Source organism: Corvus hawaiiensis, chromosome 5 (assembly GCF_020740725.1).
Source record: "Corvus hawaiiensis isolate bCorHaw1 chromosome 5, bCorHaw1.pri.cur, whole genome shotgun sequence".
NCBI classification, from domain to species: domain Eukaryota; kingdom Metazoa; phylum Chordata; class Aves; order Passeriformes; family Corvidae; genus Corvus; species Corvus hawaiiensis.
In genome coordinates, this window is record NC_063217.1 from 36,262,923 (window position 1) to 36,407,101 (window position 144,179).

Genomic DNA, 144,179 nt, shown 5'->3' on the forward strand with positions numbered 1-144,179 from the left:
GACTGAGTTTGATAGATAAAATTTGAGCCTAGTTTTCACTTTCATTTAGAGGGGTAGCTTTGCTTCACTGGAACCTCCAGCTACATCCCTCCATGGTTGATAGTACTTGGTCTTTTCACATACCTTCTTCTGTGTCTGTAATACACAGGGCCTTTTATTTGAAAAAAAAAAAAAAAACAAAAACCAACCCTCCCCCCCCCCCCCACAAAGAGACAAAATCCTAAAATGAACAAACAAACAAAAAAATTAAACAACTCATCTTACACAAGCAAAGTGAAATGCAGATCATGCACCCAAAGTTTTCAGAATGCACTGTAACATCTCACCAGGTGTCCCTGTCCATGGCAGGGGGATTGGAACCAAGTAGTTTCTAATGTCCCTTCCAACCCAAGCCCTTTTAGGATCCTATGACCAGAGCACATCTACTGGCTTAGACACAACTTTATAATCTGTTTCATCATAATGGACTAAGACGATCCATGTTCTGAGATGGAAGTGCCAATCACCTGGATTAATTTTATGCCCCTAAAATTCTGCATATGATGCTGGAGTCAAGACCTATTGTCTTAGCCCACTTGCAAATAAACCTCTTCTTGGACAAAAAATTTTCATTAGTGTACATGTCTAACAAGAGCCCCCAGTCCTTTGCTACTTGGTTACTTATTCCCCTCACTCTTCTCAAATTGGACAGGAGCGGCCAAACAATAAATGTTTTAAAATCTAGCTCTGAAAATATCTGATCTTGCTATCTCATTCTTGCCTGTATCAACTGAAAACAAATAATAATGGCATTCCACGTAGTTTTGAGATAAAAACAGATTTATTGACCAGCACTCTCTTATTTCTATAAATATCTGTCTGCAAGTCACCTTTTTCAACAGACTCACCCAAAGCTGTTCTATGTTGTTACAACTCCATCATTTTACAATGAGTCCTACCATTAAAAGTGGCAGGCATAGACTATGATGACTCACACAATAAAATAAGGCAAGAGAAAAGCTTTTATAACTTATGGGAAAAAAAACAATGGTGCACAAGCAAACACATTAAAGTTTAAGAATTATCTCGTGTTGTTTTGAAGATGCTCAGCATGAAAAGCTTCTATAGCAGGAAATCTGGTACACATATATTTCAAATTTATTTTTTTAAATATTTATGTGCTAAGCAAAATAACAGAAGGATAGTTTCTGTGTTGTGAAGTACTTAGGCTGCTAAACTGTTAATATATTACCTGAAAGGACGACTGCTAAGAGGTAATAATTTAGCAAGATTCACCCCAGTGCGTCATCATGTTGTTGTGAGAAATAAATAAATCAGCCATCAAAAAGACATCAGCAGGAAGGTTCACTGGCTGAAGTAAAATATAGAGAATAAAGGAGAAAGTGACAAGTCAGTAATAATATCTCTGGACAAGAAAAGAATTGAAACTTCCTACTGTAATAGTTAGGAAACTGAGGTATTGAGATAATCAGCAAAGGTGAAGACAGAGAATCAGCAATATTTGGAAATTATATTTAGATATTTTCTGCTCATTTGATACTAAAGACTGTAAATATGATGACTGATCTTTTCTTTTTTTTTTTTTTTTTTTTTTTTGTACTAAAGTAAAAGTAGAGCTTCTATCTACTTCAGGAAGTGAACAAGAAAGGAGGAATGCACATTAGAATGAACACAAAAAAGGACATGATGAAAGCTAAAGGCTTAAAACCCATAAATTATTTGTGTATGATCCGAAAGAAATTCTGATATTCATCAGTCAGTTTTTCTAATATAATTGTGTTTATTCACTACTAGAAATTATGAGAAGAATGGCTGAAGGTTGTCAGAGAGTGGGAAACAGTGAAGAATTATTTTATGGTGACAAAGTTATATTGAAGAATATGAAAAAGCTTTCATGTATGTTGGGTAGATTATATGAAGCTATATAGTAGTGTGTCATGAGTGAATTGTAAGAGTTGCTGAAATGATGAAGATTTATGTCGTGTTTGTGGTATTTATATGTAATAGCTAAGATATAGCTTTGCTTTAAGGATAAGAGTAAAATGCCAGATAAAGGAAGATAAAAGTATGAATTTCCCAAGCTGTTTCCTTGTCATTTTGGTTCTTTCTTGTCTCTCTCTTTCAGATGTTTTGAGGCATTCAAAGGAAAGCTACCCTAATGACTGCTCAGTGGGAAGCTTATATCACTTTTTTTTTGCATAGATGGACAGAAATTATGATGCCACAATGAAATTTTTGTTAATTCAATAGTCAAAATTTTATCTATTTTTGAAAAAGAGTAACCTTCAGGTTGAGCCATGTGCTTATCTTGTCATGGTGAGAGAAACTGTAGAAATCTTAATGTAGTAAAAGCACAAAAAGATGCAATAGAACATCAGTTTAGGATTTGAAAGCTTTTGCTTCTTGAGAAGCAAAAGGCTTCCAGACTATTGTAAAAAGTAAAGACTCCATAAAGGCTGCTTGAGGAGTTATAGAGTCTGTTGGAAACAAAGATGAGCTAGGAAAATACATTTCAGTCAACCAGTGTATGTTTGAACCCAGTTTCCTACTATCCCATCCAATTCCAGTATTTACAGTAAGTTATACAGAAAGCAGGCCAGGAACAAGTGCTGTCTAAAGAAGAGGCCTGATAACTATTAAGGATACTCTGGAACAAAAAGTGTATAATTGTAGAAAAGCGTATGAGATAGAAGATCTTGGACCCGGTTCCAAAACTAAATGAGGAATATAGTCCTACTGTGAGCACTCATTAGACACATGGCAAGAAGATGTACACACACATAAATTGATGGATAAAAGACTGGCATGGGATCGTGGAAAAAATTACAAAGACATTGTGGCTAATTATAAGTGGACCATCAGCGGAGGACTGAGAAGAGAAACTGAGTTTTATGGCTGTGCTGAAAAACTATACTCTCATAGAACATATTGCTACTGATGCTAGGAAAGTTGTCAGTCCAGAGTGCAGGATACAAGCCAAGCCCTGGGGACAGTTAGTCTTGCTGTAATTGGATTTACTGACAAAGAAATCTGCTATACAGGATGAACTGTCATTTCATTCAAATAAGTCATCTGAACCACTACTTGAGAGTTTTAGAAACACTGGAAGAGTGAGATTCACAAGTGAGCTCCTATGAGCTAAACCACAGAGCAGCTGGAGAGACAAACAGATGCTTGTATCCACTTGGATTGAAACACCCAGAACAATCCCACACCTGAGATGTCAAAAAGGGTTGCAACAATACTAACAAATGAAAATGTCTTGACCAACAAGAATATTTGCAAAATCATGTGAAATACTCCCATCTATTTCAGAACATATAATCATTCCCAGAGTCAGGTCAAAGTCTATTCTTTTCCCTTCCAAACGCCTGGTCATCCCTGGGCATGTCATCCCACAATAGCAGTGTCCTACTGAGTCTTTTCTGTTGCAGCTGTTTCTGTTTATGTACTCCAGTCACTGAAAAAGGAATTGAATTTAGAATAACTCATTCAATACCTCAACTAACAACTAATTAGCTTGCTTTGCAGCATTGTCTCACTTCTCTGGCTAATGAATTATAATGGTTTTTCAAAGCCCAGCAAAAATTTTTGCATGCCCTTTACACAATATAAAGCAACATTGATAAAAATATTGAAAGAGAGGTTTTTGGCAGGATACCCATTTGACTATTTTTAGGTTATTCTAGAAGATGGCATGATAAAGCTCAAGCCTTTGCTTGAAAGCAGGAGTTTGGCTCTCCTGTGGTCCAGACAACTCATCTAATTGTGGCCTTTGAAGAGAAGCATATCTGTCCTCATCCAGTTCTTCCTTTCTTCTCACAGGATTTCCCAGCTCTTTCTCTATTTCTTAGTCATTGCCTTCTAAGACATGATTGTGATTACAAGCGTGCACACAGTATACTCTTATCACACTCCTGACTCAGGCAGTCCAAGAGAGATAAAATGAGAAAATGCCTTATTTTTACATCCCCTGAAGACTAAGGATACAGCAAAAGCCAGGTAATTAAAGATTTAGGCAGCTTTATACATGTCCTGGCAGAAAATTCAGTGTTGAGGGACTTCGGGCATCACAAAGGAAATGCAGCAGCTGAAAGGGGATTTTTTTCCATGCCAGTGATGCTTAATTTGGAGTTAGTAACCTAATTGCCTCTTTAAGAATCTAAGTCTCTGTAGTGAACCTTCACCTAATATCATGTTGTTCACAATAAAATCAGCAGCTCTGTGGTAACTCCCATTTTACTATCCCCACAAGACTAACTTAAATGTTTTAATATATAGGGTTTTAATGGGTTTTCCTGCTAGTCTAACAAGTTGGAGCTGCTATCACAGCACTAATATTTCGATATAACAGGTATCACAGTTGGCTCCATTGGCTTTTACTAACACCTGATCTCTCATCTACCAGCCTCTAACAACATTTTGTTTTGTGCTATTGTTATCACATGTTATGTATCAGATTCAGCAGTGAGCTTATTATGTAACCAGGAAGTCAGCACTTTTCTAAGTGGAACAACTTGTTTCTCACGCAAAACTTTCAACTTGTTAGTATACCTTTGTCATATAGAGGAGCAGTGCTCACAAATTGAGATAAGGATAGAAGGGAGTAAGCTATGTCCTGTTAACAGTACATTTAATACTCAGCTGCATATCTTAAAAAAAAAAAAAAAATTCAATTTCCTGCACAGAAGAGCATCACGAAGACTTAAATCCCTTATATGAAACTAATTCCAGAAACAGATGGTTGTATACAACTTTGATAGCCCTTCAGTTTCTTTATTGCAAATAAAATACTTGCTAGGTTTGGTAAAACAAAAGTAGAGCACAGCTGTCTTATTTGTGTATATTTTGACTAAGCACACATAATCAGACTATAAATGATGTGGCACAGTTAAAATAAAATAAAAAAATTACTCACAACATGTCATTACTGAACATATGCCCCCAAATGAGTAGGCACCAGGTACCTGTCCTCTAGGGGCAATTCATCAAAGTAAAATAAAAGTAAACTACAGTATACTTCTTTCTAATAAGAGGAGCAATCCTTCTGACATATAAAGAAGCCTAAAGCATGGAGGTATAATCAAAATTATAATTAACTGTCATAAGCCTTGAGCAAATGTAAAGCACTATCTGATTTATGAAACTTTGATCAGACTGTGATTAAATTATTTTTAGAGATATGCAGTATGTGTCAGATCTCAATTATCCAGAGCTATCTTACCTGCAGGGAACTCTTGTTCAATTCATACAACATGTTTTATAGAGAGGGGCTCTATAAAGAGAATTTTTGGTAGGTTTCTTCTACAAAGATTCATTTTTTCCAGGCAGCAAGTGGTCTGATGATCTCATGTTATCTTGTTTGCTGTTCCTGGAGATACATGAAAGACAAAACCACTATAATGAATGCTGTGTATTGGTTTTCAGGATTGGGAGAGATAAGAGTATCTTTTTGAGAGGAAAAGAAATGAGTTTTCAACCTACAAATCCTGATTTCCTGCCCTGTCCTTATTACTGAGAGCAGTGAGTAACAGCCATATCTTGCATGGACAGAAGGACTGAAAAGGAATCTGTGGAGCAGAAAGGTGAAGAGCTACCAAGTCGCATCAGCTAATATCCACCTTACACAGTGATGCAACACTGACCTGTTCCATGTCTGTCATCACTCTTTAGACCTGGAAGAGATGAATGTACAGGATGCATATACTCTTCACATACCATCTCAGACTTGTTTCACAACCTTCTTCTTTCATCGTTCAGTTTTTTTCCAGGGCCATATGGCTGCCTTTCTGACAGTCACTCAGCCTCCTTTCCCTGCTTCTGGTACGTGAGTATGGTGGCTTCTCATGGAAATTCATGAGATTCACCTTGAATGGGTCCCAGACAAAATTACTTCATGTTAAAAAAAATAGGAGACATTTAATTCATGGGAGAAATTACAGAGGATCTTATTTTATTACTAAGGGTCACCCTGCTTACACTGGTTTTCATTTCAAGAGTTTTTTAAGGGAAAATGCTGATTTTTATGAAATTGTCGTTAACTTCTTAGCGTTAAATAGTAGCATCTTTTTCAGGCAAGAATTATGAAGGGGCTGAGCAATGTCAACTCAGAAGGTAGATTTATACAGAACAGATGTACAGAAGAGACTGCTATACCTATAACCTCCCAACCCCTTGCTCCCAACCTTTATTGCATTCAAAGCACAAAAGCAAAGTTTCCCGTTCTGCTCAAAATTTACTTCCCCATGTCTTTCAGTTTCTAAAGTGAAGTTTACTTTATCTCTTCACATATGGCACTTTTTTATGTTCTAGTTTTTAAACATGTAGTTTTTCTATCAGTTCCAATGCTACATGACATTTTAAGTAGAAGAAAGAGCCACTGTGAAGAAAAAAACAAAACAAAACAACAAACCCACAATAAAGACCATTTGCAACAATCTATACTACTTTCCTGATTCTCTTGCATCTTCCCCAAACCCTAACTTCTTGTCTACATATTTTTTCTGGTGGATTCTCTGCACCTAAACTTGTCAGCATTAAAGTGTTTAGTTGATTTAATTTTACTGCCAAAGCTATGCCACTAAAACTCTCTTACTGATTTTTACTATATTTGCAAAAAAGTACTTTTGCCAGTATCTCTTATTTCAATGAGCAATATATGCTAAAGTGTCAAGACTTGGTATATGTACAACTCTGCTAGGGCTTTATTGGCCTCACTGCATCGTAAAGTAGCTGGAAAATAGCCAAAGTAGCTGAGAAAGCAAAAGCTACTAGGGTAGACCAAATATGTCTTCCTTTTACTTTACATAGTTACTGGTAGCTAGTCCTAGTCACCTTCTCTGTTATCTTTTCTGGGTTTTCATCTTTTATGAGCAGGTGCATCCTTCACTACTTGGGAAAAATATGTAGACCTTGTTGTTTATTTTCATGGAATCACAGAACCACAAAATGGGATTAGAAGGGACCTTAAATATCAGCTATTTTCAACTAGACCAGACATTCTGAGGAATGCCATCCACTAGACCAGGTTGCTCAAAGCCCCATACAACCTGGCCTTGAACCAGGTTGGGGGCATCCACAACTGAATCCAGGGCTGGGGCATCCACAACTTCTCCAGGCAATCTTTTCCAGTGCTTCATAATCCTATAGTAAAGAATTGCTGCCTAATCTATTCTAAACCTACTCTCTTTAAAGCCATTCCCCCTTGTCCTATCCCTGCTCACCCTAGTCTAAAGTCCCACTCCCGCTCTCTTGTTGGCCCCCTTCAGTAACTGGAGGGCTGCTATAAGGTCTCTCCAGCACTTCCTCTTCTCCAAGGCGAACAGCCCCAACTGTCTTAGCTGGTTTGCGTTGGAGAGGTGGCTCCAGTTCTCATCTTCATGCCCCTCCTCTGGACTCCAACATGTCAACATCCCTCTCATTTTTCATAACATCTGTTAAGTTCTCCACACTTGCAATATTTATTGGAATTTATTACTGGGATTTATTACTGGGATTCCAGAGACTGAAAGACTGGAAATGTGGGGAAAGGAAAGAGGGTAATTGAGCATCCTCACAAAGCCATCTACAGCATGGAGTCGGGGATATTGCCAGTATCAGATCTGGTCAGTCAGCGGATGCCACAAGCCAGAGCCTATCCATATCACTCCCCACTTAGCTGTGCATCCAGCACTTGCTAATTTTCTGGCTATTCTTACTGGCTTATCAACAGTGGGTTTTAGAAGTTTTGATGCCTCATTTCCTTTCAAAGGCAGTTTCTTTGCCTTCAAAGTACAGGAATCATTAATTAAGCATAGTGCCCTCTTAGACACCTTTGTCATTAATTATGAATGAGAGCAGTCAAATATTCTATCCTCATAATAATGCCAGGATTAGATTAATATCAACTCTGAACTCTAGGATGCCCTCCAAAGTTCAGAAACAAAAGAGCAAGTAAAAAAAGAGAAGTTTTAATGGAAAGGACAATTTTCTCTGTTAGTTGGCCTAAGGTGGATGATGACAGGTTTTTCAGAGCTTCATCTGTCTCAAAATTTGCTCTCACACTGAATAAGCTGCACCAGTTCATATGGGAGGAACACTGAATATTCATTAAATGAGTGTCTATTTTGTGACTTCCTGGCTAAATTTTTTGCTCCATAGGTTTTCTTTTACCAGCAAACAAAGCATCTGGTCACAAATCTACAGAACTACATTCAAGAATATGTAATCTTGTTCTTTTAATATAATGTAAAATGTGGCTTATCCATATCAATAGACTTTCCATGGAAAACTCTGAGTTTCAATGAAAAATCAAGTGGTTTTCCATAGTTATTTACAAGTAAAAAAATATAAATATTGAAAATTACAGAAGCAAATTATATTTCTCAGAAGTAGGTTGTGTCTTGCTGTGGAAGACTTCACTGTCCTGTCTCAGCCTTACTCTCTGCAGCAGGTCAGCAATGCCAGAGAAAGAGAGACTGTAAGAGGAAGAGGGAGAGAGAAAATCCCAGTGCATTCTTGATGTGCTAATTCTGATCTGTGTAACACTGCCTGCATTAAGGGCACTAGATGAACTGTCCTATTAGCTTCAGTTAGAAAGCCTAAAATGGTGGTTTTCAGGGTCAACTGATTCACCTTGGTCATATTAATAAACTATTTTAATAAATATGAATTATGTCTATAACTCCCAGATAAAATATATATTAAGATGCTACATGCAATAACCTTATCTCAGCTTTATAGTGACATGAGGTAATAACCATATGGTTATGAAAAATACATTTTAAAGTTTGAAACTCCAGATTAGATTTAGCTGGTTTTTAATGGCATATTTTTTTATTATATAGATAAATTTTTTCTCACTAGGTATTACTTTTGGACCAAATTAAGACTGTGTGGTGACTTTAATCTCAGTCTTCTGATTTTAAAATTATTAGAATTCTTATAAGGGTAAATTAAGTTTAATTTGGAAGCCTTGAATCCTTACAATGGATGTAATTGCAAAATTCCTATAAAGTTTTACTTCTTTATATTATTGATACATTTCCTGCTTTAGGATCCTTATTCTCCCCCTACAGAATTAAAAAGTAGTTGAGAATGCATGCTGGTATATGCTATCCCTAGCTGGGTGAAAATGCAGGTTATTAGAAATAGCTATTTTTTATTATTACAGTTTGCTTCAAGAGCAGATTGAAGGTGCATCTGGCCAGTGGAAAGCAAGTAGGGTGCTCTGACCCACGAACTGTGCTGCTGAACCAGAGAGCAGGAAAGCCAGTGTGACCTGAAATTTCAGGCTCTGTTTTCCCATTTGAAGCTGAAGGCACGGACAACACAAGCCCTGGCCTTGCTGGACTCCCTTTCCACACACATCCCTCCCTGCACTGCTGTAACCAGGGAGGGATGCAGGGTGTCAGAGCCACACGGAGCCCGCACAGGGCGGGTGTGCTGAATCCACCCCTCACCTGGGGGCTGGTGTGCTTTCTGCCAAGCACTCAGGTGATGGTTCACCCTGCTTCTGCTTCTGATAGCCCTGCTTAACTACTTGCTGAGACGTTGTTCTGAATATCTGTTGTCTGTACGATTACTGCAAACACAATAATATTTATTAAGCTAATTTGATTGCCATGTAGGCAGAATTTAGACGAAATTTCAATCCATTTTAACTCTGTAGACACAGAGAAAGACTCTATTGCTTTACTCTTACCTACAGTCACATAGAAAGGATGAACACAGATGCTAAATTTCCTAGAGGAACCGGTGTGTAATTAATAAAAGTTAATTAATGATATCAGTTCTTTGCCCAAAAAATAAATGTTGCAATTCTGTGAAAAATATGTAGTCTTGGTCAAAGAAAGAAAATATGTTCAGTACCTTATTTAAATACAGAATTAAATTCCTTAACTCAGGAGCTATGGCAAGGCTCTTCATAACTGCAAGGAAGAAATTAAATTAATATATCATTAACATACTGCCATGTAGAAATAAGTCACTGTTTAAACTGTATTGTACTTTGCAATAGTAGAAGAACTGAGAGGAATTTGATCAAGCCAGCAGACACATTGCTTGTGACATTGTTGGAGTGTATCTCAGAATTTTTGCTCCATGTATATGATTTTTCATAATCTGTGTTTCAGGATGCTTGGTTAGCATAAAAGTTTTACAAAATGTCCCAGTCCCTCTCAACCATTGCTAAGTCAAAATTCTCTGAGTTTTTGCCAGGTTCTGACATAAAAAAATATTTGGTGCTTATTCTTATGACCACAGTAAGTCGTCATCATTTTCACCAGAGCACACAATAAAGCTTAAGACACAGACAAAAAAGCAAACCTAAGTGGATGAAAGAAGAGAGACCTGGTGTTACTCTGTTTCTCTACCACTGTCACCTGTAGTGCAGCAACTAAGAAATTCATGGCAGCCAGTTGGTATCAAGCTTTTACAATGGTTACAAGAGTATCTAGACTGAAATCAAATCTGACTCAGACTTGAATCGAAATTCCAGACAAAGTGCATAGAGTAGAGCATAGAGTAGGAACAGTAGTGAAAGAGCTTGGAACTGAGAGCAAAGAGAAGCAAGGTACAGGGAAATGATGTGCAGAGTAATGGACTGAATTGCTTCTATTTATATGGGAGAAGTCCGCCAAATCCATCACTGAAAAGAGATTTATAACTTTTTGTCATAGATATCAACATTCCTAATTTCTACGATTCATTTTCTCCTGAGATAGAATAGTTTTAAAGACCAAAGAGAGAAGACAAAACCACTTTTCAGAAATCTCTCTAAACGCAAACTCAGTTTTTAGTCTAGTTCCCATAATTTAGATGAGTATCATTCTGCATTAGGAACATTTTGTAAGCTTCTTTTACCTTTTCAGACTGGTCCAGACTCATAATCATTTTGTAGATCAGTAATTACTAAGATATATTTGGCAAAATTATAGTATAGGAATATTATATTTATGCATGCCTCTAAGAAAACAAATTAAAAATTGATGCGTTACAGATGTCAAGAAACATTTGAAATTGTAATTAATCCAGGCTGAGATCTGAATTATTCTTGTGAAATTTATGGCGCCCAACAAACTAATACTTTCTCAATATTATCATGATAACATTTATAATTAAGTTGCCAAAATATTACTCTTTTGCCTGTGTTACTGTAATGATGATGTAAAATACCTTCATAAAAACTCAACATCATTTATACAAGAATTACCAAGGATTAGGGGGTTAGAAATGATTAGACTATAAAGTCTAAAATGACTAGAGATCAGTTCATAGGATATTTTAACACAGCTTTTACTCTAGAGACAGCTGGTACCAGAACTGAATCATCATTTTGAAGTAGAACATAAATCTAAGCATAAACACTTTCTAATTTCCATAAGTATCTATGATATTTACTTAAACTGATACGGTTATAAGCTCTTTTGACAGTTGTAGGCTCTGATTTCATACAAGTATCTATATAAAAAGTCATGTGATCTGCCAATATTATAAGCACTTTGAAAGGCATTTATGTGAAACATTCTAATAATGCAAGTATTTATACACATCCTGTTGCACTGCTAGCATAGTTTGCAGCTTTAAAAATTGTTTGCTAAGTTGTCTTTTTCTATAGTAGACATGTTACCCTTCCTCCCTTCCTTCACTTTTATTTAAGGTTGTTTTGCCATAATGCCTAATTGAGTAAGTGACAGGCCTTTATTTTCCTATGTATGACTTCAATAGAACACATTAAAGTGAGTATAATATGCAGTGTGTGATATTGTTACGTTTAGCTGATTTATTTCTTCCTCAAAATGCAGCGTCAAGTTTATAGGCCTACCAAAAATTCACAACTATATCAGCAGCCAAAATTGTCTTTCCTCTTGCATTTTGAGATTTCACTCTTACAGATTCCTACCACTTACTTGAAGGTATCCATGAGAAGTTTGTGACTTTATGGGGAAGTCATGAGTTTTCATTATGATTCAATCAGTGGATACAGCTAAAATAGTTTGGTGGGTATGTAAGAAAAGACCAAAGATATCCAAGATTAGCCACCTTGAGAATGTCACACTCACCTTATGTAATGGACTCATTTATTACTGGAAACATTCACATACCTCTTTTTATTTTGGTTATACTTCTCAGTCTTTCTTCACTGTGTGTTTTCCAGACACTGTGTTGGATTTTTTTCCAGAACAAATGCACGCACACACAAGATAGGTTTGAGTTCATAATATTTTCCTACCACTGTCTTTTTGCATATTTATCAGGCTTTTTTCTTATCCTTTTAGTCACAAATTTTGCTGTGTGTTGTTTTGTCTGTTCGAGGTATTTTCCAACTGAGCAAATTATGATTTGCTTATAGCCAATGCAATAATAAAGAGAAAGCATAATTTTTCCTTAGAGGTGAAAATTGGGGTCCCAGTGCCAAGATGATGAGCGAGGCTCTTTACTCTTGCTCTCAAAGGAAATCTGTCTGCAGATTAGGGGTTGTAAGTTGAAACCCTCATGCATATTTCAAGCCCTTTAGCTGATAATATCTTGATACAGTGTCCACAAACATTTGTCTTGAGGATCCAGATAGCCTAGAATAAGTCACCTGATTCAGTTATTATTGTTAGTTGCTTGCTATGAGTTTATAAGGCAAAAAAATGGGGGCAGGGGGAGAGGAATAACTAACTGAGCACAAAGAACATAACCGAAGGAGAGATGGTGAAGACTTCTTAAACTCTGGTGCAAATATCCAGGGACTTTACACTCAAAAGGGCAAAGAGGCAGTTTTTGTGATTGCTTAAATAAAATAACTTATAAACAGGCTGGAGTGTCCAGGCATCCTGAGTTTTATCTTCAGGTTCTCAGTACAATCCATCAAGACCTTTCCCTTTTCCATGACATTCCTTTTGGCTTCTTCCAGTATGCTGCAAATGTCCTTCTCTTCTGCAGTCATGGTCAACCTTCCAGAAACGTGAAAATCTCATAAGGACTGCATGTTCTAATTGCTCCTCTGTATTTTACAGGCATTGAGCCTTCATGATACTGTGTATAAAGGTAGCAAGACAAATTTCAAGCGCCCAAGTTGATCCAACATATCTCACATCAGAATTAACGCCTTCAAACCTGCCAGAGCTGGTAAATGTACATCCTTTTAAGAAGAAGAAATGTGGAGCTGCTCTGTCTCGTTTCTGACTTAATACTCTAATCACTGAAGTTGTATAAGAGAACAGAACCACCTGTTTTGAAAGAAGGCATTAGCACTATTGAATTTTGTAGAGAGCGTAAGTTTAAATCAAACGTGCCCTCAGACAACTTGCTAGCATTTCAGGTCAATGGGATGAACACATTCATCTTTTCTCTACTACAACACACTTTTGCATCTTCTGAGAAGTGATGGACAGAATTTACTACCAAAAACTGAGGTATGTAATGAGTTTGGCACAAAGCATGACAAACAAAAGTGGCTAACTGATTTTGACCAAGGATTTGGTTAGTATCCTGATCTTCTACTGCCTTAAGCTGTTGCTAAAGTAGGAGAAAAAAAGGCAAGTACATCCAACACCACTTCCCAGAGTCTAAATATGTTTAGCTTGAATGATTTTCCGACCTTGTTGTGCTTTGCCTGTTCAACAGCCATCAATGTACTTTTCTTCCAAGTCCTTTTTTCACTCCTCCCTAAAAACTGCTTGCACTCAAAATACCTTGTAGCAAGAAGTTCTACATGTCTCTCACCCACTAATGGAAAAGTACCTACTTTTGCAAATTTTTAATCTGTCTTTCAGAAGCCCTTTATTTTTGTGCTTGAAGGGAGAGTGAATAGATTACCTGAATTCACCTTCTCTTTGGTGCTCAAAATTTGGTATTTCTAACATATCCTCTCTAAATCACCTTTTTTTTCATAAATGAAGAGTCTTATCCAACTGAGTTGTTCTTAAAAGGGAAAATATTTTTTGCCACTGCCTTTGCTTTTCTGGCTTTCAAATTGCAAAATAACCTGAGAAGTGGAGACTGTTATAAACTGCAATATTCATGGTATGGACAGGAGGACAATAAGGATCTTTCATTTATTTTTCTATTTCTTTTTCAATGATTAATTTGGTATGTATTTCTGGTTCCTATTGAGTATAGAGCTGCTATTGCCATGAGACTATCTAGTATTACCACAGGATCTCAAACTTGAGTGGTAATAGTCACCTCAGAGTTCAGCATCTCTTTCTATTTACGTGCAATGGATTTTTATATGCCATTTTGTTAACCAGTCACTCGTCTTCATAGTGTTCTCCTTAATTATTGTGTTCTCTCACTGTCACTGCTGTGAATTATTTTGTATCATCAGCAAATATTCCCATCTCACTGCTTCCCAGGTCGTTATGACTGTTTTGAACAGCATAGGTTCCAATACTGACCCCTTGAAAAACTTTACTGTGACCTCCCTCCTTGCCAGAAACCTATATTCCGATCACCTAGTCAAATTTTAAAACTATTTGACTAGTCAGTTTAAATTATGATTAACCTATGTGGTGAAACTCCTGACATCACTGCCTAAGTTCCTTAAAGGTTTTTGGGGAGGGATGTTTCTAGAAGCATCGGTGAAGTCCATCATGCTTTGTCAGCAAGAGCACTTCTACAAACATTTGTCAACACCTGCAAAACCTGCAATAAGCAAATTTCTCCTTCATATTGACTCACTTCAGGTAGGTTATATTGATTTATGTAATTGCACATACATGTCTACTAAATTTGTTCTACGAAATTTGTACGTCTTTTAATTGATTCTGATAATTTTCTTGGAGTTATTCAGGGACTTTTCAAGGCTGAATATAATGTGTGCACATCAATTTAATCTTACTTTAGATATCAAAGACATTTTTTCACCTCTATCTCTGACTGCAGTTGATTGAATCTAAAATTAGTGGATCAGTCTAATTTGATCTGTCTGATTTCTTTCTTTTTATATTCTTAAAATCCTCTTTTGAAAACTACCGACTAAAGTAGAATGAAGTAATTCACACTGTATTTTCTAACCATAATTATTATATAGCCACATAACCCTAACAATGCCAAATTTGAGAGTAAAATATATTTTTGTCCATAAGATAAAAATGCTTTGAAAAACAAGCACAGAAAAGTTATCAGCATTCTCTTTTCAAAAAAAACCCCACCTCTGAAATCAAAGAATAGCAGTATTTTGTACTGACTTGTCGCTCATCTCTAATCCACATCTAGTTCATACATATTCTGGCCAGCAACAACATATGCAGTCTGTCCCTTTATCATGGCAGACACCAAACACAGCATTTTAAGTAAGTGTTTAGACTACAAGCAATTATTTTTAGTCAGCTTCTTAAAAGCTCCTTAATTTCACTGAACACCATTGATAAGCCTCCCATATGTCTACTGATGCTGTTGCCATGGCTTCTGACATGATGACATCGGGATATTAAGACACCCAGAAATAACAGTTTGGGGAGTGATTTTCGGGTAGTATATCTAATTAATTGATGCTCCTGTTTGTGAGAGGAAGCTACTTGTACTACAGACACATGCTGAGTGGGATTCCACACAGGCTTGCCAATTCACCTGACTCATAACCCATGTCTGTTCCCATCTTGGCATCAAAAGGTTTGTGACAAACTGTGTGCTGATCTGTGCAAGAGATATCTCTGATAGCTGAAATTATGCTACAGCTACAATGCTCATTTTATATTACTTTGACCAAAAATAGTCTAAGAGCAGATTACACTCACTGACTGCACTGTTCATAAGAAGAATGAACAATCTCAGACAAGTCTGACATTACACCCTGGTGGTAATGTTAATAATGGACAATATGCATGATTTAAGTAAATTATATACATATTTTAAAAAGTAATAACTGTTTGAACTCTGGTTATTAAAGCTTGGATTAAAAAAAAAAAAAATCAGGTTTCCAGCTTTGATATTTTAGATAGGTAGGGTGCCAGTCAGGAGTGTGAAAAGTCATAAAATAACCTCATTGTAGAGGAATCAAGATATATTGTAAACCTAAGCAAGCTTAAGTCCTGTGAGACTTCTAATCATGATTTATGGATGAAATTGACCTGGATGTATTAGGATGAATGTACAATTTTTCATACTTTGCCCTATGAAACTCAGCTTCAAAGTATTTTAAGTTAATGCATCTCTAACTGGGAAACAAAAAAGTGATTTTCTTTCTTGAGATAAATGGGGGGCACCAAACAAGACAGAAGAACCCTGAATCCATCTTCCAAAATTGCCTTTAATGCATGTTCCATCAAAATAAATACTCATGTTATAAAGATTTGTTCCTTCTATATGTTCTTTCCACTGTATTTCTAAATATTATTGACAGGGTGACAGAATGTCTATCTTTCACCTTTTCTTTAATATTGATAAAAATTCCATAATGAAGTTTTGCAAAAAAAAAAATCTCATGCAGAATTTTGCATCAGAGATCTATCTGAGAAGTAATGGCAAGACATCCTTGTAACCACATAGACAAGCTCTTCAAATCCTAAATGATTCACTTCACAAACGTCTTCCTTGACTACTGGATAATTGCATACCACTTAGAAAAGGCACTTCAATGTATCAACAATGCTGGTGTTGACATCTGCCAAGGTAATTTTGATGCAGTCTTCTCTAATTACTCATTTTCATGAAACACATAGACTTAAAGTGTGCCTTACTTTCCTTAGAGATGGCAATAATGGAAACCTAACAGCATCTTGAAATGCTTCCAGTGTCATGATAGAAGTTATTCAGGAATTAATATAGGCATCAAGGGAAAGAGACAGGATACTACACCTGAATTTCAACCAAGCTAGGAATCCCTGGACTTTTGTGCATGTAGGCTGAATATGGATGCTATTTAGCTGTCTCCTAAATGTACAAATGATGTATTTCCCAGATAACAACATCCATCTTGAAAATGGAGTCTCAGACTAGATCTCTAGACATCTTAGGAAGACCAAATGATTGAAGAGGTGAATAAAGACACTAAAAAAAAAAAAAAACAATCTTAAAGTTTAGTATGTACTACTTCAGCAGAGAGCTCCAAAATGCTTCTGAGACAGATAAGCAAGGATACAACTGACTTTTTCTGAATGTACTGAAGCAGATCTGGAACGTGACCAAACAGATGCAGAAGCCATGCTTAAAATATTTGAGAACAACTGACTGCTGATCAGATTGATCTTTTCCACCTGTCAGCTAGTCATCTACTTCTATTAGACCTTGATGATTTACTTGAGTTTACATGATAAAAAAAAAAGTTTAAAATATGACTATTTCTAAAGGAATCATCCTGACAGGGAGATTATCTTTAAAAAATTCTTTGATGATTTATCCTGAACTAAAATTGGTTTTAGATATCAACTCAGCAAAAATGGAAGGAGAAGGAGGGAGACAGAAAGGTCGAGTAAACAAACCACTCAGTAAAAGTAATATTCTGTGAAACAAAACTTTGATAATACAGAGAATTGTAGCCAACCAGTTTGAAGAACTGAACATTGTTAGAAAATTGCGTCATTTTCCTATGAGTCATATAATCCAGCTCAGCTTTACAGTTTCCTGTATTAAATATAATTTTGAGCAATAAGGTGCTAGAATGAAAAAATATATATATAATAGTTAGTGCAATATGGGAGGTTGTTGTTACCAAGAACACAGCTTTTCTTACCAAGATACTGGTCAGCAACATTTACCCTATTAAATCAAAGCAGACAGTTAGATACACTCATTTTAAAAAGTATCATTATAATCTGCTACTCTGAGTGGTACAAACAGCCAAAATTCCAGAGACTAACATCCATAGTACATTTTCCTCTGGTTTGTGTTTTAAAAGGTGAAAATATGAGGGGAATGAAAGTACGGAAAGTAAAATTCTTCCTTTGGTTTGTTCTGTACCTTTGATATAGCAACATCCAGAAAATGCCAGCTTTTGCCCTTTCGGTCAGCAACTGAGTCCAAGGACAGCACTCTACAAATGGCAGCATTTGTGCCACTGAATCTGAAGCCAAGGACCTGTTAAGATATGCCATTTCTTTTGCTTACCTATGACTTAAGAGCATCTATTTCTTCATCTGCTGAAAAGAAACAGTATAAGACAGAGCATTAGCTAAAGTATGTTCCTTTGCTCTGCACAGAAGCATGTTTTATAGAATTAATGGTGGATGACACTATAGACTGTGATAGTGAATGTGAAGTATTTTTCTCACATCAGTACAACCATGAAAGAAAAATATTGTTATGCTTTTATAACCTGTCCAGTTAGTGTGTGTATAAATTGTAATGGTTTACAATACTTGGGCACCCACAAACACATACAACCTAAATGTCATCTTCACAATATTATCCCACAATTTAAAATACTTATTTCCTCTGAATCCCTCTTTATTTGATTTACCTCCTGCACATTTCTTTTTATGATTAGCTGTAGCAAAAATAAATCTGGAGTAGTAAAGAAAACATTTTGCTGCAGCATATTAATTGTTTCTGACACCTTCTGTCTGAAGCGGATGGACGATCTCAAAGCAACTGAAGAGTTTATAGGAGAGACTCTTCTCTAGCACACAATGAAGACACTTCACTTTTCAATGCTGAAAATGATGATCTCAGAAGATATAGATAAGGGAATCATTAACAGTATAGTGAAAAGAATGCTTACTTCACTTTATTTCTGGTATCTAACTCTTGTCCATGTTCACTGAAAAGAAATTCTAGTGAAAATATTACCAAATATAATCAAAATGTCATTGCATGCTCGTACTAATGATTATCCCATTGTTTTGAAAATATTTGAACACAAATCCACATTATTGGCTTATTTAATTTATTACACACTGTATGAGAAGAGAGAGTAGTGTGTTTTCTGGAGAGCCACAGGCTAAAACATATTTACACAAATCATCTGTCAAATGCTTAACTAATAATCATTTACACTCGAAAACACTGCCATTGATTCCTCAATTTGTGGAAAGAAGAAGTAGAGAATTACTTGAGCAATGGGTTTGCAATTACTCCATTGTCCCCTGCTATACAGCAGTGTTGCCAGCTGCTCTCCAGCTCCAGGAATTTAGTAATGGTGATTGCGTAAAAGCAAAGAAAAAAAAATGTTTGTTTGAACAAATGTGGTTGAGTCGGCATGAATGGCATTTAGAAAGAAACTTCAGATGCCAGCCTTGGATGTTGTGCCAAGTTCCAACAACTCAAAGAAGGCCTCCTGCAGGTGAAGGTTTGGCTTTTGGCTTGTCCAGCAGCTTCAAGAAGCTGCTGCAGTGAGACAGTGGCATGTCAGCTATAGCTGGCATGGAGGAAAATGTGTTTCCTATAAGCTTCATTGAACTCTTTAAAAAAACACACCCACTCGCGCAAATCTAGATTACCCTCCCAATTAATATGGAATATAGCCTGCACAGCAGTTCTTCAAGCATACAGCATTAATCCCACAGATTAGAAAGGGATAGGAAATTAAGAACAGATGTTTCATCGCAGTGCTGTGCTAATGATGACTGAATTAGTGCCAAGAGAACTAATATATCCACAGGATATCCAATACTGCCAAGCCTGAATTCTCAATTACCTTATACATGACATTATGCTTCCAGATCCAAAACCATCTTATTCAGAGCTCTGGGATTTCTTAACAGCAGTGCATTGCACTTTATGGACATCTCTAGTGTCTCTTGAGATTACTGTCTGTTTCCCTCATTCCACCATCTGCGCTGTGCATGGTCTGCTACATCAGGGAACATTTCAGCAAGCAAGGTGAGTCCTACCATTATGAACTCAACTAGCGCCAAAAGGAACACCTTTGAAACAGCAGTTAACATCTTAAAAGTTGTTTTTAGTTCACTGCAACTAGGGGCACATAAAATCTAAAAAGTAATAGAGCCAGTGATCCTATTGTTTAAAGACTAGCAAATAAGTCCAAAAGGAAAAAAAAAGAATATAAAATAGATTAAATAACATGGGATTTTTTCCTAACGAGGCTTCATAGAAAAGGAATTAAAATCTTCAACTAGCTTTAAATCAGACAGTGAGATTTCAAAACATGGCACAAAACTGACATCCTTAAGAGAAATTTTATTTCACACAGGGTGTTAGAACCAGGATTGTCAGCATATTAAGATTATCCCTTTTTTTATAAAGGGAGAGAAAGGCAGTGGGAGGGGAAGGGGAGGAAAATACTTCTGTTAGAAATATATTAAAGACATAGAAAAATGATGTGTGAACAGTGATGCACACCACAGAATGCATCAGCAATGAAGATATATATACTTTGAAAGGGTGAAATGGAAACAATACAGTTTCAGAGTCAAAACACTGAATCTATGTCTCTAAAGTGACAGAGCTTTATGCTTTATTTGGAAAGCAGCAAGTAATGATTGCCACTTCTGGTTAGTCTAAGAAGCAATGCTGAAGAAAGAAAATAAACAACTAACCATTGTCTAAGGTACATTCATACACTGAGAAGGAAAAAAAGCCTCTGTATCTCCTGCATTTTGAGAAAAATGGGCCTGATGATTTCTTACATTAATATTTTTCCTGAATTGTTTTTCAGAAAATATAAAATTATGTGTGCTTTTATTAAATGTTTTCATTGCATTTGTTTAACATTTTTTTAAACTGCACCTGTAAAAAAAAAAAGAGAAAATACTGTTGAAACTCAATGTTTTGAATTTTCAGCAGAAGTTATTTTGAAATAATGCTGCAGAAAACCTTAAAATCTAGAAATAGGTATATCTCATAGCAGCACATTTTCTACAGGCAAGTTAACACAAAAAACTAAATGGAAAACAATCTTCTAGAGATAGTACAAAATAAATTCAGCAGAACTATGAAGCAAATTAGTTTTTCAGCAGCAATACTGAACATGTATTTGAATTAATAACAGTCCTTGCATGAGAGACTCATATAGTGATCTTCAGCCAAGTAACACCAAAGAATGATACCGAATATCTACATATGTCTTTAATGCTCTTTGAAATACCACAGTCTTTCAAACACAGAACTCCTGCTTCTTTAGATAGCTTTTTTTCTTTTCTTGTTAGAATGGACTTCATACCAAACACAATGTGAATTATCTTTTCACAGAGTCATACAAATTCACAGAATGTTTGGGGTTGGAAGGGACCTCTACAGATTGCCTAGTCCAGCCTCCCTGATAAGGTTGACCTTGAGCAGGTTGCAGACATTTAAAGTGATTAGAATAACATTTCCCAAACAGAGGGGAGTAGGTGAGTACCTCCCTCCTTGGCATCAAGGTGTTTTGCAATATGGGGGCTGTCAATTTTCAGTTGTGAAGCAACTTTATCTAAGGTTGCCATACCATTTATATCACTAAGTATCATCTAGTATAAAGGTGTAATGCAAACAGTAGAAGTCATATATTTTGCTAACTGTATGTATTTTTATTATTGCTACTTACCACTATTGATTATTAGGATCAGGTGAAACCTACATTAGCTTAATTTTTTATGGACTAAGATTGTAGATGCTTCAAATTGCAAACTATTGTAATTACAGAAACCTATTAAAATTCCTCTAAAAAGAAAGGGCAAGGAGACTATAAACTGACTGAGCAAATAAAAATATATAAAAGACAAAGTGCTAGTAAGAAAAGGGTGAGTTTTATTTCCTAGGTAAGACCTGGAGTGCATTAAGTGTGGTAATGAGATTGGAAGAACAGGCAGATGCACACATATAATACCAGTGTTCACATTCAACTCTGCATGTAAATAACACAGTGGCTCTTTTGATATGACACAGAGGATATGTTTGAAGACATAAAGGTAAAAGATAATCCGTGAAAGAAGGCAATATTGCTGTGCTTGTAATGAAAGTAAAAGTAGAATAAAAATAAAACTTCCTTAAGACAACCTGATAGCTACAGGATACACTTGGTAAAGAAAAATGATGAACGCATGATAGTGCTACTTGGTAAAAATACATCAGGTATAAGGCAGATCATGGGCATAAATAAAAAAAAGCAAAGAGTGTTTAGAGAAAAAGGTATTTTTACTGAACACTTAAAGTCCCAGGGAAAGAAAATAGTGATTAGTGTATAGGAAAGCATTAAAGACTGTAGAAAAATAATGACGGTAGTGGCAAATCAGTTAATAATATAAAGATAACAATATAAATAAAAGATATGTCATAGAAAGTTCTTCTACTTACTCAGTTATGGAAAGCAAACAAAAAAAAGGGAAGTAATGGGATATTCTGGAGTTGGAAACTGAGATGGTTAACATGACTGGGGAAAAAAAGGAAAAAGGGAAAAAAGAAGGTGAAAAGGGGATAGAAACCAAGTGGAGAAAGGAAAATATTAAAATCCTTCCCCATTGTGCACTGAACAGTTAATTAGACAATTAGAGCTATACAAAGCAGTGAGAGCTCCAGGCTCAGGGGAATTATGTTTTTTAGAGTTTTGCAGAAGGTAGGCAGAAAGATGGGACAAGTATTGGCCAAATTCAATAGCACACTAAGAGCAAGGAAGTGTACTGGAGGACTGGAGGGGACATAATGCTACCCCAGTCTTGAGGAATTGGATGAAGAGGACATGCAGAAATCTTAATAGAAGAGATACCGCAGACGAGAGGGCACCCAAAAACCCAACAGAGCTGCGCTTGTAAAACCAAAAATGTGCAAGTCAGTCAATGGCAGCCAAAATGGTTTCATATACCAAAAATCATAGCTGGATTCATAAACAAAGGTAAAATAGTAAATATGATGCTTCCATATTAAACAAAAAAGTGTTTCTGTGCCTCAGAAAAGATTAAATTTCAGACATATGTTAGACTGTGATTTCAATCTCTACAGGACCCTTTCTTCTCGCAATATTACTTTTCAATACAAAAAAAAAGAATTTTCACACATGAATTTCACTCAATTATGAGTTTTCACATATGTAAATTCATCATTAGATTTTTTTATGGTAAAGCTATATTAGCAATCACAGAAATTTAATTCAGTTCATGTCTCAAGTATGGATCATAAACAAACAATTTCAGGCCAAGCGTAGCTGGGCAGTTGTAGCTAGACACTAAACTCACTTATATTTCTTTTTTATATATAGAAGGGTTTACTACTGAGAAGAACAGAATTCTGAAAACATTAGAGCTTGTGAATTACTTCATTCATTTAGATGTCAAGAACACACTTATAAAGTTTACTGAATAGGAATTAGATCAAGTGGTTATTTAAATGTCTGCCTAATTTAGCACTTGATTGAAACAGAGTGAAATTTTCTGTGTTTAATTTCTGTAATTATAAACTAAAATAATAATTCCATTTTTTCCTTACTGCTTTTGTCTGAACCATAAGTGCCATGGCTGAGCTCATGGCTTTGGATTGCCATTTTCTAGAAAGAGCCATTGGATGTACTTGGATCATGGGCCACTCACATAACTCAGTGCCTGTTGATTCTACCACAATGTAGCCAGGAGCTCCTAAATTTTACAGATTATGCATATAAGATTGCATAACCACAGACTGAATGGAGATCATCAGCTGGAATACCAGGGGAAACTGGATTCAAGATACTGAAACCAAATAATGCTTCCAAAAGTACAATTTGTTTGGAAGGAGAAAGTTCAGGACTCTGAAACAAAACTGCTTCCTAATTTGATTAAACTATGTAACAGAGATTGAAGAAACGTGACATTCACTCCGTTGCCTTTGTAGGCATTGCAAATTTAAGCATGGGCTCTTGTGTGATTTAGAAGCTGTGTAAAATTAACGCCAATATTGTTGAGAAAATACTAAGAAGCAGAACAAATTAATTAATTTTTAATAGTTTTAGGTTATGGACTGATAAATTGTTTCAGATTATTACACAAAGTATACGGTAATGATGAGACTGGAAACAGAATATTGCCACAGAGACTCAGCTAAAAGAAGTCACAAAGCAGAACACACACCAACAGAAAAAGTTTTAAGATCATTATGGGCAGTACTTTAAAAGACTGGAAGTGCCTATTTAATATTATACACCACTTTAATTTATATAGATATATATATATACTACAGGATAGAGCTACAACAAGTCACTGGTGGGCAGACCAATGTATGCAATAAATATACCTTTGCATATAAGCAGCTTAGCAGCTTTAAAAAATTAACTACAGGTGATAGCATTTTTTCAAGAGTTAACTGCTTATAGTCCAGTTAAAAAAACCTTATTTTCAAACTAACAGTGACAGTCATCTACTATCATATCTACTGATATTTATGACAGGAGTTTTTACAAGCCTGTGCAATAATCAGGAACATAGATACATAATTAAAAAAAGAAGTCATACTTTCCTTCCACAGGAAAAGATATCTCCTGAGTTTCAGGAGAAAGAAAATGCTAAAGGCTCTTTAAGAATACCCTTTCTCTTCTAACTCTTCAGAAGATCTTATCCTTTACACTGCCTTGGGAGGAGGGTGAAATAGAGGTCTCTATTTGATTAAGTGAACAGAAGGCTTCACTGGGAGTTTCTAGCCTTTAACAACCCCTGAGGTGGCACCTCACCCTTTTTCTCTGTGTGATGTGTTTTGTGCAAGCAGGTATGGCTGTCTGCTCCTCCACTGCAGCCTAACAGCGTTTGTTTGCCTACCTTGCTACACACAGGGTTTAATTCTCTCTTTGGGATAAGGGGAGGGCCTTTTTTTCACTTCACACTTAGAAAAGCCTGAATCAAGCAGGCAGACTTCAGTCTCCTGTTAGGAATTTATACATCTGTGAGGACTTAAGACATTTGGGTCACCAGAATTTAGGAGATTCCTGGTGCTTGCATTTTTCCCTGTTCCTCAACCCGCATAAAGTAAGGGCATTGGAAATAGACCTATACACACGTATACATCTCTTTTGCAGTCTCTTTTCAGGTTTAGGCACAGCCACAGTTCAGTTCAGTCCAAGCACAGACGGTGGCCACATGACCATGAGCTCTTCTCGAGAAGGAAAATTTTATTTTTGAAACAGAAATGATATTTCAAAATTGCATGTTGCACCAATACACACAGGAACATTTAAGCTCTGGACATGTATCAGAACGTGCTTGAACTCAGTAGGAGGCTTCTGACTTTGAGCAAATTTGTGGAAAAAGGAAAATATTATGGTTACAGAAACAGCAATAAAAGAATCAAGTTATTCCTCCCCTGAGGGAAGTAATACAAATAGAAGACTTGTCACTTGTAAGTAAAGAATCTGTGCACAGGTACCAGAAAGAATGATATATACCAATAAAAATAAAGCAAGAAGGGTAATGGCCAAGATATGAAACTTTGAGAGAAAGTCTTAGTAAAGATACAGGAGTTGTAAACCATTTATCAGTAAAAGGAGCAATTTAGAAAAGAGTGGCCAAACACGGAAAATCATGCAGTTTTCTCTGTGTTACCTTTTTAGTGTGGTTAAGTGCATGCACTCATAGAGTGTTCCTGCATGACTAATCATATGAGTCCTACACCACTTACTGACTTAACGAGTTCTACTGTAAATGAGAAACAGAATATCACTACTTGGAGACATAAATTGCTCTCCACACTTGATGCAACTGGGATGTGACTGATATTCGAGCTCCATTCTTCCCTAAATGTATGCTGTATTTGGCTGCACAAAAAATCTTTTCACTGAAAAAGCAAATAGCAGAGACTTATCAAAACTTTTATACTAGCGTCTCTTATGGGAAGCTGACTAATTTCACTCCTTAGGAAGTATGAATTTCTTAGAGAAGCAAGGCTTGTTTGAAGATGTTACTTGCACATATTTACATATGTATATGTTTGAGTATGTGTCCTTGCATTACAACGCAGTATCTTTTTAGTCCACTGATTGATTTCAGGCAAGCATGAGGAGAGAAATATATGATCTTTAAGTTACATAGAATCTGTTAAATTTTTAAAAAATAAGTGCCTTTTGTGGAAAAAGTCTGTAGTACCCCTTACTGATGATCTTGTTTATCACTATATTCTTTTCACAACAACACCTCCAGACAGTTAGGACTGTTCCAGCTTTTCTACACCACTTATTACTCATTTAAACTCCCATGTTTCTTGACACTAGGTGTTAAGAACAGTGTATGAGTGGAAGGAGATTGAAAAAGAAAAATAGTCTCATTTTAAAACTACTTTTATGCTTTCATTTGGAGTAAAAGATAATAGACTTAGCTAACTCCTGTGCTAGAGTACAGTATGTACGTGTCTGTGCAAGACCTTAACTATAGCACCAATGTTGTACCTAAGAGTATCAGACTTTAATGTGGTATTACACTTTAGAACTTTTATGTAAATATATAACAAATTCCTGTTGCTACTCAGACATCTCTACATTGTGCCATGCACACATAGCATTAGTCTCAAAATCTTGCAATAAGTAAAAAGGAAACACACCTTAAATGTAATGGCAAAACTTATAGACATCTTAACTAATAACAATAATTAGGTCATATCAAAGCACCAAAAAAAAATCACTGTTACAGAAAATGTCTTAATAATCACTAATACATGCACTCTGGACAGTTACTCTGTCCATTTTAAGTATGGAAGTAGAGTCTTCTCTGACTGCTTCCACAGTTACTGTATATGAGGCACAGAATCAGAGTCATAGAATGGTTCAGGTTTGAAGGGATCATCTGGTCCAACCTCCCTGCTCAAGCAGGGTCATCCCAGAGCACATGGCAGAGGATCGTGTCCAGATGGTTCTTGAATATCTCCAGGGAGGGAGACTCCACAATCTCCTCGACTTTGGTTTATCTTTGTTACCCTAAAACTAATTTTCCTCAATTCCCAGACCCACATTTCTTTATCTCCTGGTGAGATGTTTACAGAATCCTGGAATTATAAACTCTGAGACTATCTCAGTTATTTAGAGCATGGTGCTAATAATGCCAAGGTTGTGAGTTTGATGGGCCATTCACCTAAGCGTTGGACATGACAGTCCTTGTGGGTCCCTCCCAACTCAGAATATTCTGTTCTTGTGTCGACCTTACTCTCTTACCATCTCATTCCTGCAGGCTGCACCCTACAGTGCACCTCACTTTCACAACCTCTGCTGCTATCCCGTTCTCCTGTTGTCCTACACTCTGTCATTTGGTTGCATCCCTAAATAATTCATTCTCCAGAACATAAGAAGTCATGACTGGTACCAAAATAATTTAAACCAAAATAATCTGAAGTAAAGCAAACCAAGCCTAGACACTAGGCCATTAGAAAAATTGCTGTTTCAGTTAAACCAACCAAGTCCCAAGACTCCAAGCAAAGCAAGGAAAGTTTTTAAAAATTCTGACAAACCCATCTGTAAAGGCTTGCAAAGTCTTTACAAAGACTGAGACCTAGTACTAATAATAACAAAATTATACCTACACGGTACAGTACCCTGCACACTAAAATCCCAAGAGAGAGCACAAATTTCTTGAAAACTTGTCAGAACCTTTCAAAATGTGTTGAGCATGATTCAGAGTGTGGGACAAAGCCAAAACACTTTATCTTGTTATCCACCGTCACTCAGTAGAGATAGATCAGTTTCTCAGGTTCAGTACACTCCGCTTACCTAATTCCCTCTCCTTGTGCCATGTACCTTCTCACCAGCTGTTTGCACAGCACACACTAATTTAAAAACAAACAGCTGAATGGAACATGCTTCAAAGACTTTATCCAGTATTTTTAATGTGCCTTGCTTGGACACCTATCAATACTTTTTTAAAAAACACATTTGAACAATACAAAACATAGGATGTTAAAAAGTCAAGTTAACTGAAAGGACCAGATGTTTACACTGGTGCCCAAGGGTGCCACAGCATTTCAGTATTATGTTTTTTTTGTCTACAATCTATTTCAGGCACTTATATACTACTGACGAATTCCCTGATCGTTATAACAGTCAACATGATGGTTTGATAACATAACCAAGTGCAGCTACATTTCTGATCTACCCCTCTGAAATATGTAGCACTGTTATTTCATTTTGTTACAATAGTTCTGAATGATCAAGCCTAATATAAAAGAAGATCAAATTAACCGAGATTGTAGTTGACATCATTATTACACATGGGTTCTCATTGTCAGTAAAGATGATAAAATCTATGACATGTTTCTTTGAATTATAATCAGTCCTATTTTAAGATTTCCCTCATTACATGTTTTATTTAACCATACAAATATAAATGTCAGTTTTCAGTGAGGAGGATTATGGCAAGGACATTAGCTTATTAGACTACTGCAGTAAGTAATATAAGCCTTCAGAAAAGGAGTAAAACCCCTATGTATCTGAGCAAAAAAACATCACCTTGAGGAAATTGCTTCTTACATAAAGATTTCTCTAAGCAAAACCTCAGGTTGCCGAAGCAGATACAGCCACAGCAGAAATATGATTTCTCAAATTCAAGTTCTTCAGATATATTTCCTTGTTATTGGTTTAAATGTGATTCAAACTATTTTATTTAAAATGCTATCTAGAAATAAATCCATTTTTAGATGCTGTAATAATTGCTTTGTTATATAGTAAAGTCACGGTATCTAAGAGACTGATTGAAAAGAAACTGCAGTTTCCTTAAGGGAGTCCATGGTAATTTAATTAATTATCTTATTCCAACCAGTGATAATATCCAAAAGGAAACTATTTCTAAATTTACTTTTTATTAAAACTTAATTCAATAAGAGCTAGGCAAATGTACATATACTGCAAAAGCATTTTAGCTTCAGTGTCATTGTCCAACTCATTACCCATCACTTCAGTGAGGAGACAGTCCTGTTATTCTAAAATACCAGAAAATAGACAAACACTGTGACAAAATACTGACTGCAAAAAAAAAGAAATTAGCTAATAGAGATCAAAGTGAACTGGGCAATATATGAGGGATACTTTTTTACTTTCTGTAATACTTAGACAGTTCTGTGGTCTGGTGGTGAGGAAGCTTGCACAGGGGTTCTCTGGTATGCCTTTCTAACCATTTCCAGTGCCATATTGAGTAGCCAATGGCAGTTCCCTGTCAGTTATCCCTGTTTGAATCCAAGTGGTGCACAACTGGTAGCCAGCAGTGATTCTTTAAGAGACATGAATTCATGCATTTGAAGGGAGAAAAACCCTTCTGAGGGCTGCTGTTAATGCTGGGCAAGAAGGGATTGCTTTGTATACTACTGTACTGGTTTTCTACTGCCGCTCTCGACCCTATAATCTTGATTAGTTACACACACCAAGCACTTGAGAGCAGATATGTAGTTTGGCAAACCATTAGAAATAGAAGTGAACAAGACAATTAGGAGTTCTTGGCAGCAAAAACTATTCAAAGCCCTTGCACCTTAACTACATTGTGCTTAATTGGGGAATGCCCACTTGGCATAGCTGCAGCCAAGACTTATTTCCTGCTCTTCTGGAATAAATAGCTGGTTTGTTTCTACCCTCAAGGTGATATCTCCCATGCTGCAAAGCAATTCAAAGACAAGAGATATTTTTAGCTCTCCTTGTAACTCTTAATACAGTTATGGCCATTACACAGCACATTAGTTTTTTGCAGGGATGTTCTTGGCAATAAAGTAGGCTTCGGGCCTATCACACTGCACGATTTTATTCTTCCAGCACATCCCTTTTTTTTGTACTTCAAATAACTGGTCTCGCACTGACTTCTTAGGGCATTTTCTCTGATTTGTATTCCACTACTATTTTGAATTCTCCTCCAAACATCTTTCCTAATGCTATTTCTGCTGTTTAAAAATTTTACAAAAGTTTTGGGGTTGAGGTTAAATATTTTGGAGTTAAGGTTCATTTTTGCCACAAGAGTAATGTTGGAAGATGGAAAAATAAGTAATGTATTGGCACATTCAACAGTTGGCAACTAGAATAAACTGGTGTTCTGACTTCTTAGAGCTTGAGGCCATTCAATCCATCTAGTTAAATTGCCATTCAGTCAGAGTACTGCTTGGGTGAGGCATCTTTTCAGAAAAGACATACCACCTGGTTCTGCCGCACACCAAAATAAATAATCCATTGATCTTTTTCAAGGGGTGAACTGTTAGCACCACTAAAATGTTTTTTCTAATTTTATCTATATTCTTACTCATCTTTCAGCCTTGGTTTTGCTGTAGGTTTCATTGCTTTCTCTTGCAGCTTTTTCTGTGCAACAGAAACCTCAGTGTTTTTATAGGTAATTTTATCAATAAAACAGACATATCTGTAAAATTTAGAATCAGATGTGTTTCATAGGTCCCAATTTCCATAAAATGCCCCTTCTTTCTTACTGTATAAATATTCTTTCATTCTTACATTTAAAAATCAAATCTTATATCAATTTTTGCATATGTTGCCTGCAGTCCAGTTTTCCACTTGCCTTCTTTGAAGAGTAGCACAGTTCTCAAGCTTTTGCGTCCTAGACAATAGCCAGTTTTCAATTTATATTATTAATTATCACCAGTAGGCCACAGATGGACCTGGACTGTGCTGCTGGGGTCTGGAGATTGTAAAAGGTTGGCCTGTAGTTCATTTTATTCTTTCCAGTTAATAATGGACCATAAAGCATTTTATATGAGTGTATTATCCCTATCCTTCCAAATAAGGAAAGGAATATTTATTTCTCACTTTTGCATTTTCTACATCACTGCTAACAATTTTACCATCTTCATCTCTTATATTTCTCTCATCAAACCTAAGATTAATTTTGTATCTAGTATATTATAAAACTTGATTCATATTAATATCAGAAATACTAGCCATGGATTTTATTCTGACATCTTTTGTTCGGTTTTTTTTCCTTATGAGTCTTTCCATTTATAACAGTTGTTGCCTTATTTAGTTTTAGGTTAAAACCCTCTAGGGTTTTCTTTATTTCTAATTGCTGTCATTATTGGTGCCTGAAACAAGCATAGGCATATAACAAAAGCTGTCCTCTTTTTCACTGTAGTTGTGTAGATGTTCACACATATAAACTTTTTAAAATATTTTCACCATTTCATTCCCATTCTCTCTGTCTCCTTTTTTTTGCCGGTCATAGTCAGTCACACTCTTCTGATTTTGAATCAATTTGTTATTTAGACATACATATTTATGTATATACATATCTACACTGATTGTCACTTTTCCTTGCTCATTTGCACTGTAAGAAATCAGGTCATAAAAATTAGTCTCTAGGCAATCACTAAAATCCAGGTGATTTATTTACCTCCAGAATTATCTCATGTTGAGTGCAATATCTTCTGCATATCAAAGTTTTTAATCAGATTCATAATACTGAATCAATGCAGAACCTTTGTATATAAAGCATGAAGGTTTAAATGTGCACATAGACTTTTGGTCCTTAAATGTTGTCATTTAAACTGTACTTTTTCCCTTTTTAGCTTTATAGATTTATTTTCATTAGTTAAAGTAATCTTTTTTTTGTCTGTTTTGACAGTGCTCACTTAGCTTTATAATTTGCATTCTTGATCCTTTTTTTAATTATTTCTACATCCTTGATAATTGAATTTAGTTAACCTTGCATTTGGAGAGAATCTTATTTAATGTAAACTCTGTTTCAGTTATTTACACATATTAATAAATTTGCTCTGACTTTGTGTTGTTGAAATATTATTACCACCATTTCAAGTTTGTTTCCTTCTAACGGATTATTTCTGACAGAGATGGCTGTGAACCAAAATCATATGGTCAAAATCACACAATACAGATGTTCAAAATCCAGATTCTGTGCTATAGTGCAAAACCTGGTTTAGTATACACACACACACACAAATCTAGTTAAAGCTTTACTCATAAAAATATTGTTGCAGAAAAGAGGGAGCTAGAGCCTTCCTCTCGTGTGCAAGCAAGGGATTAAGGAAGAGGGCTTCCACATTGTCAAAATAAAGGATTCTGGAATTGAAGAGTGAGGGTTACTCCAGCACTAGCAGATCAGTTTCCTGGATCAGTTGCAATAGCCTAATACATGGTGCTGTGCACATACTACCATGGAGCTTTATTTCATGGCCAAAGGGACTCGGATGCCCTCTTGTAGGGAAGCCCATAAAGGCTTCCTTCCTGGGTAAGGGAAACAATGGGGCTTTTTGCTCATTTCTTTCACTATGTTTCAGAATCACAGAATATGCTGAGTTGTAAGGGACCCACAACGATCATCAAGTCAAACTCACGATCCAGCACAGGACCATCTCCAAGAGTCACACCATGTGTCTGAGAGTATTGTCCAAATGCTTTTTGAAGTCTGTCAGGCTTGGTGCTGTGACCACTTCCCTGGGGAGCCTGTTCCAGTGCTCAACCACCCTCTGGGTGAAGAACCTTTTCTAATATCCAACCTAAACCTCCCCTGACACAGCTTCAGGCCATTCTCTTGGCTTGTGTCACTGGTCACCACAGAGAAGAGATACCAAGCGGTCTCAGCCACTCCATATATGGCTTCCTCTCAAGGCCCTTCACAATTTTCATTGCCCTCCTTTGTACTCTCTCCAATAGTTTAATGTCTTTCTTATATTTTGGCACCCAAAACTGCCCCCAGCACGTGGTGAGGCCATCCCAGTGCAGAGCAGAGTGGGACAATCCCCTCCCTTGCCCATCTGGCGAGGCTGTGCCTGATGCACCCCAGGACATACTTGGCCTGCCTGGCTGCCAAGGCACTGTTGTCCCAGGTTCAACTTTCTGTCAACCAGGACCCCCAGGTCCCTTTCTGTGGCACTGCTTTCCAGCATCTCATTCTTCAGTCTATATGTACCTCTATACGTATTCTGCATCCCAGGTGCAGAATCCAGCACTTTCTCTTGTTAAACTTCATTTGGTTGGTGATTACCCAACCTTATAATTTGTTGAGGTCTCTCTGTAGGGCCTCCCTGCCTCTGAGGGAGTCAACAGCTCCTCCCAGTTTTGTATCATCTGTGAAAGCTTTGTATCCCTTCCAGTCTGTTGAAGTGGGGGTACTGCAACGCGCATATATCAAACCAGGAGTCCCGTGGAAAGGAAATATATATGGACAGACAGATTCTTGATAGCTGTTTCAGAGATGTTTATTTCTCCAGCCGCATGGCCGGAGCGCTGCCGAGGAACTGTTCCAGTCACCGGACCAAGGGTCCTTCTGCCTGCGCAGGGAACACAAACCAACCAATGGGAACGAGGCTGAGCAGGGGCAGGAAACCCCGTGTCTGTGCCCTCAGGGCCCCTCTCCCAGGGCTACACGGCAGGGGAGGGACCCCAACACCTCACCCGTTTTATTTTAATAAAAGGAGAATGAAAACAACTGGATAAACATAACAAGAACAGTTTCAAGACAAAACAAGCCACCCTCCTGAGTCTTTAAATGTCCAAACAGATTCTGTGGAACATCTTAGGGCTGACAGAAGGGAGATAGAACTCTGAGCATGCTTTGTGGGGAAACTGAGGCAGGAGAGGGTTTACCTTCTTCCCTCCCCCTTTTCATCCCCCACTCGGCATTGGAAAGGGATTTTTGGGGAAACAATTGGCAAAAGCATGGTTTTGTGAGGGAAACCATGGGTGAAAAAACGGATTGGGAATACACTGGGGGTAATAGGACATAGGGTAAAAGGGAAAGGTGGGATTAGGAAAGGGAGACTGTAGGGGGGGTTTACAAGGGAGATACTGTCTAACATGACTACGATTTTTTGCATATATACTGCCTTTTACAGAAACACCATCAGGCCCAGTGACCTGTGATGCTTGTAACCCTTTTCTACCTCGTATAATTTTGAATTCCACTACCTCTCCATCTCCCAAGCTTGGGATGCATTTTTCAGGGTTATTCTTTTTAATAGCAGTTCTATGCACGAATATGTCTTGCTGGTTGTCACACCTTGTTATAAAACCATAATTTTGCTTAACATTATACCATTTTACTATCCCTAAGGTCTTAGTTACTATGATCTTTTCCTTTTTCCGAGTGGCTGCTGTTTTCTGTCTCGCTGCGTCTTTGCTCTCTCTTTCGGTCGCTCCTGTGTTGAAATTGTCAGGGCTGCTGGTGCCTGCGCGCTCTTCCCGGGGTCGCGTTCGGGGCTGCGTGGGCCGGGCCGGGCCGTGCCGCTCAGTTCTCCGTGCGTCGCCTCCTCTGGTCGCAGCTTTGCTGCCGCTGCCAGGCGCTGTACCCACGTCTCGGCCCGGCCCCCGGGCGACGACCCCCCCGCGCCCTGCTCCAGAGTGCGTCTCGGCTGGGCGCAGCTCTGCTCCACTGCCACCGCCGCCAGCCGCCGCCCGCGCGCCGCCCCTCTCGGCCGGGCGTTCATGGGGCTCGCTCCACCACGCGCTGCGCGCGGCCGGGCAGGCACTGCCGGGTCCCGCCGCTCCCGACGCTCCTTGCTCCGCCACCGACACTGCGGCTCGCTTGGCTCCACCTGCACGCGGGAACTGCCTCGCTGCTGCTCGCAGAGCGCTCGGTGCACGTGGCCTGGGTCGCATGGTCCCTGCGCCAGGCTTCCCTTCGCCAGGACACAGCTGACATTGCTCAACAGTCTCGGTAACTAAATAATATTCACGAAAATATTCTTCCATCGGCATATATTTTGACTCCAGTATTAACTGTGTCCAAACGGTTTTCCAAAAGCCCTTGGTAAGAATTAAATCCCAAGAAACATAGAAAAAGTTCTTAAACAACCATGCCAGGAAGTGTTTCAGTTCTTTTTGAGCTTGAATCAAGCTAAAATTTACAAATCGTTGTTCAAGAATCATTTTAAGTTTAAGATAAATGTCCATATGCGGCTCTGAGAGCCAAGAGTCTTCCCACGGTTCCTCCATAGTTTAGATATGGAATAGCAAAGCAAAACCAAGAAGAGGAATCCAAATTTTCCAGGGTTTACTCACACAAATCAGTCGCTTAGGGATCAGGGATCGTTCTGCTCACAAATCTCCACCATTTGTTGCAGTAGGGATCCTGCAACATGCATATACCAAACCAGGCGTCCCGTGGAAAGGAAATATATATATGGACAGACAGATTCTTGCTAGATGTTTCAGAGATGTTTATTTCTCCAGCCGCATGGCCGGAGCTCTGCCGAGGAACTGTTCCAGTCACCGAACCAAGGGTCCTTCTGCCCGCGCAGGGGAACACAAACCAACCAATGGGAACGAGGCTGAGCAGGGACAGGGAAGCCCCGTGTCTGTGCCCTCAGGGCCCCTCTGCCAGGGCTACACGGCAGGGGAGGGACCCCAACACCTCACCAGTCCTGCGTCCAAGACATTTCACACTTGAGTGTGTTACTTGGAGCATGCAGGAAAGAAATCCTTCACTTATGTCACTACAGCACTGACTCAGAAAAGTTGCTTGAAGTTCTTAGTCCCGTGTGCATTTCCAACCACTATGTGACAGTCAGAAGGATTCTCACAGGTCAGAAGTCTTTGCTACAGCAAAACCAGACTCATTGAAAGGCACAATTTTTCTCTCCTGATGTGATTTTTTCCTGAATCAACTAATAATTGTAGATATTTCGAAGGAAAGGTCAATTCTGACAAATGATTCCTTGGAAAACACTGCACATCTGCCTTGTCATCTTGCATCTTTATTACAAATTATCTTCTAGTAAAAAACAATCTGACTGCAGTCAGTGTAAATCTGCCTTTTATCAACCACTTATTCATCCAGTTTGCCAAGTTTTTATCAGTATTAAAGCTGTATTACTGGTTTTCACCAGATGAGCCTCTGGCATGCCATTTTTAAGAGCAGAGATGTGGGCAACTAATTAGACCTGCATTTGAAGAAAATTGGGAATTAATAGCCTTCCAAAGCTTGTGTATGCTCCCCAAAGTACTTGCCTAAACATGAGACTAGTACTTCAGTCCTTCTTCTCCAAGTAGTTCAGACATAAATCTATTACATCATGGAAAATCCCATAGAAAACTGATCAACAGAGAAGCACTAGTCCATTTTTGCCACGTCTAAATACTTTCTTTAATATCCAGAGTAAGAAAGTATCAGACAAGACTGGATGTAAATTCATCACTGACCTGGGACATACAGTGCTGAGCTCTTAGACCATATGACTGACATTGCTCCTCTGTTACCTAGTGAGTATATTTGCAAGGTATTAGGAGTATGATGTGTCAGTACAGGGCAAGAAAGAAAAAGGGTGGAAAAACAAGAAACAATTAACACGCCTGTTGGGGTCCCTCCCCTGCCATGGAGCCCTAGGAGATGGGCCCTGAGGGCACAGACACGGGGTTTCCCTGCCCCTGGTCACCTTTGTTTCCCATTGGTTGGTTTGGGTTCCCTGATAACGCCAAGGACCCTCGGGTCCCGTGACTGCGGAGTTCCTGAGCTGAGCCCCGGCCATGCAGCTGGAGAAATAAACATCTCTGAAACATCTACCACGAATCTGCCCATATATACTTCGTTTCCACGGGACTCCTGGTTTGAAATATGCTTGTTGCAGTAATCCCCGCTGCAACAAACTGGTGGAGGAATGCGAGCAAGATAACGATCCCTGAGGAAGATTCGTGAGTAAAATAACCACTCTAGATCTCTCTCTTCTCATCTTGGTTTGGATATTCTCTCTGGACTATGGAAGAATCATGGGAAATGGGGCTCTCTAAGCCACAGAGAAAAATGTATCTAGAAGTTAAAGGAATCCTTGAACAAAACAAGAAAGTATTGGAACCGGGAGATCTAGAACATTTTTTCATCTGGCTTTTCAAAAGGTTCTCCTATATTTCTCGAGACTTACTTTTTGATATCGAACCTCCTGTATCTTGTGAGGGGTGTTTCTGGGACGAGATCTGGGATAAAGTATGGGATCAAAGAGAAGCTTTCCGTGCATACCTTATAATCAGGGAAGCTCTTGAGGAGCATTTGTATGGTCCCATTAGCCCTAAAGCAGAGGATCATACTTATCCCGTGGCCGAGACCGCGTGGCCGCCATCCCGGGAGTGTGTGACTGCAGCCGTGCTGGCGGAGGTGCCTGCGCTGGATGTGCCCGGCCCCCTCGGGAGTGCACGCCTTATCGCGGACCCCATCCCTGTCTCGGGGTCCCCGGCCACACGACCGCGAGTGAGGGAGCGATGCCGCAGGCGCCGTGGGTGCCATGGGCCGCGAGCAGCCAGGAACCGGGCATCGGCGTGGCAGGCCGCTCTGAGCACACGGCTCAGAGAGCCCTGCGGAGGGAGAAGCAGCGGTTTCCACAGCGACACGAGAAGCCGTGCAGCGCAGCGCCGAGCTGAAACGGGGCCACACTCAAAGCAGCGTGGAGTTTGGGGAGCGGAGCCACTCACAGGGCATGGGGCCAGCAGCGATGGCAACGCGGGGCCGCGCAGAGCCCGGACACGCGCCAGAGCAGCGCCCCTCGGAGGGCAAGGAGCAGCCCCAATACGGGGGCCCAGCCGAGACGTCGGAGCCAGCGAGGCGGCGGCCACGCGGGACCAGCAGCCACGACAAACACGCAAGCACGGGATAGGAGGAGTTGTAGCCACGAAAGTTACAGGAACTGTGAAATGGTACAATGTAAAAAACAACTATGGATTTATAACACGAGATGATACAGGGGGAGATCTATTCATCCATAGAACTGCCATTAAAAGGAATAACCCTAAAAATTACCTGCAAAGTGTAGGAGATGGGGAGGTTGTGCAATTTGATATAGTGCAAGGAAAGAAGGGTTTACAGGCAGCAAATGTTACTGGGCCTGGAGGTATTCCAGTCAAAGGCAGCCGTTATGCACAAAATTATAAACACTATCCATCCCAGCAACTTCCCTACCCACAGCCTACTTCCCCCTTTTACCCTATACCCAATATGAACCCCTTCCTAAGTTTACCCTATCCCCAGTTTATTCCTAATCCGTTTTTCACCCCATGGCTTCCCTATACAATTCCATTTCCCTACAATTCCTCTCCGATGCCTAGGGGGGGATGAAAAGAGGGAGAGAAGAAATTAAACCCTCTTCTGCCTCAGTTTCCCCACAAAGCATGCCCGGAGAGTTCTGTCTCCCTTCTGTCAGCCCTAAGATGTTCCACAGAATCTGATTGGACATTTAAAGACTCAGGAGGGTGGCTTGTTTTGTCTTGTTCTTGTTATGTTTATCCAGTTGTTTTCATTCTCCTTTTATTAAAATAAAACGGGTGAGGTGTCGGGGTCCCTCCCCTGCCATGGAGCCCTGGGAGAGGGGCCCTGAGGGCACAGGCACGGGGCTTCCCTGTCCCTGCTCAGCCTCGTTCCCATTGGTTGGTTTGGGTTCCCTGATAATGCCAAGGACCCTCAGGTCCCGTGACTGCGGAGTTCCTGAGCTGAGCCCCGGCCATGCAGCTGGAGAAATAAACATCTCTGAAACATCTACCACGGATCTGTCCATATATACTTCATTTCCACGGGACTCCTGGTTTGAAATATGCTTGTTGCAGTAACCCCCGCTGCCACACACGCCCATCTGAAAGAGTGCTTCATGGCAACGTTAAGGTGAAGATGGAATCTGCTAGGATTTTGGAATCTTCCTGTGTGGGGAGAATCTTTGTCAAAAAAGAGAAAGCTCAAGAGCCAGGGAGAACCCCATAGTAAGCAAGATGGATTGTCAAAGATGAACTTCTGCCTGTCCCAGGCTGTAAAAGGAAGAAGACAGGAATACGTAAACTCTCCTCCTGGAGCTATGTATCCAATCTCTTTCTGAAAGAATTCAACCAGAAATTATTTTGTTCAACTGACTAGCAGTCAGGCTTACTGCTGAAGAGCTTAGGGATAAAGGAAGAGCAACACAGTGGTTGTAGCCTGTTGCTTGTGTAGCTTATATCATGTATAAATTGGAACCAAAGCTAGAAATGCTAAGCCATAACTTCATTTGCTTGCTTGTTTGCTATGTCTGTCTCCTGTTTTGGCCCAATGAATGTTCAACCATTTTCACACAGAATGTGTCCTGAAAAGAAAAAATCGAAATATTTCCCCATACTCAAATATTTTTTTCTGATTAATTCACTGTGTTATTTCTTTAGACTCATGATGGAAGGAAAATCAGGTCTCTCCCATCTTTGACTAGAATACAAATTGCTTTAGTACAGGATAGGGAAGAAGGATGCTTCTTTATCAAAAGACAGGAAGAAAAAAATCACTTCCTTTGCTTGCACTTTTCATATTCCACTGCAGTAAGCATGCTCCATGTGTGCCTACACGACTGGAACGTAAACATGAAATGGACACAAAAATTTCTACACTGATTCCCAACAGGGTTTAGGCTTCAGCTCAAAGCTGACAAAATGTATATGCTTGCAGGTGTGCCCAGAAGCACACATTTACATGCCCTGGAGGAATCTTGACAGAAATCAAACCATCAGGAAATTTTTGGTGTCAAGGGTCTTAATACTGAATGTAGATTCATAGAATAATACACAGGGAAGCAAAGATGTTGTTTTTTACAAAGGCTGTCTTCTGAAACGGAACTTCATGTTAAACTAACTAAATTAAGATGACTTTTGAGAGTCCTAGTACCACCAATACTCAGAGATTATGTGTCTTTTAACCTCTAAAAAATGTTTCCCCTAGAAACCACAAACCAACATCACAATCTTCCATTTGCTTTTAACAAGCTCTTCTGTCCTATACTGTACTTGTTGGTCTTAACCAGATGCTTTTAAAGCATTTAAATCAAAGGGAATTATGATAAAGGCACAATAAATGATGGAACAATATTTTGTCTCCTTATAACTATTTATGGAACATGAAGAACCCGAGATTGAAGAGAGTAAATTCAGAAAATAGATACTATGCCACAAATCCTTAAATGAATCTGAGTCAATATCTTATTGCCATAAACCATGTGTAAGGTTCACTGGCATTATATTAAATACATAATAGGAATGATTTTCTTTTCCAAGATCTATCTAGAATCCTGTCTACCTCTTCATACTCTATTCAGTAATAAAGATATTATATTCATTGCACTTATAAAGCAAAATCAGAGCAATTTATTTGAAATCCAGAGAAAAGAACACTGCTTCCCTTTTACTTCAGATTTTGATTACAATCTTCAACTCATATAATTAATAATAAAAGACATAGATTTCCCAGCTAGATTCCCCACAGATTTCAGCTACAAACTATTATTTTGAAAAAAACTATCACCTTCAAAGTACATCTTTTCAAAAAACTCTGTGTAATCAATATCACCTACTGTGGTAAAAACTCGGGCATTTTATAAGTCCAGTTGCTTTCACCTTTGTTAATTCATTGCTTTTATCTCAACTTCAAAATAAAAAGGAATGAAATCATTTCTGTGTGTAGAAAGGTCCCATTATATCCTCAAATACTCAATGTTAACAGTAGCCAGACTGAACAAGGAATAATGAATTAAAGATAAACACATAAACAAAAGCAATTGCAAGTTTTGGATTTTTTTGATTCTGGAAATATTTTCATTTATTGTCAGTTTCATAAGTCATGATCCAGCCTCCAGATTTTTTGTGATTGTTAGGATTTTTCACCTCAGTGAATTGACCAAGAGATTTTGTTTCTGCCATGTACCTTTGAATTAGCTGTATGATGATTGAGTGCTGTTTATATAACAGCTACTAGTGTAATAAAAATATGTAACCAGCTCTTCGATTGTGCACATATGTATACGTATGTCACTTCTGTCATACTGATTCCAAAATATGTAACTATTCCCTTATACTTCTTTATTTTATAGTGCTATTAATTCTAATTATTCTTTCCTGATAAATAGTAGTATCATCAAGCACTTTTTATAGTCTTTCTATGACTATACTGCTCAGCCACATTTTGGTCACGTGTATCACCAACCTATATACTACCAATCCATCCCATGTCTCAGCTATGTGTTCATCCTAATCTGCCACATGCAGGAGCCTTGAGGCCCAAAATATTCTCAAGACATTCTTTCTGCAAATAACAATTGTACAAAGACTGACCTCCAATCTCATCTTATCAGATCATGATGACTCCAGAATGCCTTTTCTATCTGCTCATGCTCAAGTGAAATCTCTACCAAGACAGATGAGTGTGTGAAGGGTGTTAAAACAGCTGTAGCCCATCACCAGGACGAGTGCAGGTTATCTGAGAACACATAAACAGTCAGAGCAGAGCAGACCAGAGATCCACCTTGGCCCATTTACAGTGATAGGACCCTGCCAACATCGTGGGGCTGCAGAGCTCCTTGTCAGCCGCTTCCTCACAGACCTCCTCCACCACCCTACACAAGGGTGAGCAGACTCCAGCCAGGCAGCCTGCCTACCTCTAAACCAAACCTCAGGAATCTCCTCACCCTCCATCCCTCCTATTTTCTTCCCCGTGCCCCACCACACTCCTGCAAAAGAGAAGAGGGCAAGGAATCCGTGCAAGCTGCCCTGTGCTGAAAGTAGATTTCACTGCACACTATGGAAGGTGGAAGCTCTTTGTGCAGCAGTGAATATGGCCATGTACACAGGGTCCTCTAGAAGGTAGCTGTGGTGCACGTGTGTTGAATATGCCACAGACCTCTTGTAGAATCCACCAAAAACCTTTGCTGAGGTCTGGCTGTGCTTTGTCATCAATCATTTTAATGGCATCCCCAAGGATTTAAAACTAAAGTTTTCTGTTATTTTCCCTAAATGCCTGTCTGATGTTTGTCAATGTATCACAGCCAGAAACACATTGAGTATTCTTTTAGCAGCCAATAGGTGCAACAAAGATAATTGGTACCAGCACAGGAAAATGAAATGTCATGGAAACATTTTGCATTCTAGTACAAGTGCATTGTTAAACTCAGAAGTAGTAACTGAAGCTTGGGACCAATCAGTCAATTCATTAAAACCAAGGGATATGCCAAAATTTCCTCAAAAGGAGGTAAAAAAAAATCTATAATGCTTTTGGGTTTTTTTATAAGAAAATAATGACCTCTAGTTGCCTAAAGCAGTGGTGAAAAAAAAATCAGTTATGAGTAAGACTGAAATTTTCTGCTTAAACAAAGCAGATAAAGGGAATTGCAGTAAGACTAAAAAAAGCCCAGGAAACATTATCTTTTGCGTAGGGTGCATGGAAGTTTAAAATAAGAAAACAACAGCTACGATTTATCTTTTTTCTCTCCTACACATTCAGGAAAGTAAAAATCTGTAATAAATTTTAGCGCATATATATAAGATTATATAAAAATTACACCCTGTTCAAATCCCTGAGTTCCTACGTAGTGGAAAAGTTTTGGTCCACGATTTCAATCAATGGGACACCAACAGGCAGTAGAAGTTCACAAACTTAATTTGATCTAGAATGAAAATATATCTAAAACACAGATTGTCAGCCCATTAGCACTTCTCACCCTTTTATTATTTTTTTTTTAGTTCAATTAGTACGGGCAACAGCCTGCCATGTTAAATTATGTGACCAGATACCTCTTCTCTCCTTTTTCGAGACAATACCAGTGTTAACCAAAATCTACACAATCTTACTGCAATCGTCATTACAATAGCTCTCTGACAGGCTGTCATATTAAGGTATCTCTCATGAACAGAAAACCACCTATTCTTTAATAAATATTTGACAATTTCTTGCAAATATGACTCCTACAGTATTTAATACAAAGGATTTGCAAAGGTTTTGTGTCTTTTCTGTCAAAACAGTAGTGGAATGAAATTATCTCACTTTTTCACAGAGAGGAAATCCTTTTCACAGAGAGAGCACAAGAAATGCTTCCCTTGTCAAACTTCCTTTGCTAATCATTATATACTGCATGCTATACTAGTGGATATGTGGGTCCTGAATAATATTTTAGTGAGGATTACTGTGTTTAGATATTGAAAAAGAACATAGAACAACTCACATTCACTGAGCTCCTGAGCTGTTTGCTGTTCAGTTTAATTGTAAATATTGTTACTAATTTTTTCATTTAAGTACATGCAGCTGCTGAATTGATATTGCCCATATCTATAGACATTTAATATTGAGGTTATGAGAGCAAGACAGTTAAAAATTCAAATTTATGTATGAAAGCCTATATCAGCTAAATTTTATTTCTGATTTTTTTACCAACTACATGAACATAAACATTGGATCCATTCAGAATTATAAACAAATGCCAAGTGTACAGATTTTTAAGATTTAAATTATATAACATGATTAACATTGTTGATACTATGAATTAATTCCTATTTCCAGGCTCATATAGTTGAATTATGATGATTCTTTATAAATGCATTGATAATTCCTTTGTAAATGTCTGATTAGTTTGAATTTCATCAGTATAAATATATAGCGATATATAAGCCCAGATTAAGTTACAATGGCCTCATTTTGTGTTACATTAGAAATGTATATTATATTAGAAAATTATATTATGTAAAAAAGTTACCTGCCTTATTTTTACGGGAAGGGAAGTAATTACTTAAATATTCTTTTCAATAAAGATGAATAACAAAAAACACCTCCTTTGGTGCTATTGGTAACCAAAGTGTCAGAAGTCATTGTAATTATGGTCTTATACAAAGGGCTTTTTGAGAAATAAAGTTGACAAGAGTTATTTAGCTAGATAAAAGGATTGTTTGGGGGATTTTACCTTTTAAATTTCGAAATATTCCTGGCACATTGTCTGGATGAATCAGGAAATATTTAATTTTACTGAAATTTTCAGCATGTCAAGAAATTCTCTTTGTCTTTCTTCATATTTTACCTTAAGAAAAATCCCCAGGTTTTAAAGTCTGTTTACCTGACTCCTTGGCTTACTGGAGTACCAGTTTGATCAATAGAGGGATCAATTTGAATCTAAAGCACTTGTTCCTTCTCTGCCTTTTCTTTGAATCTAAATACCTATTTTGTTAATTATCTCAGGGATGAGTACCATTTGTCTCTATTAGTGTTGCCTTTTTTTTATTTTTTTTTTGCCTTCTACAAAACATGCCTGCTTTTTCTCCTTCTCACTTGTAAGCTTGGGAAAACACATCCCAGCAAACCATTCTGTTCACCTTTCCCACAATGTATTTTTGCCATGGAACACCCAAGATACTGTTTGTCATGGAGAGAAACTGTAAGCTATGATCACTTAGCTCTCTGCCCCAAGTCATATTCTCTGTGGCTGGAAACGTGTCCATTTAGCCACACTGGAGGCACATAAATTCTGTGACACCCATTCATTACCTCTCTTGATCACCCTTTCATGGGCTAATTGGTCCATTTGTATTTGTTATTTAATATTGTATTTTTTTGGCAGCTCAGGTTTGACTGGAATTCGCAGTGAAAATTGTGTAGAGAGTAAGTTCATACCTCAGTGATAATACAGGATAAAATTTTCAGTCCTTTTTCTTCTCTTTTTTTTTCCCCCCATTAAATGGACTAAAACCAGCACAGGTGATTTAATCCACTGCACCAGACACACATGGCATTTCCGTCTCAGTAGGGCTTCTGCTCCCACATTCATGAAATGCCAAAGAAATATTCAGTACTCTGGACTAATGTGTTCCTTCTCAGGTCTCAGGGAAAACCAAGAGAAGTGCAGAGCCAGATTCAGGCTCCTTACACAGAGAACCTCTTGGCACTACTTTCTGAACTTCCCCCCATGTCCGATTTCATCTGGGGGAAGGCAGGCTGGCAAAAAGGGCTGCCCAGTGCAGTGAAGGTCAGACAGTGCAGAGAGAGGGTCCAGAGGAAATGACATACAATTTACTGAGGTTAAAAATTTTGGGAAAGGCTGCAGTAAATGCAGGTAAATGACAAACACCTTCCTTTGCATGAAGAACGATTAAAATGATTTGTGATGCACAAATTATATGCTGTAATTACGGAGACAGAGTTACCTGCACTGGGACATGTTTAGGCTCTGCTTTCCAAAGGTTTAGCATGTGTGCCACCACCCAGCACACATACAGCTACAGAGAAGGAGCTGCCTTTGTTAAAATGGATTTTTGGGTTCTGCTTCTTTTTAATCATAGGAACAGAAAATTGATAGCATACAGTATTAAGTATTGCTTCCTCTCCTTCTTTCTTGGCTCCTGTATAATAACTTCAGCTTGCAGTGCAGCAGTGTATGGATCAGCATTAAATTAAAAGGTTCAGTCAGAATAACTTCTAGAGTCAAATGTTATATCTATGAAAATAAAAATTTGGCAGTGGAAGTGCTGACATAATTACAGCAAAGTAAGCAAACAATTCTATACTTAGAAGTATGTAAACTGAAGCTTTTAAAACGACTTCTCTCCCTCTGGGAGACCAAGGTGGCAGGGGCTCATATTAGGCACAGAAATTGGGACTTTGGAGGATCAGCTATCATTATTTTTGTGCAGAAACCTGAGTTTCTCTTACTTTAGTTTCACATTTACAGCACCGCAGGGTATGTAGTGACACTCAAACCCGAAACAAATATATATGTATTTTTTAATCCCAAGATGAATAGAAAAACAGCATGTACAGAAAGTAATAAGGTGTAGCTCAAGTCTAGTGTGAAAATGAACAAATCACAGGCAAGCATTTTTTTAAAGCTTAGTTTCTGATGTGTTTGTGTTTTCTGATGAAAGCTGACACGTAGAACAGTTTGTTTTTTTAAGAGACTGATGGAGCCCCAGGAAGACAGGTGACAGAAGCAAACGAAAACAACAGAAACATCAAATCTGCCTGCCCTACTTTAAAGAAATTTTGTCATAAGACATGGTTCTTTTGATTGGTTTTTTTTCATTTATGAGACAGAGATGGAGAAAAGAGGTCCCAAGTTCATTTCATAGTTCAAATTTTGGGTTTCTTTAGTTGCATTTCTCAGTCAGGGAGGAATAAATAATGGCATGTTTTGTGAGTGTTGTGGGATGGAGGGACGTACACTGTAGACACATATGAGCATGACTGAGAGTCTAAACTCCTGGCACTAAGATAGCAGAAAAGATTTTAATGTAGGCCTAACTAATAATAGGAAATGAAGAAGCTGTCTTTTTTTCTGATATCCTTCTAAGGTACTTCAGTAATAACTGTTCTTTAGAAAGCCTTCACTTTCATCCCACAGAGACATTGACACAAGGCAGAAAGATGCTATTCCTGAAAGCTCTATGTGACTTACTTGAAAATAGATAAAGGAGAGAACAAAGCTTTCTCCTTTAAACTCATAGAGGAATGTTAAGTAGCTTATTACAGATATACAGAAGCGAGGGAGAAGAGTTTTTGAAAAGGCCTTTGTCTGGTCCCAAGGGTTCAGACCCATGGCCTAAGAATTCTTTCTTCCCTCCCTAATCACAAAATACTGGTTTAACAAATCACAAAAATATTGTTTTAATTTTTAAAAAGTTATAAGGATGTTGAAGTATTTTCTTGAGATGCCTCTGAGCCATCCTTAGGCTTTCCTTTGCAGCATAAAAGACATAAATATGGTTGTAAAAGGTTGAAGTTCTCAACTTTTTGTGCAATAACAAGAGTTCTAAAAGTGAGACTTAAAACATATACAACCATTTGACATTACAAGGACCAATAGTTTTGAACATAAGCAAGGGATTTTATTTATGAGTATTAATTTGAACTATACAAATACATCCTCAGAACAACAGATCATTTAGACAGGTACCTGGTAAAGCAAATAAGAAAATTACAAAAAGATTTATTAGTCAATCACCTGTATCAGTAGCAAACCCTATTTTTGTAGGATTATGTGTTCTGTCATGTCAGAGCTTTTACAGGAATTACATAATACTTCAAAGCAGGGAGGGAGATTTTGGAGAGGAAAGGAAGATTAGGAAAGGAAAACAAATAACTCATTAAAGAAGGCATTCAAGAAGACATAAATCAGTTCACAAATAGAAATGTGAGACACAGAGTTAGGATAAGACTTGCTTTAATCCAAATACCATGTGATTTATAGACAGTATTATTACTCATGGCTTCAAGTCGTTTAGGTATAAAGCATTAGACCTATACTGGGAAGCACGAGTCCTCAGTGTCAGAGACTATTCAGACACAAATACAATAGCACTTATTATTAAATCTTGTTCATGTCTTACTACTGTTTAATAGACTGTAATGTGATCTTCACAATTATTTAGTAATTATTTACTTTAAAATCCTTTTACATGTCTATTCACATTGTGCCATCCAAAGTACTGTAAGTCCCGCTAAAATTATGTTTTGAAACTAATTCCTTGTGCACTAGTTGCCCACAAAGTTGTCATGGATGGGATGATGCATTTCACTTGTAGTAGAGAAGTAGCATTATGTTTATTGATATAATTATCAGTGATTTAACAAATTTTGATAGTAAATGTGACTGTGGTTTAACAAAATTCAATGGTAAGGTACGCTTGATCATTGCATAGGGAACAGGTTCAGACAAAACTGTCAGGAAGACCCTCCCATTGAGTCATGAGGCTCAAAAAGGACCTCTTTGTGTTCTAAACTCCTTTTCAGAAGGGAGGCTTGTGCTGCTGGATTCAGACTTAGCCCCAGGCTTGGTCAATGGTTTATATTTAAAGGATTGTATGTGTGCAATCAATCCTTTATATCACTTAGCTAAGATTTTAGAGTTTAGCATTCTATCAATCACTTACTGAAAATATATTGTAGCAAAGAACCTCTCAGCTTTAAGAAGCAACCTTGAGAGGCATCCCTGCTCAAAGGGAGATCCTGGTGTGCACCTGCTGCCATGCTGAAGAGCTCAACGGGCCCTTGGCTTTATGCTATATATATAGAGTGAGATAATTAACTTAGAGACATATTTGCAAAATGGTGCATGCTCAGCAGGCCTTAGATCTTGAAGAAGACTTATGGACCTTAGCTGTTGAGCAAGATTCAAGGTCCTTAACTATGGTGGTGTTATCTGTAAGCAGATGCAGCCATCACAACCATCACCAGTGGTTATTTCTTAAGCAGGTAAAGAGGAGTGGGAGAATCCCATGGCCACACCAGTATTACTGAATTCTCAAGCAGTAACGTATGATCCCCCTCCAGGGCCCCCCATCCCCAATGTATCTTGTGTAGTTTGCACTATCAAGCATTTCCAAGAAAACGCCAAATAAAAAGGTGGGATGATCTATTGGATCAGGGAAATACTTGTTCTAAGAATAAATACATTCAGTTTTAAATTCTTCTTTAGCGAATTAAAGAGAGAGAACCCTTTTAAAAGGGTTCAGCCTTGCTCCCTTATGTCATGAATATGTACAGTGCCAGTGCCTCCTGAGCAAAATGAATCTACAGAATCTACACCGCTGTGTCAAAACACATTCCAAGACAAGCCAAGTCATTGTAGCTGCTGAATTACAAGCAGCTTGTGTTCAGAGACCCTATGGTTGGTATGTTAAATGGATTAATTATTCACATTGATTATATTGATCCACAGGGCCTCCCTGGTCTCTCTCTCTGAAACAAAAGACCCAAACATACTCCTACTGAATTTGAACTTAAGAAGGATATAATTTATATCATAATCCTAAGTTTTTTAGTTCTTTTCAAAGAGCATTTTAAAAAGAAGGTGTTCAACTTTTCTTTAATGTGAAAATATCTTTCCTTAAAACATGAACTAATCTGACAAAAGAATTTTGATTTTTCAGATCCAGGATGCAATGCATACTTGCTGTCCATATCCTAACAGGTTTGTCACTGAAAACTAGCCTCTTACCCAGCTTCTATTCTAAAATCCCTCTATCACCCTCACACAAAACTTTTACAAACATGTTGCATGGATTTTGAGCTCAGGATATCTCAAGGGTTCATATGGAACATGCCAAGATTTTTTTTAAGGCAGTTTTTAATCCATTTCTTTTACAGTGGACATATAGCTGAGATCGAGATATTAAATTTATTTTCCTCTCCAGTGTCATTTTACAATTGCCTGGGTTTCCATTTACTGTTTGTAGTGCTTAGTCTGTGAGCTCCAATGCCCAGGAGGCCACCTGTGGGTTCATAGACAGCTGGATAATCATTCCATTCAGCCGGCTCAGTTTGGATGGTCCTTGCCTCACCATACATAAAGATCTGCCTCAGCGTGTCCTTACCTTGCAAATGATCAGAGCCACGTTGTCATATGAGTTCAGTAAATGTGACTGTGGGAAGTGCACTCTTCAGCAGCAGCAGCCTGAAAGTACATTGAAAAGCATGGCAGAGGCAAGGTTTAAACATACAGCCTCACGGTGGTTTAAAAACCTCAGGATGCAATGGTAAGCCATGGCATATTTTGTCTTTGGCCCTCTTTGGTAAGGAGTTCAGACACGTGCTAGCCCCAGACTTCAACTCACAGCTAATTGTTGTGCATGGGAGACCCTCTCAAGGGGTTAGCTAGATGTTTCCCACAACAGGCAGAAGGTACAGACAGCATCAAAGGGGAAGCACATTAAAAAAAAAAAAAAAATTGTGTAGAGGAAAGGCCCTGGAAAGAGACTGCTCTGCTGTAAAAGATCTGGCACCTGGGAAAGTACCCTTAAAGCCATATTCTGACAATCTAAAGAGAGACCAAGAGGCTTGGAGAGAAAACTGTAAAAAAATCAAACCAAAAACTGAAACAGCAGCTTGGTAAACAGCCAATCCCACTAAATCATTTCCATAAGGTAAACTGGGGGGAAACATTATATGCTGGACAAATAAGAAACTCAAGGCAACCAGTAAGAACAAGCTCTATTCAGCCCAGTCTACAGCTTTACTTCTCTCCGTTCATCAGCAAGTTGTGTATGCAGCCGTCAATCTGACACTCTCTCCATGGATTGGCAACATTCCTCCCTAGGTCATAAAATTTGACCCTTTTTCTCCTGCAGGTTAGTTCCAGAGGATTTGATCCTGATGTTACCCTCTAAAATAATGCTAGTAACAGGTCTCTGGTTTTAGCATAATCCCTCCATTCCTCCAGTGATGCTGCGCTACTGTATTCTACCTGACAAAATCTGAAATTCCTTTTGAAGTGCATGCAGACCAGCAGTGGCACTAACAGCAACTCAGAAAAAGCCAATGCTTAAAAACTAAATACTAGTATAATAATTAGAGCAAACACTTATCCTGTCTAGCAAAGCATACTATCAATTTTAAAAAATTAGGACAATAAATACTCTGTTTTTTCTTCTGCCAGAAAGAGGCCTTTTGGCCTCCTGGAAAAAATATTCAACAGAGAAAGAAAACTAAAGACCAGTAATCACAATTAGTCTTTAAAGAAACAATAGTAAACTAATGAATGTATACAGCAAACAGGTCACAACATTGAATTCTGTCAGGCATTTCTGGAAAGCTAGAAAACATCCACACAAAAGACCTCTCGTTCCCATTGTACACTGAGGACTAGCCATGGAGATGATAAGAACACCTCATAATGACTTGTTCAAGGACAGAAAATCTTTTGTGGTTTAGTGACATAATTGGAGAGGAGAAATCTCATTCTCACGGATTCTGTGAAGACATGGACTATACTTGTGTAGTCACATAGGCAGTGACATCTTTGAGGCTAAGACCCCAGGTTATGACCACTCTGCAGAACTCCAGTTTATTCCACCAGGAAATTCAAAGCCAGCATACTGACAGCTATGTCAGTCTACATTTGGGCTTGGATCATCTCCTTTATTTGAATGTTGTCCAACTAAAGGATATGAGCACACATCACAGCTCTGTTTCCACCAGAAGACATCCTGGTCGCGCTAGAATTAGACACTGCATATACCATGCCTACAGTAAGTAGCACCGTGAAGCACTTGTCTTTGTTTTCACCCTCCATCTACTATCTCCAGTCTCTTTCCTAATGTCCTATTCTGTCTTCAGAAATCATTCATTTAATATCCTCCCTAATATCTCCCTTGGTTTTTCTGAGCATCCTACTTACCACTTATCCTGATTCAGATACTGTCTAGTCAATATTGGTGAGAATGATCAGAAGCAGAGTTTGTTCAGAAAACATGAAATATCTTGCAATTTAGCAGGCAATGAGGCACACAGTACAGGAAAGTTTTGTCTCAGACTTCTGAACAAACCAATACCCAAAGAAATAAAAGTGAGAAGCTAACTACCAAAGGGACAGAGCACCCCACACAGGCTCCTTGCAAGCACGAAGGTACTGTACACCTTGGTAGATTCTGCAATACAGACATACCATGAAAACAGATGTAAGAATGACAGAGAGTGGAGAAAAACACAGGTCTTTAACAATTTTGTATGCATGATAATATGCTCAATTACAGGGTTTTCTTTTACCTGACAGAACTGCTGTTTTTATGTTTCTAAAGCTCAAAAAACCTTCCATTTCTCTCTGGATACAGTGCAATGATAAACAGCTATTTTAGCTGCCATTTCTACAAAACTAGCACTTAGAAAGCATCAGAAAAGGCATGTCTTCCAGTAAGTGTCCAGTGTCTTCTGGATTTTTTTGTCTCTATTCCTTCTGCTTTCATTTTGATTTTTCATGTGTGATGAGGCTTTATAAAAGTCAGTGGTGATGTTAGGAGTGGACTGTATCAGCAGAAATAGTCATTCATCTGTAGTCATCAGCAGCAAAAATTCATCTAGTCATAATTACCAGCATGACTAAAAAAGTATTTATGTTCAGAGAAACATAAACTAAGCCATCTTTGTTTTGTGCAGACTTAAGGCTGCAGCAGGAAATTTTCTTTTGCTTTTGACTTCCCTCCATTTTCCTTTTCTGTTCTGAATCACTCCTTAGCCTCCTCTCTCATCAAACACAGAATCACAGAATATTTTGAGTTAGGAGGGACCCACAAGGATCATCGAGTCCAACTCCTGGCCCTGCGCAGCACCGTCCCCAAGAATCACACCATGTTCCTGACAGCATTGTCACAGAAGGAAAGAAATGGTCAATGTCATCTTCTTTGACAGATGATCCCCACTCACGCCGAACATTATCCTTGGAGCATCTTTCTGATAATAGTTCAGGTCGTATTTTTCCTCTCTCAGTGAATACCTAACACGAGGACAAAATACATTGAAAATTCCAAAAGTAGGATTTTTTTTTTACATCAGTGACTGTTTACCAGGGGAAAGTATTGTTTCTCTGATCTAATCTATTATGAAATGAAGGTATTACTTTGAACACTTGATCTGAAAAATGAATGCAGCAGATAGAGCTAGCAGATGCTAGCTACATAATCTGTACTCTGCGTTCAAGCACACAGGTGATTGTAGATCACCATGAAGATAAATCAGACAAAGACTGGGCTGTTTAAGAGAAAAATTCTTATTTTTTTACTTGGAGTAGGGCTAGTTCTGTGACTGAACCCTCTGGAACAGCACACTGGTACCTCTTCTGCCTCTCAGCTTTGCTATTTGCAATTTTTGTGTTTTAACGCTGTGGTAACTTGTTTTGGTACCCATTTCCATGGAAAATAAACCTTGCTTTGAGTTAGCAGAAATGAAGTCTAAAGTGAAAGTGCATTATATACTTTTGGATACAGCAACAAATGCCTAGTCTGCAAAATGTCAATGTAGCAACTGTGTGAAAGACCGCAATGTTATTGCAATATATAGGGGTCAGCAAGGCGATTGACTGGCTGCTATTGGAGGTCTCAATTAGACAACTAAAATGCTACAAAACAATCATGGAATTCATGTCTCAGAATGTCACTAAGAGCAGGAAACTTTTGCTAAGCAGCTTTATTTTCAGTTGCGTTTCTAGAGATCTTTTCTTGGTATATATTCTTTGTTCTCTGCTACTTAACATCATTATCAGTCTCCTGGAAGGCAGGGACCTGGATATGATGATATTCTGGAGGCATGAAAATTTTATTTCAACTTTTAGTTCATTTCAACAAGGCCAAATGTAAAGTCAGACATGGTAACAGCAAAATCCTCCATGCTACTATAGTCTGTTCTGTCAGATAGTGACTCTAAAAGATTAAAGAGCTACAGCGACTAATAGGCTGCATGTGAGCTTTTAATATGATGCTCCATCCAATAGAATAGCACAACCCTTTAGATGTAAAAGTAGGTGAATACCAAATAAGAGCACACCTACCTAACACAAGTATGATTGCTGTCATGTCTAGTCTTATATCCTCAGATCAAGAAAAATTTTGAAAAGGAGTTACCAAAGGAGCAGAGAATCACTGGAGGATGAAAAATATGTACAGACCAAAAGTCTCCAAGCGCTAAGTGTATTTATCTCAAAGAGAAGCAAAGAGGTGAGTTGATCACAACCTGTTATGTGGATACACAGAGAACAGAGCACCTCACTCTAGCAGATGTAGGTTAACACACTTCAATGGCTAGAAACAGAAACCAGACAATTTCAACCTAGAAAGCAGATAACATTTGAAAGTAATTAATGATTAGGTTTCTAAGAATTGTGGAAAGGCTTTTATTCAATATGGGTCGTCTTTTTTTTTCAAAAGGTGTCCTCTAGTTCAAATGCAGCCATCCAGGTTTCAACAGGAATGAATACTGCCAGGTCCCACAGTTTCATTATGAAAGAGGTTAGATTAGATAATCACAGTGGGTTTTGGAAGCCTTTAAACATATTAGACCTACCATGAGGAGCTTAAGATTATTTATGACAGGATAGCATAGACAGCATGGAATAGGATGAACAATGCAGAAACTTTTCTTTAGGAAAGAGAAATTACTTTAGTGATCTACAGAAATAGTTTGTGTCAGAATTAGCACTCAGAACAGATATAGGGCAGATAACCTCCATCATTAAGGGCACATGTCTATGAAATATTCCTGGAAGGGGATTATTCTTATTAAAACAGTTATCTACTGGACTCCCACAATGAAGTTCAACATCTTAATGTGTAGCCAGTGTATCACCATGGTCTCTGCTGCTGAAAAATGCTGGTGTGCACAGTAATGGCAATAGGTAACCAATCATGATACAGAAGTTGCCCTCACCCATCTCAGTATTGGAATCTGCACAGGTGGCTCTAACCCACCAGCATTCTCTGCTTCTTAATATGTGTCACCTTTCATCATAATAGGAGACATTAATCATTTGAGGATGTCTATGAAATTTATGACATTTAGAATATAAGAACTGAATCCTGGAATGTAGAGTCAGGACTATAGCACTTGCAACCCACTCCTCTCAAATTCAATTGGTACAGAACTCACATAAGGACAACTGTATTGCACATCCCAATATTCTGCATTAGTCTCTTCTGAATGCCAGATCAGGACAATATGGTATAAGCAATGCCAAACTAAATAGTATCAAAAGCATAAATCCATGCAAAGACATCAATTAAGAAATACAAGGAATGGTAGAGATTAATTTGTACAGAACCCTAAAAGTTGAGTCCCCACAGGACTAAATACATGCTCCTTAAAATTTTCCATTCTGATGGAGAATTTTTTATCAAAAAGCTTTCCTATGAAGTAATGAAATCTCTGGTCTTTTTCCTCCTCAGATCTTCTTTCTCCCTTCCTAAGAATATTGACATTTTCCACATATGTTTTTAAATGATTCAAAATAAGTTGTTTCTCTCTGGAAACTGGAAATTAATCATTTTATTTCTGGTGTGACTTGAAATGTTCTCATTTTTTATTAAATAGATGTAAAATAATATTTACACTGTCTTATGGGAGCTGCAGTCTCTGTGTCCATTCCCTCTTATTATCCAGACTCTGTCAAAGGCTGTAAGCAAGCAAAGAGGAAAGTAGAGAAAAAAAGCATTGACCAGCACTCCCCCCATCATTTAACATCATCTACCTTACAATACATTTAATATAGACTCATAGTTGAGAGTTTCTATATATGTATCATTTTTACCTATTTGGCCTTTCACAGAAAGTAGATAAAAACCCTGAATTTAGCTTGACTTTTAGGTCTATGCTTACCTTTGGTGGCCCTTCCAACAACAGTTAATGAGAAGAGCCTTGCTCACAAATGTTATAAATAATGTAAACAAGAGCTCATTCCTATTTCTTACCTTGTCTGTGTTGGGATTAGAAGCATTTTCCATTACTATTAGCAGCTACTGTTTACAGAGAGATTTGCCTGCATTCAGCACAAGTTAAAGAAGATTTAATTTTTTTTGTCTACATAGTCTGTGGTCAATCTACTTCAAAGGCACTTTGCTAAACTAGAAACAAAGCTATAAACCCTTTCTTGCATGCCCATGTCCTCTAGATAGATATCTAGCCTTAAGTTAAGCACCACAGGCATGTAATTTAAGCTTTTAATAGAGATCTGAACAACTGAATAATTTTCAATCTTTTTTCATTTCCTTTCTGCATACTCATCTTCCTGAATGAATAATCCATGGTCAAGCATGGAGGAAAGAAAGAAAATACATGAAGAAAAATCTAAAACTGAAATTTAGGAGATTGAGGAGATGCTTACATTTTGCAAAACTGAAAACATGTGCAAAAATCTTTGCACCTTCAGTAACACACACACAGACTCCATAATACCACGAGTCTTTTTCTTTGTAGCTGTGCCACGGACATGAATTTTATTCCCCAGCTCATTCTTGGAAACTGATCCCCACCAGGACATTAACTGTCCAATCTGTAAACCCTTTTGTGAGCTGGATTTTAGAAACCTGCTATTGTTTCTCTTGCAAGAGTATCTTTAACCTAGACCACTTACTGCATTCTGTTCTCAATGCAATCCAATGAACAAATTTTGGCACAGCTGAGGGAAAAGAGTGGGGAAAGGATAAAAAGACTAGAGATAAAGAAGATAAGGTTCTATTTAAGCTGCCATTGCTGCTGGGGGAAAAAAAGTTAAAAATGATACCTGGAACAACCATTTAGTCCTAAAACCCTTTTCCCACTCCTCTGTTCTGACAATTTTTTCTTTCTCTTCTGAGACAAGCAGGAAAAGTAGTATTTTTTTCCCTTTTACCAGCTCAAAAATCTCAGAGAATTAGTCTTCCAGACCATAGCATAAAATTTGCAGTGATAATATTTTGTACTAACAACATTTAGGAAAACTGCAAATTATGTCCATTTTTATTTAAGGACAAACCAGATTTGGAGGTAAGTGTGGAAAATGAGTTGTGCCTCCTGAGAATTAGCTTTCTTCTTCAGAGGAAGAGGATTCCTGACACTCCATTTGCCCTTTCTTACATTTATTTAGTAGCAGTCAGAAGTGGGGCAAAATCAGTAGCTACTGCTCCCAATCTCTTTACATGTGAGTACACGACCAGAGCGCAATGGGAACTTTGCCCACAGGAATGCTTTTTGCTTTCTTTCTCCTCTGAGTGTTCTGGGCAGCCAGAGGGAACCTAGACTTTATTCTCCGTGCCTTAATTGCAATCAGCTCTAAGACATGACACAGGTATTCCCACAGATTCTTCTGCCATTGAAAAAAAAATTTTATGAGCTCTGGTACAAAACTACTGTATACTCTAGATTTAAATAGCACTCTTAAAAAATGTACAGACTAAAACCCCTTTGTCAGTAAGTAGGGATATAATGTTAATTAGAATGCTTTTGGAAGTCTTTAAATGCAAATTAAATTACAAGATTTTTGCAGAATCACCATTTTTCAATCCATCTAACAGTAACCAGGATGATGCAAACACTATGCCTTGAATGTTTAAATTTAAACATCTGCTGGGAGGTAAAACTGCAAAGTCTGGGTTTTGACCAAATGACTCAGTAGAGCTTACTACGGTGTCCTTTCTTTCTGGAATTCCTGGAGCCACCATACTTGGTTTTGTTATGTAATAAGGAGATAGCAATCATTTGTTTCAAAATGTTGTTTAACTCAGGAAGGAGGTGCTGCATACCTTTGCAATAAATTTTGTATTACTGTTGACAGGAATGTTACCTGTCAAAAAGAAATTTTTTGAACCTGTTTAATTTTTTTATTAATATTCAACCTCATGCTGTTACATGAAAATAACAAAAAATATGCCACCTGATTCTTTTCTTTAGTTATTCTTACAATCTCTTTCCAAAAGTATCGAAAGACCTGATAGACATGTAGTACTTTGTATACAAGTACTTTGAATACTGCATTTCTGGCTCAGACTTCACCCAGGTCAAAGAGGAAACAGTGAGCAACTGATGTTGCTATCAGATGGGTGCTACCATGTCTCCAGTAAGGAGCATGGAGCACACGGCTCACTTCCCAAAGGCCAAAGATCGGTGGCTCAGAATCACTGCTGCCACATCTGAGACTAATTGTTGTGTGCTGCATCTCTCTCATGACAGGGAGCAAGGCAAATGATGAGTCAAGGAGAAAGAACAAACCTGTCCTTTCTTGAGATGAAGGCATAAGCATGGCACCTTGATGATACAAGCAATGTCACTGCCCAGGTGTACAGTTCTGTAGATAAAAGATCTTCACAGCTGTCAATATAGGACCATCCAGAGACACACCTACTCATTAAAAGTGAACAAAAATATCTTTTTGAGCAAGACCACAGATTTTTCAAAGGAACCAATTAAGGAGAAAATAATTCTTTTACATTATAAGAAAAAGTGATTTGTCATGACTTTTACATTCTTATTCAAGCAGTTTTGCAATGCAGAAGCTAGACACACTTCTTATTGCAAGTACTCACTGGTAGGTCGGTAGTTTGTGTTAATCTTTTTTTTATTCCCTGTCTCTTCTTAAAAGGCGAAAGAAAATGCTTGCATTGTAACTTTCAATGCTTTTTTTATTTTTTAACTAAACTTCTAAGCTGGCAGTTATGCGTCTTCTTTTAGAATACTTTCATTAAAAATCACTGCACACATACATTTTCAGAAAAAGAAAACTACAATTTGATTCATGCATTTCTGCAACACCTAGAATAATTTTGTGGATTCATTTGCCTTTTCTTCCATAAATCAACATAAGAATATCTCAGCATTGTCAAATTGGGGAACTGTGTAGCCTTTCATTAGATCTATTGAGTCCATACACACTGTAATTCCTGGTTATAAATTTGAAATATCTTCTGAAATAAAGAAGCTCACTTCCTTCTATAACCAGAGTGCATTTGATTAAAATATAAATTAATTTCATTCATTTAAAGGTTTCTGTAAGTTAATATGTTGTAGAGCATTATATAACAGTAAAGATATTTCAAAATAAGAAATTATCTCGACCATCACTAATACTCAGTCAGTGCTCCTGGGATTGTGTTGGTGAGTGGTATGCTAAATCATTTTCCACTGATTGTTTCAGGATAACTGGCCACCTGGTCATTTTCTCTCTTGCAGAGTATATATTTGCTCTTCATTGTTTTGTTCTGAATAAAAATTTACAAAGTCATCATCCAGATTGAAAAATAAATGCTTTGTATTGTACATCTAACGAAACATAAACAAATTCAAGTGACATTTCCAATTAAGTAAAGGTGACTCTTTAGATGATTGCACACGGACGGAAAAGAAATCTATAGACACAAGAAGGACAGACAAAAAAGAAGATGATATTTGAAGAAACTTCATTAACATATTTAGGAAAACAAGTTTAACTTAGCTTCATAGAAAAGCTGAATACCAGTAAAATCAAGTGTTCATTATATTTTTGCACCTACTTTAATGTGCTGAGTCTTCTAGCATTTTGCAGCTTAGAGCTAGGTTAATTACTTTAAGTTCCTTAAATGCTACTGAGTATCTCTGTTATGTTTTCATATAATTAACATAAACTTGATATATGTTAGTAATTAAAAAAAAAATTAAAACCCAACAAAACCAAAAAAACCCACTTCAACAGACAATCTTAGGCAACACTAAACTGCTGATTTGCAGTTTGCTCCTAAGGATACACAAGCTTATTCTTACATCCCCCCGAAGGAGCAAGTTTAGGATGATTCAATAAATCCACCATTCAGAATCCGTAAAAGGAAACCATTAGCAATTAATGTTAATGTCTAGATGGAGTTAGATGTACTGTATTGTTTCATAAGTGATATGCAAAAAAAACTTTACTCCTTAGGGAAAAGAGACTAGTATTATTCAAATAATTAATTTCAATCCTTCAATCCTTCATGTTCCTGCTGATACAGGTTTAAAAACTTAGCTGCTATTTTGACATCCAATTGAAATACCATGTTCTTCAGCCCTGTCTGCAAAATGACAGATTCATATTCTAGACTCAGAATATTACATAAATTATTTCTTTGAATTTCTGTATTTGTACTCATTCAAGGACCTTAGAAGATTTGTTTTTCAGCCTTTCTTCTGCTTGATCTAAAATCTAACTTTCATATTTTTATAAGAGCTCAGCTTAACATTTCTGGGAATATATAATGTTACTCGGACTTGGGACACTGTGCCATTTTCAAACTTACATTATTTTGTACATCAGTGTGGTCATTTTGATTCAGGTCTAAACATATTTTTAAGTTTCAATGTGGTCCTTCTGTCTGGGCAAGTTAACAGAGTGAAATGCTTGATCATTTCCACTGGAAACACACTGATTGGCTATTTCATATAATCCAGAGTCCTAGAGGAAACTAGACAAATGAAACAGACCATTCAAGAGAGGAAACACCACATCACAACAGAGAATTTCCACTATAAAAGCTGAAGCACTGCCCTAGAATGGATTTAAAGTGGTCCCTTGGTTTCAGCTAAATCTGTACATAAATCCACACTTAGTGAGAAATGTTATTAATAAATAATTATACTCTTAAAATTCCTAATATAATTCATATCTTTTTAAACCTCTCCCCTACACTCAGAGACACATACATACATGTGCACAACATCTCTTTATTGTGAGGGTGGTGAGGCACTGGAACAGGTTGCCCAGGGAAGTTTTGGATGCAGAAGTGTTCAAGGCCAGGTTGGATGGTGTTCTGAGCAATTTGGACTACTGGAAGGTGTCCCTGCCCATGGCAGGGTGGTTGGAACTAGATGAGCTTTAAGGTGAACACAAACCATTCTACGATTCTATGATACACTAGAAATAATACAAAGAATAAATGTATAAATAATGTATATTTATTTAGATCCCAGAGTGAAATATTAGAAAGTATTTTTCCCTCATGATTCAGTCTTCTTCAACTTTCTTGTCTCTGTGACATTATAATATCAGTTACTCAGAAATGCTGGTGTTACCACTCATAATCAAAAACTTATTTGCACATCTCAAGAGTCTCTTATTTGTACTGGAGTTCCATTCCTTGTCCTCTGTTCATCATTTATGTTCCAATCACTAATTTTTAGGTGTTCATGACATGGGAGAAAAATTTGTGATATGCATCCAACAACAAAGTATGACTGAACAATAGATAAAATGAACACTGAATATTTTTAGAACAACTGAAGAATGGAAATTAATAGCAGGTTCTACTTGGAAAGAATTAATAAATGCTTAATCACATTTCAGAATACATGACTGGACAACAAATGCTACAATTAAACAAAAAAATCCCTCAAGTAATTATTTTTATTATTACTTTTAGTAAATACTCTTCAATTTGCTCTTATATTCAATATCTTATAAGGTCTCATACAAACTGCTGTCAACTGGAATGTCTTTGTTGACTTTAAACAGGCTCTAGATCAATTTCTGAGCCTATATAAGGGCTGCTTAAATCCAGTCATGTACACTAATGCTGCTGGAAACACAGCAGAGGCCTATGGATCCCACCAAAAATTATTGTGGTCTTGATAAAATAATCATCTGAAGGAGGAACAGGAAGACCAGGACATGCTGGTCATTCCTTCACTGAGAAGGAAAAAACCCAGGAAAATAAGGGAAATATGGAGAAAATTCTGGACAAAAGTTGGATAGGGATATTTTTTATGATTACAAAATGTCATAAACAATAAGAGAAAAAATTCTGAGAAAAAAGAAGAAAATATCCTATGAGATTTACTGCTACAAAATACACTTGAAGCCACAAATTTAGAAATATGTAGGAATGCCAAGGAAAAACCATAAGACATAAACTACTTAAAAATAAGCAAGAGAGATGTAAACCCTTATATTTCAGCCATACAAAGACTTCTCCCTATTGGAAACTTTTAAAAAAATGCTGCCAGCAAGCAGATTATCTTATTGTTCTCTGAAACAGGTGCTCCTTATTGCTCACAGAGATAGTAACTGGAATGCAATTGTTCCTTTATAGCTTTTTTCAGACATATTCTGGGAACATCTATGAAGAGGGCTTTTGCTTAAAAATCTTGAGTATCATCTTAAACTACTACAAAGCTAGCTCTGCATCCACACTTTTGTCTGGTTGCCTTTTCTAGATCATCAGCATCAAGTTGTCCATGCATCCTACCTTAATTTAGTATTATATGTATGGAAGAAGAGGCTGAGTAGTTATCATATCTCTTTGTATTCATACAAAGGCTGCTGATTCAGCAGCTTTCATCCTTGGTCTTCAAAAAATTTATCTTTTGAAGCCCAGGCTTCTGTACTTTCTCTTGTAGCTGTATTATGAGAGATGTATTATTTACTGTCTTGAAATTTTTGTTCCCTTAGGTCCACATGAACTTGTGTTGGCTTCACACCAACTAAGCAGAAGCTTAGAGATGGGGGTAGGGGTGTGTGTATATCTATAATTTCAGGCATTTTCTGACCTAAGAAAATGAAGTGGCAACTCCAAGTAAAAATTCCAGATACAAAAGACACATCCTACAATGGCATGTGTTTGAGAACAGAGAAGTTCATTCATTTCTGGTCTGAGGAAAAAAGAAAACCAAAAAAAAAGCCCCCAAAGCCCTTGAGGTTTGGGAGACCATCAGAGCTAAAGCAGTTTCTTGATGAGTTCATGAAGCTTGCATTAACTCAGACATTGGCAGACCTTAGCTAATTTTCTACATAATGATAAACCAGATTAAAGTTTTAGCAGTAGCATTTGCATTCTATAGGCTTTCGACTACTGGCAACTATTCAGTTTAGTACTGATACCTCTAGTTTCAATATCAGCTAACTTGTTTCAAAAATAACCATAACATAGCTCAAAGATCTCCATCCTGAGAGAAAACATTTTGCATGATGATAAGTAAGAAATATACAAACTCTGAAATTATTAGTCAGGTTAAAGTAGAATTAAAGTACAACTGAGTATACCCAGGAGGAAGAAATGCTACCTCAAATATCCTAGTAGGAAAAATAATTAGTCCTTTAAAGTTATCCAAATTAATCAAGAATAATAGGAGAGAGAATACATCAGATTCTCCTTCCTCTTGCCTTCTTTAATTGCCTTCATTTTATATGCAGATACAAATTAGCCTCAGATCACACTTGTAAAATATTAAAACTCCAGTGAGATTGCCACTGGGCTAACTTGTATTCAGAAATAGATTGTACATTGGATGCATCTTTTTAAATATAAGAAGCAAAAATTGCTTATTTCATTTGAGGATTTTAAAAAATATGTTTGTATTTATTTCTTAGCATTTGGAGCAAATTGGCACACTTCTCTGGGAACCTGAATGTAAAGGTGTATTAAACAAAAAAATCAAAGACCTGATTAGGTCAGATAATCTCCTTCTGGTATGAGATAAAAGATTGTTCTTATTTAGTATTTCTGTTGTCATGATAAACCAAAACACTGCCACAGACTCATTGTACAAATAGTGCTGTGATATTACTTGTCTGGTAGAATCACACTCTTTGGGTTTTAAAACACAGAAAATACATGCTAACAATAGGCAGGTATAATTGGATATGTTAGCAGTCGTAGTGAATGCAGTAATCATGAGTGATTGCCAGGACAACTATTCTTCTATTTGCCTGTGCTTAGCACTTCTAAATACATTCAGCCTTGAAAATCCCATCTATACAGCATGCACTGCTATACTAAAGCCCCATGAGGTGAATTAATAGTGTTCTTGTAATTCACACTTCCTTGAGTGTTTTCTTCATCAGGGTAAGCCACAGTGTTAATGCCCTGTATTTGTACTTGTATTTCAATGCAGAAAACACCTTGGTTTGTACTATTTCATTTTGGCTATGATTCAGCAAAGCACTTAAATATGAGCTTAAATTTGAAGCATGAGGGGCATTGCTGATTACAATGAGACTACTCGTGTGTTTAAGGTTAAGTATGTTCTTAAGTATTTTGCTGTATTAGGACCTCAGGTATTATTATCACTGATTTATTAGGGAACGTGCAGGTGGGAATGAAAGACAAAAAATGCATATTTTGAGCTGTAGTGTGTGACTCTTTATATATTAATATTGCCTGAGATGAAATATATACATGAAATACATGGAAAAGGTGACATTGTTTTTGTTCTGCATCTCAGAAGTCTCAATAAATGTGCAATTGGGAAGATTGATTTTACATACAGTATCTTCCTGTTTCATTAGAAAGCCACAGAAACTGCATTTTTTAAAAAGAATTATTACTTCTGTTTGATTTATCAATAATGCTCTTGCTGTAATTATGGCAGGAATAATGAATGGATCTCCTGTCTGCCATGAATTATGCTGCCCTGTGCACAGCTAGCCTGGTGGGCTTTAATGATGCCTCAGACAAATTAAACATATTAAAGTTTGTTATGCACAGCCACTTCCAGTGTAACAGAACTAAAGATCAATTTCTGAGCCAAACTTTTATGCAAAATATCGCTTTAAAAAAAGATAAAAGAAAGGTGCTTCTAATTTCTCCCATTATCAGAAGAGTGATTGACACAGGTTTGGAGAAGAATTGGTGCTTAAGATCTCATTGGTCTACATCCCACTAGTGAATGTTGCCCACCCTTTCCCACACTGCATTATATCTTGTGGTTCAGGATGATTCAAATCAAGGGACGATTGATGGTGATATTACACAGTGAGAATGAAATGTAGCAGAATCCAGCCCACAAGCTGGATCCCGCAGAACACCATCCTTCTTTGAATGGAAGGAATAGGCCACAATTTTTGTCAGACAACAGGTAACCTTCAAAAGACCTTACTGTTAATTTCAGAGCCATTTTCTTTCTAAAAATTTCATGATGGAGAAATAACTTGGCTACACTGATGGCATTAGAATGAAGGATTTCCCAGTCTCACTTTGCATTTTGCCTGGCCAGTTGGAGTGGTTACGCCTGTCACCTCATCACTAAATCCAGTAATGAAAATGGACCTTTTAATGAGTTACATACAATGCATAATTGCTGTAAAACTCTAACATCCTCCATGCAAATGATTCTTTGGAGATCATTAATTAGATTTTGAGGAATATTAATTTCTCCAAACCCAAAAAAATACATATATTACTATAGGGAAATGGGCTTGAATCTGTTTTAACTATGATAAAATTACAGTCTGTGACAATTAATCAAGTGGAGCACAAGAGAGCCTGGTTTAAAATGAAAAGTATACTGTTAATACCGCTTCCCGCAGTTACAACTAATTAGTATGCATAAACAGTATTTTAAGAAGACTATAAGTTATCTGTGCTTCAGAATCTTTTCTGTGTGCACTTTGATGTGAAAACAGCACATATACTGATAGTTCAGAGCTACTCCTGTGGCAATATGATTCTAGGAGCATATTTCTAAAACATACAAATTTTAATCAGTGCCCCAAGAGTGCATCTATTTGTATCATAGGGCAGCTACAAAACAGCTTGAGTTCAGACTATTAAAAAAAAAAAAAAAAGAAGGAGAATAAAGCCAAGTAATTCTACTCTAACAAAACTGTGATCAAGACACTCGAGTACAAACAGAGCTGCCCCTGGAGCATCATAGAAACTTCTTGTAAAGCACTGAAATAATGCCACAAAGTTAATTTTATTAAAGTTAACAATGCTGCCTTCTCCATCATTCTCACATTAAATGAAGCACCGAGAAAGAGAACAGTTGATCCAGTCTGGGAGATTATAAATAGCCACAGACTGTTTTCTGAATACTTAAATACTGTGCAACAGAAACAAAACAAACCAAACAAAACACCTCAGCAAAAACCACAAACAATTGTGTTGCATTGCCATTAAGTGAAGCCTTTTTTCTGGAAAGCTGAGGCAAATAATTTGTTTGTATGCAAAAACAGAGCAAAACACTGTCCCCAAATGCACTCACATAAATCCAGACCATCTTTTGTGAATTCTTTTAGAGTTGCTCCAACTTACAGCTAGTGTAACTGAGATGACAATTTGAGAATTAATAACAGACTGACACTTCAATTCCTGTTGATCCCAAGCATTGAATTCTACAACTAAAAAACCCAGCCTTGCCTTTGAACTATGCTGGTCGGATATCAGGGTTCCCCCATCTTTCTTTCTCCTGTTTCACCACAGAGGTATACAACACCCTCCAGAAATCTGAAAAATTCTCAGAAAACTAAAACTGTCATTTTTATGTGCAAAGTGGTATGGCAATGGTAGTAGCAATGGTGGTGGCGGTGGCAGTGTCTGTGAGAGGTGACATCCCCAACTCCAGGACTGGTAACAACATTGACAGTTTCCACGAGCCAGCATCGAACAACTGTGTTTTCTTCCTCTCACCCACAGTGCAGGCAGGTCTCTGAGGCCATATGTAATTTATTCATCATATGTGCTCTGCCATGTGTCCTAAGATCAGCAGAGGCAGGACAGTGATGAGCAGCCACAGGAAGCAAGATGTGCTTCCAGCTCTTCCAGCCCAGATACAGCACAGGCACCTCACAGCTTCTTCTGAACATTCTTCAGGCTGAAAGCCCAGCCCTTGGGGTGCAAGGCTCTTGTTATCATCCTATATATATATCCTTCCTTATGCATAAATGTATACTTTCCATAAATGTATATTGCCCTTGATTTTGTTGCAATAGCAACTGTGAATAATAATGATAAATAGTTTATTGGGGTTTTCTCAGAGGGCAGCCTGAGACATCTGATTACTCAACGTTACTTTTTATGCTATGGGGTTTAAGATGTAAGCAGCTATCTGTGATACTGATAGAATGTTGTGGCCATGGGCAATCTTGACTTTTTCTAGAAGAATATTTATCCTTATGTTAAACTTTAAATATTCATGAAGACTCCAAGAGACAGGATAAATCTTTCTGAATAGTTCACAATAAATAAGTAAATAAACAAATGGGTTTTGCACCTTGTTTGCTGCTAACTCTAATCCCCTCCCTTCTAAATAAATGCTTTTAGTGCTCTAAGCAAGTACAATACACTTTAAATGGGAGCAGGCAGTGCTTTCCCATAGACAGGTGTAATATGTTTCTATCGTGTATCAGACTTCTCATGGGAATGAAAAAAGCTTTTCCCTTCTAATGATTTTTCTTCTTGTACATTAGAAAAATTATTAAAAAACACTCTAATGACCCAAACTAAATGAATATATCTCTGGGTCTGTAGCTCAGAATTTTTTTAATTACAAGGGAAAAAATATACCAAATCATTTGTAGTTGTTTGTACTTCAGTGTAACTTAAGAACGTCACAAATATATTTAAATCACCACAACTGTATTAAATTATACTTCCTAGTAATACAGATTATATGTTTGACTGTATTGGACATAAACTGCATTTAACATCATATTATCTGGTATTAAAGAGAAAGTAAGTTGTGCACAAAACTATTCAGCAGAATTCAAGTTCAATAATTACACTTTTTCTTCAATGAGAGACAGTCAATGCAAAATCCTGGATAACATATTTGGCAAACTTAGCAAAGGCAGAAACAGAAACAAGGAATAAGAAAATAAATGATTGACAAAAGGCAGTATATGCTTAAGTTCCATGGTTAAGTTCTGTAGTTCATGTATTTAAACAGTGTATATAAATATTATTGAGATGAAATTGTAACAGTAAATCAGAAATTGGCATTTGAGAACCACCATGTTTCTTGCCAAATGTTACAGGTATTTTAGAGTAAGCCCAAATTTTAATCAATTCTGTTTTCTGAGTTCTTGGAACCTCCCATGTTTGCATGCAAACACAGAAGAAATTTCCCAAAAGTAATGAATTTTGAGCCACTACTAAAAATTGTTAACACTATGCAAATATTCTCTGTCACTGCAACAAAATCCTTAAACTGGATTTAATGTGCTCAAAGTAGAACTTCTTCCAAACACATACTCAGGTGAATTTTGTCCAAATAGGATGATATTGAGTGGGTTTTTTTCTAATATGTCTGGAAGAATACACTAATATGTATTAATGTGCAGCAAAGAGAAAGAGTATGAGAAGCTAGAAGAAGCTGTATATGATCTGCTTTAGAAGGAAACTTTAGGACTAAGTTTCAGGTGTATATAGGACAATGTGTCTATGTACGGACAGCAACATTGAGTTAAGGGATTGAAATCTCATTGCGCTCACTGGAGGACACAGCACCTCTGGGGCCCAGAGAAACATTCAGCTGTCCTTAGGCATTCACCTCAGCTGTCTAGACACACACAGCTGGTACTCTTGCAGATATCCACGGGCACCCTTTCCGCATGTTAGATGGAGCTGCAGAAGGTCTCCCTCTATCAGACCTCGCACCTGACAGAGGTGTCGCAGCCTGCGGCACTGCTCCAGGTGCCAATGTTTAGGCAGCTCAGTGAACCCCTATTTTAGGATGCACTTTTTGAGATTTGTTTGAGAAATTATTGATTCTCCTTTTTGAATGTCTCCATAGAGCTATTTTCTCCTGTGGACCTTCAGCACTGCTCATCGTGAACTGAGACCTTGACTCCAATACAAATACTTGCTGCTTTCCAGGACAAAAATTCCATTTTGTTCTCACAGCTAATAGCCCTTATGGGATACCTTCACTTAGTCACCTAGATTTATAAGATCAATAGATCAGCTCAGGAGAAATTGCTTCAGAAACTTCAGGTCCCAAATTAAAATTATCATTCAAAGCTTCCTTACAAAATTACTCACCAACTTGTGATCTCTAATCTATTAGATCAGCACTGCCAGCATCCAGTAATGAAGCAAAACTTAAAATGCATTTTTATATAAATATGCATAAAACTTAAAAATGCATTTTTAAAAGTCTGTAAAAGTCTTTGTAAAGTAAAAGTTACTACAATTTTGAACAATAACAACTAGAATGTTGGATTCCTCTAGGAATAATGCGAGTGAAGGATCCTGACATCTGTGAGAAGTGCTCATTTTTCAAAACATGCTGTCAATATGTCATTAATATTAAGAGAAATAAGGTTAGTAAAGTTCAATATATATTGAAGAGTTTCCTTGACATTTAACACATCATATTAAAAGCTTCTTCAAGAGGAAAGAAATATCAACTTGTCACCTAGAGATTGAAATTGAACTGCTCTGAGACAAACTGCTGTTTCTTTCCCATGATGAGATTCACAGGATGGGCAAAATGTCAAGATAAAAATAAACTATCTGGGAAAAAACATCAAAAGAAATATAGCCATTGTTACAGTTACTGCCAAAATAATCTAGAAAATCAAATTGTTCCCCAGTAATAACATGTGACAGAAATCCCCACACATTCAGATCTGGTCTTGAAACACAGTGGAAAGTGTTACTAAAGATATAGTCTTCTGCTCCATATAATCTGTTAAATTCCCTGGGAAGAAAATAGCTCCATTTTTTAAGATAGATCGTATTTTGAAATCACAAAGCATAAAAATTTATTTTCTGGTTTTTGAAGAAAACATTATGAGTAAAGAAGAAACCCTATAGCTCTATGAAATACTACGCAGTGAAGCCAATTGCCAAATCATGGGTAATATTAGTAAGACAATTTTACATTGAAAGACTGCTAAGTAATTTTTCTGAGCATATTCATGGGTGAAAACTATTGTGAAGGTATTTAAATATATTGCTGAGTGAACAATATCAAATACAAATGCATAAGTCATAAAAACTAAGTAAAGATATTGATAGGAAGGCTTGGATAAGGCCTATTATTTTTCAAAACAGATTTTGATGTCTGAAACTACTACAGATAATTGCTTTACTGCAGCTCAGTCTTTTGCTTTCCATGGCCATGACTCTTCAACAACAACAACAAAAATACTCTTAGTTCTTCTTTGCAGTGGCCAGCTAAAGGTGTGTGCGTGCTTAAAATTTATAAGTGGAGACTCTGATTGGCAATTAAGAACAAAATGTACACTAAAACTGCCTCAAATCTAAAAATTTTTTATAATAAGTATCTCAACTTATTTAGCACATAAAGCATCTCCTATTGTTTACTTAGCATTTCAAAAATATATACAAATAATCTATTGTTTAGCTTCAATTCTTTACCTGTGTATTAGTGGCATCACATATTTCAGTGGCATCTTCTATTCATTTACATGCAAAAACTGAGCACACATTTCTTCAACAAAGATACATATTCCAAAATTTGAGTTTCAATTTAAAATCCAAGCAAATACTTCACAATTCACCATCTTCCAAGTCCCTTTAAAACATCCATTGTCAAATAAAAGCTCAAAAACTTGTATTCATTCCTTCACCACACTTGCAAAGATGTTATCTGATAACCTCTCCCCTAGACCTATTGACAGAGAAGCCAGTAAGTATTTCAAAGGATTCAAAAAAAGCAGTCTACAGAAGTTTGTTAAGCTAGTATCACAAATAGAGGTGTGACTATGCATTATAAATCTTTTATCATCTGATAGAAACTAAGTCTATCTGCTTGTTAGGAATTCTTTTCTTTTTGTGAACACACCTAACAGTTTACTTGACAAGTAATCTTTGATGGGGAACAGTTCTTTTTAAATTGGCATTTTCAGAATAATAACATTAATCCAAGAGCCACAAAGTACTGAAGGAAACAAGCTGAAGGAAAAGGGAGTGAACTACTTGGAAAGATACAATGTGTTTTTCATCTCATTATTTATTGTTAAAATTCTCCTTGGAAAGGCCAGATACAACAGATTTAAGACTGAATGTTCATTCAAGATTTATCATGTCAGCTTTCAATAGTTTATGCATTTCAAAGCCATGGAAAATTTCTTTTGCATACACACATAAGGCAAATACACACATAAACCCCCAAATTATATGGAAAGCATATCATAAGACTATTGAAGAATGCTTTAAATGTTAAGAAATGCCCACCTTTAATTTTCCTGTCCATCCTTCATTCTTTGTGCATCCCTTTTGTGAATAAGTTTTTTGACAAAACCTATTTATGTGACCACTTTTCTCTTTCACAGGACCTCTGCTTTGCTCACTGCACAGAATGTTCATATAATGAGCAACTACTCAATATTTTATTATCTCCTCATTTTTCAGTGTGTGACCCAAGGCCTTATTTACTGCACACTAGTCAAACCCTTCTCTCAAGACAGAATTGTTAATTTTCTCATAAGTTTCTCTCATGCTTATCACCACAGTACGTAAACAATTAAAAATATTAATTAACCAGTGTTCACAACAGTCCTACAAGAATATAGAGAACTGAAGAGCAAAGAAATTAAGGTCAAGAAGGTCTACTAATTTCTCATCTGTAGACAATAATCTCCTTTAGTGCATATTTCTTTCGTCCTGTACAATGACACAGACCCTTTATTAAAAACATACATAGAGTATACAATTAAAGCTCACAGTATAGTACATTTGCAGAAGGCAGGAGTATGATTAGAAAAGTAAAGAAAATTTTTAAATTCCCTGAGTATTAAATTATTTTCCTTCTTGATTCTAATAAGGGAGCTTTTTTGAAATTATATAAAATTTCAGGTAAAAAAATCTAGTTCTATAACATGGTAGGAAACTGAGAGTAACAATGGTTTGTATCAGGATGAGAAAGCTTTGTGCTACTTGACCTGAAAGAGTGGCTGACAACACCAATAATTCATCAGCTCCTGTGTGGACCAGCAGCAGGATGAACCAGGACATTAGGTGAAACTCATAGGTTCTTGCGGGTATCAGGGGAACGGCATGAAGTGGGAGTCTTAAGCTCCTCTACAGACTGTGCAGGGCAATATGTTCATTGTGAAAGATGACCATTTTGTCTGTATCCTTCTTCTCCCAAAAGAGTGATACAAACCTCTCCCTATCCAATCTCTTCTCCATCTTTTCTTATCCATCTTTTCTTATCCAGCTTTTCTTGTGCTGAATCCATTCTGTCTTGCGGGAACGTCATATTATAGATGTGAAAGATAACATCATAAGGCCCTCAAAATGTTTAGGGAAAGACATTTAAATCAACCATAACTAACAATACATTAGTTTTTCCAACAGATCCAAAGCCAGATAGCCAAAAGTTCTTTCATTTCTTTTTGTATCTTGGCTGAGAACTTCATTACATTTTTCCCTTTGTTAAGCTGGGGGTTTTTTGTACTAGTAAGTCTTATGAAACATTTTGCGCCAAAGACAGAACGTCTCTGAAAAAGATACACCTGTTAAGATTCAAGTAATCATTCTGCATTAATATCTGACCTTCCCTCTTCAATTTAACCTGTTGGTCTCTGAATTAAAGCTTATTTTTCTAAGGTAATATAATTTTTGCAACTCATCCTGTCTTACAAGGGTCTAATCACCTATTTGTCTGAAAACTAACATTTCCTTTTGTCATGCCTGGATTATAAAGGCAAGTTGGAGTAAAAATGAAATAAAACAATATATCCTTTCCCTGTTCTATTTATCACTCACCAGTGAGGCACAGGCTCCTGCATCATGAGGGATGGTCTCAGCTGAGCAGTTTCACTGTTGACACCTTCCCCATTTACACACAGGAGCAGATGGCTTCTCACCTACTGCTGTCTCTTGAGGGTTTTAACTGTAGTCATGTAAATGAAGTGTTCAGTTGAAAAAAAAGTTTCAGCACTGTTGAGAGACCCTTTGAAACTGTTGTGTTTAGTAACCTCTAGTGCTAAGGGTCTGAGTTTATTTTCAAACCATATTTTCTGCTAGGATAAAACCCATATACAAAAACATGTTGTAATCAGCCATAGTTATGTTCAAGGATATATATGAACATTATTTTCCTCTCTTATCCTGCTTTTTCAATATCCATTCTTTCTGAAATGAAAGTTATTGTCATGTGCTTGTCCAAACCTGCCATAGTGTTAAGCCCATTAAAGATGAGTATAAAGATTCCTATCTGCTATATTCAGAATACAGGGAACACAAGATGAATTAGAGAAGGGTTTGTGTTTTAGAAATCAGTCTGCTCATTAGAGAATGAAATTAACTCCTTATTTCTGCCTTTAATAAACCTGACACTCCATGACTGTGACCTGTGAAAGAACCACAGAAAAAGCAATGTATGCCATGTCTAATACCAGCACAGTCTGAGTAACAGAAACTTGAAGCAGAAAGGTGGACACCTTACATTTGAGATAAAGAAGAATGTTTCAAACCAAGGGAATATTAGGAAATAATTAAAAAGTACAAACAGAAATAGGAAAAATGCAAGGACCACTGGTAGAGAAGAGTAGAGGGGAAACAAGATGATTGTGAAACACAAAGCCAAGAGAGCAGGGATCAAATTTCTTAAATTCTTAACAACCAAAACAAAAGACACAAAAAATAAAAGACATTAGAACAGCAAAAATAGGAATTAAATATGACAACAGTGGGCTAAGTTTCAACAGCAGTGATCTGAATAAAGCATTAGGTAGGGGCTTGAGGAAGGATGAGATGATATAGAATGCAATTTTCCAAAGAGCTCACAGCCAGCAAGAAAATTGAAGTTTGGAAAAGTTTTAGCTCCACCAGCAAATAAAAAAATTATTGAATCTTCAGCACTGCTTTGGATAGAAAGAATTTGTAGATAAACCAGACATGAAGAATGAATAGCAAAGACAAATTAGTTGGATATGACTAAAGTTGTAAGGTGAAGGATACTGAGAAACCTGAAAAAATTAAGAACACTCAAGGAGGATGAAGCCCTGATGGTGGACAAACCTTGCAAGAAACTCAAGTAGGAGGATGTGCCATGTCAAAAGCAGAAAAGAGAATTTCATCTGTTCACTGACACCAAAGAGGTTTCCATAAACTCGATTGACAGCTTTGTAATTCTGTTTCATACAAAGACTGAAAAGGCAAACAATGAAAAAATCTTTCTCTCAAGTGTGGGATCTTAATGACAAAGGAATGCATTGGGAAAAGCAATGGGAAAAGGTAGTTAGTAGCTCATTCATCAAACAGATGGTGCAGAAAAGCAAAGGGAAAAAGGAATTGGAAGCTACATTTCTGTAACTCCACACTCTGGACATACCAAAGTAGGGCTAAAACTGTATTTCTCACATAATTGCAAAGAAATTTACTCCAATATATTGTCTTGAAAACATCATGCATTTTAATTAATGTCATTATAAACACCGTGTTTCTCGTGGTTTGAGTTCATTTTCATATTATTTGCATTCTTCATAATCCTGCTTCTCACATAATTGATGTGCCTTTATTTCTATCTACAGCACTTACATGGGGAAAAGAATCCCTCACACCAGGGAAACTCAAAGAGATCTTCTAAATAACGAAATAGACAAGAGCCAATCCAGCTAATCAATAGCCTAAATATTTTTTAAATTAAAACAATGGGCAAGAGCCTCAGACCTACTTAAATGTGTTTTAACTCCCATAGCACAATGAGCACTTAACAATGCTTTAAACAAGCAGCTGAGAGTTTCTCAGAGCAGGGAGATCTCGAACAGCATAAAGGTAGGGGAACCAGTTTATATTTCCTACTTTAAACCATTGCATGTGGAAAATGAAGAGGGAAGAAAGAACCACTCTGGGAATGTGGGGGAGGAGGTTGACTGTAGTGCTATTCTTGCTGCAGTAACTTACCTGGCAAAGCCCCAGCCAGCTGAACTGAGATCACTGTAAATCACAGCCCTGACACCTTACAACTGAGTAAGGAGGTAGTGAATAGAAAACAACGCTTTCCTTTCTACCATCCACATCTTTTCCCATCAATCCAAGATGATTCAGTTGTATACCTTTCAGAAACATTCCAAAGACAATCTAAACATAGAAATGAAAATTTCCTCTATTACCTGGGTGGGAAAAAAGCACACCGTAAGATTTAACATTAAATCACATGACTTTATACAAGAATAATTATTAAACTGTCTTTTTTTAAAATATACTATGCTTAAATTTCTGTGCTATTATTCATATCTTTAAGAAATGTCACAACAGTTATTTCTTTTAGTTTCAGACAGAGTAGAGTTAATTAAGGTCAATTGGACCAATGAGAATTTAGTCACTTTTTTCCAAGAAATTGCTAATCCTCACAGTTAGAAAATAAAAAGCAAAACAGTAAACCTGAGCAAAATATGCCCAATAAGAACATAAAGAATCTCTATCCATAAATATATTTGTACCACATACATTCATAATTTATTAACATATAACATATATCATATATACACCCCTATATAAAACATTAAAAATTGTAGAACTCTTCTTGTTATGATTGAAATTTGCATGTAAAGTATGAAGGGGAATTTATTTACAGCACTTCTTCCACTGCTTATTGCTATGAACCCTTAAGAACAAAATGAATATTCAAATAAATCTAAATCATTTAGAGTAATTTTTTTTAATGATGTCTTTAGTCATTCATAGAATAATTTCAAGAAATAATTCTGGATTTCTGATAAACCAAAGCTTGTTCATTTCTACATATGCATTAAAATAAGGTTCAAACTGAGAATAAGAAAGGTGCTAAGTGACAAGTGCTGTTGAATTTGATCATTTCTATCTATCTATCTATCTATCTATCTATCTATCTCAGCTGGGTGGTAACTGATACTTTATCAAAGACTAAAGAGCCATTGTAGTAATTTTTTGATGATGAATGTTCTACCATTTGAGGTTTTACATAATGTCCTGGTTCTGTATTAAGGAAGAACAGAAAGAATGGAATGCTTTCCTTATATCTGCAAACAGTCAAGGAGACTACAAAAAGGTTGTTTGTCTTCTGATCTGCCTTGAAGACTGATACCAGGATTCTCAGAAGGAAGCTGTCATAGCACTTAATGCTGCCCTGGTGTTGACGTGTTCACTTATTCCAAATAATTTCCAAGAGTCAGTAAGCTGGCTCAGATCTGGAACACGAGAAGAATCTTCATCTACTGGGACACACAACAAGTCTGCACAGACCCAGGAAACTCACAGGGTGTCACAGCTGTCAATATTCACTTGACCTGAAGCAGAGCAGGTTTTCTCAGCCACATCTTCAGCAGTACACAAGATGCTTTTCAGTTGTCCCTGAGTGTTGCCCAAAGTGTCAGCTGGTGTGCATAAGTTGCCTGGCACAAAACAGGAGCTGCTTCCATCTCCAGTGCTGGTATCCCAAAAAATGGAGTCAGGAGCAGCTCACTCTGTATTAAAATCACTGACTAGCTGCAGATGAGCAGTTGTCACTTGCTCTGTGCACGTTTGCAGTGTTATTGGCACCATGCGGACAATTCATAACCTTGAAAAACACCACCTTACATGAATTCAAGTATGGGGACTGGTTTATAGTGAAGCGTCGAAATATCGATCTGCTGTTGACAGGGGTTTCAGAATGCTGATCTATAACAGGGAAAGAGCAGCAGCAGTGAGATCCTTTAACTAGCACAGAGTCAAATCAATATATTTCAAAGAGAAATGCTGTGCCATGCTGATGATGCCAGTTCAGGCCATCAGCCTGCACATCCTGAGTAGGACCACATTTTCAAAAGAACATCCTTTCTATTCTTGAAAATTCTCCATTGTTCTGGAGTATCCTAGATGCTGTATTCATATTCTCTTCTGTACAGCCTAATCACACTTTTGCAAATGCATTTATAATTCTCGGTACCTCTGTTTCTCCATCTGTCAAATATGGATAAAAATATTCTTAAATTAAAGAGTTGCTGTGAGGCTTAATTTATTAATGCATGTACTCTTAGATTCAGAATTTAAAGGAAACATACACACAAATTGTTATCATTATTGTTATTACTGTTCCATTTCAAAAATATTTTGAAACAATAAAAGAACCGGCAAAAGATGGTCTTTTGAAAGCATTGGTTGTTAAATCCTTTTGAATATTACTGTGTTGAAGCTATCAAACAAATCCATTTTATCATACAGTATACATATATTTTATCATCATTTACATAACATGTAAAATCTTTATAACTGATGCTTGGTTCAAAAGGGCCAGAATTTTCTGAAGTAATGAGTAAGTCTTTTTCTTAACTATATGAAAAACTTTAGACACTGAAAGCAGGCAACATAACCATGATTCCTCTGGAGAATTCTTGATAATAATACCACTATCTATTATACAGTGCACGTGTATGACAGTTTGGGGTCTATTAGAATTTGTGAAACAATTCTTTTTGCATGAACTCTTATAAGTTGGCTGAATATTGCACCAGAAATTATAAACTATGGTTCTGCAAGCAGCTAAGTCAAAATAGTAAAATTTAAGAGCCTGAAGCAAATCACAAAAGCTATATTTAGGACTGTAATTCAGGGGCCTTATTTCACAGATACTTAGCATTGCTAGTTGCCCTACATGCCATAAGCAATCTCATCACAGCAGAAGTGCCACCACTAAACGCCTTATATATTTGCATGCTGCCATTGTCATCCTCTGGAGCCCTGAATCCTGTGTGGCCACAGGTGTGTAGAACAGCACTGCAATCAGTTTCCACAGCTGACTAGGACTTGCTATTTATATCTTAGTAGCAGGATATCAGCTTCATAACATCCTACCTACAATTACTGTAAGAGGCAGACTGTTATATGCATTATATTACAATTATATTTTGTATATTACCTTTTATTTTTCCAGAGGAAGTATATCCATAAATGAGCGGACCACAAAATTAGTCTATAGAGGTTTAAAACTCAATATGTGTAGTAAATCCATTAATTTTGGATGGTGAAAGTTTTATAAGCACACACAGTAATACTCAGGAAAACTTTCAGAGCAGCTTCACCTCTGTCAGATTTGCATTGCACCCAGTCTATATTGTAAATCTTAACATCACTATTAACAGAATTGATTGATTAGGAAAATTGAGTGGCTGAGTTTAAGTGGATGCAGGAAGCATGCTATAGATCTGTATAAATGTTCATAATATTTTGTTTTCTCTTTTCCCAGATGGTAATAGAAGTTCCTTCAAGCAGAGTAGCCACAGCTGTTGTCCTTAAATACTTGGCATTTTCACTTATAGTAAGATTAAGTTACCTCAAAATTTGCAGTATTGGCTTTTACTTTGTACATTTGAAATAAGAAATATTTTAAATACTGCTAACAAATACGGTTAGTTTACTGAAAATCCTTAGGGCATAGGCATATGTTGTGATTGTAGCTGGAGCACTTTGAGAAATTAACACCCCCAGCTGTTTACTGCCACCCTGCAGCTGGAAATTATGCCCCACACACAGCTGGAGCACCCTAATTGTCCATATGGGCAGTTATAGTTAGTTTCCACGAAAATCAGACAGCTATGCCTCAGTCACCTTCAGAGGAACAGAAGAAATCCTGGCACTGGGATAGATTAATGTGGAGATGGTAAAATAATGGAACAGGAAAAGGAACTATCAAATTTTGTTGGAAACAAAGAGGAGCCTGGCTTTCCCTCCTTTGTTCAGGAGCTGTATTTAGCCAAAGCCTTTGTCCTTGCCTGAGCTCTGCTATTGGTAAGGAATCATAGAATCATTTAGGCTGGAAAAGACCTCTAAGACCACTGAGTCCACACACTAATCTAGTGCTGCCAAATCCACCACTAAACCATGTCACCAGTGCTACAACTACATGTCTCTTAACCCCCTTCAGGGATGGTGACTCATGTCCACGTTTATATCCAAAAATTGTGATAACCATCCCAAAACCCTAAAAATCCTAGTCAAGGATGAATCTGGCCTGCAGAACTGTTGTAAGGGAACACAGACGAGCACTATACCTACAGCCTGGGCCCCCTCCCATCAGAGAAACTTGTGAATTTTTTTTCAAAAGCTTACTGTCTGGGAAAGTTCACAGCCTTCAGCCAGGTACAGAAAAGCATAAAACAAAGAGAAGATTAGCCCTATGGAAAGGGGCTTACCAGAACTTTTACACTGGAAAAAGAGCTCCTCCTACCAGCTCACCGGAAATGTATAGCAGCTAGGGAAGGAGGACAAGTTCTAAAAAAAAACCAGTGCAATAAAAATTTTTGTCCCATTTACTTTCCACTGCCAGGTATTATTCTTGGATCAAATGTCCTAAGAAATTGTTCTCACAAAAATTTAGATATAAGTGCAATACAGGCACTACCATCCAATGACTGAAGCTTACAGCATTCATATAGGCTATAAAAAACATATATTGAAATAGAATCATAGAATGGTTTGGGTTCAAAGAGATTTTAAAAGTTCATCTAGCCCAACCCTTCTGCAATGAGTGGGGAGATCACTGACATGGGTGAGAAAGAAGATCCACATCTTCCTTTCTCTGAGACAAAATGTCCTGTAAAGAAATCCCTCAACTTCCCTTTCTGAAGCCATTTCACTACATTTAAAATACAGAAAAGAATATATGAGCCTGCAGAGTGAGAAGGATTTGAGACTCTTGTGGGTACTACGTTCTCCTGGGACACCTGCATTTCAGTCAGTGCTCCCATGAATATTTACACAAAGAGAAAAAGCTCCTAGAGGCGAGATTAAAAGAGACTCCACTGAGAATGCCCTGTTTGAGAGTAAGCAGCAGAAAGGCACTTAGGCACTGCTCATTGCTGTCAAGAGTCTGCAGTACACTGGCTTCAGAGAGGAACCCAACCGAAAAAGTTCCCATGCTCTCTTCCCTCCCTCATTCTCTCTCACATTCAGGTATGAGGCAATGTTACTTTGAGACCACGCAGCTATAAAACAGTCAATTAAATTATTACAGCACAAAAAGAACAACAACCACACTTCACTTGTAGCTGCATAATTGTTAGATGCTCATTGTGATGATAAGTTACAGTATGCCTACAGAGTTTATGGAGACACGAGCATTTCAATTCATCTGCCTTAGATATCTGTTCAGGATGGAATGAATCCCCCTCTGGAAGAGCATGGCCATCTACACAGCTATGAAAGGAGACAAAATAAAACTGTTTAAACTAGACATTCGATATTTGTATTACTGAAGTTAGATGATTCCACCTCCTAGGAATTCACCAACGGCCACAGTAGATGGCAGCTGAGAAAACGGTTGTGCCAAGCTTGTTTTCAGGATAGTCCCTCTTCCTTCACGTGCCTTTATCCTTTATGTATACAGCCCCAATCTTGCTTGTTATCAACTTCTAATGAAAGTGTTGGTAAAAATCAGTGTTTTGCAATAGTGGTACACCACTGGAGTGCTGACTCCATCTCCTTTCTGAGTGGTAACAGCTGTTGTAAAACACAACATTACTGGGCACATACAGTTACACTTGGTTTTCCCCATGTAAATCACATTGAATATAATTACACCATATAGGACTTCAACTATTCTTGTACTGTTCAGTCACTTAATACAGGGGGATCCCTCTGCAGCTCACTGTCACTGACTTTCTTTTTTACTGCCTTACATATTGTAGTCTTGACAGTAAATTTTATCAACTCCCTTTTTTCTTCATTGTTTATGGACATGTGAAATAGCAAAGGTGTTAGTAAAGGCTTCTGTGGGTCTCCACTGATAACCTTCTATCACTGTAGAACAGCTCATTTAGTCCCACCCTCTTGTTTCTCTGTCTTTAAGGTGGCAATTCACAAAGGGACTCTTCCTTCTTGCCATAGGGACAGCTTTGATTCCATACAAGCATTCTGCACAAGGACTTTGTTAAACACATTTTGAAAATCCAAGCACAGTGTATATACTTGGATAGAGCAAGCTGAATCACCCTTAGCTACAGCACATCTGTGAAATTGCTTCTATGTTTTATAAACTCCAGATTTTCAGGGTGTCTGAGTGTGTTGTGGAGACTGTATTTATGGTTAATTCATCTATAATGCAGATTTATTCATTCACTAATACAACTTGACACTATTTTCTTTTTTAATAAAAACTTCCCATAATATTTCTTATCTTTTAATAAAATAGAGATTATGCAAGTAGTCTTGTCTCTCCCAAAGTCAAAATGGGCCTCATAAAAATTGGCATTTAGGTGTAGATTATACATTATGCTGAAGATAACAGATGAGGTTATCAGTTGTTTTACAATTTCAAAAGAAATGTATCAATAAAAACTAAACAACACAAATTAAACTTATTTTTGCCAATAACACCCAGCCATGATGAGTCCCTGTCTGCCTATCTGTTTATATTAATCTTTTAGGCAGCATGAAATTAACAGCCTGTGTTCCACTTGTAAAATAATTTTATTGATAGGCTGTGCTTTAAAAGGTTTAAATTTCTCTTTTGCTTCTATTTTTTAAAGAGCTCCTCCAAAGGAGTCATATTTTAGCAAAAAATTCTCTCATTTTACAGTATGACCTTAAGCAAACCAGAAGCAACATGTGCCTATTGTGCCATCTTCAGGTTATATTTGGAATAAAGTTATCCTGGATTTTGCTGTCTTTCTAAAATAGACAGTTTTTGTATTTTTCCTTTTTGACTGAAGTCAATACTAATGACTTCAATTAGGGAAGGATAGAAATGGGGAACAAACGGTTTCACCACAACATAAAACAGCTTCTTTGTCTTCATCATGAGAAAAATGGTCTCAGATCACTACTCTGCTAGTTGAACTTTCATTCTCTTTCCTAACGCAATGAGGAGATTCTACTGCTGTATTTCCCTGTTTCCATAGAATTTATTTGTGGAAATTCATGGTACTCTTGCTCATATCAAAGTAGATTAATTACTTCATGGGACTTACACTGCAACTTTTGCTTTTTGTTTTTTACTTTTTTTTTTATAGCACTGAGTACTGTGGAAAACGACATCACACCACACTCTTTTGGTGAATGACCTTCTGATTCTTCAGTGGACTATTGTATGGAACAGAGCTGAAGCTTGCTTTCTGCTGGTTTTGACTTGTGTTCACTCTTTAATGCCAGCATCAACAAGTCTCTACAGAAGCAAATGTCATTTTTGCTAAATGTTTTTTTAAAGGAACCTTGACTATAGCAGGGAGTTTTCCCTCTCACATATGAGTAAGGACTATGAATAACCTCTACCTTAAAATTCAACACAGCTCTGGTGATTCTGAAGACATAGGACTGCCTGTTGTTCTCATGCAAATTGGTGGGAATTAAGTTAACAGGCTCTATATGAATGGGAGCTATGAATACAGCAGGATCTAGTGTAACTGTAGATTAGGGTGAGCCTTATCTGAACAGAGAGGAAATGCACAGAATCCAAATTAATTCTACCCTAACAAATTGATATTGTTAAAGAACTATGACAAACGATCTGCATTTCACTGCACTGACATTGCACTTGCCTGGTTCTCCCACGTGCCAGTGTGAAACACGTGTTCTTTTTTGCAAGAGAAGTTCTGTTCCTCCTGAAGAAGCCATAGACTCTATAAGCCTCATCCCTGCTTACTGAGAAAAAAAAAGTTAATTTTGTAATAAAGACTGACAAAACAAGAAACTTAGAAGGAACCACCAAATTGATAGTGAAGTTATCACATGACAACAAAATAATGGCATGACATGAATTTCAACTTCTGCAGCACAAGGAGATAAATAGAAAAAAAAAAAAAACAAACCAAAACCAGAATTATAGAATCCATTGTGGATTTCCTCGATAAGTGGTTTGTCTGCAAAGACCTGAGTGATTGTCTGAACTAACATCTGTCTCTTTAGGCTGCTGATTACCTTGCATAGGTTGCCCTGGGAAGAGTCATCCAACTGAGTCACATTTTATCATCCTTTTACTACCAAATGACTGATAGTGCTTTAAAGTTTACAAGACGAAAAACTTATCACAATCCAAAAATTCAGGTCTTCTGAATTGAATTCTACTAGTACAATTGGTATTACATTTCAAGCAGGATACAATTGCCTTCTCATGTCCAGCCTCTCATCCACAGAACCCCCAAGTCCTTCTCAGCAGGGCTGCTCTCAATCTCTTCATCCCCCAGACTATGATGATACCAGGGGTTATCCTAACCCAGGTGCAGCACCTTGTCCTTGGTCTTGTTAAACATCGTGAGATTCCCATGGACCTACTTCTGGAGCTTATCCAGGTACCTCTGGATGGCATTCCATCCTGCAGGTGTGGCAACAGCACCACTCATCTTGGTGTCATCTGCAAATTGCTGAGGGTGCACTTGATCCCTTCATTTATGTCATTAATGAAGATATTAAATAGCACTGGTCCCAATATGGACTCCTGAGGGACAACACTTGTCACTGATGTCCACCAACATTTAAGCCACTGACCACTACCCTCCAGATGTAACCATCCAACCAATTCCATATCCACCTAACAGTCCACACATGGGATCCATCTCTGTCCAATTTAGAGGTAATGTCAAAGACTTTAAAGAAATCCAGTTCAATGACATCTGTAGCCCTTCCCTCGTCCACTGATGAAGTCAAGCCATCATAGAAGACCACTTGGTTGGGCAGGTAGGACTTGCCCTTGATGAAGCCATGATGGCCGTTTCATATCACGTCCCTGTCTCTAAGTGCCTTGGCGTAGCTTCTAGGAGGATCTGTTCACTGATTTTTCCAGGTACAGAGGTGAGGCTGACAGGTTATTGGTTCCCAGGGTCCTCCTTTCTACCCTTTTTAAAGAGAGGTAGAATATTTCTTTTTCCAGTCACCTGGGACTTCACCTGACTGCCATGACTTTTCACATATCATGAAGATTGCCTCAGCAACTACATCAGCCAATTCCCTCAGGACCCCAGGATGAATCTCATCAGGTCCCATAGATTTGTATGTTCAGATCCCTCAGGTGGTCAGGAACCTGGTCTCTACCTACAGTGGGAAGCACTTTGCTTCCCGAGTCCTCATCCTGCTGTCCATCCACTCAAAAGGTGTGGGAAGAGAGGTTGCCATTGAAGACTGATGCAAAAAAGTTGTTGAGTACCTCAGCCTTCTCCTCATCCATTGTTCCCAGTTTACCAGCATTATTTATCAGGAGGAGTACACCTTCTTTGGTGTTCCTTTTCGATGTACTTACCTGTAGAAACCCTTACTATTCTTTCCATCTGTGACACAAAATTCAGAGAAAAGCTGTCTGGACACAACTACTCAGAATATGTCTGGTCATTGGTTGTCAGGTGGTGAGCAACTACACTCTTCTTCATTTGTTTTGCATAGTCTTCTCCTTCTCCTTCTCCTTCTCCTTCTTCTTCTCCTTCACCTTCTCCTTCTCCTTCTTCTTCACCTTCACCTTCTCCTTCTCCTTCTCCTCCTTCTCCTCCTCCTCCTTCTCCTTCTCCTTCTCCTCCTTCTCCTTCTCCTTCTCCTTCTCCTTCTCCTTCTCCTTCTCCTTCTCCTTCTCCTTCCTACTCCTACTCCTACTATTATTATCCTTTTCTTTTTTGTCCTATAAAGTGTCTTTATCTCAACCCATGAATTTTACAAACAGTATCTCTAAAGTTGCCCACCTTTTGTTAAAAGAAATTGACACTTCATTGGTCCTTACAGTCAGCTTTGTCACAGAAAGCATAGTATGTTCTTTAACTGTTAAACTAAGTTTAATGAATCTCACTATTCACTAAAAAGTATTAAATTATCAGATCATACATTGCCCATCATACTTATTATAAATCCCAGCTGTTAAAAAAAAAAAAAGTTTTATAAAAAAGTTGTCCACCCTTTACACATTCAAGCAGTTTAGATATCTAAGATCTGATTATCTGCATTTATAATGGACATCTTCATCTGCATGATAGATGCAATCAGTAACAGCTAAAACACCTCATCAAGTGTTACCTTAAAACAAGGAGTCCTCACTTTATTACCCATATTCATAACATTCATGAACTCCATAGATGAGAGCATAAAAATAGATGACTGTATAACTTATGCACATTGGTTCAGGCTGAGAGAAAAGATGGGAAAACATTTCTCATACCTGAAAAGTGCATGAGTGTGTGTAAGAGCATGTGTACATAGACTGAGATTCTATTAATCAAAATATCCACACATTAGTCATTGTCACCATTCACCAGCCACTGTTTTTTGATTTATTATACTGATTTGTTTTTCTTAACTCTGAGAACATTGACAGTTTATACACACTGATGCCAACAGAGCTCCCACAGAACTTTCTTTCATGCATTACATCCAGGTCTCCCTGCCTCTCTGACAATAAAAAAAATAGGAAATTTCATATCCTATTGAAATAATTACTAGTTCTAAAACTAGTAAAATTTGAAACCCCCACTTCCTGCTGTCCTGTTGTGATACTTTCTCCTTGCATAGAAACACACATAATCTTCATAAGTACATTATTGTGATAAAAGGAAAATCTTGGAGGAATTTACACCCTAGAAAGGAAGAAAATAAAGTAAGAAAATGTATAGTAGATCACTGCTATACTTCCCCTAGTCATCTCTTGAAAATTTAAAGGTTTGCCTATCAGAAGATATGCTAGAAAAACCTTTTTAAACGGATGACCCTGAAGCTAGATATATGAATACTAAATGGTGAATGTAAAAGAATGGCACCTTGAGGTAAAAGATTAAATTATTCTTTCTTTTCTTGAGGATCAAAACTATCTTACTGAAATACATCATTTATTTGCAGTCTCACATTTGGAAATGTTAATGAATCTTAAGAAACATTAATTTTTTTTCTTACATTAGGCTTTTCTAGTTATCAAATGAGTTGCATCAAATAAATATAGTTCTTTCAGATAGAAATTTATTTTTATTTTTACCTAAATACAATGAAAATCCTGTACAGAGCATTATTTCCAACTACTTTGAAAATTCTTGTCAATACTAATGGTAGTCATGAGAGTATCTACGGTAGAAGTCTATCTTACACATGAAATAATGATTAAACATTATGAAAGGCTTTGCTAGAGCAAGTATAGGGCAGAACAGAAAAGTCCATATTAACACCAAACCTCAAATTACCAAAATATCTCTACAGAGCAGTGAGATTAAACAGAAAATTTACTTATTTCTCAGAGATTTAAAAAAATGTTTTTCTTCTATTTGCAATGGATTTGAGGGGAAAAAATTGCTCACAGTGCTCTTTTCCAAATATATGTTTGTCCAAGTTTGTTACCTGCTGATGCTGTCCACTTCAGACATATAAAGATAGTAGTAAAGCCATACCCCCTCTTTTGAGAATCAGAAATCATTAACTGGAACCAATATTCTGTCAGACAGAAACAATCCTAGAAAAAAAGAACAAAAAAAATTTCCTTATCTGGGCTTTGTATTCAGCGCTCTAAATAAGCCTTCATGAAGCAAAAACAAAGAATGAAGACTCAGAGAAAGAGAAAAGCAGATTTTCTGATGCCTCTAACCTAGTGAAGCAGCAAAATCCCCTGTAAAGAGACTGTGAATTGATACTAGCCTGACCTGTAGTATTTCATCTGCCTTTTTTGTTTGGCAGCTGCAAGGCAATAGAGCCTTCACACTCTTGAGTTTTGTTCTCATCTGCAACACCAACTCTTTATCAGAGAACTTAGTTTGGAAATCAGTTTTCTCAGTTTAAAAGAATAAGTTTTGCAGTAGCTGTTAGGAGTCTGTGATCTAGCATAATTTCTATTAAGAACAAACTGTGTGAAAACATTCCACTACACATTATTATAATTAGGTGATTATTTTAATGGTATGTAGCTATTTTTACGTATTTCATATGTTGTGTTTCCAGAAGAGGTTAACAGTTTTCTTTAAATTATCATTCTGAGTTCCTTGAACTCTTAAAGACAAGAGTCTAAGAGGTGATAACCTTGGAGACTAGCCCTGAAAACATACAGTACCTCAAATCATATTTACAACCTCAGTACACGACAGCTTCTTAAGAACACTTAAATCAGAGCAAATGAAAGCTCGTCTGAGCAATTGAATAACTTAAAATGTGCCATTTCTCCTCAGATACACAACGCAGAGAACCCAAGTTAACCTGGTTATATTTAAGTCATTACGTTCTCAATTGTAAGGCCCGTAGCATAGGAATTAATTTCTGACAAGTGATGATTTGAAAGAATACAGTTCTCACACAGCATGTTACATATTCCATGTTCTACCAATTATTCATTTGCTTCAGTGTGTCTTTTCAGGAATGTAAAAAAAAAAAAAAAAATCTGAAGAGCTCTCTTAAAAAAATCTCATCACATTCAGCAAATGATTTCTTTGAAAGGATTTCTCTGAACATCCTGCCAAAATAATTGCAGCTCATTTCAGTCCAGCATTACAAAAAGAGAATTTCACAAGGACATGTTTCCCTATTGATTATAACATTTATTTTATAGGTCTACTCTGACTGAGCTGATTGCTGAGACTCATGCATTGTCCTCTGCACTGCACCTCTCACAGGTAAGGTCAAGGTTATGGTCATATCCTGATCAGCTTTCCTGTATATGAGGATTAATGAGTCCTTACCATAACAATCTTGAACAAAGAAAGTCCCTCCAGCTTTACTAGTGGCTCAGTTCTTGTTCCTTTCTTGTGCTTCCATAAAGGATACATGTCTGAAAGAGTCAAAGACAGATAGATGTTGGTGTGGTCAGGATTTTTTGCCATTCTCCCCCATGAGAAAAGCAGTTCTCAAATTATGGAACAAGGCAGTGCAAAGAGGGAAGGGCAGCCATCTAATTCACAGAGATGTGGCTATTCTACAGCCATACACGCACGTTGCCCTTTTGTCACTACTAGATTGCAGCATTTCATGGTCCGAAGCATCCATCACACACAGGTGAAAAGCTCATTGCTGTAGGACTCTGCATCCACACTGCAAGCGAAGCATGCCAGATGGCACCGCAGTGTGCCACTTCAACCTTAGTTCTGGCACTCAGGAAACTCCTACCAGTGTACCAGGGTAGCCCTTTTGGGGATTCCTTTCAGCAAATTATACTGAGATGTTTATCTTTCCTTAGGTTTTTCATCTATCCCAGTTTCCAGATTTAAACATGGAATTCATAACTCTCAGGTAAAATCAATCTATTAGTTGCCATAGTTGCATAGTTGGCAGTGTAATTAGTTAGACAATTTGGGTATAAAAGACCTTGTCTAGTGTTTTCTATCCTCCTGGCTCCCATGAAAGGGCAACCTGATAGATGACAACAGAAAGAGCTGAAATATTTATTTTCAGAGGAGTAAAAATATGAACTCTTCATAAAAGCCAGAAACCACACTTGAATCCTTTGCATCATTAAGGTCACACTTAAGTTCCAGCCCTATGACTGACCTAGACATAAGTGTGCACTCATTTTGGAAGGGTCACTTTCAAAGACATACGGATGGAAAGACGTTGTCTGCGCTTGCATGCGTGGAGAGTCAGCAATGCAAAACAATTTGGTTTTCTACATGTCCTCCTTCATATTAAGGGTCTTGCTGATTTTGCATTTAGCCAGAGACAAGAAAATATACTAAAAGAATTGTACTGCCCATGCATGTACTTGAAGAAAGACATTTTGTTAAACCCTCAGTGGCCAAATCATAAACTCTTCTAGATAGTGCAGATAAAGGCTCTTTCCTTTAAGAGTTCACAATGTTTTACAATAAGATTGCTAAGGTGTAAAATTTATATGTAGGTTTCCCAGCTGAGATGAAATAAAATTTTATCAATTGTAGATTCATTTCCATCATCTTGATTTTTAATGTACACATAAACCTTTTTTTATTACGTTCTATAATTTAATAAGTAACCGTATGTTTTAACTACATTTAAGTATATATTAAATGTTTTATAAATGCAGTCAAAACCACTTTTAAAATGGCAGGGCAGCCAAATTACTGCAATAATCTCATCTGCTGATTGACTTGGATCCCAATCTGCTTTTACCGCAAGACAATGAAGTACCATTAGATCTAGGAATATATTTTCTCTAGCAATGTTTTGTTATACCTAATGAAAGACATGAATTGGGATATTTTTCTTAACTTCTAAAATGTCACTTTTCCTAACAAAAACACCATAAGAACTCCCAATTAATTTTTCCAAATATAGTCAGTGTATTACAAGGTAGTTCTATCCGTGTATAAGCAATGATGATAGTAACCAGTGGGGAAGGTCATTAGGAAGCCTTCCTGGGAATACTTACCAGCTAGATATCCAACATTTTGGGGTTTGGAGCCAGGATAACAAGGCTGATAGGATAGTAGATCATGGACTATAGATTATTTACTCAGCATGAGATTGCTAGCCTCAGCAAATAGTAGGAAAGGGAAAAGAGTTTGAGTTCCAGTTAAAACATAGTTTGAAAAGTAGGCCAAAAGATGAATCTAACAAAAAAGCAGAACATGCTGCTGAGTGTATGGCAAAAGCTTTTAAGAGGGTATAGTTATGAGATCTAAGGTCTTTTGAAAAGCAAAAGGTACCAAACATTGTTCCACATATTTATTTCACCACTTGAGCAGCTCGGAGGCATCTAATGTACATTCTTCCACAAAGGCAACATTCTTCACAGACTTCACATTCCAGAGTCAAGACATTTTCTCACTGCAGTTAGAAATACAGGGTTATGAACTCAATAACAGCCAACAATCAAGAACGTAAGATTCTAAATTAGGAAGTATGGTGTAAAAGAAGAGAGAAAACATTGGTTTTCATGAAATAAGGAAAGAAAAGAATTTGTTTCTAGGTGTCATCTTTACAAGCATAAAGGATGCCCAGACTATTAATTTCTAATAAGCATATGATAATTTTGGTAATACTTTGTGATGTTCTCTTCTTGAATACCTAATATAAGGCTAAACGAGTTTAATGGAATTCAGAAAATAACTTTAGAACATCCAAAATCTGAGACAGATTTTAAATTATTAAGATACTAAATGATCAACTTCTTGTTCCAATTTTACAATCTCAAAGATATTTTAAACCATTTCTTTATAATGTGGCTAATTAAACCCAGCTGATAGTGATCTTTTTTGAAATAGTAGATCTGTCATTTCACAAAATGCTTTGGATCTTTTATTGATTCTGAGCTGATGTTTATAAAAGACTTTCAGACAGGAAGAAATTGAATGAGGTTGGAGGAAACAGTGAAACTATCTATCCATAGAGCGATATGGACTACATTTTAGTAAAACTGCTGTGGCCTCCTGATGAAAAGTACTGCATAAAAGGTAGGTATTGGAATCATTGCACAGAATTGTCAAGCACAAAAAGTAAACCAATCAAAAAAGTGGATATTTATTTCATTAACTTTTTTCATTTATAATAACCTTAGTTGTTAGCTATAATTACATTCAGTAAGAATTTTTTAGATAGCACTGTTATTTTCAAGTTGATTGTGTCCCTTTAAATAAATCCCATCATGTGTATAAACCAAACACATGGCAGAGATCTAAAGCAGGTATTTAAAAACCTCTGAGCACTACATATTCTGTGTTTGTGAATGTTTCAGCCATGACCTCAGTTTGGAATTTTCTTGATAGAGGTACAAAAGTCATGAAGATATTCACTAACTCTTTGCAGTATTATTCATTATATTTACATGCTATATTTACCTAGATTCTTCTAATTTCACATTTCTAAAAGTCAAAAATGTTCCTCTGATACAAGAGAATGCTCACTTTATTCACTAAATGGATCAAGGAATAATCATATATATATTTATATATATACACACACACACAAATATTAAGCAGAAAGAATGAAGCAAAGATCAAAATCAAAGTGGGACTTCGATTCCTGAGACTTTTTATAGAAATTATTATGCCTGCCCCAACTAAATAATTGGAGATTTTATGCCAGAATATCTTTCAGCAATAATTTAAATACAAGTGACTGAAACAAAAAGGGAAAGCAAACTAAAATGGTAATACAAAAGAAATCAAAGCTATCCCACTGCAGTCAGAAATTAGATGGGCAGACCCAAGCTGCATATTTTAAAGCACAGAACTGTCTATGAACTCCATTGGGGGTATAAAGTCATGCTATCTTTATGGTCTTATATCATATAACATTGCTTTCATCTGTCATCAGAAAGTAAATTAGAAATGTTTTTCCTTTTCACCACACTTTCCCATCTTTTTGTATAAAACTGTGATTTCCTTTTGAATTGGGGCACATCTTTTCCTAGTTTAAACATTTTCTTCTACTTGGCTACTGCTCCCATAGTGAAATATTTTTCCCTGTTTGGCCTCTGATTTCCTAACACAGCATTCAAGCTAGAAATTTTGTTGATGACTGGTTAACTCCACTTCATAGGAGCCACATCATGATTGTATCTTCTCATTATATTTGATTACAGTTCTTGATAAAATAATCTAACAAAAAGGATGGTAGAAGATGCCAAGAAAATATTCTTATACATTACTCTAAACATCCTTAAAAGTGGAAGAAGTGACTCTGGAGAAAAGCTAAGGCAAGTAAGCATTCAACTCAACTGCAGTGCAGACAAACCCACACCTAACAATTCATAAATTATTAGGAAAATAATTACATAACTTATGTATCTCTCCAATCTTCACTTACTCCAGTAACAGTTAATCCAGCACTAAAGTGTTGACCCTTTCATTCATAGCAATAATTGTGCTTAATTTCCCTTTGTTGCCTGTTGATGCAAAGGTTTAGTTGCTGTTCATTTAATTGTTTGTTCCCCAGTAAGCAATGTCAGGAGTGTCTTCCACAAAACACTGAGTAACAGGTCGGCTGAAGCATGAAATCACTGTGTACCAGGTGCTCTTAATTACTGCTACGGCTGTGGATGCTCTTAATCCACTGAAACAGTGCATTGCTGCAAGGTACAAGGAAACAGCTCCCCACTAATCTCTCTGTATAGACTAACTGTTTCTAATTCCACTGCACTTCTTTGTTGCAGAGAGAAATGTGTTTGTCCTTGAGCATATGCTGAAGTTTCACCTGGAAAAATATAAAAACTATACACGAAACAGTGTGAAAAACATTGCTTTTACAACCGGATTTAATCACATGGATGCAGCAGAATGGGTGTTCAGAGTACAGCATGAATATTAAGATGACATTTTACTGGAATGAAAAAGCCATCATCAGGCATTTGAAAAAGGAATAAGGCAACAAGAGAAAAGCACAAGGAGGTATTAATATTTCAGATCAAAATCCTAGAAAATATTGACAAAAATCTGCCATTTCTAAACAGAAACTCTGATGGTGAAAAATAAAAGATAGATATATTTCAATATTAGTAATAGAAGCCCTGATGGGAGCTTCTTTTTAATATTGAGTGCATTTGAATGCATCTATGAGCAGTCCATACTTACTAAAAGTGAGCACAGATCCATTTGCAATAACATGAAAGACAAAAAGTGAAAATTCCCAGAGGGTGAGACAGTGCCTCAAAGCTGGATGTCCAGACAGCATGACTCATGACACAAAGTTTAGTTCTGACATATCTCAAGCCAGGAAATCACTCTAATTTGTGACATTGATTGCAATCAGTGAAGTGGCTACTGTACATAATAGCTGCTCTTCTGTGCAGTTTATTTTGTGCTGTACTTGCCTGATGCAAGCGAATTTATAAACAGCTAGGTACTAATCCCCAAAAAGGAGTCAGTCTTACTGCCCTTATCCTCTGAAGCAAACTTTTCTTCCTTTGTTTGGCCCCATTTGAACACCTATCTATTCTTTTGGATCACAGTGTACCCCAACTTTAGTTATCTGGCAGTCATAAAATGTAGTATGGGGCTGATGCAAAGAGCAAAGAATCAATGGAAGAAAGTCTACTGAACTGAGGTTCTGGGGAATCAAGCCAAAAAACTAGGCAGCACAATCCGTAAAGAATGTCTATTTTAGGTTTCTGAGTCTCCAAAATACCCATCAATGTTACCAGGAATAACAAAAGAAAGGATAGAATTCTTTCTTTACTTTACTTTCTTTACTTTTATTCTTTTCTCTGAGTGTAGCTTTGTCTGTTACACTCAGGGTTTGACAGGCATACAGCTATATATAAAACATAATAGACAAATGTATCTAATATACCAAAACCAGACTCTTAATGTTAATAGTAACAAAGTAGAAATTATAATGGAATTATAATCAGCCTGTTTAACAGGGAGAAAATTAAAAATGACAAGATGCTTTCAGAATGGCATACATAGCCTTGCAGTTTCTTTTTAAAAATACAGACCTGTATCTCTCAGGCTGGAAAAGAAGTTTCCTAAGTGCATAAATTCTAAGGTCAGAATGAACTATGATTATCATTTAGTCACATCAGCCTCCTTTATTGTACAAGCCACAGAATTTGACCAACTCCTACATCATGACAGAACTCATTGAACTAAGGTACATGCTACATTTAACACCACCAACTAAAAACTTATCACTGGGGCATTGTTCTTGAAATAACTTCTTTCAGATCTGCTTTTAGCAATATCAACAGGTAGACTCTTTTCCAATATTGCCTCAGAGAATCTGCAGAGAATCCACCTACCACCAGCTGAATTGCTTATGGTGACTTACTTTTTAAGTTTGTTAGCCCATGACAGACTGGCATAGCAACCTCAATCTATTCAGACACCAAGGCTCTGCAGAACTGTAGTGTCTATACCACATTTTTTTTATGTGAGAAGGGAAAAAGACCTCTTGAAATCACAAAATGAATTTACAAAACCTGACAAGAATGGATGAATGATTGCTCTGGGAAGTCATTGATTTTCCAGCTTGCTCAGTACCAAATCTGAAATTTCCAATTTCTTCAGGCATCAGCTAAAACCAAAGTGTGGTTGCTTTTGTGTCTCATTTCATCCTGGTTCTCACCACTTCAAATGCAGCTGCTGTGTGCATAGTGGCTTGCTCCATCACAGCTGCTATTGCCATGTCTTGGCTGAGTGAATACAGCCTCTCTGCTGCAGGTTATGTTCTGCTCTGTGGGGTTTTGACAGCAGAGTGTCTTCAAAAGCTTACTGAGAGTTTAAATCCTAGATATCAGGATCTGAAAGTATGCATCTCAGAAGCTGAGTCCTGATATGTGAAGCTTCAGAGAGCTGCAGGTCTCTCCAGCTGCTGGCAGGGGATGAGAAATCACAGGATATTAATCCCTCCCAAGTCCTGGGCCTTACTCTAGATTCAGCAATTTCAGGAGAAAAGGGGGTGGAGAGACAGTCAGCTCTCACTGTGGAGCACCTCATCATGCTCTTCTTGTAGCACACTTTTGCTTTTTTACTTTTTCCCTTCTCTCCTCTCTTCTCAGTAACAATGACCAGCAGCTGAAATTATACTGCTTTAACACATATTAGAGAATCTGTCATATGTAGCTCCTTCAGTGGTGACTTTCCTTCCTGTGGCCATCCCCTTCCTGAAGCATACTTTGGTCTCCTGGATGGAGGTGAGCAGTCTGTCAAGCACAGGGAGAGTCCACAGCACCAGGCTATGCTGCCTTCAGGCAGCAAGATGAAAGATGCCCTGACAGAGCTTTGTCGCAGCTAACACTTGTGACTTCACCAGGTAAGTACTTCTTGTGAGCTCCATCTTCCCTAAGAAACCTGTGGGGTTTTGCAACAAGGTGTTAAAATTGAAAGTAGGGGCAGAGTGCTTAAATTATCCCCATGGACTTTAGCATTGTAAAGTCTGAAGGCAAAAAAAAAAATTAAAACCAACAAACAAACAAACTTCCAAACTTCAAAGTAAGACTGGAAAGAAAGAAGAGAAAGTCTGTGAGAGGAAATTACATAACCTAAAAAGAAATGAGACTTTGTCTTCCATTTGCAACAAAGGTGAGAAAAGGTGCCATTCAAGAGAGGAAAAAAGAAGCATTCTTACAAAGTCCTCAAGAATAGGATTACTACAGCTGCTCGGTTCAATGAGAGGTTTATTTGGAAATATTCTTTTAGCAGCACTACAAAGGACAGGAGTTGCCTTCTGAATACATGTATTATAATTACCAACAAGAAAGTGCTTATCTCTTAAGGTGAAGTGTAATAGCCACTTCTTAAGGTACACTTCTTTCAGTGTGAATACATCGATGCCCTGAATCTGCAAAGTGACTGATTTGTAAGTGCAAATATAGTACAACTTTTTTGAAGTTCAGAAGTATCTTTGTCCTTCTTTTTAAACTACTAATCTCCCCCTTTCATCCTTTCGTAAGTAAAAAACAACCTATTATGTAAAAAAACCCCACACTTATTTTAGACGTTATCTTCCCAGAATTTTCCACTAAAGAAAATTTATGCAGTGTCAAATGACATACGTAAGAAAGCCTGCATTTGAAAATACAATTAGTTCTATACAGTACTCCACTAAAGCTCACATACCTATGAAAATTTATCACATAGTAATTATGCTCAACTGGTGTTAATCTCAGTATACCCCTGAAAAGCATATTATCAACCAGGAATAATAATAATCTGAAACCAGAGAATTGGTAATGGAACATTATCAATGTACTTGGAGCTTTGTGATGGTAACTTTGAAAGAGTCTGGCAATAGAAACATTTAATAGCAGCATTTTGATATATTCAGAATTATGAGTGACACTTAACTTTTAATATACCCAGGCTCATTAGTTCAATAGGACAGTTCAAGAAGCAGGGCAGCCTATTCATGTAAGGGACAACTGCCAGGGCATCAGTTTTTATGATGAACCATAGTACATTATTCTCCCCACAGAACTCTTCTTATATGTTAATTTTTTTTTAGAATACAATAATAACTTAAAATACATTCATAGATATATTTATACTAAAATTTAGATTTTACAGGTCATTTAACCTTTATTCTAAATAGGATTGTTTCAGAGAAACTGCTGCCATCAGTCGTCTTCTCAGCTAACAGATGTTTATTCTATGTTACAGTTACTCATTAAAAGCAGAGTGGGAATTTACAGTGTATTTTGTATACCTAACATGAGAATCGGGCAGGATTTTTCAGAAATACCTTCAGAAATTATTCTAGGTACTTCAGTTTTCCAGATATTCAGGGGAGACATTTTATTTAAAGTCTTGTTGGACAGGCACTTCAGACTCCAGTGTTATTAATCACTTGGGGAAATCTTCAGCTAATCGATCATATGCTATAAATGGAGTTGGTGCCCTGCTGTTTGTGTTTCAGGTCTGTTGAGGGATCTGGTGTAACTGTACATTAGGGATTTTTTAAGTGTGTACATGAGTTACTGGCAAGCAAAGAAGGTACAATAGGGAAAAGTAATGTGGGGCAAGCATTAAAATCCAATTACATTAAATCAGTATATTTCACTGTTGATGAGCACCGGTTCTGTTTCCTATCCTGTAAACTGGGTATTGGGTTGTCAGACTCTGAAGCATAACTCATTGAATTTGAGCTGCTTTTCCAGAGAAATAATCAACCAGATGGTTTCATTGTGTGTGTACCTCTGCAGAGTTGTCAGGGAAACAGATATTTTCAAGAGGAAGAGAGTCAGTTTCTTCCACAGATGTTCTGCACTTACAAGACCTATGAACTATACATCTCTCTCTATTGTTGGGGGGGTTTGTCTCATCTTTCACTGAGGTCCTGTCTATTTGCTCTTGAGAACAAGGCACCAGCAGCTCATCCATCCAAACAGGATTATACAGGTCAAGGAACTCTGCAGTTTGAGGAGATGGGCAGGTTCCCGATGGACAGCAGCATTCTCTGCCCTTTAGAGTGAGAAGGGAGGAACACCATCCCCTCAAGTCCCCTATCCACAAGGAACTGTTGTGTCTACCAGCAACATACCAGTTGGGAAAAGGTGCAGATAGTGTTCAGAAAACCACAAACTTTGAACCACAGAGAGGAGATCAACTCTCAGCTCCCTTTGCACCAAATTATTTTTCTTCCCTGTGTCATATAGTGAAAAAGAAAAAAAAATAAAAAAATTGTTCTAGAAGCCAACCCTGCAGAACAAGGAAAAAAAAAAGTAGATTTGTTATCAGCAGACCCCGGACAATACATGGTCTAAAAAGACTCAGCTGTGTTATCATCCATCTTAGCTTAACTGGGATAATCCCCCTCACTGCATTCCACATGCCTATCATGGAATATAAAGTAATACTAAAATGATTTAAAATAGTAAAGAAGACAATAGATCCCTGTACACATGAATAGTGTACTATTAAAGGGAAAAGAGGTGAGGAAAAGGGAAAAGAATAAATCTTTTCTAACTAGCCTGTTTCTTTTACACTGGATTCAGGGAAATTATTTCCTTTACATGCTGATAAAATATTTCTACAAACTGTATGAAAGCTGACAGCAGAAACTTTGGAAACATCTCCTACTTATACAGAAGCAAACTGCTACATTGGAATAAGTCCAGAGGATGAACACTTTAAGATATGTGCAAAAGAACATCTCAAAAATTGGAACTATGGATGTACATATGAAAAGGGAATATTTAGGTAGTGGATTAATTCAAAATTTGACAAAAGACAGAAGTATGGTGTGGTTATTTAGCAGTTTACACAAAAGAAAATAAAGCAAGGAGCAATTGTACATAATGATAGAGAACCAAATCAGGTTTTTTTTACCCAAGTTCAGCATCAAGATGAAGGAAACTGTATGAACAAAACTAGAATAATTTGATCTAAGATGGTAGTCCTACTTTCTTCCCACTGATGGGTGCAAATTGAGATCTGAAATGAGTAATTCAAGTGAACAATGCTACAACAGAGAAAAAGATTATATCTGTATGAAAAATCATGGCCTAAAATTCAGTTTTGAAAAAGGAAGAAAAATATTAATAGACAAGTAACAAGATAGGGCAATATAAAATACATGTTGCTAAAACATGTATAACATTTTAAAAACATGGATTGTTAAAAAGGGAAATCCCTACAGTCTATTAAGATTTCAAGTAGCTACCCAATTCATGAAGTGAACAACATTAAGCAGAAGGCAAAATCAGGGAAAACTAACTGGGATAAAATATCAAAATAGTAATACAACACACACAAACCAGGAAAGAGGAAATTGGGAAGGGAGTAATACATTCTTGTATTTTGAAAAGCAGAGACATGCTTAAGGATGTAGAGCAAAGGTGGAGGAGGAGCCGAACAATAGTAATCACAAAAAATTTGTATTTGAAAATAGGATTGTGAACATATATAGGTGGACATAGACTATAACCAATCAGAATAAATCTTGGAGGCACATGGAAAACACGAGGAGAAGTGCATGGGATAGAGCTATAGAGTGGGGAGCTACAGTGGAGAGAATTGAGAATGCAAAATAAATGTATGCCCAAATGCTGTGTGGCTCTTCCCACAATGAATGAACTTTTAGAGAATATTAAACTGATGAGCAAGCAAGCGCAAGAAGTACTAACAATCAAAAAAGAATCCTAAAGAAGGATTATAGAATTAAGTTTGCTAAAGAAGGATTATAGAATAAAGTCTGCAAACAAGACTCAAGGAAAAAATCAGAAGACAAGAATGAAAGTTAAATTGCACAAGAGGTTAAAACATACAATAAAAGATTTTTTAGAAGTTGAAGAAAGTAATTGTAACAAACTACAAGTGTTTATCCAGTCCAACTTCTCTTTGTCATTAACACATGTTGAAGTCAATGAAATCAATGGGTTCAGCTGAAGCATTTGAGTCACTCTTATTCTCCTATAATAGATAAAAGATGTCTTAAGCTGTGGGCTAGATGACTGGTGTAAAGCCTGAAAGCAATAGCACATGAAGAAATAAAATGCTTTATTTTACAATGTGCTTATTTTGTGTATTTGTCAGCACTTGAGAATTACCCACATCACTGGTTTGCTGAGAGTTTTCCTCCTTCATCTCTGCAAAACGAAAGTGCATGCCAATAAAAGCAGTAGCAAATGTGGAAGTGAGAAGGCAGCAGCAAATGCACATAATACAGAAGAGTGTAAAAATTTATGTTAAGAAAGGTTTGGCATGCTGCATACACTGGTTACCCTCCAAGCCAAGCTTGGCAGATGAATTGAATGATATGGTGTGGTGTAAGAATGCAATATTCCAGTACATGAACCCTGAAATACTACCTGTCCAGAATAGTCAAAAGCAAGATACTAAATACCACCAAAATGGTGCTAAAATCAGAAAACGGTTGAAATATCTCGGAAAGAAAGAGCCACACTTGTACTCAGTTTCTAGCAGACTTTTTGTGCCTACCTATGTTAATTTTGATAAGACTTGGACATACCACTGAGTCTTTCAAGAAAGAAAAAAGACCCCTGTCCTGCTTGAAGAATTTTGGGTCCTCCGTCTCTCAGCCACCTAATAGTGACTCATTTTTTTCTTCATTTTGGCAGAAAACCTTCCGCTCTTGAGTTTACAGGACTAAAAACCATGTCGGTTTTTTTATCCTGTGGCTGTTTACATTAAAAGCTATCCATATAAAAAGTTGTGAGTTTTGTTCATATTTAAGGATATGATACAGTAGGATACTTTAAACAGTGATTTAGAAGTAAAACATTTATGTAGAAAGGTTGAGATGTATAAAGCTCGAGAAAAGACAACACCCATAAAATTTTGACCAGAGTTACACTGCAGAGAGGGAAAACTTATAAAGTCATAGTATACAGCTTAATAGAATTTAAATTATTCTATAACCCACAAAGCAGGGAATCAAATCTAAAATGGAGAAAATAGATCCAGCACTAGGAAAGTAATAGAGAATAAGATCACATTTGGAATAATGGGCATCATTCTGGTCACCTTATTATGGAAGTGGTGAAACCTCATTGGCTGACATCTGATATGAGGCGGTTTTGGATGTTGCCCTGTTTCTTCCATTATTAATTTTGTGCTCGAGGGCAAATGCCAGCAGTGCTCATTTTAGTTTTTACCTCCTGCTGCAACTTCAACTGTCAGAGAGACAGCAGGAGTCAAAAATGAAAGGAGCCACCTTATAGAAATGCTGTGCCACTATGTCATTTTTAAACTGACAGCTTTTTACAGTCCAATTTCTCAGGGAAAGAAGAAAAGGACTTTCATTTTCACCTCCCACTGCTGCTTTGACAGAGAAAGACATTTACCCAGGTTTGAATGCTGGTGGGAGGCAAAAATGTAAAACTGCGTTAGAGTGTTTGTAAGTGGGCTTTGACTACCCTGTAGAATGATAAGCTGATTTGGGACAAGTTGAACTCTAACCTTTGCTTACCAGGTGGCAAAAGAGAAAAATGTCTCCATCTGCCCTTAATGCAATAGATGGAGAATATTCTGAAGGATGTAAGTGAATATAGAAGAGACAGATGCACCTAAGGATTTCAGTTCATCAGAAAACATACAAATGGCTGGTTTATTAGTTTTTGGCCTTCAAGAAATTGACAATTGAGAAGAGTCTTCAATGAGAACAACTGTTGAGGGAGGTATAGATGTATAAAAGGAGGAATTTAGAAAAAAATTGTAGTCCTTACTTTAGTAGTACATAGTAAGGAAAATCACTTCCAATCAAAGGACTCGGGGAAAGAAGGTATTAAAAAAATGAATGCTGAAGAACCACACAAAATAACTTTTCTACAGTTACTAACATAATAGGTACAAATGCAAAGTTTTTTGTGATGATGAAAGCAAAGTAATAAGGAACAGTAATGTTAAAGTACATCTACTAGAGGGACCCCTCTAGCCTTCTAATCTATCTAGCTTCTGTGACATATAGTACTTAGAAAACTCAGAATCCAATATAACGTAATGTAATTCAATATAGAGTATAAAAGTAGAAATAGCAGCTCCTACTTGCTGCTGAATTCAGCTTTTCATTTTCAAAGTATCTGGTACATACTCTTCTGAGCTCAGAGTTAAAATTAATTGCAAGTGACAGTGGTATTCAGGGTAAAGAAATTACTCTCCTATTATTTAAAACTGTCTACTGTTAATCTTGCATTCTTTGTTTTGGGTCTCTGTACAATGTGCATGACCTTGTCAGGCTTAGAAGGACACATTTGAGTAGAACGTGCAAAATGTTTGGCTCTCAAGGACAAGAACACTGAGTATCTCCAAATGCATTGTTTATTGGCACTGTCTAGAATAGCAACAAAGTTATGGTAGCTGGAAAACACAGATTTCCAAGAAAAATAGCATATACATAAATGGGCTGTACACTTACATGTACATATATGCGTATATATGTATTTAAAAATATAAAAAAGTGTGTGTTAAGCACACAAGTTTTACCTGGGGTTTTCTAATGCAAGTCTGGAAACTAAGCCTTGTACACATCATTTACTGTAATGATATCTCAATTTATAATTAATGCCTGACTCCACACATTGTTTCAAGACCATGGAATAGCAAAACAGCATTCTGAATTCTGAATGTTAGACATTTTATTTTCTGTTTTAAGCAGCACAGATAACTTATATGCCATCATATTTGAATATTTGAAATATCCAAAAGCATCTTTTTATGTAGGTGGAGCTTATTTTGTAGTTGTGGCTAAAAAGGACAAAATTGCCTTCTTTTCTCCCTTTCTTTCCCAGCCAGGGCTCTGGAGAAATAGGCAGATAGCTGGAGTGGAGGCAGAACTAGCATGAGACAAGGCTTTGAGGAAATGGGGAGAGAAGAAGTACTCAGGATAAATGGAGCAATTGTCTATGAGATATGAATCTCAGAAACGGAGTCAAAAAGACCAGGTATGTTCAAAAGTAATTGTGTGGAATAATAGAGATCGATTTGTCCTAAGCAATAACCTTAGGAAAGAGAAGGTTTTTACCATTGATAGCAAAAGCAAGGAGGGCTGCAGTGAAATTGCATAAAGAAGGGGTTTGGGTTTGGGGTTTTCTTTTCCTCTCATGTGCTTAATCCAAACTTTTCTCAGTTTCTATCTGAATTCCGAGAATCTCATTGTGCCTCGCTGCCTTCCCCACTTACAGCACAATTGGTTTGTTTTTCCAACACTTTCCAGTGGTACATTTACTCCTGAGTCAGTTTTGGACACCAGCTTCAGAAAGGGGCATATCTAGGAAGTATCTGCATGCCCAGTGATTCAGAGGAGGGCCCAGTAGTACTTCTGCTTTTCAAGAATTTCCCATCAAGCACTAAATAATAAGGTAATTCTGAAAAATTTCTGTTATGTACCTTTTTGTTTCAGAGTTTTAAAAGCTCTGGTTCTTTACCAGACTGATAAAGCCACAGGTCAAGTCAAACTGAGTAGGGGGAAGTGATCCCACCCCTTACTCAGCCCTGGTGAGGCCACATCTGGAATGTTGTGTCCAGTTCTGGGCTCCTCAGTACAAGAGAGACATGGAGCTCCTAGAGCACATCCTCCTGAGGGCAACAAAGATGATTAGGTGTCTGGACTATCTCTTTTATGGGGAAAGGCTGTGCCTCTTCAGCCTTGAGAAGAAATGACTGAGAGGAGACTTCATCAATGTCTGTAAGTATCTGAAGGGAGGGTGTCAAGAAGATGGAGCCAGGCTCTGCTTGGTGGTGCCAACCACTAGAACAAGAGGCAATGGGCAGAAACTGATGCACAGGAAGTTCCACCTGAACAGGATTAAGAACTTCTCTATTGTCTAAGTGACTGGAAGAGATTGTGACTGGAACAGATTGACCAGAGAGGTTGTGGAGTCTCCCTCACTAGATATATTCAAGAATGTGCTCTAGGATGACCCTGCTTGAGCAGGGAAGTTGAACCCGATGACCCCCTGTGGTCCCTTCCAACCTAACCCACTCTGTGACTCTGTGACTCTGTCATTCTGTGACATGTGGGGTGTATACTGTGAGTACAGGGATAGGGTTGGGAGAGGGGAAAAATCCATCCATCCCCCCCCCAAAAAAAAAAAAAACCAGAAGAAAAATCCTAAAACAATATTGGTTTTGACTTCATATAGATACTTTCTGATAAGAATTTTAATACAACATATATGAAGACCAAATTCCTCTTTTATTTGCAGTGATAGCTAAAGGTAATATTTTGACTGACAGGGAGTCATTTCATGTTCTGATATACAGCTTTTCATTACTATAGTGTATATAAGTTCAGCAGGAATCCCTGAGAGCAAATCCCTTGTATATCCTAGCACATTGTTCTTTTCACTCCTGGCAGCTGAAACCCTAATTGAAATCTTATGTTTATTTACTTTCTAAATCTTTCTTTCTCTCACACAAACCTCAAGTGATTTCATTATGATTTCTATCTTTTAATGACTACTTGACCAGCTCTGTATCTTGCTTTGTCCACACTAATGCAAATATTCTTATGAGTTTTACAGGTCCAACTATACACACAGCAAAGACTCATTCCAGTGTGTTTGCAGGGTTGGACTTTTGGTTGGTAAATTATTCAGGTTCTAATATTAAAGATATTTAACTGGCAGACTGGTTGAATTACATAACTGCAAGGAGCTATGTTTTTTCTAGTAAAAATCCCATGATGAAATGATTGAGCAATGAAAGTCATCATGATATGGCTGGGATATTGTTAGAGATGAAGCAGCAGCTACAGATTTCACTTGACAAAGGAATTGCAGTGAGCCAGCATGAGAAAGGTTCAGTTCAGCAGGAAACCGGATTCCAGGGTGGCCAGCAAAGCATAATAATAAGAACTCTTTTTGTCAACACACTACCACCCCACAAAAAACCCACAACCAACCAAAGAAACCAACAATAACAACAAAATAGTAATTATACTCTATATTTCACCCAATGGGGAAATCAGCTTTTTCCAGTCAATTCACCAAGGCACCCCTGGAACACTAATCATTTAGAAACATGCTAGGAAGAATCACACCTGAAAAGAAACCTTCATTGCCATTTCTACAAGTGGAAGAAAGCTCCATGTAAATGATCTCCTCTGCATCATTGCATCATTTTTGCTGTGGATTATGGAGTCACACAGAAAATTCATTCTCTCCTAAAGACTAAACAGAAAAGGACCTGAACCCAAGTTGAACCTCATGACTGACTGTTAATTATACCATTAGATATCTGACTCGCCCAGAAGGAGCGAATTTTTTTTTAAAGCGGTAATTTAAAGTTTTGTGGTGACTTCTTTTTCTGACGGAAAGAGAAAGAGCAAGAGCTCATGAGAAAACCTCTTCTCATACTGTAGTCTTCTATAACCAAGGGCTTCAAAGGTTTAGATAAAGACTGATATTTTTACTCTTTTGTAAACAGAAATGAAAATAAAGCTATCTTATTTTTATTCCATGACCACCCTGCTGCTATTATAATTAATACATATAATTATATTGATATTCCAAGGCAAGACATACAAGTTACTTAGCAAGTCTAAGCATCTCACAGCAGCAGATCATACTGTTGTACAAATTATTGAGTTATTTGGATATGTTTGAAAGCATAGTACCAGAAAATGTTGAAACAATAATAAAGAAGGACTTTAATTAATGCAGAAGCTTTTATTTCAGACAAAGCTACAAATTTCTCCAGACATATGTATACATGCTTCCAAACAGATACAGACATACATATAAACGTATTTGGATACAGCTTTTCAACACAGCACAAAATTCTTAACACAGCAACCACATCACTGCCATGAGGATGAGAAAAAAGGAACATTATTAAATAATAATATTTGTAACTTTTCAAATTAAGAAAAAAAATTCTCCTAAAGTTGTCTCACTAACCTCTGTTTTGAGTCTTGTCCAATAGACAGAGAAGGAAGTCCAGACATAGTAGTAAACTTCACTTCTCTGGTAATACAGTTAATTTATGATTCTGCCAGAATAATGCACACTGAAGCAGTAAAACTGGGCTGCAATTCTGTACCATTTAAAGGAAAAATTCTGCTACATTTTATGGAAAAATCATACTAATTTCACACTGATGAAGAGATTGTTCATCTTTCTTCAAAAGCCTAGAATGTTCCCCAAAGTGCTAAATGTCTTCTAAAATAAACTTGATCTTAGAATAGATATCTCTATTACATCAGAAAGAATCTTGGGAGCACCTACCTATATTTAAAAGAATTTTAATTACACGAAGCAGACATTTGTATACTCTGATTTCAGCAATTCACTTGTTTTAATTACTATTTTAAAACTTCGATAATAGCATGAAATGTAATGTGCATTTATTTTCAGTCAGATCTGTAAAGATAAGATACAACGTAAATTGTGGCAAAGTTCAGTTGCTATCTCTCACTGTCTAAAATCCACAGAAAAAGAAAGGTAACATTGTCAGTGTTTTCTGACTTTAACTCAGTTGGGAGGCATCAGTGGCAAGTTTCAACTGCTGAGATGCATTTGATGAAAATCTTAAAAGCAATTGAGTAGTCTAAACTGTTGACTTTTATGAATTTGTATTGCGAATTACTCTTTGAAGGCTCTTTACCTGGGAGACTTTGAACTGCCATTGTTGTGCTAAGCTTACTGTATTTGGAGATAACAAAAAATTAACTTTTCAAAGATTCAGTAGTCTGGAAACTGGGAAGTTATTTAAAAGGTTTAGTTCCAAGAGAACAGCAAAACCCCAACCCTTAATTATTGGAGAAAATCTTTCATGCTTATCATCCAAATAAGCACAGGTCTATTAATTATTTTTTTTAACAGATAATCTCAGCTCTTTCACTTGTGGATTAGGTGGATATTGTTTTCACAGAATTTTATGGATGATTTGATATTTCCTTTGAAATGTAGTGGGGCACTGCTGTATTTACTTCATTTTCCTTTTATCCCTGTGGAATTTTTTTACACAGTCATTAGGAGCATAAAAGTAGCTTCATGGTGAGTTTATCCCTTTCATTTTTTAAGGCATCCCCTAAAGGTAAGACACATTTTTTTATTATTATTTCTAAACATAAAGGACCTGATACTGCATGGTAATAAGTGCTTTTAGCTCCCTTCAAAATTAACAGGCAGTGAGTTTGTTTGGCATACTGCAAAAGACACCCTGCCGGATGCAAATCTGGGCTCAGAGTGATTTAAAAAGGCAGTATGTGTTTTGAGTAACATTAAAACCCTAATTCTGCACAAGAAATCTATTTCTACATGACCAAAGAACTAATCAGGCATTCACCTTCTTTCTTTCCTTCTTGTGGCATATGTAACCATATATCTAATAAACTCAGAAGATACCCACTTTAATGCAGCAGGATGGCCACTGCAGTGCAAGCCCATTCAATCAACCTAGTAAGACAAGGAGGTGTGGGGAAAAATCTCAGTAGTATCACAAGCTTGCCTGAACTTGCAGAAATGCAATTGTTTTTAACATCTGAAATATAGATGTTTGAGATTTTGCCTTTGCTTCAGCATCCAGTGAAAAGTTTGAAAGGAATATATAGCTTTTCTGGAGGATCTTTGTTATGATTAGGGCTTTTCATAGAGTGTTTCACAGGAATATTTAATTTTCAGTTTTGCATAATAGAGGGCATGTAGAGCACTAACAGTTATCTAAAAACTCAGACAGCTAGCAGAGATGCCAAAGTATATCATTCAAATGCAGGATGCAAATTTCTGACATGAAACATCAATGATACAAAAATAGTGTTTTTCAGAAGAAAAAAGAAAAATTGCAAGATACTTGTTTTAAAAGGATAAAGTACCAAAATAAGACTCTAACTTGTTTGAGACAAACTGACAGTTTGAAACGGCACAAATGATTCTATAAAAATGATAATTCTTTTTTTTATAGACACTCTCAAGTCCACAAATATGAACAAAATGTTTTGGTTAGCCAGAGCCTACCTGTGTTACTGAGAAGCCTTAATACTCTCAGCAGCCATAATACAGATCTGTTCTCAGGTCAGAGAACAGAGTCAGCAGAACAGAGCTGAAAATTGCTAAGTCAAATATCAGAAGAACAGCTCCAGTTAACATACAGTTTGAGTAGAACAACATTTGTGATCGCTAATACTCTTCTAACACATCTAATCTTCAGATGAGAAGTGGTATAACATACAGCAAGAAGGACAGAAGCCCACAAAGTTGAGGGAAATGAGTGGAAATCCTTTCCTCTCTAATTGACAGGATCTAATGCCAGATGGTCTTGCCCTTTAAACAACTGTTCAAACACACATATATAGGCTGGGAGGTGAGGAGCAGACAGAACGTACTATTAGTACTGATTTCCAGCTGTTGACTAGGGGAAATAAGATCATCTGAGTTTCCCCTTCCTTTCTCCATCCCCTCTATCTTCCTCAGCCTGTAAACCTACTGCCTCATACTTTGCCTCTCAGAAGGGATATCTGCTTAGACTGGCTGGAAAAAAACATAGGTAATGCAGCCCAACACAAGGCTATTCTAACTACTCTCTCACATTGCAGTTATGTCTTCTCTGAAAAAAGTGTGAAAGATGTTTAGCACACAAAGCCTTAAATTTTGCTAGGTTCTATCCTATCTCTAAAATACCAAGTAAAATCCAGGTCATGATTCTAACAAGCTGGCTAAGCTTCTTGGATGTCCACACACCTTAACTCCCAGACTTGCCCTGACCAGGGATATTTCTGCATACACCACAGCATTACATGAAGCAAAGCAAACCAGCAGGAGAAAAATCTGGAACCCACTAAATGAGAGACGGTCAAAAACCCATTCAAAATTCACAAAACAGCTGGACAGAAATATATTCAGACAACACTACAAGAGTAAAAAATGAAGAAGGTATATTTCCTTTTTCCCCCACACAGCTGCAAAATACTGACTGGCAGGGATCAATATCAATTCACTGGACAAAATGCTGGAAGTGTTCACCAAACCCAGGAAGATGAAAATCACAATGATAAGGGTGAAAAGATACTTCAAAAAACTACTGGAGCACCATTGTTCTTTTCCACTGAAAACAATTGCCCTTTGTTCATCGGATGTCAATCCAGCTCGCTACAGCTTTCATAATAAGGGCCCATGAGTAGGTGTAAATGAAAGAAGAGTCTGTTATTTAAATTGAAATGATCTTGCAATTCCTTGGTATGTAAATTGCAGATTATGTTACATGTTGATAGAGGTGGTATAAATAGATCTGGCAGAATCTAAGGGGACCTTTTGAATTGCTCTGAGTAACACACACCACGTCTGAATTTGGCCTTGAATACAGACACAGGGGCAAACACAGAAAGATTTAACTGCTGGAGATACTTTAAATGTAAAAGTGCAGAAATGAACATGCACAGCAGGGAAGATGATACATCCTCCCTTACATTCAGGGTCAAACAAGAATATCAGTAAAGAAAGACATTACACTTTATGTGGAATAAAACATTTCACAAAGCGCTTAAGATTGAACAGGACTATGAGCAGTAAAATGTCTCCGAATGACATCAGGACCTAACACCTTGTGAAATCCAACCCTGCTTAGTACCACTGGAGATGTAAAGCACAAAAATCCATGACACAGAAAACCTTTAAGTCTATAATGATGATAAGGATATTTTTTTTGACATAAAAACTTCTATAGAAGTATAAGCTTCTTAGTCTTTTGGGACATAACATATGGCCTAGCATTTTAAGACATCCCTGTTTCTTAACTAAGCACTTTACACTTGGAAGCTGCAACACTTGGAAACTTTAGCAGGTCTGCTACCAGTATATTGAACTTGTGCAGAAGTTTAATACTCTGGCCTTTCTTCATCTACTGTAGATGATACATGCTATGTTGGAGGATAACACATTTTATCCTGTCCCAGTCATCAAAACTGCAATTGACAAGAAGAAACTAGAGGTTGGGCTAAATAGAAAGGGTATCCTGGCTTTGAAAGGAATGTTATATACACACGTAATAGAATATCTATATTGAAAGCTAAGTGCTAGAAAATGACAGAAAAGATAATATACAGTAACCTGGTGTGAGCAAGGATGACAGAATGATAAAGCACTTAGGGGTCAATACATAAGGTTATTAAGGTGACAATCTGCCAATATTAATTCATTGCAATGGAAATCTCTCCCCTCCCCCTCCCCTGCCCTCCTCTCCTCTCCCCTCCCCTCCTCTCCCCTCCCCTCCCCTCCCCTCCCCTCCCCTTCCTCTTCCCCTTTCCCTTTCCCTTTCCCTTTCCCTTTCCCTTTCCCTTTCCCTTTCCCTTTCCCTTTCCTCTTATCATGCCTTTTTTATTGTAACCAAAATCTGGGATTATATTTTCAACTACTCTAGTTTAGTAATCATGCTTAGGAACGTTATGTTTCAAATTATAGTCAGTGTTTACTATGAGCAACATTTAATGGTCAAAAGAGGAATAGAAAAAAGATGAAACTGTAGCAGCCAATAAATCTGCGTAATAATTTTCAAAGGAAAACTGTTTTTATAATCTGTTCTAGAGAAAAAGGTCTTGTTTGCACAGCAAATTCTGTAGGCATCTGTGTGAAGTACACAATCAATATAAGCAAATTGGTTTTTATCCTATTCCAAAATATCGAAGGAAGGAACAGCACAACTGCATAACTGAAGATCTTTCTAAAGGTTTTAATTAAAGTCTTTGTTCTGGTTTGGCCAAATTTAGAAATATATCCTCTGAGAGAAGGCACAACCACCCCTCCCCCCACCAGGTTCGGGAAAAAAAAAATTTTCCTCGAAGGAAAGTGAAGAAGATAAAACTATTTATTTAACAAACACCCGGGAAAGGAAAATAATGTTAAATGGTAAAATCTTTCACTGTGGAGGAAAAACCTGGGAAAGCGTTAGAGTCCTCCCTTTGGTCTCCTCGGAGCTGGGGCTTGGCCCAGGGCCAGGCCCTCTGTGCCCGGTGGAAAGTCCTCCCGATGTGCTCTGAGGTTGAAAGCAGTCCAGTAGGAAAGGGAGAAAATCCGGAATTCCAGAGAAGGAAAAAAGCAAAGTCCAACTCTCAGTCTCTCTCCGGAGAACGAGAAACTGAAAACAACTGGCCAAAAGCTGACTGGAAAACAGCAAGCCGGGTGCTTCCTCACTCCCCTGCCGCAGCTGGGGGGAAAAAAAACCTGCTATCTTTATATGACCTTGAACGAGCTGCAAACTGCTTTGAGAAAGTTTTGCTCAGTTTTTTTCCTCTTCCCCCTCTCAGGCTCAGTTTAGAGGCATAGAAAGGCACAAAAATTAATTTCTGGGCATAGGCAGCGATATGGGATACACATCATAACGTCACCCCAAGACAGTCTTTCATGTCCTACCTGGGATATACAAAAAGTGTAGGTAAGGTAGGTGCATCCCTTTGACAGAGAACAACATCTGTATTAGAAACCCTTTAGTTACTTTCTTAAGTTTCCTTGTATCAAAAATTTTCTTGTGCCTCTCAAAAAATCAGAAATGCCAACACTATTACTGGCACTTGAGAAGTCCTCTGGTAAAGATGCTTGTATTCTGACACAGTTTTGAGAAAAGGAAACCCTAGAATGTTCTATTAAATATGTCCTGACACAACCAGAGATGCTGGTGAAAGAAAAAAAAATTAAGCAACCCACCACAGTCTTGACCTCAAGTCAATGACAAGACTGACACTCCAAATCTGTTGTGACAAAGTGCATTCCATAGCTGCATGAAGAAGGTATGGGACACAGTGGTTTGTAAGTCTCTGAACAAATGAAAGCAAAACATTTTTACACTTCAGCAAAATTGGACCTGGACAATAGGGAACCAAAAACTCATTTGGATACATGTGGTGTTTTAAAACACATCACCAGGATCTTCAAATTGATCCGGTACCTAATGGCAGGCAACACTGAGATCTCAGTACAGAGACACATGATGACCAGGTATTGTATATGCCTGAAATCTCAGTGGTCACATTATTGTACAAGTTCTTATTTTGTGAAAGGAGGGCTGAGTGAGACCTGCAGGCAGGGAATTACAGTAATCCAGACGATGTCACAGAAGCATGAATTAACGTTTCAGTATCTCTATGTGACAACGCTCTTAAACTTGTTATATTTCTCAGTTGATAATAGGAGTTTTGTTCCCCCTGAATGCACATGATCCCCAAAGAAAAGCCCTCAATTAAAGTTTACCTCTACATTTTGCACAGATGAAGACCAAGCAGTATTTATGTGCAGTACAGAGAAGGGACAAATCTTCAGACATTGTGTTAACAGCATTATTAAGCACAGTGGTCTCATCTTTTTCATGTTTAAAGCAATTTTGGGGCAGTCAGAACTACATTTCATAAGAAATGGGGATCAGATGCTCCTATGGAGTCTATAGCAAAATAATGTATGTCTTCTTTTCAATAGCTGTGCAAGCTTTTTACTTCTACTCTTCTATCTTCCCCTGGATCTTATTATCCCCTTTTGTCTACAATGCTTCATCAGAGACACAGCAGTTTAAACTGCTATATGACCTGAGAGATGACTTCTTTATCACCTCTGCACTTTTATAACATAAGTAAGTGACAGATAAATTACATACAAAAGCCTAGACTGTGACCTGAGCTAATAATTTTTGTGGGCTAAGTCTTGGCATTGTAAGCCTTGCACAGTGCTTGTTCAGGCAAAACCCGCACAGGAGCAAGTAAGACTTTTATCAGAGTCAAGCCCAAATGAAAGCAGAGTAGGGTCCTCAAGATTTGCCCCCTTTGGACCTCCGCTTAGAATTTCTTGCAAGCATATTGGGCCATGTTTTCATAAGCATTCAGAAGAGTGAAAATTCTCTCTGCTATTTTATAAACTCAACAGTTCTGTACCTACATTACTGGCATATATTCCAGGAAATCCAATATGCTACATAACACCACTTCAAGTCTGTCACTAAAATAAACAAAAACTTCTGCTTCATAAATTACTTTGGCTAGAAGAGATAGTATTAATACTAAAATACCTCTAATACATCTTGCCATTTTATAAAGCCTATGCTTTGCAAATATCTTGGTGCTGTTTACTGTACCAAAACCTCCCCTATATTCAGAGCTGCAGTCACTAGTCAACAGGCTTCTCTGAAAAAGCTAAAAATAAGTGCACACTTTTTATTTCTCTTCATCAGAACATCCCAGGTAAAAGGGACCGACGGTGCTCTCTCCCAGGAAATCCTTGGTGCCAGCATCCACCCATGAAACCCATCAAAGCTAGACATTGGGAGCAGCTCTCTGGCTCACATTTCAGACTTGTGGGGGGTCACTGTTTAAGGGTGTGTGGCACACTATGAGATGCAAGCAGAACATTTTAAAAGCAGCTTTGCAGGAAAAGACTTGGTTCCTTTGCCCAGCAAGCTGAACATCAGCTAATAATGTGACCTTGCAGTGAAGGTGGCAAACAGTACATGCTGGGCTCCAGCATTATGAGGAGTGCTTCCAGAAGATCGAATGAAGTCATCTTTTCCTTTACTCAGCCCTGGCAAGGCCACACAATGGAGTACTGGGTCCAGTTCTGGGCTTCTCACTACAGGAGAAACATGGACATGCTGGAGACAGCCTAGCAAGGGACCACAAAGGTGACTAAGGGACTGGAACATCTCTCCAACGAGGAAAGGCTGAGAGAGCTGGGACTGTTCAGCCTGGAGAAAGGCTCAGGGGGGATGTCATCATTGTATATAAATATCTCAAGGGAATATGCAGAGAACAGATTCAGTGTGGTTTCAGTGCTGCTCAGTGACAGGACCAGAAGACAACACAGGAGGTTCTCTTTGAACAACAGCAAACATTTGCTCATTCTGAGGCTGATGGAGCATAACAACAGGTTGTGTACAGAGAGCTTGTGGAGTCTCCCCCTCTGGAGATAATAAAATGTCATCTGGACATGGTCCTGTGCAGATGGATTGAAATGTCCCTGCTTAAGCAAGGGGATTAGAACAGATGCCCTCCAGAGGTCCCTCCCTACCTCAACCATTCTGTGATTCCCTGAATTGGAGCAGAGCTGCAGCCTTGGGGTTTCTATGCCCAGGTCCTCATAACTGGTGAGAATGAGATCCTGGAGCAGCTGCTGGGCAGACTAAGCATGTGTGCCTTGCTACTGGAAGGAATCACAGTCCTTATATATAATATTTATACTACTAGAGACGACCTCTACACTGCTCAGCCAGAGAAGGGAACAGGATGAAGCCGTTGGTGCTGTTTGTGTTCATGTCTGTCTGTACTCTGAGTGGCAGGCCCTGTATGTACAGGTGTGTGGTGTATCCAGGTGCTCCATGTGCTTCTGCATACTGTGAAAACATTTTCAGACTTGCTACCTGTTGGACCTGGGGACACTACAGGAGCCTCACCTCCGTTGGGCTGTCAGATACAGCATAATATATTTTCCTCTGACAGAACTAGTTAAAGTAAAAAATGTTAATTTTGTAGCTTCCTTTTACCTTCTGAATCTTTGACTTAAGTCAGCGTTAGGTTTTTTTTCCATCCTACTTCATCCATTCTGTAAAGTTATAAAGTTGGTAAAAGGTAACAACAGCTCTGCTCAGCTCAATAAATATGGATTCAAATGTATAAAAAACCAAGCAGTTGCTATTGTTTGCTATTACCATTTACATGCTTCATCAAAATCTTCTGTTATCAATGCTCAAAAGCGCTGTGCATCCTGCAAGAAGCCTCTGAACAGTTTCAATCCCCAGTATACATAATGTAAATACCACTGGCTTCTATATCCTAGGAGTGCTAGACTTTCTTAGGGGCATACATTATGTTCAAGCAGGGCACTAATTCTATTATTACCAAAAAGCAGCTGTTTTCTTATCTGCAACTCAGAAAGTCAGCTTCATTGAAATCAACAATGCACAGGATAATTTTGCCTGCGAGTATTTTTGAATGCTTTTCCTTTGCTTAAAAGCTCTCTTGTTTATCTCCTGAATGTCCAGAATTCAGCAATCAACCTGAGCCCAAAACTTTTCTTACACATCATAATGACTTTTAAATAATTCTATCTTTATCTGTAGCCTACTGTCTTTAAAAGCCTTTTAGTATATTCAAGTCATATGACCAAAATTTGTCTCCTGTTAGGAAGAGAAAACTTTATATTTTTGTTTACCTGAAAGCTAAGATTCTTTCTTGGTGGCTTGATTGACAAAGTGAGCTTTTAAGAGAAACAACAAATATCGCAAGCCTCACAATGCAGTAATGATGGATCACGTCACAGTGTAGATTAGTGTCCCCACTTCACCCATGTACAGAAGAAATGAAAAGGAAGATGACAACAGGCAGTAAACTTAACAGCAGGCACAGGAACATAATTGAAAACAAGGGACAACAGAGAAAAAAAAAATATTTAAATCAAATCATCAGTTTTACCCTAATAATGCAAAACAAACATAGCTCTTAAATTTCGGCTACATCACATTGTCAGTAGACTTCCCTATTAAAATAGAATGATAAAGAAATATTTTAGCAGGGTTTATAAAGTTCTGGTGGGGTTGGACCCCACTATCCCCAAAATGAGAGCCACTTTTGGTTACAAGAAACAAATTTTGGCATTTTTTGACATTTTGGGGATTTGTTTACTTTTAATATGGACAGCAAAAAGAAACCCAAAATATAGTACAAATTCCAAATTCTTTGAAATTTGCAACATGCATTTGAACAATAACTAATTTCTTAGCTGGTCCCATAAAATACACGAATCAAAAGCAGTGGAAATTCTGAGCTATATAACACACTTAGTCCAAGAATAATTAAATGTCCCAAATAATTATTGTCTATTTGAGAATTACAGCAGGGGTACCATCTATCAAATGAATGGAGGTATAATTGAGACAATTTGACTCAGGAGCAAGTGCTCAGAACAAAAGATTTCTGGGTCAGACTAAACCATCAGGGTTATAAAGCATCACAGTAGCAAAACCTTCTAAATATAAACTTTGCCAATTTTACTAGAGTCAAAAAGTATGGACAGCTAATAAGACAAAAAATTAACTGGTCAAGTCACATAATGAAACTGGGGAAAGCAAAAGGCTGCCTACAGAGAACAAGGCAAACAAACTTGCATGAGGACATCCTGAAAACCAACAAAGACTGAACGTGACTGACATAAAGTACTCATTAATTCACAAGACAAATGAGAAAAATAACAACTTGGTTGTATAAAACACAATCTTTCAATCTTTTTATTTTAACTTTTCACATCTGTGTTATAAAAGGAAGATTTAATATTGAAATGAAGCCTATCCATTCCACAGACAGTGCCATAGGCTATCCTATCCCCAGGCAGCCTATCCATTCCATGCACAGTGAGTCTTAAAAGAGGGATTGCAACTGATCCTAATGGTGGTCTCCAGCTCTGCAGTGTCTTCTTCTGGCCCCACAGTGCAGACCTCATTCTGCCACAGGTCTCTAGTAGACAGCTTTAACTAGTGTCACTAGGTTGGTGCAGCTACTACCCCTATCCCACATCTTTGAGACTCCTCGGGGCATTTTCTAAAGCATCAGTATTACAAGAAAAGAGAGAAATGCAAGAAACTCATAGACAAAGCTATACACATTTTTCTTCTGCTCTGAATCAGTCTTCACATCAATGCTTAGAGCTCTGATATGACCAGATATACTTCAGCAACTCATTCTAATAAAATATTTCTAATTCCTGCCTGTAATCAGGTTTCTCTCACTGACTGAAACAAACTCTTTCTCCTGAGGTAACTGAGCTGCAGGTGCTCCTTTTTACATCACACTCCATTCCTGCCCTGACACTTCAGAACTAAGTACTAGAGATGATGGGGTCCACTGGGTCCCTGTGACTCTTATGGGCTTTGCAATCTACAACAACCTCATGTATTTTCTACTTAGACTGTAAATAAAGTATAAATTTTTGTGAGCATTTTTTTTAAAAAATAGACTAGGAATTAATGAACATTTCTTTATTGCAATCCAGTGTAAAACATTTATGCAGTGCAGTTATTTCTGATCAGTTCCACTCTGCTATAAATTTTAGACAAATGACATACTACATTGCCACCTAGTGAATAAATTCGGAAATTCAACTTAAAAAAAATTGAGTACACAGCAGTAGTTTTACGATACAGATAGCCTTAAAAATTCCCATCTATAGTTCCCTTGGGATCGTCATGTGGTGTATAATCAGGTGTTCACTGACCATGACACCTCGTGTCTCTGTGTTTGTGCATGTGTGCACTGCCCTGACTGATCACTATGTACACATGCATAATGGCTGGACAACAGTTTTACCCTGTAAAATATTTGTGTGCTGCCACCAGTGGCAAGGAAGCAGAGAAACCTTATGTGGTGCAGTCTGTCATAATTGCCATCAAACCACCTATGCCTAGGTATCATTAAATCTGATTTGTTAAGAGCGATGAGGCAGTCCAAATTCTGCTTAAACACGTAGCACTCATCAGACTGTTGTGTTAACTTGGATTATGCTGCCAACAAGCTGGCCTACTAGAAGATTTTCCATGATTTCTAAGATAGACTGCAGGGATAAAAAAATCTGTGGTAAAGTTCCTGGACTGACAAATTGCCGGTGATATCTTGACAGCAACCATATGAGCTTTTATGTCACGCTTAATGCCGTTTAAGAACTTACACTGCAACACAGCAATGCCAGACGAGGAGACTACATGAAACTGTGCTAATCAGAAATTATGAAGGCATAAGGCAGTGTTGCACTGAAAATTTTTGAATGTACTCAATCACCCTGACTGCCAACAGACTTGTTTCAGAAACCATCTTCCTCACCAGCACTTTCCACCAAGCAGGCAAGGTCATGACCTGAGAAGCTCAATGACCGATTTTTCTTTATTTATTCTAGCAGGAAACATTCAGTTCCTAAGCAAAAGATGACAAAATTACTTACATGACAGAGGTTGTCTGTTTGGAAAACTCTGCATTGTTACAGAGAAATAGCTGTTGGCATTATTTTGTAACTGAGTCTATATAGAAGGATACATCCATACAAAAATATAATGCCTAATAAACATGAAACAAATGCAAATTACTAATAGCATATATGTGAGCCCAGATGTTTTTCCTAGTACTGCTGGGGTTTTAACTGGGATTTCACATTACTGGAGTAGTAAAAAAGCAAGGTATGCTTCACTAGCAGCTGGAAATGGAAGAAGTTCCTTGCAATTACGTCCTTCATTTTAAGTGGATATACACAGGCATCAGGGTGCAATTAAGTGTAAGATACAATTTATAATGTTTTGTCCTCAAAGCCTGTTTGTCTGCATGCACATATATATTTACAATCTTTATTGTCCTCTCAAGCAGTAGAGGACAATAGAGCCAAAGGCAGCTGATCCAGCCATATACCTAATTACTAAGTCATTTGCTGATCAAGAGTCATTTTCAGAGGCATACCTTCTAGTCTGGATTAATTTTTCTTTTTGTAAAATAATCAGAACACAGTCAAATACATACACTGTATGGAACAAGATGCTGCTTCTGTTTCTCAAGTTAAACAATTAAAAATGCTGCTTGAAAGTCCACACATACCTTACAATGCCAAATGGAGAGGAAGTTCCATGTCACATCTGGTTTCCAAGAGAATTTTATTACAAATTTTAGACACATATTTCAGCTTCTGGGTATTACATTTATTACATGGATTGATCTGTAATCTGTTTTTCTCCTTGACTGAAACCTGGTTTTATGAGTGAGACACTGAAATAAAATGCTCTTTCATCTGCTAGTTCTTACAGACTGTAGACAGAATCATTACTTCATACTATCTGTAGACTAGCAGGAGTCTATATTTGCTACTTCAAAGCCAAATACGTGCAAAGTTAATGAATGTAAGTTCTTTAAACACAAGCAAAGGATTGCTTATAACTAAAGCTTGTATAGTTCTAGGAGTAAACACTAGCCAAAGGTGACACTTTTGTTGGTATATCTTTTAACAAAAATTAATTGCAGGGAAAAAAGGTCATACTTCTAAAATTACAGACTTATTAGACATCATTTCATCCATTTAATGCCTGATTAATAGTCCAGATTTTTTATCAAATTACTGCACAGACTTAGTCTCTATGTATTTTACATACTTACTTACCACACATACTTAATAGACATGTCACAGAACATACAGCAGTATACCAGTCCACATATCTTTAGAAAAACTGCAGTGATAAAAATAGTAACAGTTTAACTTAGAAAACGTACAATAAAGAAAACTGAAACTGATGAGGTGATAAACATCATAAACTGAATTGACACCAGTTATGTTTTAAAGGGGGTGAAGCCTTTGTTTTCAATAAACATCTGAAAGAACAGCCCATTCCTATCATGCCTTGATGGAGTCATTTTTAACAAAGCACTGGAGGGTATTTCTGGTATTAAAAAATAATGCAGTCCCCCATCCTCTACACATTTTTCTGTGTATAGTAAACAAAATTCATACTGATAGGGAGTGATACACTATTAGAATGCATATTTGATCAGAGCAAACTCTGATAATAACAATGAATAAAACATAATATGCAATTTTAGAAATTGAGTTAGAAAAGTGACAGCACTCAAATGACAACAACCATCTTTGTCCCCAGAATGGTTTTACTGATTTAAGTGGCAACCAGGTAGTACAACATTTAGCCATGATCATGATTCCAATACAAGGATTAGTGAAATTAGCAAATGTTAGAAGAGATTCTTAAATAAATTTTCTCTCAAAGTCTGTAAGCAGTTTCATCTGAAGTAATATTTGCTGGGATAAGCCTTCTGGACAAAATTTAATTAAATAATGCATCACTTATGGATTAAATCAAAACTTAAATTTAAAAAATTAATTATATGGAAAAATCAGCCACATTTTGTTCAATCTGTTATAACACAGGGCAAGGGCAACACCTCAGGATCCCACACTTGTCCTCCCTGCTGTCATACACACAGTACCTTGTGGTTTGATGAAAATACATTAAATGGGTACACTTTTGAAAACATTTTAGCTGTCATCTGTTTTTTTTCTGAAGATACCATGCTTTATCTGTTATGTTTCTATTGTTATTATTATTATTATTATATGCATACAATTCTTTAATGGTGTACAAAAGATTTTTAGACACATTTTTTGCACAGAGACAATATTTTTTAAAATAGACATAGAAAAGAAAGGCAGAATAGAAGAGAAAAATATTTCAAAGAAGTTCATGTAAGGTGACTCTGGTAGTAGAAATGAAGAATGCTAGGCTCTTAAGAAGCAGGGTGGAGGTGCTTGAGTCTTCCATACCTCATTCTAGATACATTTTTCATCCTCTCTCTTCTCTGATGTGTGCTGCTCTTCCTTAGTGAATCTCACAGCCACACTAAATCTCAAGTTTTCATTTGTCTTCTCTAGAGATGCTCTGTTGCTGTGCAGGCACTGGTGCAGGCACTGGTGCACGCCTGGAGATAGAGTCCTCTGAATGTACTTATCCATGGATCTTACTGATGTGAAAGAGACACGGGCTCAGGCTGTTCTGCACATCTGTCAAATGCAGAAGACACAGATCTAGGGACAGTGTGTCAGCCTGTCCTCTGTTTAAGTTCGGGGTGTTCTGTTTAGACTAACAGAATAACAGAATTATTTAGGATGGAAACAACCCTTCAGATCACCAAGTCCAGCCATTAACCCAGCACTGCCAAGTCCACCACTAAACCATATCCCTAAGAACCATGTCAATTAATCCACTGCTGTCTGATCAGGGGATAATATTTCAAAGATACATCTTTGACTTAAGTCAGTTGTTCAGAAACTAGCCATAGGCCAGGCCACACTTACAAAGGGATTTGGGTTCTTCTTCCTATTCTGTCTGTACTTTCCACATAGTTGGTAGTTTGGGAACAAAAACATGATTCGGGGGCTTAAAATAATTTTGTGGATCTAGGCTAAGACCATGACTGAACTGTCATATATTTGAAATGTCATATGGTACAAATACATATTTGCAAATATAAATGATGTCTTTTCATACTACATCTCTGGTAATTCTGCTTACAGGAGAATCAGTCATGATAAATTAGTCCTATTATGTAAAGCACAATAAGCATGAAAATCCTGGGTATTTTCTGGTGAATTAATTGTCAGTACAGATGTTAATCCAAGCAAAAATACATCTATTAGTCTTAACACAGATTTCATGTAAACAAGCTCATAGAGTAATTCCAGCAAAGTATTAGTCACCCCTATATTTGTATTGCTTGTGATTATGAATTGGAATCTCCAAGCGAAATACAGGCAGCTAGAGCCAGCTCAACAGATATTCCCCCAACCTACACAGCTGTCCCTCAAACACATGAAGAAAAGAGCACATGGTAGAACACACAACACAACAAATAAGTTCAGATAAATAGAGGGAAAGATGGTAACATAGTTCACCTTAATAAGAAATGTGTAGTGTTTATGCACATATATATTTTAAATAAAAATTCTGGAAAATTCTCTTTACATCCCAAACCCAAACACTATTAATTTTTTTAAAAGCTTGATAATTTTCATCAAGTCACAAAAAAGGTGTTTGGTACCAAAGCAGCTGAAAATTAAGTTCTGTTTGAATGGAAGTCTACAGTAACACCATAGATTCAGTACAACACATCCAGCTCTTTATCAAGTCTTACAGCTCCTTTAAAGCCTAAGTGATGTTATTGCTATAGTGATTGACAAGGTTGCTAAATTTCAAATTTTGGTGCAAATCTAGATTTTCTTCTAAATAAAGAGCAGCTACAGAATACTGGGAAAATTGACAGGCCATAAAGACACTGGTCTTGACCAATTTTAGTAATTCTATTTTGTGATATTTTGGTTTAATATTTTAAGATTTTTCTTTCTGTAAAGGTGTACGTTAATGTTTTCATGAAAGTCAAGACAATGTAACGATGACCACAGACTATTGTAATTCATGAATTCTGAAATGGTGTCTCACACACCGTTACATGTGTTATTAGAGACTAAGGGAGTTGCAGGTCAGAAGGTTAGATATGCATCTCTTTTTTCTCAAATGGCCATGCCCCTGCACAGCATAGAGCTCCAAGCAAGTGCCCTACGTGCCTCGTAACTTAACAAGTGCTGCTGCTGCTGAGGGAGTAGTCATTTACCAGATACTTCCCCAATGAACCTAATGGTGCCACCCATAGCAGTAAGGGTCTGAAAGGTCAGTTTAACTGTTACTTATTCAAATCTGAATTCATATTTATGCTACAAAAGCAACGCAGCCTCTCCTTTCAAGTCTAAAAAGTAATTGTAAAATCACAACCCTGCATAGAAGAAAACTAGGAAGAGACACATTTTATTGACTTTTATGTAGGATATGTTATGAGTCTAAGTCATAACAATATTCCAAAAGTGAAAATCAAAGATGACAGCAAATGTATAAAACAACTCCTTTCTCTCAAGTAAAAGTTTTTAGAATTTGAGAAACACTTATATAGAATGAAAACACAAAATCTGAAGCAAAATTCTGCCCTTGTTCCAACCTACATAGTGTCTTTTACATTCTGTGTTGATGCACTTGTGTGACCAGGAAAGGCTGAGATTATTATACTCATATAACCAGACTAAAGCCTCACAAGGTAAGTAAATTCAGACTCACACCTGCTGCTTAACCACTGGCTTGCCTTCTTGTCTCTAGACATTATATCTTATGATTTAATCAGTAGAGAAGACCAATTTCTGGCACAAAAATGAACTTTAAAATGTAGTGGTAGGTCATAACTTTGTATTTTTGTGTTTTGTATCTCAGCCATCTTATCTTAAAATATAGCTGGCAAAAAGTTACCAAGAGGATTTTTGTTCAAGATCCTAGTTTGTCAGTCCAAAGCCAAAAAAGACACATTTCCTACTTAATAACCCCTGTGATTGGTATCAGACTTCAGTGGAACTTGCAAAGGACAGTAATTGAATAGCAGGTACATTGCTGAAACAGAGTCTCAAAATAACTTTGACCTGATTTGTGCATTTCTTGAGTGGTTAGGAAACAGTGCGGTGCTATGGATATATCCAGTTCAGACATCATGGAGTAGGAACTGGCTCTTTACTTCTTCTTAGAAAACCTGTCTTCAAAGTTTTACAATAGTTGAACTGAAGTTTCAGTTTATGCTGAACATTATGGGGATGTGATAACTTAGAGCAAGCTTTATGTGGCTGAACTTAAGTAGGAGACATGGAAGCCAGTATAAAACAAGGGGGATGGTTTGTACAATGGAATATATGGCAAACACACAGAATGACATTATTAGTGTCCTTAGTGTTATTAGTCCTAAAAAAGACTACAGAGAAACACTTTGGAGAAAGCACTATGCACAGACAACACAGTTTTCTTTTCAAAGCTGGGTCTTACACGTAGTAAATTATCTCCTAAAGCAACTATTTATTGCTTTTCCATGTTCTAACCATGAAAATATCGCAGTGTTGAATGTGCTGATACACACTGTAGTGTAGGATAACCCTAATTCAGTGAGAATCCTGTTTAAAATCTTAGTAAGCATATTCAAACCATTTGAAGCAGATATAGACATCATAAGTTGCCATATACCTATATTAATATTTGCATAATAAAAGGTTGTCGTTAGCTTCCTTCCAACACTGTAAACTTTAACAATGTCAAGGTAACTCTCAGACTTGGGTGAAGCAAACAGTAACTGGCTGTATTTGTCCAAGAAGTTTACTATTGCCATGGATTACATTTATGAAGATATCAGAAAGTTACAAAGAGTTGTAATAAACAAAAGCAGTTCCAAAAACGTAATGTGGTCAATTACATGTTCCATATGACAACTTTATTACAGCAGTGGACCAGTATAGCAATTATGAAAAGGAAATATATTACCCATAACTTGTTTTGAGACAGAATGCAACAATAGAGCAAAATAATACTGTAAGAACATATTACTCTGTGACATGATGTGACAATAATTATTTTGAGGTTACAAAGGAATAAAGGAAGCTACTATAACTTAGAATCTGATTTTAAAAAAAATGTGATAAAAGGAAATTTGGCAATGGAAGCATTGCAATTATTTTTTAGTTATCATTGATGGCTGTTTGTTTTTTGTAATTAGCATCTGTATTTTTTTCTCGTTATTGATATTAGTGCTCATTAACATATTGCCAAGGATCAGAGAGTGCTAAAGTATCACACTGGTACTATACGCTGTACAAACTAAAAAGAAATGACAACCCATACCCAAAAGACCTCACAGTAGAAGTGAAAGACAACATGTAACACATGGAAAAAGATTGTTGGGGAAGACATGAAACAGTATGGGAAGCAGAGGTCTGGATAATCATGTGATTCAAATTTTATACACTTTGACAGATCATACACTGATGATGAGTTTTATGGGGGATTCAGGTGAGGATAACTAAGTAGCTTTGAAAATGTTTACACATAGCTCTTCTCAAGCATGAGACAAGGCATAAGGGTCTTTCCTAACAGATTTGAGAGGTAGTTGATAAAGATACTCACTATGAATAAATTTAAATCTGTTAATTCTTTCCAGTGTTGTTCAGTGAATGAGTGAACACATGTATTCCTAGAAGAAAAAAAAAAGGACTGAAAGAGAAAAAAAAAGAATTTTAAGACCCAAGAGTACAGTGCCTCTACAAATCTACTCAAAATAGAAAACCACAACACATAGTTATTTAAAACTACATTTTAATTAGCAAGTGCTAATCAAACTTGATTACTTTTATTAAGGGAATTATTCTAATGTTTTCTTCTCATGTGTTTATGTTAATATTAGAAAATGTAAGTAAAATTAAGATTAAAATGTAAACAAATTACATAACTATATAACTACAATACTTAATTAGCTTTCAAAGCACACTTAGAGAAAATTTGAGACAGCAAAAAGGAGCTAGGCACGCATTTTTTAACAGATGGTGCTAGATTAGGTCACACAGATATAATTGAGGTTAGAATTTGGCCACTGCAGGAACAGACCCTCTCAGTGAAAGAGGTGAACTTCCTCCTGTGTTTTCATTAATTACTCAGTGCCATCCAGTCAGTGTTGTCTGCTGTAGATCCTCTCAGTAATCCCTTGTACATACAAGTCTTTCTCTACAATATTCTTTCAATAATATACATTTGAACAAAAATTCTCCTTGCAGAAACATTGATTTGCTTTTTAGCAGCAGAGGCAAAAGCTTACTAGTATCACCATTTACCTTAGCTACAGTCTCGAAGATAACAGTAAGTATTGGGGACAAACAGATGAAGGGGCATTTCCACTGCTGATGTAGGAAGGCCTGATATAAAACAATTTTTTGTTAGTAATTTTTAAAAAGGGAATTTTTAAGAAAATACACAGAAGTTTTAAATCCCAAGACCAATTTTAAAATACTTTATGTGAGAGACGGAACATAAATCAAGAGCCCATGAATGTAGCCAGAACAGACTTGCAGAGCTGCTTTGGACAGACTCTGCTCAAATTCTCCTCAGCTTTCAACATGTAGGAAGAGAGTTTTATTGATCTTGCTGTTGGTTTTACACAGTGTATCTGAAACTAGTATTTGCTTTGTGGGTTCGTTCACACACAGTATAAAAATATACTAAATAGCATTGTATGCAGTAAAGCATGGATTCAAAATTGCATTTATTTCTAGCAGGAAGTCATTCACATTTGAGCGCCAGTTAGAAAGCATGACACAGAAATCAAACCAACTGAATTTCTGCATGAGCCTCAAAGCATAATGTTATGCTGTTTCAAGTCATACAAAACATTCTCTCCACAGCTGTGCAGGCTCAGCCTGCAGATGAAACCATCACAGTCAATACTTTTACTTGATTGACACCCATATTAAAGTGGTTTTCTTTCATAACAGTCCATTTTATCTCGCTAAAAGAAAACTATATTGAAAAATATCATTAATGTGTCCACTTTATGAATGTGTTGGATTATATTTTTCTTTTTACTTATTACTAAATTTGTTTCCTGAAAATATTTTGCTCTTTTTCCCTTCAGCAAACATTAATTCGGATCTGTATTTTGCCCCATCTCCCTTGCCTAACCGCTTTACACAGAAATATGTAACAGAAGTAAGAACAGTAATAGCAGAAATAAATCAGCTAACAGCAGTTACCTGAGTAAAGGTTTCTCTAGACTACTTGTAGTTTCGCTTTTGAGAAATGGCTGAAACCAAGGCCATGCTATTACTGAAGTCAAACCCAATACTGTATTTTATTATTTTGTGACTTCTGTAATAAAGGATAATACATTTCTTTCATGGCAATCATTTAATTCCAAAGGCTGTGGAATGTTTTGTTGTAATAAAAATAATATTGCTTTGGGCTTCTTAAACCAGCTTGGGTGCACTCACAATTTATATGTGCCTACAAACCTGAGGTTGTCACACATGAGGTCCAAGTATCCCCTCTTAGTACAAATACAAGACCAACAAAATTGCTGGTAAACTGTAATTGAGTTTGGCCCATTATATATTGAAAAGCAGTAATGAGGACAAGCCAAAAGAGTATTTGAAAAAAAAAAAAAAAAAGAGTAGATTTTATATCCACATAGAAACAAAAGTCACCTTTTTATCATGTTGTTCAGATATAATAGCTGGTTGATGATCAGAGAGTCCTTGAACATTATCAGCCCTGAACACAAGCCAGTAAATTGCACTTACAGCAGGTGAGCCTTTGGACCTGGAAACTGTCAGACTGCTACAACAAGGGTCAAATGGCTTTAAACTATTGGTAATTGTTTATAATGAAAACCTTGGATGCCAGGGGCAGAATTAAGAAATGACTTGTTATACATTTTATGATTTCTGTAAAGCAAGGCTTTTCACAAATTTTCCCATAAACTATTTGGCTGTAGTAAGTCCCAAAACATGCCCTTCACAGAAATGTCCCTGTGCCATAAGGCACTTTTGAGAAAGACATCCATGTTAGCAAGGTAGCACGTGAAGATGCTGCAAGTGGATCTCATAAGTTTAGGTGGAGATTATCCCCATCCTACAGCCTTGCTTGCTGCACAGCCCCCTCACACCACCACAGCTCAGCTCCTGCACTCAGCACTGCTAGCGATCTCATCGGCAGCTGGGGGCCCCGCACAAGCAGGCTGGATGTAACAGACACCCAGACTCAATAAAAAAGCTGCATCAAAACCAGCATGGCCAGCAGGTCAAGGGAGGTGATTCTGCCCCTCTGCTGTGCTCTGGTGAGATCCCACCTCAAGCACTGCATCCACCTCTCTGGGACCCCAACAGAGGAAGGACATTGACCTGTCAGAGCAAGGCCACACTAACTTGATCAGAGGGATGGAGCACCTTTCCTATGAGGAAAAGTTGAGATAATTGGGGTTGTTCAGCCTGGAAAAGCAAAGGCTTCCGGGTGACCTAATTGCAGCTTTCCAGTAGCTGAAGGAAACTTACTGGAAAGATGAGGCAAGACTGTTTAGAATTGCACGTAGTGACAGGACAAGGGGAACACGTTCAATTTGAAAGCGAGTAGGTTTAGATTACGTATTAGGAAAGAATTCGTTACTGCGAGGGTGGAACAGGCCGCTCAGGGAAGCTCATTCCTGGAAGTGCTCAAGACGAGGTTGGATGGGTCTCTGAACAATTTGGTCTACTGGAAGGTGTCCCTGCCTATGGCAGGGGGTTTGGAACTAGGTGATCTTTAAGGACCCTTCTAACCCAAATCATTCTAGGATTCTGTGAAACTCAAATCCTATTTGTGGGCGTGGGCCTCAGTCTTTGCTGACGGCGTAGCTTTCCTTGCCACGACACGGGGCTGCAGAGCTCCACCCCCGACCGCGCTCAGCCGCGGGCCCGGCCACGTTCGCACCGCCCGCGGGCAGCGCAGTCACGGCCAGGCCGAGCGCGCCTGCGCCGCCAGAGCCGCCTGGTTGGAGGCGGCCGAGCAGGGCCGGCCCGGGCGGCGATGGCGGCAGGACGGGACAGGGGCCGGCAGTGGGTGGTGGTCGCGCTCTTTTCATTCGCCGTGTTGACGCCGGCGGGCGCCGCCTCAGCGGCCGCCCTGCCTGTAGTCATCAACACCTGGGCGTTTAGGACGGCCGCAGAGACAGGTGTCCCGGCGGGCCCCGAGCTGGAGCGGGGCGGGTGGGGCGGTGCTGTGCCGCGCGGCTCGGTGCCCTCCGGCAGTGCCCTGCTGCTGAGGGGCCGCCAGGTGGATCTGGGTGTTGGTGCTGCTTTAGGAAAAATGAGTCTGTCAGGCGTGACCGGGCTGATGTGTGGGCAGAAGGAGCGGGCTGTGACCCGGGTGCCAAGCGGCTCTGGCTGTGGAGGGCCCGGGCTGCTGCTCCCCCGTCACGGCTCAGAGCCAGCCCCGCTGCCGGCGGGGAGACACCGGGAGGTGCCTCGGCCTGCTTGGAAAGGGTTACCTTTCCTATGGGAAGGGCCAAGCCCCGGAGCTCGCCCTTCCTTCTCTCTGCCTCTGAGAGCCTGCAAGCAAATGGTTTAACTTCCCACGTTGGGAGATAACGTTAAAAAAAACAACCAAAACCCCCTAAAACTAAAGAGTGGAGTTATTAACTGTGGGAAAGCTAGATTGAAGACATAGTTTTGCTAGTAATGTGGTTTGCACTCCTGTGGTTTTTTGCAGTGTTTTTTAAAGGTGTTTTTTTTGAGATTCCTTCTTTCCCCCTAAAGATTTAAGTAGTTAAATTATTTTTTTGAAACTCATGTTTTGTGATGCATTGTTGACAGTCAAAGCAGATTTTCCTATGGCAACGTAAATTAGCTGTGAATAGTAATTTTAAAAGACTTGCAGATTATTTTATTGAAGCTGAGTTGTAAATAATTCCTTACTACAGAATTCTTGCTTGTGAAATGAGTTATCAGTAAAGCCTTCTATTGGTCATAAGTGAAATACACTCATGAAAATTGCAAGGCTCTTGCTTTGCAGCTTCTGAAAGCCTGTGCTAAAACTACTCAAGGCAATAAAGGTAATAGGAATTAGAGTAGTACTCCTCACACTGAAGTTTGTAATAGAGGCAAGCATGTGTGGAGTTGGATGCATGGTATTAAGTCTTTATTGCAAGTAACTTCGTGCAGTTGCACGCATCATCTGTGATGATGAGGCTTCTTGAGGTGGTTGAGACAGTGGTTTACTTCTTGAGCTGATTTACTTCAGCCAGAAAGAGCTGGGATGTGTGCAACTGCTGCCTCCCATGTGCTGGGTCTGTCAGGTGACAGAGTGCCAGAGCCAGCACAAATAGGAATAAGGAGGACTGAGACTGCCAGCAAGCTCAGGCACCTCAGAAGATCTTGTCTGAGGTCCAACCTTGTGAAATGTCGTATGTGCAATGCCTTCAGACTCAGTGTATTCAAGGCATGTCGTTTGACATTGTCTTACAAAACTGCACCATGATCTAGATCCTGAGGAATAGAAAACTAAGGGTTGAACAGGGGAACGTGGAGATCTAATTTCATATATATAATTTTCACTTTGGTCTTGTGCTTACTTAGTTGTTGATGTAGGTTTAGACCTTTTTATTCTGCAGTTGGACACAATTTTCTCATAAAAGCTTTTGAGGGCATCTTTTTTTTTGGCCTTTTTTTTTGCTTTTTTTTTGAGATGAAAGATTTGGTTTTCCCTCTTTGTTCTCCCAGAAGGCTTTAAAAAAGCAGTTACCAAGTAATGATTGGTTCTGGGCAGAGAAGGTTATTTGATACAGAGAACTTGTGATGATTGTTAGTAAATAATATCTCAGTCAGAAGAAAAGCTCTGTTTCTCAGTCAGAAACACTAATCAGGTATGCAAGAAAAAGAATATTTAGAAAAGTAATGCTTTACATTCTTTTGGTTATATTTATATTTTGGCTATAATCGGTAAGTTATAGTTTGCTGGTTTTTATCCACTTAAGTAGTGCACCTGCATCACGTCCATGTTTAAAACAGTAGTGAAAACTCTTTTCCCTGGTGACATTTAATTATTTGTGTTGATTACAGCTTGGAGAGTATTAGAGTTGGGAGGTTCGGAGCTGGACGCAGTCGAGAGAGGCTGTGGTCAGTGTCAGATTGATCAGTGTGATGGGAGTGTGGGATACGGAGGAAGCCCAGATGAAAGTGGAGAAACAACTCTGGATGCAATGATTATGGATGGGTAAGGAAACTGCACAGAGATAAAAATGATCCCTGTAATTTTTAGCGCACCTAAGGGTTGTTACAAGATCTTGTTGCTTTGGGGCTGACTATGGGACAAGCTAACTTGTGGAACTAGGAAAAATAACATACCTGATTGGTGGAAGAATAGGAAATGGCTCTTCACTTGTAGTGCAGTAATCCAGTTCTAGGTATAGCAGTTGCAAAACAGATGGTTTTCAGCATTGTTAGCTTTCCCTTTACATTCAGTCCATAAATATTTCACTTTTGGAGCAATTGTTTTCAATAATTTATTTCCTGTTTAAAGCTGTCCTGATTAAAAAGTAATTGCAAGTGTGTGGTTCATGTTATGAGTTTATGTAATAACATAGTGACTCTACTGAAAATATTACTGTGAATGGAGGTATTGTTTCTTGAGCAACATCTCCATGCCTGTGAAAGGAAACAATATATGTAGGCAGTCTTTCCCTACTAGTGTGATGCCATCTGTCCGTGGCACAGACCAATTAAAGCATTATGTTGAAGGAGCAAGCTTTTTGATTTAGGTGAGAACAGATTTTGTCTAGTAAAAAATGTGCAGTTATTCTCATAGTTTTAATAAGTTTTAAATATTCCTTGTTTCCAGCAACACTATGGAAGTCGGGGCTGTTGCAGATCTCAGGCGTGTGAAAAATGCAATTGGTGTAGCACGAAAGGTCATTGAGTACACTAAGCATACATTACTAGTGGGAGAGTCAGGTAATTACTCCTTTAACTGTTTCCGAGTCAAACCCTCATTTTAAAACACTTCCTGTTAGAATTACCATGTTTTAATCTGGGTAATATGGGTGGAAGAATTCCTTGACAATCAAATCAATCTACTCAAATAGTTCAAAAGTGTTTATTCTGTCATTCTGTGTGTATGAAATAGGTTTATTTTTAGACCAGCTTAACTGCAAATATTGACTTGTAATCCTAAGGCTTTGCTAATATTACTGATATCCAAGTTCTCAAAGATGATTTATTAAAAGACACTATAGAAACTGTTAGATGTGAATGTAGCATTTAAATCCATGAAGTAATTTTTTCAAAGGAATTGCAGAATTAATAGACACTAGAGTTAAATTTTAATAGTATATATTGGGCATGATTAGTGTTTTTCATAGTCTAAAAGTATTAGTGAGAACTTAAATGTAAAAAAGCCCATTAAAGGCTGTACTCCCAGGCACAACAAAAGAGCAATAACAAATTGGAGGCTTAGTTGAGCTTTTTGAATACAGGCTGCTGTTAGTAAAATTAAACCAGTTTCAAAAAGAGATGTACATTCCCCAGAGGTATGTGAGTGGTGAACAGGCTTCTTGTCTTTTAAGAAGCCTGCTCTGAGCCTGTACCTGCTCAGAAAGAAATATGGAGATAAGTGTGGAAAATGACATCTGAGCATTAATGGTGATTCAAGTGCTTTGAAATTGATGAGAAAAGGTAGAAGATTCTTGAAGGAATTAGCATGTACAGAAGTAAGTGCAAGAGCAATTTTTTGGTGGAGTAAAAGGGAACAATTTTGGGAGGTGAGGATACAGTTTGACAGAAGGTCTGAACAGAGAAACCTGCAGATTCTGTTTAATTTAAGGCAGTTGACCGTGATTACAAGTGGCTTTGCTTAGAGATACTTCACAGGTAGTGCAGAAAAGGAAATTGGTCAGGTGTTAAATAGTGGAGGGAGAGATACTCCTAATACTCATTTGCCTGTCATTGCTAGTTACCACAGTATTTTGAAATTTTAATCAGTAGAATGAGCAGAAAAGATAAGGAAAATGAAGAAACAGAAGGATTAAAGTGCTGATTTAAAATATATCTTCCAACCTAAGTAGACATCTCCTTGCCTAGTGGAGGCACGTGGACAAGGTTGTTATGCTGAGTCCTTACTGTCAGTGATAGCTTCCTCAGAAGAAAATGTCTGGCACTAATAGCAAAAGAAAGATGGGAAAGCTGAAGATTTATCTGAATAAAATTTGGAGATGGTGTTTAATGTTAATGAATTAATGAAAGCAGTGGAGAAATTGAGAAAAACTATCTCTTTTGAAGAAATGTATTTTTTTGGGAAATTGGAACTTGGGTGAAAGAAATGGTGAATAAAAAGAAATACATTTAAACCTTCAAACTGGCACGTGAGAGAACAAACAGTTTATTTTCTAAATAGAAATATTTACAAGAAAAGCTAGCTAGAATAGTAGAACCTTTTCATATAAATGCATGGAATCTCTGCAGGCATTTTTTATTCAAGATGCAAAATTGCTGAGGTTATTCCATATTTTTCTCCCAATAACTAAACTACACTTTTATTTGAATATACTTAAAGATATAATCCAGGGAAGTCTGCATGTCTTCTAAAGTTGCATTTTTATGAGTGGTTGACACTAGAAAAGAAGAGACAAGCTGTGGCATGCATTAATTTCAACGAGTTGATAATTTTAAAATTTATGTCCTGTACATCGTTTCTATGTGTAAAACTTTAGTGAAAGTAATATAAAAACTTTGTTTCTGATGTTAAAAACAATTTTTCAACCTGTTAGAATGCAATGACACCTGAATAGCCTTAACAGTTCTGTTTATTCTGACTCAAAAAATTGAAATTTAGGTATTTTAAAACCTTTGGTACATAGACAACTTAAAGAAGAGGATGTATTACAGAATCACAGAATAGTTGATGTTGGTAAGGACTTGAGGTCTTCTGGTTCAGCCCCCCTGCTCCAGTAGGGCCACCTACATCTGGATGCCCAGGACTCTGTCCAGATGTTTTTGAATATCTCCAGAGATGGAGACTCTACAACCTGTGCCACTGATCACACTCAAGGTGTTTCTTGTTGTTCAGAGGGAACCTCATGTTTCAGTCTGTGCCCATTGCCTTTGGTTCTGTCACTGAGCAGCACTGAAACCAGACTGACTGTTCTCTTTGCACCTTCCTTTGAGTTATTTATATACAGTGATGACATCCCCCCTGAGCCTTCTTTTCTCCAGGCTGAACAGTCCCAGCTCTCTCAGCCTTTCCTCGTTGGAGAGATGTTCCAGTCCCTTAGTCATCTTTGTGGTCCTTTGCTAGGCTGTCTCCAGCATGTCCATGTTTCTCCTGTAGTGAGAAGCCCAGAACTGGACCCAGTACTCCATTGTGTGGCCTTGCCAGGGCTGAGTAAAGGAAAAGATGACTCCTTTGACCTGCTGGCAGCACTCTCATAATGCTGGAGCCCAGCTTGCACTGTTACCTGCCTTTGATGCAAGGGCATGTTGCTGGCTGTCACTCAGCCTTGCTGCCCGTCAGAACCAAACCTTGTCCGGCCAGGTTGTTTTATGGACACTGTATTAACCCCAGTGAGACACTGCTAGTTACTGGCTCCAACTGCACTTCCTACCACTGATCACAACCCTCTGAGCTAAGCCCTTAAGCCGGTTTTCAGTCCTCACTGTCTGCTCATCCAGTCCATACTTCATCAACTTGCTCTTTGGGCATCTTATAGGAGCCTTACAGAAGTCAAGGTACACAGTGGCCACTGCTCTCCCCTTATCTACTGAACTGTTTCATCATAGAGGGTTATCAGGGTGATGAAGCAGGACTTCCCTTTTGCAAAGCCATGATGACTATTCCTAATCACGTACTTGTCCTTCATGTGCTCAGAAATTATTTCCAGGGTTATTTGTTCCATTTTCTCAGCGATCAAGGTGAGGCTGACCAGCTGACCCAGTTCCCTGGGTCTTCTTGACAGTGGTGTAGCTTTTGTTGAACAGATACAGATAACCACACTCATCAGTTCTTGCATTGTTAAAAGAACTGCTTTCTCCATTTGTTGCCTTAATTTTTTTGGGGAAGTCTTAGAAAACTAGCAATAAAGGATACATATCTTAGTGTAGAGAGTCTGGTGAGGAATATTCAGTGCAGGATGATTACAAGTGAAGGAAAAAACCTGTTTTGGTTATTGCCAAGAAATTTTCTTGTTTGTCTCTAACAGATGGGAAAGCTTCATAATCATGGTGACCTTTTTCTCTTCTTGTTCTTGTAATAGACCAATAATCCAAGTAAACAGTTCAGAGTGTAAAAATGAGGAACTCTGCTTCTTGAAATAGAAACAATGTTTCAAAAATTATAGAAGTATTCCTGACAAACATGCACAAGCAGTCTTATCTTGCAAAAAAAATGCAAACAAAAAAAACCCCAAATCATGCCTGCTTGTTCTGTAAGGGGGGAAAAAAAGTATCTATTTATTGAAGCTGTCAGTTTTCTTTTCCTCTGAGTGCTAAGGTACTTTAATTGTGTCAGTTTTTAAGAAAAACATAGAAAAGCAGTCCAGAAATATTTGAAGGCTTCTCTTAATTCTTGGACTCAATAAGTTTGTTCAGCTGTGTATTATAGTGACATTATTATCAAGGGTTGATAGTAAAAATTCAAGCATCTGAACCTAGCAACACTATCTGTTACTGGGTAATATCAAAGGTATCTACAGCTAAAAGATGAAAGAAGAGTTGATCTTTTTTCCCTTTGCCTAATGATAAAAGTCATTCTTAGAAATGTAGCATTCTTTCATTGCTTGTGTTGGTATTTCTTTCACATTTCTTTTTCTCTTGGCATGTACTACATTAATTTTCAAAACAAGGATGCAGTTGCTTTTAAAGCTGCAAGGAAGAAGTGAAATGTTATGTAAGCTGGTGGATTGTTTTCAATTATCAGAGTTTTAATGGCAAACTTTGTGCTTCTATGTTACTTATATTTAATAAGAAAACTAGCTTTTTAAGGAAAATATATTTATATGACTTACTTATTTCTGTGACCCACACAGCCTAGGCCATTCTTGCTCCACACTTTTATTTGCGTCCAGTTGATTTACAGAGTTGAATTTGTTTCTCTTTCAATGGGAAAACTTTTATGTTAATGCCTGTGAAGTGAGAGCTGGCTACTGCAGTTCTACATCACTCTAATGGCTGATACTGCTCCCTGAAGATGTATTTCTCATCTCCACAAAGGATGTAGAATTTCTTGATTTCTAAAAAAAACAACATGAATGCATTATCATAAAATACATAAAATTGTGAATAAATCAATGTTTCTTTTTTATTCTTGCTTTTCAAGCTTCCCTGTTTGCTGTAAGAATGGGGTTTCCATATGAAGATTTAACTACCCAGAAATCCCTTTCACTGTATTCAGAGTGGCTTAATCAAAGCTGTCAGCCAAACTACTGGAAGGTACAGTGAATTGATGGCTGTGAAAGGGGGGGGGTTTAGAAAGTCAGTAATGCAGCACTGCCTCTTCCTTTCAGCTTATATTGAAGTTACACTTTACATGTGCAGAAAAAGAAGTTTTGCTTATTAAACAGAAAAACTTGGTATTACTAAGCACTTGCTAGACTTGGGAGTGTGTGTGTCTGGTTCATATTTCTTAGATCCTGCTGGTTTTGACCTTGCTGCAGTAGTATTTTGGTGTGGGAGGTATTTTTTAGTTCTTAATTGGGACAGGACTTACCAAAATAAACAAAGCAGGGCATGTATTTTTTGATGCATGTATAAATTTCTGAAAGAAAACCTTACAGTAGCAATTAAGGTCTTTAAATAGTTAGCTGAGAGGCTTTTTGCAGACCTGTGAATACATCAGGTTAGTGCAGATGTCCATTAAACTTACCTGTTTGGCTTGTTTGGATGGGGTTTTTTTTTTTTGCTTCGGGTGTTACAGATTTTTACATGTTTGTACACTGGTTTTGGGGTTTTTTTGACCGGTCAGTTGAGAAAAGGAGAGTCTTTAATTTGAACAACATAACTTTTCCACTAGGAAAATCTTTTTGCTGTATAATACCAAGTATCAGTCTTTATTCATTAAGCAAAACAATTTGTGGGATCTCAGTACATCTCTGTGGTTTAAGTACTGGGCATCTTATGCCTGTATGGTAGATCATAGGTATTGATTGGAGTATTTTTAAATTTATCTGTATTGAACATGCTATATTATTCATTCAAATCACAAACTAATTACAGAATGTGGTGCCGGACTCTTCAAAATCCTGTGGACCATATAAACGGCCTGAAGAAGTAACTTACAAAGAAGAACAGACCAGCTCAAAAAGAAGCATTCGTAACCATGATACTATTGGTAACAACTTTTGGTAACTCTGATGCTGATCTTTGTTTTCTCTCATTCCTCTAATGACGAAGTCATTCTGATTTAAAGGAAAGTATTTCATATAGGAATTATTTCCTGTTTGTAGTGGTTTCAAGATTCTGTTACTTATGTGTTAGGATGGAGTGCCTAAAAGCAGGATTTGTTTTTGGTTTTTTTCCAGTTCACTGACCGTACAGCCACTTGCTTCATTTTTTGCCCTTAGCTGTTGTTCATTGTCCTACTGCTTTTCCCACAGATACCTTGGCGTAATTGCTTGGGCAGCTGTGGATGCTTTAAAAACTGATTAAGTTAAAAATAATTATGTTTATCTTGATTATGTTGTTGCTGTCAGACCAACTTAAAAGGCCTTGCAGTGGTAGGAGAAATGAGTAAACCATTAGTCCTGTTGCCAACTAAAAGCAGTATTTGTCACACTTCTTAAGCTTATAAAACAAAGTTTGCTTTCATTTTTCATTTATTCTGGCTTTTTTCTAGATCAGTAAATTTCTACAGAAACTAATATGCTTAAAACAGGTTAGCAGTAGTAGTCCCAAAAACTTCTGAGAGTTTACTAATTGAGGACAGTTAATTGCTAAGCCTATAAGTTGATTAATGAGCAGATCAGACAAAGGACTAGAGCAGTTACAGATTCATGTCTTTCAAAGCTTTATATTTTGTAGTCTTGAAACTTGCACTTTTTGGTTTAGTTTGGTTTTTTTCTCAGTTTAGCAATCCAGAACTTTCTGTCTGATGGTCTTTACAATACCAAGAATTAACAACTTGTTTCAAGTGTGACTCTTTCTCCTTTGTTTCTAGTTCATCCTACTAATAATCAATTAATGGTCTACAAAAGTCAGGTGACCTACCAAATTCTTAAGTTGATAGCTAGCTTACTTACTGGGGTAAACAGTCTTCAGTAAGTGCTGGAAAACTCAGAAATGTGGAGTGTCAGGAGAGAGGAATCTGCTAAATACAATTCAAGAACTCATCTACCATTAAGTAGTCCTAAGCTGTTTTGTAGTAAATGATGGTATTTTGTATTAGTATTTCAAGTTCTCCCACCCCACTGTTTTACATATGAAATATCTCTGTGAGTAGCACATTTTAAGAGTCTTCATTCAGCATGCATTTAGGACATTGGTAGGAACTAATGCCTTTCCAGTCTTTTTGCTGGTCAGGAAGCTTTTCTGTGAGAAGAGGTCTTTTCTGTGCTTAGTGAGGTCAGAGAAACAGAATTCAGCTCATCAAATTCTGCTTCTTGGCTCTGTTTGTACTGGACTTTTATGCTAGCAGCAATTCATGCCCTCTCCTGCTCTATGGAGGTAAAGTGTTGCTCAATGGAGAAGCAGCTGATCCCAAATCTGATTCCAAGTGACAATCTAAACTTCTTTAGTATGAGGCAGTGGCTTTCTTACACACAAAATTAGCAAGGGGTAGACACATCCATACATTTGGTTGCCCGTCATATAATTCTAGTTACTGTGGTAGGCAGTATGTCATCTTCTGCCAAATATAAGCTCATGCATCTGACTTTTTTTAAAATTTCCTTCAAGCATTGTTTATAATTTCCAAACTTTGTTGTTCTGATGATATTGGTGCTTGGTGTGGTGACACCAGGTACTTGTTCTCTACTGGTTAGCAAAGGTGTGTATCAGGAGGCAGTGGCTGCTTGGGCAGCAGCAACATATAGCTCTGAACAGTGTGGCACTTACTGTTTCACATTCCTTTTTGAGCTCTTGTAATATATCCTAAAAGTTTCCAAATCTCTTTTAAAAAGAACTTGTTTTCCTAAAGAGTACCACTCTTGTACTTCAGGATATCAGTAGTTTGAATAGTCTGGGCATTGTGGTTCTGTTTGATAAGCATAGTGCCAATTAAATAAATTCGTTAGTAGTATTTCTGAATGTGATTTTTCCCTGTTGAAAATCGTAGGTATGGTTGTAATCGGTGTGAGTGGAACCGTTGCTTCTGGGACGTCTACTAATGGTGCAATCCACAAAATTCCAGGGTTAGTATCTCTTGATTTTACAAAAAAGCTCTTTTCTCCACCTTGTTTCCTACATTAAACTTGTCATTGGGGTGTAAAACATTAACCTTTAGATCACAAAATGGCTTTGCTTGTTTTTGTGCACTTGCCATAGATCCTAATACTGAGAAGCCGATTTAGTTGCAAGACTATGTGTGCTTATTTGAGGAAATGCTTGTTTTTCAGCTTGCTTAATTCACCATACAGAGACACAAACAACTGGCACAGTTGTGAGACAACTTGAAAGGCAAGGCACCAGAGACAAATAAGCATTTTGGAGAGGTGCACAGTCTCCTAAGAAATGTACATAAAATCAGAGCCCCAGGTTTGTGTTTCGCCTTTGAGATACTGTTTCTACACAGTTAGGATTACTGTCTGTCAACCAAGTCAGACAACTTCTGGATTTAGCAACAAGTTACTGAACATATTAATGTCCCCAGCTGCTTAGTGTTGCCCACAGGGTAAACCTCACTGGCTTAACTATAGTCAGTATAATAACAGACAGTTGTGCATTGGAGGTGGATTAAGCCTCAGGTCAGTCAGGTTATCACAGATCACTTTTACTGGTAGTTTAAAGACAATGCTTTTGACTGCAGTGGGTTGACCTTTTTACCTGTTCTGCTCTCCTGTGGGTTTAATACTAAGCCAGCTGGAGGCAGTAAGGATGACAAAGTTTGGTTTTTATTTTTCATTGTTCACCACAGACGTGTTGGAGATTCTCCGATAGCTGGAGCGGGATCCTATGCAGATAGTACAGCTGGAGGAGCTGCAGCCACGGGGGATGGTGACATCATGATGCGCTTCTTACCCAGGTTTGTCCTTAGGGCAGACTTTGCCAGATTTCTGCAGCAAATGAAGAAATTGATTAAAAATATGGTCTGACTTAGTGGCTGCTGAAGTGGCAGTGGAAGGATTGGAAGGGGAAAGAACAGTAGCAGAATCAAGTTATTCTTATGATCTGTCTTAAAAGAAGGGACTTAAATATCTTGATGACAGCTCCCTTAATACTGCCAAGCTGTGAGCAAACAGGCAGCATGTAATGAATATATTTCCAACCTGTATGCTTTTTAGCAGAACTAGTTAGCTTTCTTCTCCAAAGAATTTTGTTGTGGGAAAGTATCATAAATTGTAGAAAGGATGAGGCGTGGGTCTCAGCTCACTCAGGAGGTGTCACTGCAGCAATCCTTTGTAATTGCATGTAATTTGAAACTGAAAGAGGTGCTTTAGTGTTGTCACCGTGGTTGCATAAACTCTGTAAGACATGGTTCTCTTCATGAGCATCTTTGTGTGTCGATCTCAGCAGGAATGAATTATGGAAATCCATGCTGAACATAATGGGCACTGATGCTTGAAGGATAATAAAGAAGTGGCCTTCATATTGCTCAGGCGACTTTTCTGAAACTCTGGCAGCCAAGAAAGCCTGGTAGCTGTTGCATATTTATTACAGATGTCGTCAGTGAATTTCAAGCTGTTCCAAGCCAGTCTTTCAAATACAAGGCAGTTGACAACTTCATGAATTATCTGTCTCATCATATAACATACCAAGACTAGTAGTGAATTTATCTCCACTATAAGGTTAGTCAGTAAAAGCTTAGATTGCTCTTAAGCAGCCTGAAGTGTTTGTGTGTAATGCTTACAACATTTCACGTCGGCACCAGTGGGTTAACCACCAGACTAGGTGGTTAATTACTGATTCCTCATAGATAAAGATTTTTACTAGTTCCATGATATTTAGATACTCTCACATGAAAAAAACAAAGACTAGAAATAACCTCCCAGAAGTGAAGGAAGTGTCAAAGAAAGGGGAAAAATTGCTAATATTTTCTGTATGCCTTCTTTGAAGAGGTAACTTCTTGTTGAGTTTTTGATAGTGAAGAGACCCCTGTGAAATATAGCTTTAAATGCAGATAGTTATCTTTAGATAATCTGAACCTATTTGATTGTTAGAATAAATCAAAGATAATAGGGAGTCTGAAAATAGAAGATATGTTCTTTTCTGTGGTACTTTGGTAACATTTGTAATTGATGCAATCTGTAGATGTCTTAGTGTAAGAAAGAGTTGGTCTCGGTATATGCATCTTTCATCAAAGTGATCGAATGTTGTTTGCTTATAAGTTATGTCATGAGTTATTATTTAATCTTCAGGTTCTGAAAGAAAATGGCAACATAAGTAATTTTTTACCTCTCAGGACATTTTGGAAATGCAAACAGTTCATCTCAAGCAATTCCTTTAGATATAAAGGAAATTCATTTTGATTACTCTTAGAATAAGACTTTTTTTCATCACTGTAAAAAGTTTGAAAGCGGCTCGAATTCCTGATCAAAACATGGTGCCTTTGTATTCATAAAATAAAGAAAATATGTCAATTTTTATGTTTTCAGAAACTTAATTTTTTTCTGAAAGATTTTTTTAATGCTTACTGAAATCAGTAATTTATCAATAATGTGATACTCAGTTTTCTCAAAAAATTATCTTGGCTTTAGCCTTTTTGAAAACTAGCAATTACTTCTAATGTCAAACTTAATAATATAATGAAAAATAGAAGCTACTGAGTCCTCTAAGCCGCTGCTCCTTACAGTTCTTTAACTGATCTTTTGCTTAGCTGCTTCTACTGCAAATGATCACCATTCCATCTTGACTTGACCTGCCATAGAATGATAGATGGTATAGATGACATCTTGTAGTCCTTTTTAGTCTTGTTTTTAATTGCTTTTTATGTAGAACTTGAGTAATAATTGCCCATATGAAGTTGGCGTAAAAATTATTTATCATGTGTTTCCACTGGTCAAAGAAACAGGGTCTCTTCAGTGGTATTTTAAATTATATAACCTGAGTATGCCTATTTTCTGGGTATGGGGTTGTCTTTTCTTTAGTTATCAAGCTGTGGAATATATGAGGATGGGAACAGACCCAACAGTAGCCTGTCAGAAAGTTATTTCCAGAATCCAGAAGTATGCTCCAAAGTTCTTTGGTGCTATCATTTGTGCAAATACAACTGGAAGTTATGGTATGTATTTTTTTTTTTCAGACAAAGGTGCTTGACTCTTACGAGATCACAGATGTACAAAACTGTATGTAGATTTTAAAGAAGAAGACTGCAGAAGTACTGACCATTCATAGTATGGAATGCTGGTTAGCAGGGCAGCTGTGTCCTAGTGCAAACTGGAGATAATTTAATTTTGCATTTTTATGTCTTAGACTTTCACAAAATTTATGGAAGTCTTGGCAAAACCTAAAAATATTTACAACCTTCATTTGTTTTCCTGCACTGTATATGATTAATTTGAAGGTTTTAAAAAAAGACTGCTTTGCCTTCCCTAGATATGGCATAATGGAGGGAGTATTTGAATGTTAAGCATAGCTTCAAAGCAATCTAAGGGTAGTCATTGCACCTGGCATCTCATTAGTAAACTCTTAGATCAGTAGGAAGTACAATTTGCTAATCAATGTGGATTATTTAGGTAGACTGCTTTCCTTATTCTTTGATCTCTTACTTCCTATAGTTCTGTGTTTAAGAGATTAGTGTTGAAGGAACTCATTAAATTAATGAGGATTGAAAGAGAGATTTTCCTGACTTGTGTTACTGTTTTGAATTGTAGTATAAGGACATTAATTGCACTACAGCAGTCAGTAGTACTGTATTTTAACCTAAAAATTAAATACTTTCAAGATGTCTTGGGTTAAACAGATTGTAAAAGAATAATTATACCACTGTAGTAGAATCAGTAACTGGATCTTTAGATGATAAAATACAATGACAGATACACTAATCCCAAATGTAACAGATTAGAATTTTTTTTTTCTTTCTTTCTTTCCTAGGTGCTGCATGTAATAAAATTCCAGGATTCACTCAGTTTCACTTCATGGTTTCAAGCCCCTTGCTAAGTCGACCAACTGAGCAAGTAGTAGCTTGCATTTAATTTCTTTTGTCCTATTAACATCTCAACCTAGAAGAGGACACTTGTCCTTAGGGCACACTTACTTCTTAAAATGGTTGTTTCAAGCATCTGATGGCTCTTATGGTCTGCTTGTTTTCCTAAGAACTGAGTAGCCAGAAGTGATGAATAGTAACCATTGAACAGGCCCTTCGCATTGCCATTTAAAAATATATTTGTCTGACATCTGGAATAACAGGCTGGAAGTGGAACTATGACTCTACACAAGACTTACATTGAGAATATTTAATTGTCTTTCTAAGATTTAGTCCAAGTTTTCTTTTCTCTTGAAAAGAAAATTGCATGAAAATGCTGGCAAGCAAGGAAGGGGGGTTAAAGAGTAGTAGAGAGCCTTTAATGAAGAGGTAAGAAGTCCTTATGGACCATTCTAACTTGTTCCACAACATCTGAGAATTGAGAGTACATGCAAGCATCCCTGGTAGTACAGACCTTCAAGGAATTTTGATTAACTCTGACTGGATGTGAAGACAATTGGAGATCTTCCTGTCATCTGTTTTTTGTAGGGGAAGATAAGTTATGAATTATAATCACAGTGATTTCCTTGTCACCAATATGCTGTGCACTCACCCTGTCCTATAGCACATTTACCTCTGCAGAGGAGCAGTTGAATGCCTAGTGTGACAGTACCTACAGCTTTGGGTTTTGTCACTTTGTGTCTAGAAACACCGGAATTCATTTGTAACAGAACTTTAGCATCATGAGGATTATTCCACAGGTATTTGAAGATCTGTTTGATCATTCTCTTAAATTGACAGCTTGCTGATCATTTGATGGAATCTTTGCTAAACTTGAGCTAGGAAATGGCAAAAGGGGGGAGGAAGTAAAAAGAGTATGTCTTGTCACTTTAATTCTCTGTCCACTTAAATAAAATCATTGGGTAATAAAAGCACACCTTAATGCATTAGTAAAGTTGTTTAGATGCTTGTGTACTGTGCCTTACATTGATTGTTGCTTTCTGTTTCAAATTGATATCTTTAAAAGATGGAAATAAACCATTCAAACTAGAATAGCTATCTGTAATGGCCTGCTATTGAACTGCATCAAGAAAATGATTTATTCACTTCTGTCACTGGATCCTCAGAGCATGTTGTAGCACAGTGTTCACTGCAGGCCACAGCAAGCTTTTGTCAGAGAAACTCCTACTGAATATATCTCTAATGGCTTAAGGTAAGTTTTCTACCTGTCCTACCTACAAGCCTTCTGCCATGGCTGCTCTATCTTCAGATAACTCAGGCAGTCAATCACACGAAGATTGGTAAAATCCAAGTGATTGTTACTTTGAAGGTTGCATTGTGGATTATGAACGTAGAAGGTTCAGTCCTGGGAGCTGAGTGGTAATGTCTCAAATTGCTGCAGCTGAATCCTCCAGGATTCATTTCTGAAAGAGGTTTGGGAACGTCCATAGCTTGCTTTCTAGAGTGCTTATGTCACTGTACCAGCTAGCGTATGCCAGTAAAGGTTGTGATTGCCCTATAACAGTACACCGTGCAGTCACTGTTACACTGCTAACTTCCTGCATAGTCAGCTTGTCTGTGCTGGTTGACAGCCAGCTGGACATGATCCAGCAGTGCCCAGGTGGCCAAGAAGGCCAATGGCATCCTGGCTTGTACCAGGAACAGTGTTGGCAGTAGGACCAGGGCAGTGATTGTTCCCCTGTACTCGGCAGTGGTGAGGCCACACCTCGAGTGCTGTGTCCAGTTCTGGGCTCCTCAGTACAAGAAAGACATTGAGGGGCTGGAGCGTGTCCAGAGAAGAGCAACAAGTGAGTGAAGGGTCTAAAGAGTAAATCCTAGGAGCGGCTGAGGGAGCTGGGGTTGTGCAGCCTGGAGAAAAGGAGGCTTGGGGGCCCATATTGCTCTCTACAACTTCCTGAAAAGAGGTTGTAGCAAGGTAGGGGGCGGCCTCTTTACCCAGGCAACCAGTGATGGGACAAGGGGAAACGGCCTCAAGCTGTGCCAAGGGAAGTTGGACATCAGGAGGAGTTTCTTCACTTGAAGTGTGGTCAAGCATTGGAATAGGCTGCCCAGGAAGATAGACGGTGGAGTCACTATCTCTGGAAGTGTTCCATAAAAGACTGCATGCAGCACTTAGTGATACGGTTTTGTTGGCATGGTCATGTTTGGTGAAAGGTTGGACTTGGTGATCTTGGAGGTCTTTTCCAACTTTATTGATTCTATTATTCTATGAAAATTACTTGTCTCCATGAGACATAGGTACTAATAACATGTGGTTTGATAATGTGGGTTGCTTTGTGATGATGAACTAGTTATAAATAAAAGAGTTTATGTAAATTATTTTGATACGTTATTAACTTGACAATATTTTAAATCATAATATTAAGAATGTACCATTCTGATGTTATGAACAGAATTCAGAATTAGAAAAACAACGTGCTTGATATCTTGTCTTAAAATATTTCTATAAAGTTTGTTAATGGTGTGCAGACACATGAATTTTTTTAAGAAAGATAAGTATCAAGTACAAACTCCTGTCAAAAGTAAGCAAAAACTATGACAATTTCTGCTGGGGTTGCAAAAAGCTATCTCACTGTTTTCTATTTCAGTTTTTACTATTCAACTTCTACTACACAGAATATGCGTATTTGTGATTTAGTGGTAAAATTGAATGCATCCTGTCTGGTAAAGCTGTGGAACTTTTTTAAGTTCATTAGCTTCTGTTTAGCTGGGTTTTTTTCTGTTTCTAAAACTTCTTACCAGATTAATTTTTCATGTAATGTAGACATAAAAAGAATCTTAGCTCAGTGGTCTGACTAAAAGTGAACTATGCTCTGCTTTTTGCATGGTATCAAATTGTTTTTTAATAAAGCAATCTGTGTTTACCCTGGCAATGTTTCATATGCACTTACTGAAGATGGCTTCCCTGTCATTTCACCATTTGTAGGTTACCACTGAAACACATTCTTTCATTTGTAGCTGCCTCAGTCAGGAATAATTCAGAGTGTTAGAGAATTCAAGACTGATTTTTAGATGGAATCTACAAGTAATACTGTATAAACTGAAGTGAATCTGTCAGCATTTGTTGTTTGAGTTTATCACATGACTGTTGTAACTCATTAACAGTGCTGTTCATTCTTGTTTTAAAACAGACTGTGTGCAGAATTTCTGTGCTATTATCTAGTCTGTGTGCATGAAGAAACATCAGTTACACAATTAAATTTACTCCAGCTCTAATATACAGCAGGTATGGTATATATTAAGCACTGAAGTACAAATGTTTTCACTGGGGAGTCTGTTCATTCCTCCACATAAATTCCATTAAATTTACAGCAAAACCTGAAATGTTCATGGAACAGAAGTGACTGAATCTCAGGATTTTGTGTCTAATACTGTTATTATTGTTTAAGCTGCTAAGTCAGGAGCAAACATTTATGTTTGTGCATTTAACAACCTTAGCTGTGTTTTTATTTTCTTTTTTCCCCTGATGGTTGGAATCAATGTAAGTAAATAGAGCTGTTGGTGCAGTGCTGTCTTGGTGTGATTAGTTCATACCTTTACAGTGACAGGTGGTGGTCTGTGAAATAAAAGCAATAGCAACTTCAAAGGATGCCAGTTCAGGGAATCCCTGTTACTGGTGACTTTTTTTCCTTTTTCCTAATAAGATTGGGAAAAATATTTACAAGAAATTTTGATTATAGTTTTTCCAGGTAGAGGTTTACAAAAGCAATTGTATTGTAAATGTCAGGGGGTTTTATTGGTTAGAAATGGTGATTCTGGTGCTCTGGATAGAAAAAAAACCTGTCATGTTAGATGAACAGGACGTTTCATGTTTTCACTGTTTGCATACTTGCCAGATGGACTCTGAAATACATTTTGACTCTAATTCTGTTTGTTGCTATGTTATTATTTTGATATAATTTCTAAACATTTATCATTTAAAGATCCAGAAAAATAAGAAATTCAATTTAGCAAGAAATCCAGTGGCCTTGTTTTTTTGAATATTCTTATGTACAGATGTGAAGAACTCAAACTTCTTATTTTTCCGATACAATTATAGAGAGATTGTTATAGACCTCCCAAAGGCTTTTTCCTCTATAATCACAAGAATCCCAGTGGTGTTTTTCCTGTTCTGCCGCCATTAATGCTACTTTGTTTTCTTCAAATGTGTAATTTGTCAGTTTATAAATGTTTTCTTTATGTTAATTTTACTTTTTTTGCTGTCAGCAGACCTGTCATAACAAGCTTTCTTGACACTATACCCATCCAATTTCAACTGTTGCTTTATTTTCTTTTTGAAGTGTACTTCCTGCCTGATGTAGACTGTGTTGTATTATTACTTTGTCAAGTAGTCTTTGGCAGGGGGGATTCAGTTCTATATGCTATGACCTTTTAAAGGTAGCATGATTACTGAAGCAGTAGATTACAGTATCGCAGTAGTACAGATTTAGAATTATACTTAGCGAGATCATGAATGCTTATTGTTCATAAGTAGATGCTTGGTGGTATATGTGGTTATTTATTAAATACAGTGTGACAGGCTATTTGAAAATAAAAACGATTATGCTGCTAGCTCAATGCAACGTCTGGATAGACATTGTTACAAGAAAAATTCCAAGACAAATTATCATGGATCATCTGTGAGATTTGTGGTTGGGTTGGCAGGCTGATACATAGAGAAGTATAAAGTAACTGAAACATCCCATAAATTAGTATTTTTATCTGCAACATTTTTCCTGAGCATTGAGTAGCACTGTAGAACTGACAGTTTCCTACTTGTGTAATCATTTCTTTAGCTATGTGAGTTTTTTTCTGAAGGATTTACAGTAATAGATGCAGCAAAATATTACTTCTTCCATCCGCCCTTTTAAACTATATTATAAACAAGTTTAATTCATATGCAGTCAAGTGTGTTTTGCTAATCTGGTTGTTACTGAAGACTAATTTGTGTTATAGAGTAAAAATAAATTACGTTGGAGTAGCTGCAGTGTTAATGAACTGTAGCTATTGAC

At 37.5% G+C, this 144,179-nt stretch overlaps 1 protein-coding gene and 1 long non-coding RNA gene across 4 annotated transcripts; both read left to right on the forward strand.

Moving 5' to 3' along the window:
• The first annotated feature begins 6,733 nt into the window (after positions 1–6,733).
• On the forward strand, positions 6,734–111,591 carry LOC125326564. Of its 2 annotated transcripts, XR_007203898.1 has the most exons (4): positions 6,734–19,728; positions 85,776–85,839; positions 86,400–86,452; positions 88,466–88,610. It is a non-coding gene; the product is annotated as an uncharacterized LOC125326564 (long non-coding RNA). The 2 variants fall into 2 exon arrangements; XR_007203899.1 differs by lacking the exons at positions 86,400–86,452; positions 88,466–88,610 and adding an exon at positions 110,182–111,591.
• Positions 111,592–124,895: 13,304 nt separating this feature from the next.
• AGA (aspartylglucosaminidase) lies at positions 124,896–142,057 on the forward strand. Of its 2 annotated transcripts, XM_048303914.1 has the most exons (9): positions 124,898–125,080; positions 126,966–127,119; positions 127,744–127,856; positions 132,211–132,323; positions 133,107–133,221; positions 135,163–135,238; positions 135,961–136,068; positions 138,131–138,264; positions 139,077–142,057. In XM_048303914.1, the coding sequence occupies exons 1-9, from the start codon at positions 124,936–124,938 to the stop codon at positions 139,175–139,177; spliced, it is 1,059 nt and encodes a 352-aa protein (XP_048159871.1). In that variant the 5' UTR covers positions 124,898–124,935; the 3' UTR covers positions 139,178–142,057. The 2 variants fall into 2 exon arrangements, with proteins under 2 accessions (XP_048159873.1, XP_048159871.1); XM_048303916.1 differs by lacking the exons at positions 138,131–138,264; positions 139,077–142,057 and adding an exon at positions 136,560–138,122 and having other exon boundaries at positions 124,896–125,080.
• Positions 142,058–144,179: the final 2,122 nt, after the last annotated feature.

What these genes read in the sequence shown, in the direction of transcription:
- AGA (XM_048303914.1), top strand. Translation starts at nt 124,936, where the DNA reads ATGGCGGCAGGACGGGACAGGGGCCGGCAGTGGGTGGTGGTCGCGCTC. An exon ending in GTCAGCCAAACTACTGGAAG is followed by an intron (nt 132,324 to 133,106) that starts GTACAGTGAATT and finishes AACTAATTACAG; the next exon opens with AATGTGGTGCCGGACTCTTC. An exon ending in GCAATCCACAAAATTCCAGG is followed by an intron (nt 135,239 to 135,960) that starts GTTAGTATCTCT and finishes TGTTCACCACAG; the next exon opens with ACGTGTTGGAGATTCTCCGA.